This window comes from Sminthopsis crassicaudata, chromosome 3 (genome assembly GCF_048593235.1).
Source record: "Sminthopsis crassicaudata isolate SCR6 chromosome 3, ASM4859323v1, whole genome shotgun sequence".
Taxonomy (NCBI): domain Eukaryota; kingdom Metazoa; phylum Chordata; class Mammalia; order Dasyuromorphia; family Dasyuridae; genus Sminthopsis; species Sminthopsis crassicaudata.
The window spans coordinates 495,287,455-495,409,350 of record NC_133619.1 but is presented as its reverse complement, the minus strand read 5'-3'; the positions used below and the strand labels follow the sequence as shown (position 1 = coordinate 495,409,350).

General features: G+C 36.3%; 1 protein-coding gene across 5 annotated transcripts; it reads right to left on the bottom strand.

Annotated features, from left to right (window-relative positions):
* Window positions 1–13,664: 13,664 nt before the first annotated feature.
* Window positions 13,665–68,529, bottom strand: ZBTB44 (zinc finger and BTB domain containing 44). Of its 5 annotated transcripts, none has more exons than XM_074303792.1 (6): window positions 68,419–68,529; window positions 32,839–33,912; window positions 26,782–26,863; window positions 25,625–25,737; window positions 23,668–23,968; window positions 13,665–20,529 (listed from the first exon to the last, which is right to left on the bottom strand). In XM_074303792.1, the coding sequence occupies exons 2-6, from the start codon at window positions 33,854–33,856 to the stop codon at window positions 20,463–20,465; spliced, it is 1,581 nt and encodes a 526-aa protein (XP_074159893.1). In that variant the 5' UTR covers window positions 33,857–33,912; window positions 68,419–68,529; the 3' UTR covers window positions 13,665–20,462. The 5 variants fall into 5 exon arrangements, with proteins under 5 accessions (XP_074159893.1, XP_074159894.1, XP_074159891.1 ...); XM_074303793.1 differs by having other exon boundaries at window positions 25,625–25,734; XM_074303790.1 differs by having other exon boundaries at window positions 25,625–25,788; window positions 68,419–68,482.
* Window positions 68,530–121,896: the final 53,367 nt, after the last annotated feature.

The window sequence follows — 121,896 nt, the reverse complement described above, 5'->3', positions numbered from 1 at the left end:
TTGAGCTTCAGGGTTCTTATTTGTAAGATGCGGGGGCTGTCACAGATGATCCTTTTACAAACATCTCCAAAACTCCTGAAGGGGAGGGAGGGAGTGTATCACATTATTGCTAGTTTTACAAACTACTACAAACTAAGTATTCAATCAAGGTTGGTTCATTATCAGAAGTCCACTTCAGTTCTCATATCAGATACTTTACTAGGCACTACTTTGAATTTCATAACCAGAGAGAGAAGGGGTCGAGAAAGGGAGCCGGGCCTGGGAGGTCGGAGAGAAGAGACCCACGCTAGGCAGATGGAGCACAATGGCTAAGGATTGAATCTGGGATTTCGATGGCCTGAGGAGTTGATTTGCAATTTGTAATTCCAGAGCCGCCTAGAAAACGGAGAGAAGATGAAGTGATTTGCCCTCGGTTAAGTCTTCATTTCCGTGAGTGTCTGAGGGAAAAGAGAGCAGGGAGATTAGGGCTAGGGGGTAAAAGACTGATCCAAACTTGAGGCCGCTTTACCATAATAACTCCAATTTATGTAACGCTTTATAATTACAGTGTTTTACATATAGTCTATTTGAAGAATAGGACTAAAGCCAGGAAGCAAGAACCTGCTTTTTAAAAAGGAGTACTTCAGGAGCCATGCCATCGGGATTCCCCCTAGTGGGGCACCTGACCGGGCCCAGGGCTGAACTTCCGGAGACCGTCCCGGGGCTTGGTTGTCTGGCTGCCCCTTTGGCGCACACCTCTTGAGAAAACGGAAGCCCGGACGAGGGCCAGCCTTGGGCCCAGAGATTTTTTCCTCTTCTGTGACCCCAGAAGAAAAGCGTTTCGGAGAGCCGTCTGGGATAAGGGAGAGGGGCAAGGCGCAGGGAGAGAGCCGACGGCTCGCTCGGGCCGGGTGGGTCAGAGCCGCGCTTAAGGGCCAGCCGAGCGCTCGGAGACTTTCCTTAAAACGAGATGATTCCTGACACTTCTTCCCCCGTGGCTCGGGCTCACACGCCCCCCGCCCCGCGACTGGGCTGCGACCTCCGGCCCTTCCCGGCGGGGTGGCCAGGACATCTGCTTCCTTTTACTAGTCCGCCTGGGCCAGTGCTGAGCGGGGAAGACAACGGCCAGCAGGACAACATGTTCTCTCCGCGGACTCACGAGGGCCGCGTCTGCCCCTTCCTCCCGCTTCCCAGAATGCTCACCTCTCCAGATGCTATTTTGCCTTGGAGACCGGAGCGCGGAGAGCAGATGTGAGGGGAAGGCTTGGGCGGAGCAGTGTGTGGGAGGAGAGGGGTGCGGGGCGGCCTGGGAGGGGGCCGTGGAATCGCTCGGGAGAGTCCCCCGAGCCGTGGTCTGCTAGCCCAAAGCACAGAGGGGCTTCCGGACTTCTTAGCCTCTGCCAGGGCCTCGGACCGAACCCAGTTTCCACTGGAACTCAGGGTGCCAACGCGACCCTTCCACATGAGCGGGCCGCCCCGGACGTGCTGCGAGGGTGGCGGGCAAACAGTTTCAGACGAGAACCTGGGGAAATTTGGGGGTTGGGGCCAAAAGGGGTGTCGGGTTTTCGATTAAGTAAACCATATCAGTTTGGATTTTCCTGCTGTTTAAAATCTTTATAAAACATCAGTGTGGGTACCAGTTCAAACCGGCTCACTCGGGTGTGCACGCGTCCTGGAAGGACTTTGAATCTGTTTAAAATGATTTTTCTTCCGTGTGGGACTGCGCCAATGTGATTCCTTGAGGTTTGGCCCCCAAAAGACTTTATGAGCACAGCAGGGGGCGCTCAAGCACTATCTGGAAACACTTCCCAGAGAAAAGGGGGACAAGAGGGCAAAAAACTTTAAGGACAGACTGTCCGTCCCCTTGCCTCTTCCTGCCCACACAGACTCACAGATCCGGGGCCCAGGGACAACGATCATGTAGCACACACTGCGCTCCGGCTTTTCTGCAAAAGCTGCCACACAGGCCAGGCTCGGAAATGCCATTTTCCAGATGTGGTTCAGATGCCAGGGGCCAGTGTGTTCAAGGTAAGGTTGAAGGTCCGTCTGGATGACCTCCATCAAGAGGAGGGCTCAGGGCCACCGCTCTGCCCACTGCTCCCCCGCACCCGCCACATAATCTGGCAAGTGGACAGTTGTTCTCGGTCCAGAAATGAGCCTTGGAGAAACTGGATGGCATTTCATTTTAAGAAATATTTACTTTTATTTCTGAACTTGATGGCCAACTCCAATTCCCGGCCTTGGAACTTCAACTCCGAACCTTTATGGGACCCAGAGGGTGCGTTATGGGACAAGGGTAATTTCCTGAGTCCTTGGCAAGACCTTAGGAGGAGGTCTAACAGGAGTCAGGGATATGGCTGCAAAGTCAGGGTTCAGAACCCTCCCTCCTTTTAAATGGCATAAGCAATCCCTGCAATTACTCATTTTCTTCTATTCTTCCCAAAGAAAGCCACTAGGACAACCCTCTTTAAAATACCTTTAAAAATTTTTATGTTTTTATGTTTTAGTTTCTCCTTTTGGAGAAAAAAAAAAACCCAAATGTCCCCCAGCAGGCAAGACCCCCAGGAGTTGATGCACTTGTATTTCAACCTTAAAGCACTACCTTTATCTGAGCAGCAGCTAGCTGGTGAGGTGGATAGAGCACCATCCCTAAAGTCAGGAAGACCTGGATTCACATCTGTCTCAGATACTTAGCACTTCTTGGCTGTGTGACCCTGGGCAAGTCACTTAACTCCAATTGATAAAGGGAAAAAAAAAAAAGCTAATATCTGAGGAATACATATATCAAATTTCCTTTCCTAGCCCACATTACAAAATGTCTCCATTAACCTGCTCTTTGGCCACTCCTTTTACTTCCAGCAATGAGCCACTGCAAATTAGCCAATTCATGAGAGTACATTTAGTAAGATGATGTTACATGGTATATTTTATATTTGTTTGGGTTTTGTATTTTACCCATAATTTCACAGGGAAGCAGTATGAGGATAAAATTCACGTCTTCTCCCTCTGATCTTAAGATAGCCTATCAAATTCTCCTGGCACAAATTTCAGTGACTTAAGGGGCATCTAATTTTTTTTTTGTAGGAAAATTTCATTGTGGCACACTGGTAGCAATTACATTTTTAGTCTGCAGAGGCTAGAAATAAAAAAGCCCAGCTTTTCTTTCCACAGTGAACTTGAAATATATAAATGTACTGACAATAGGGCAAAAAAGGAGGTTGTGGGCACACTTCTTCCTTCATCCCATTCCTCCAAGCTACTGAACAGTTTTTTCTTCCCCTTCACATACTCCAAATATCAAGAAAATGAGCTTCCTTGCTATGCTTGCTCTACATCCCACTCCTCACATAACAGTTCTTAATTCATACTGTCACCTCTAAATAGAAGGGAATCTTAATATCTTTAGCTGTTAATGCTTATTCTCTCCTCCACAAATCACAAATATACTTAAGCTATATATACCTACATACTTTTTCCATGTCTTACAAGATATGGAATTTTATATATTCCATCATACCAGTATTTGTTGTAATTGGATTTTATTTGTCCTTTTCAAAACAGGGATATTGGAATTAAATGTAGCTTTTTAATAGGTGCTTTGCCACAGGATGAACAGCTCAAAAGCAAGCTTTTGGCTATCTCAATTTGTATCACCTTAACAGTAGTACTATACTTGAACTTATGTTCAGCATGAGGTCCATTATGACCCTCCCTAGTTATTTTTAGCTGCCCTTGGGTTTGGTGAATCATTCCTAATTTTGTATCTCTGGATTATTTGTGGACAGTATAGGATAACCATTGGGGTGCAAGGACAAAATGTTACTTTCCAATGAGAACATATTGCATAGGCTGACCCATTTTCCACATATCTAGAAGTAGCCCTGGAGACCTCCTCTTCTGTGGTTCTGGCCACATTGGTGCTAAACACTGTGCGGTGCTGGCCAGGAAACAGAGGCCCAGATGAGGCATCTGGTTCCCATTGGAGTTGGGGGTTGCTGGCCTGAACCAAGCTAGGAGTCACTTTTTCCTTTGCTCTTGGCTCTGTTGCAGCCCCTCCAACTCTCCCACCCCCAACATATACTTCAGAGTGGGAGAGAACTGGAAAATCCACTGACTCATCCAGGAGCTGGAATAAACCAGTGTGTGGTGGAGAAAGGATCCAGGTGGAAAAAGGGAAAGAGCTGAGAAAGTGGGAACAGTATCTCCTCACTTCCCAATTCTGGACCTAACTCTCTGTTGGCTCTTGACTAGTAGAGGCAGTTTTGTAAATAGCTAGTGAAACACAAAAAAACACAATACTTTTCGGGGGAGGGCTGGAAATTGGGAAAGTTAAGCTCAATGACTAGTGAGAAAAAGGTATGTTTCCCTCCAGCTGGGTACCTGTTGAGTTTGCATGGGATAAAGGAGGAAGGTGATGACATTTGGTTCTTTGCCTTGGAGGGGCAACAAGGAAAATTGGGTCTTCTGTGGGAGCCTCAGTCTCACAGTGGCCTACAACAGTTCTGAGACTTCTGAGACCATGAGTGTAATAGTAGCCCTTCAGAAAAGTCTGGGATTCACTAAAGTCCACTTAATTCCAAAGATGTGTATAGCAAGGAGATAGACATTTGGAAGAGAGAGAAACTCACTTAAAAGGGCATTCAGAGGCCTTTCAACTTTTATCCAACTAAGAATTCCCTCAACAGCATTCCCAATATGGAAGTCTCTTCTACTACAGTCACTACTAGACCAGGAATGAAAATTTGCCTCCCTTTTTCAATTTACTTGAAGCATAAAAGGATAAAGCTTTCTTCTCATTGTTATTCTTCCTTGCTACTAGCAAGGGCCACATCCAAATGATTTAGCATTTTTAAACTGCTCTATTTAAATAAAATATATCCACATACCAATCAAAAACATGTAATTGCTGACAATTTCTCAGGTCTTTTATCTTTAAGCTTCCTCAATAAGTGATCAAACTATGCTGGTTCATCTCCCTTGTATAACCAAATAGAAGAAACCTGCCATCTGCTAAGGATCTGTACCTGCAGATTGTCTGTGTAGGTATTACTTGGAACACATACTTGTATAATATATGCAGGCAATGTTATCTACATGTGTCTAATATGTCCAAATATATAGTCTATTAAGCACCTAGATTAGAAAATCTGTCAGGAGTGTGTGTGTGAAGGTAAAAGATTAAACTTGTTCTAATTGTCACTCTGCAAATTATTTTTTTCATTTCTGGATCTCATCTATAAAATGAGAGGATTAGTTTTAGATGATCTCTTAAGGTCCCATTAGCTCTAAAAACCTATAATTTATCTTTATTTTATTGAAATTCCAAAATTCAGCTCAAATGTACTTCAAGACTTTCTCTGACAAAACCAAACTGAAAAGCAAAAGAAGCCTCCTAAATGAGATAACATTTATCACTTATGCAGCACTTAATAGACTCTCTTGTATACTATGTACATAGTTAAGTTCTTTGAGGGTAAGGATTTCATCTTGAACCCAGCCTCTGCAAGTGAAACATTAGCAACTCTTCATTCACCTCACACAACCCATCTATTGCTGAAGCCAGCCGATTTATTCTGCGATATACTGACAATACCTGACAACACTGCCCCTGTCACCATACACTTCAACATAAATATAATAAATGCTGGTTGGTTCTCATCTCAGATCTCTATCACACTCCACCCTCCACTTGATTGTGAAATGTGATTCCCCTATTCAATCAACTTCAGTGCCCCTTGGATCACTTAAAAATCAAATAGAAAATGCCTTTTGGGATTCAAACCTTTCCAGTCTTTATACCTGACTTGATTTCATGTACCCTGTGACCTAGTGATCCTAGCTTTCTTCCATCTGTCAGACTTGAGGCATTTCACCAGGTATTCTCATATTTCAAATTCTCTCACCTCCTCTTGGCTACTCTGACTTCCTTCAGATCTCAAGTTACAATCAAAGAGCCCTCTTCATGGGTAAAAAGTGTCTTCCCTCTGTTGGTTCTCTCCAATTTATCTTCCATCTTTCTTGAGCATATTTGCATGTCATCTCCCCACTGTGAGCCCTTAGAGAAGGAAGGTATGTCTTTTGCTTTTTTGTATCTGGAGTGCCAAGTATGGTAGCTGGCTTATAAATGTGTGCTGACACACTGAATAATCGTAATAGTAGATCCTTATTTATTGAATATATACATATAGTGTGTATTTGTGTGGTTACAAATTATATGAAGTCCCTGAATAAGGGTCAGATATGGAGGTAGTGCATGCCTGAACTTGTCATGCTGATTAGAGGTGAAAAACACAACAAATTTAACACCATTATCCAAAGTCTATAAAAGGTAAAACTTTGGTTGCAGAGAATGAACCATGTTTGCCAAGTTTTTTTCCTTTCCTTTTTTAAAAAATAAAAAAAAACATAGTTGCTGCCAGTATTTGGCCCAAGACTTTCTAAAGACTCTCAGTGATGGTTTGTCAGGCTGTTTGGCTGGTGCTGGGGAATTTTGCTTCCTACATACTTATCCAACAGTGAACTCTTATTAGACCTGGAAACATCTAGGTGTTAGATTTCATTGCTAGGTATTTATTTAAAAACTTGTCATAGTCTCTGTTAGACCTTGGCCTCTACTCCAAAGTGTTCTGGGCTAGATCTCCAAAACCCAATCCTTAACATCTACAGCAAGAAACATTTACCTCACCCTGTTGTAGCAGTACCTTGGTAACTAGCCTCCACCAGGTCACTGGAAGCACAGGAGGGGAACACACCCAAGCCAAAGGAGCTCTAGGCTTACCTGGTCCAGCCCCTGCACCCCAGCGCACACAATCAGCATCCAGCAGCTCCTCTGGGAGGCCGGCTTCCTTCCTGACTCAGAAATTCTGCCTCAACTTTCACATACTTCTCCTCTGTGAGGCCAAACAGGGGAAGCCCCCTAAGTCTTCCCCATAACAGGCCTTGGCCATTCCCATACCCTTATCCACCCACCCACCTTATCTTTTCCAAGTTAGTTTCCCATTCATTTCACTCAGTACTAAATAAATGTGGCCTGACCAGGGCAGAGAACATTATGACCAATATCTTTACTCCAGTCATTGATCACATCAGATCAGCTAGATCACATTAGATTTGAAATATGCTGTTGGCTTACACTGACACTGCTGTCCAATAAAATTTTCATTTAATATGCACACCATCTTGTGCTTGTGAAAATGATCTTAACTTTATATTTATCTATGAAAATATGGAAAGCCCTGTGCAAACTTTAACCTATTCTTCAGTTATATTGAATTTAAATTTTTCCTGTTAATCCAATAAATTTTTGGATCCTAACATGAACCTATTTTTCCCAACTTTGTCATGTCATCTATGCCAGTATAGTAAATATGTTAAATAGCATAGTTCTTTGGAATACTGGAAGATCTCTTCCCAAGCTGACTTCAAATCACTAATGGCTAGTCTTTACTCTGGTCATTCAACCAGCTCAGATTTCATATAATCTAGATCTTAACTTTTCATGTTTTTCACAACAATTAACTTTTCAAATGCTTTGTTTAGGGTATTGGATAAACTATTTGGCATTCCAATGATCACTTTAGTAACCCTGTCAAAAAGGAAATAGGGCTTTTTCTTGGAGACCATGTTTTTTTAAATTACAGCTTCCCTTTCTAAAAATTCACCAATCACTTGAATGATGCATTTTAGAATTTTCACAGGGATAAAAATCAAACTCACTGGTTTACCACTTTTTTTTGAAAATGGAAAATTGTCTTCAGTCCTAGGATAATTGGTTTCCACCATTTTAAAAATATTAATGGCAGTGCAGTAATATCCAGTCTTACCCAAGCAAGGCAACTCCAATTCATCAAAGGCAACTAGGTGCTGTTTTACAATCTCTTAATCTTGGTTCCATTTTCTTCCTGCTGTTACTTTTTGACCATTTTATGCAGTCAAATTGCTTCCTCTCCAAGTTCTATTCCTATCAAGCCATATTGCCTCCTCCCTCTGGAATTTTATCTATCTCCCAATTGGCTTGCATTAGGATCTAATTCTTTCTGTAGATTTAGCATTGGACATTTGTGGGGGCAGTCTACAGCAGATTTTGCTGGCTCTTTGAAATGTCTCCTGGTAGTTCAAAGTCCTTTCACTAGTTACCTCCTATTGGTTAATCGTTTTTTCCCTTGTACTTTTCATTCTAGTGCTCTTTTGATTTTCAAGACATCAGGCAAATTCATTACTATTCTTTGTTAGCTAAATTCCAACCCAGGCCAAGAGTTTGTAATCTCTTTTTTCTTCTGGTTAATTTCTTAGATGTTTAACTTCCCAAAATGTTCTCTTCTGCATCCTTTGCCATCAATAGTAGAGGGCTGGTGGTTCATTGACACATTTGTCAGCCTTGGCAGAAGTTCAATCCCCTGGTAAAGTTCCTCTGCTAAATGGATATGCCCAAGCTATTTCATTATTTCACATTTATCAGATTGACTAAGATGATAGGAAAAGATAATATTGGAAGGGATGTGGGAAAAGTGGAATAATGCCTTGCTGGGGAAAATGTGAACCATCTGGAGGGCAATTTGGAATTAAGCCCAAATGGCTATCACAGCATGCACACATACCCTTTGATCCTGCATGCAGTCACCAGTGAATCTGTACCCCAGAGAGATCATAAAAGAGGCAAAGGACACTTGCAAAAATGTTTGGAGTTCTTTTTTTGTGGTGGCAAGGAACTGGAAATTCTTCATCAGTTGGGGAATGGCTAAATAAGTTATGGAAACATGAATGTAACGAAATACTGTTCTATAAGAAAAGCAGGCCAATTTCAGAAAACCTTACATGAACAGATGCTAAGTGAAAGGAGCTGAACCAAGAGAACACTACACGGTAACAGTAGGATTATGTGATGATCACTTGTAATGGATTTAGCACTTGTCAGCAATAGTGATCCAAGATAATTCCAACAGATTAGGGATGGAAATCTGCATCCAGAGAAAACTATGGAGACTCAATATGGATCAAAGTATAGTTTTTTCATTTTGCTTTTTCTCATGATTTTCCCTTTTGTTCTGATTTTTCACATGACTAATGTTTAAAATGACTATATAGTCATATATGTAATTTACATAATTTCACACATATGTAATTTATATGAAATTGCTTCCTGAATTGGGGAGTAGGTGTAGGAGAAAAATTTGGAACTAGTAAAAATAAAATATTAAGCGTGTTTGTGTATGTGAACAAGGAAAAAGGGTCCTTTTAGTTTTTAATTTCCTCTTCTGGCCTTGATTCCCTAATATTGTCTTGGGGTACTCCACCTTCCACCCCCATTCCTATTATTGCTGATAAAAGGGCATTGGTCTGTTAGGACTTGATTCAGATTTTACTTGAGTTTTATAGTATAGATTTTAGGTAGGTAGAACTTTTTCTGTAGTATGACATTTAACAGACTTAGGAATCTTATCCTCTTAGTGTCCTCTAATTTTGGAGTGCAACAATTTGGACACAATCTTTTGCCATTTTGAACAAGCAAAATTTCCCATTTAAATCTGACACAGACATCTTCATGTATTTTCTTGTTGCTATCCAATTTACTTCCTTTTCTTAGGATTTATTGTTCCCAGACTCCAAGTCAGTTTTATGACAATTTTTCCTTTACTCCTGCCTCATCATTTTTTGTTTAGTTGGGTAAATGCACTGTTTAAAAAAAAAAAAAAAAAAAAAAGGCAGGTTTTTTTTTTTTTTTTTTTTTTTTTGGGTGAACCATGCAGCAATTCATTTTTATGAGCAGAAACTTGTAGCTTGGAGTAAATTTTGTTTCAAAGCTGATTAAGAATCCCTTTACAGTATAACAATTAAGACCTCCAGGGAAAAGAAATCCATTATCCAGATATATCCAGTTCTGCTTTTGTGTAGCTATTACCAAGTTTTTTTCTTTGTTACTTAAATGTGCCTTTTTGCAACTTCTATCCATTGCTATCATACTTGGCCCCAAAGGGGCCCCATGACAGTCCTCCAAATATTCAAAGCCAGTTATTATGCTGTGACCATCCCTCCATTTCTTTCCTCAAAATAGTTTGAAACATTCCTAGTTCCTTTAACCAATCTTCATGCTATTTTTTGGGTTCTTACTATCCTGGTTGCCTTTTGAATGTTTATCAGCATCCTACCTAATTATGTAATAGTGTTGATTCATAAACTTAACTCACCCAAACTCCTATAAACTCTCGTTACATCTTTCTCCTCTCCATCATGTATTTGGAAAGCTGGTGTTGCATTTATCCTAATCTGAACATTTAAATTCATTTTGATCAATGTCTCAAAGGTCTAAAACTACAGTAGTTCCTTATTGTATTCGGGATTTAATACAAAATGCTGTTTTGCATTCGCCTACCCTCCTTTTTAAAACAAACCTCTACCATATAGTCTGATCTAGTGATACTGGCCCTCAACTATTCCACAATGCTCCACCTCTCAGCTTTGGGAATTGTGTAGCACAGTACTTGGAATATATCATATGCTTAATGTTTACTGACTTCTCAGATCCTGATTCTGTCATTCAAGCATTAACTCTTCTAGCTTTTTCTTACAAAGCTCTTTACTCTTTACCTAACAAATTGCCTTTCAGAGCTAACATTTCCTGTTTTTGTGTTTTTTAAATCAAGCTTAGCTGCACTGTAGTTTTTTGGATATTTTTACTCTTTAAAAGGCATTTTTATTTAGGATCTGAACCTGTCTGGGACCAAATTCTATCTCTAACTTGTTTTTTTAAATCTTTTTGCAACTGAAACAGGATTAAATTATTTAACTGTAGCTAAAAAAAAAAAAAAAAAAAGCAATTAATGTTAAACTGTAAATGCTAACTCAGCTAACAGGAATAAGATTTAAACAGCAGTAGATGTCAGGGGTAAGTCAGAGATACAAGTATTAAAGTTATCACTGTAATAGGAACCAAAAACTTTTAATGATCAGTTCTAGCCTTTCAATAGAATCACTTTGCCCATCCTCTGATCCTCTACTTGTATCTAGGCCCAATCCCCTTATTCTGCATGAGGAAAATGAGGCTGAGATTAAATGATTTTTTGAAAATATCGGTGGAATAGGTTAGGTTCAAAGGACAAAACAGAAAATTATACAGTTGAGTGGTGATATAATTGGGGCTCACAATCCAGATAGAAATCCATTTTGTAAAGTAAAGAACTCATCTGCAAAATGGATGTGTACTTAAGTATTTGCATGGATTGAAGAAGATGCAGTTAATCAGAATTAAAGAATTGGATCTTCTGCAACTTCTTGCTCATTTTAAGGCAAACAAGATGGGCTGGCTGGGAGGAAAAAAAGAGGAGGAATGTCAGATGAAATGGAAAAATAAAATAACAAAAGGGCAGATTTCTAAAGCATGAGCTATTTGGGGGTAATTTTTCCCCAAGAAAATGAAATTGCTGCCAGGATGGGACAGGGACCCACAGACACACACACACACACCTATGTTGCAGGGGATTTATGCAGCAGAAATTTGCTCATATATGTGTACGTCTATCTCTCTCAATAGATATGCTACTTTTTGATCCAGCAGTATTTCTACTGGGCTTGTATCCCAAAGAGATCCTAAAGGAAGGAAAGGGACCCACCACATGTGCAAAAATGCTTGTGGCAGCCCTATTTGTAGTGTCAAGGAACTGGAAACTGAGTGGATGCCCATCAGTTGGAGAATAGCTGAATAAGTTATGGTATAAGAATGCTATGGAATATCGTTCTGTAAGAAATGACCAGCAGATGATTTCAGAAAGGCCTGGAGAGACCTACATGAACTGTTAAGTGAAATGAGCAGAACCAAGAGATCATTATACATGGCAATAAGACGACTATATGATGATCAATCCTGATGGACATGGCTCTATTCAAGAATGAGATGATTCAAACCAGTTCCAATTGTTCAGTGATGAAGAGTACCATCTACACCCAGAGAGAGGACCATGGGAGCTGAGTGTGGAATACAACATAGCATTCTCACTCTGTTATTTCCTTGCATTTTGTTTTCTCAGTTTTTCTTCCTTCTTGATCTGATTTTTCTTGTGCAGCAAGATAACTGTATAAATATGTATACATATATTGGATCTAACATGTATTTCAATATATTTAACATGTATTGGACTACCTGTCAGCTAAGGGAGGGGGTGGGAGAAGAGGAGAAAATTTGAAACAAAAGGTTATGCAAGGGTCGATGTTGGAAAAATTACTTATGCATATGCTTTGTAAATAAAAAGCTTTAATAATAAAAATTTTTTTTAAATTATATAGATTGTGTGTGTGTGTGTGTGTGTGTGTGTGTGTGTGTGTGTGTGTGTGTGTGTGTGTGTAGAAAGGGAGAGAGGGAGGGAGGGAGGGAGGGGAAAGAAAAGATGCTACATTCAAATAAATTACTTTAGGTAAGGGAAATCTGATAGTTCCAGGATCAGTATCCCTCACAGGATTCCTTTTCCAATCCTGAGGGCATATAAAACACTAGGAAGAATTGTTCAATTGTCTGTATATTTTCCCAAGAAACTGAGGCACAGCATCTTGCAAAATGCTTTTACATAGAATATGTTCAATAAATGTTTCTTCAAGCAAAGTCCTTCCTTTTTAAAGAGAAACAATGCTTTTATTTCTCTGCCCTTAGACACTATTCACTAAAGTATTTAGCCAAGGAGGTGAGAAATATATGGTTAAATAACAACAAATAAAAAAGTTTACTCCATAAAACATTAATATATTTTAATGAAAAAATTTTAACTTCATGTTTCTATCCGAAGACACTCAAAACTAGTGTTTCCCTGCCTTTTTTTATCCAACTGCACCTCAATTTTGGACCTCAATAAGGACCAGTTTGGAGAAATTTTTTTCTTTTTGTATTTTAAAACTTTTTTTTTTTTTTAAAGATTAAACAATCAGGCTAGCAAAAAAGTACTCAATACATAACTCTCCTTATATCAAACAAGCTAGTATTTCGGTACAATGTTACTATACAGAATATATACAATACATGTAGCATCACAAAGCAAACACTACAGGCTCAGAACAGATTTGAAAAAACATGATATTCACATTGATTACAATAACTCTAAAAATGATTGTAACGTTCAAACGGCACTTAGTTTACAAAAAGTCACAAAAATATATATATATATATATGTATATATACACATATATAGCCACCAAGAACTATGGTTCCTGAAAAATGCTAATAGCCAGTTACTAGTATATAAAATGTGAATTTTTAAACATTGTACACATTAAAGAAACAAAAGCAAAACAAAAACCATTTCTGTTGTTAAAAGTCAAACATGCCAAGTAACTTAGCTGTGGCCACTGTCACCAAAAGAAGCTAGATTTGAATGAGATGACAATCAGATATAAAGCTGGTGATTGGGGACTGGCACAGTTAAAAGTTCTACTGTTGTTATGAGCAGGGCAAGGGGGTAAAAAAGTGGGAGAAAAAACAGCCGCCACCACCCACATAATTTAATTCACATTTTCCTTCCAGCAATATCCTATCTCAAGAGTTTTACAAACTGCCAGTGCCCAGAAAGTCACAAAATGTTGGGGTTAAGAAAATCACTTCCAAATTTCCTTGTTTCCAGGGACATAGGCAAAATATTAAAGCATGCATCAGTTAAACAAAACAGTTATCCATCTGGAAGACAGTGGGGTATAGTTTTCATCTAGTATTTATTTTTTGTTTGTTTGTTTTGGTGGGACCAGACTTGTTAGCTCTAAAACACTGAGCTACTTACTATGGCAGCAAATATGAAATTATTAAAAAAAAAAGTTTTATATAAAAATCTATTTCTTGCATTAAAATGATGTATCATTTCCTTCATGTATCTCTCTAAGGGTAATTGCTTTTCATAATGTTTTGTATTAACCACCACCATTTTCTTCTATGATAGTCAGATTATGGCCTTTGACCTCAATTTGACTATCTTTTTATGTTGCTATAAAGACAATTAGGAAGTCTTGGAAAGTTCATTTTATTCTAAAAAAAGAGAATTTTAAAAAAAAGGGGTCCATTCTAAAAGTATCTTTCACAAATATATATATTTAAATATTAAAATACTAGGACTTTTATAAAATGGCTTTTGAAAAGATGGTATATGTGTAAATGAGACATATACTATCCTCCAAGTTGGATATAAGGTGCCACAAAGATGCCCTAAAAAGAGGCAGGCAGTATCTGATGCACCACGAGGCACCAGAAACAAGAGAAATTAAAAGTCTTGGAAACTTAGATCAAAACCAAGTTTTAGGGGTCCATAGGGTTTTGTTTTATTTTAAGTTTAAAACAATGTTTTAAAATAGCTTGTAATGTAAGCATTGGAAGCCATTACTTGTTAGTGGAAAAAAAAAAAATGAACAAAGTTCGTGGTTTTAATCCTTCCAAATACCTGATGTGAACCATTCATATCAGACACCTGAAAGTTGAAAAGCAGTGCAATTTTCAAAACTTTGCTATTCTCTCAGTGTGAGAGACTTTAAGATAGCATTTATCAACACGAGAATTACATTGACAATCAGAATAAGCCGCTTAAGGAAAAATAGCATTTAAAATTTAACAAGAGATTTTTTGCAGTAAGTAGTATCTGCTCCTAGGGAGCCTAGAGACAGACTTCTCCTAAAATGAACAAAGTTTCTACTAATGCTAACAGGAACTTAGTGTACATCAAGAGGGAAATGATTAATGCTCCCTCAAAGCAGGGAAGAGCCATCTTTCTCTCTCCCTCAGATGTACTTTGGTATGTGAGCATTCATCCATGACATTTTTAACTTGTTCAGAAACTGATTTTCAATTTATTTAGATATCGAAGCATGAAAGGAAAGAGTTTCCTTAAATTGTACCATCAAATTCAGCTATGGTTAGAAATTGGAGTGTGTGTGTGTGTGAGAGAATGAGAGAGAGAGAGAGAGAGAGAGAGAGAGAGAGAGAGAGAGAGAGAGAGAGAGAGAGAGAGAGAGAGAGAGAGAGAGAGAGTTTGTAGAACCAAGAAAACTAAACTTTAAATGAACAAAGTGATGGTATATCAAAAGATCAATTCAAATCAAGACTAAAGGCTTAATCAATAAATGCAATCAATTTAAAAGAGAGCTACCAACTTAAGAATTTGTTTTAAATCAGGCACTTCAAAATTAAATAACTAAAACAGTATTTTCCTAAAGTTTGAATAAATGACTTTTGTAGTCATCTGAAATTCTAAGCTCAAATCCTAAGCTGTCAGTAAACTATTATGTACACCAAGAACTTCATTAGAACAGTATTTGCTACAGAATAAAATTTGGTATAAAGTAGATCCTATTTGCAACCTATAGAGAGGAGCTTAGCTATTTAGGAGACATGAAATGAACTTTATAATGACAATTTCAAATTATGTGCCTCAGCAACATTGTCAGGATGAATGCTAAATGTATATTACTACTTTTACAAACATGAAAATCTTACCAGGAGAATTTAGTGTGTAATGTAGTAAGTTTTTCTTTTTTAAGAATCTCACTTTCACAAACAATTCTTTTGTATTTTTTCCCTACCACAAAACTGCATTCATTATGATGTAATAAATTTGTCTAAGAATATCAGTTTATTACAAAATAGAAAAATGCAGTGATTAGTTCAAGTGTAATAAGGAACTGATAGGCTGAAGGTACAGTTTTCTTTTGAAAAAGAAAATAAGTACTATTAACAATACTTCCACACAAACAGCTGAAGGCTCAAGTAACTTAGTTGTACTGAATGTAAAATTATACTCTCAAGTGTCAGAAATGCTTCTTCAATGGTTCTGACATTGGTCCAATAAAAAGTTAATTCAGAGTAATTTTTTATATCTTGAATCTTTACTGTCTACTAAATATTAAAGGCTGACTGGGGACTCCCTAAGGAAATACAAATAATAGCTATACTGTCCAATACTTCTGAAACCAAGAAAGGGAGACAGGTTATGGGCTAATGAAGGCTCAATTTAATGTTTTTAAATTCGATAACTTAAGATATTTTATTAAGGAAAGGAAACTAGGTTTCTTCTTATTCAAATAGCTGTCAAAATCTGAAGTTTTTATTTGAGTGCTTAAGTCAACAGTCATAGTCATTTTGGTATTGTTCTTTTTAAATATCTACTTTATACTGCTAATATTCTCTCAAATTCTTTATAATTATTTGAAAAAGTATTTAACTATACCCACAAGTAGTCTCTGAAAATAAGCCAGAGATATCAATAACATTAACACCCTTTCTAAATTCCTCTCAGTTAAAACACAAAATTTTTCACTTTTAAGATAAACTTTATGTGCTGAATGATTACTGTGATTAAATTGTAAATACTTTGGGGAAGGGGCTGTATTACAAAGACCAAAGCATTATAAAACAATCTTCAAAATGAAAACCAATAAACAAGATCCTTCTTGATTACTGCACTAACTCTTAGGCCAATCAGATCTTAATAGAGGCAAAGAAATAATTTAACCTTAGCAGATTGAAAAAATAGTTTCTAAGGAGCTCCTCTAGTCAAGAATGTATATACTATAAGAATTCAGCTCAGGACATATAATTTAGCTAAACATTTGACTAGATTTAAATCTATTGAAAAAAAAAATGTAGCAAGACACCAGATGTTTGTTTTAAAGAATTAAAGGACATATATAGAACTGTGTTTACTGTAAACCAGAATTGAATTTGACATATTTTTGTATAATAAAAGTGTAAGATTGAATAAACTTTTGGTTAACCACTCAAACATTTAACTTCAAGTCAACTTGCACTTTAGGAAAAAAAAATACTGGATTAATCATATATCTTATATAAAATTCAAATTAAGGGCAACCCAACAACTCATTTTTTAAAATTATGGGTCATCATAATATTTAATAACATTAATAATAATTTAAAAAATTAAAAAATAAAACACAGTAACAAAGGTACTAATTCTATCCCCCAATATTTAGATGTCACTCTTTCCTTATGATTTACAACTAAAATACTAGAAAGAACAACATTGATGATGTTAAATGACTATGGATGAGGATAAAAGGATGGCTAATACATATTGCTATGCATAATGGCATATAGTGAACTTTTACCACTGCTAATGGAATTAAGAGACTGAAGACAGAATAAACTAATGTAGCTGTGATAGTTGGCACCACGGGATTAGTTATGAACATCTTTGCTCATTTCTAAAATATATTAGTCTTATTTAGTAGCTGAAAGATTGAAAATAAAGGCTTTTTAAAATATAAAATGCTTAGTTTAAAAAAAAAAAAGGCAGTTTATGATACATCCTAAAACTTAAAGCCCTTTAAAATAACACTAAGCACAGTATTTTCATCCATTTGTATTCTTTCTTAGAAATTAGTGGTAAAGATTATTTTCAGGCCTTTAAAAAAAATTACAAATAAACATAATCAAATATTACCTGCAATAATTCTATAGTTTAATTTCCTAAAAACAGATCTGTAAGCCAAATATCCTACTAAATGTACTTCAGTGAAATAAACTACTTCCCTCAAAAACAAAACAAGCATTTAATTTAATTGTTGTCACATGAAATGTATGCTAAATACCTAGAATAAGTTAGGTTTTTTTTTGGGGGGGATGGGGAAGCAATGAAGTAGTAAGGAATTAGAAAAGTTTTGAGAGGTGGTTGTTACAAATTTACACAAACTTGGAAACCTGGACATCTGAAATTTCTATTTGTAGAAAGTACCCAATGTTGCTTAACTCACATTTAGAATATAGCCAGCCTGCCTTGAGAGCAACTACTGTGTAGAGCTCTCTTACCTTATTGTTCAGTTCTCAGGTCAAGAAGATAGGAGGAACCTGGATAGAATTACTTAATTCTACTTCTTCTACCCTCAACACTGCTTTTTTCCTTCTGTAGCTGTGGATAAACATTAAATAAAAGGAAGAGATACTAAAATGTCAAAAAGAATGTAGTAAAGAATGTACTTCTATCTTGCTTTTTCCCATCCAAAGAAATAAACTCTCTACTACTAACTCCTTGATTTAAAAATTGTTTCATTTGTTATGCAACAGGAAAAAAAAAAAAAAAAAACTAGGATGCAGCACTGTTTCAAAAAGATCACAAACTGCTGCAAAAAATAACCTAGTCAGTAAAGAAGTATGACTGGTGATATATAATATTTACTTTCCTAAAAAGTAGGTAAACCCTATATTTGGAAACAAAATTGGAAAGTTTCATGGAAGCAAGGTAGAAAGATGGGAGCAAGATTGGAAAGATGAGATAAGAACACTTTGAAGATGGTTGAGCAAGTACCTTTATTCTAAGAAGAATCTGCATGAGTGAACTTTGCCTATCTTTGTATTTGCAAAAATTAGAAAAGATGTGATGTTTTAAAACCCTTCAGAATAAACTAAGTTCTGACTGTTATCAAGAATATAATTTATAATCTAACTTACAGCATTCTTACCTTCATAATGAAAGCTATGAAAGAGAAACAACCCAAAATTTGATTAAATTTAGATAATTAAGTTAAATTAGTCAATTTTTTGAAATGGAAAATAGTCCACTGAAATTAGCATATTTATGGTTAAAAAAATAATTCTACAATTACTGCCCAGCACTTGACAACAATGCATTTAATCAGGTATTGTTTTTGCATTTCCTTTTCATATTCCACCCAAGTGCTTTTATAATTTACTTTAGGTAACCATATAGAGAACTAAAGGATTACTTCAAATTCATAACCCTTGGAATCAACATATATTTTCTTTGGAGGCTCAAGATCAATGATGCTTCAATGGCACTAGATCACTACAGAACATAATCACTAGCATCACAGACACTTCAAACTCTGACTCAGGGAGTTGAACACCGTAGCAGCATGAGGAATACCCACTAATCTAAGGCTCTAATGTTACTGTTATCCCTAATGGTACTTGTCAGATCTGTTGCACATGACTTCATAAATATAAAAGACCACCAGAGTTCCAACTGAATCTTTTTTAAAGCTGGAAAGATGGAACCATGAACTTCTAACTTTATTGCTTTAACTATTTGTATAAGTTCTAGTAACTGCTGTCTTAATTAAACTTGGCAATAGTTTAAATTATTTTGGAAAAAGGACAATTTATCACTGTCATATAGGCGTTTGTAAACAATCTCCTGTTGGGGTAAGAACTTGGCCTCTACAGAGAATTCCTTATTTTATCCCAAACAGAATAATGAAAATACCCAACAGTGAACAGTGTACACACACACACACACACACACACACACACACACACACACACACACAAATATAAAAGACTCCAATATTTTTTCTTCAGTAAATTTGTTACTAGACGAATATTTGAAAAGTAAAATACAATGAAGATGGGGCAAGAAGAAAACATATTTGGACAATAAACCACCTAGCTGAATGTCAACAGTCATTGCTCAAGGTAAACATTTTTAGCCAAAAAAAAATTATGGCATGAAGATATGTAGACTAGTTTCTGTAAGGACAGGATGTATAGTATTCTCCTTCCTTATATTGTCGATTTCTAAATGCACAGCTGGACTCAAAAAAAAAAAACCAAACCAAACCAACTCCCCCCCCCACACACACACAACACAACACAACATTGTTTCTTGTATACCTCCACATATGCAAGAAATATATATTTGGAGGAGTGTTTCTATAATATTGAAATATTGGATGAAGTACCATAAAAAAGGACACAGCTTCAAAAAGGCAATTGTTAATTATCAGAAATATTTACCATAATAATTTGACAACAAAAACTTTACTGTAAACACTTCAAGAAAACAGTAGGCTTTACAAAATATTCTTCAAAGTCCTGAGTAGAGGGATAAATATCTACTTAGGACATTGGTATGTATGGTAATTTATTTCTGGCATCTTTTTTTGCATTTCAGTCAGATTAAAAACCTTCTGATTTCTTCTTTTCTCAATGGGCTTGCAGGTAAGAGACAACCTATGCTAATGGTGGAAGAAGAAATTAGTTAAGTGTTTCAGTTTTCCTTAAGTGTATCACAGCTTCTATTATGATTTCACATGATCTTATTATACACTCAATCTTAAGAGTGATCTGTTATGAAAAATGTGACACTTGTTGCAGTTTTCTGTTTAAAGCATAGCTAACAAAAGTAAAAAGGATTCCCGCGCCCCCTCCCTCCCATACACACACACATACACACTTATACTCTCTGCTTTAAAAATTAAATTAAAAATGTACAGGACCAAGCACAGGCACTTTCTAAAACAAAACAAAACAAAAACAAAAAAATGATGCCAAGCCATGAAATTATTCAATAGTAATAGAAGACAGCTCCAATTTTGGGGGGTCATCTCTAATTGTCTCAGTACTGGCACTGGTCTTTGGCTGCTCTGGCATTTCTTCCTCCTTTTCTGTCAGACCAAGAGACCCCAAGGGGAAAGTGCTTTCACAATTCTGAGTTGATGAGACCTGTGAAATGACAGGCATTTGGACAGATGAACTGCTTTCAAAACTGTGTTCTTCAAGCTCGTACTGAACAAGGGTCTCTTCCTGCTCCTGGTTTAAGTAGTCCGGTACTAGGAAAATCACTAAATTAGGGGGTAAAGGACAAAACACAAAGTTACTTTTTAAAAGAAGCACTAAATATTGTAAAGTCCTTGCCCCTAACAAATTCTAACATTTCAAGGAAAGAAAATTTTTATAGCATTGCTTCTGAGTTAAATTAAAACATATCCTGGTTTATCATCTTCTCTGAAGTTTATCACAATCACATCATACTTTTTGTCAGCTAAAAAAAAAATGGTCTTTAGAGTATTTCTACACTCAAGTAAAAGTTGATGAATATGTTAAGCTGGGAATATGAATTCCTATGTGAATTAAAAATAAAAAAGTAAATGCTAGTAGGCATGCACGTTTGTGTAGAGATAATGAAAATATTATTGATGTTTTTGAGGGGAAGAGAGAGATGCTATATAAGTGGATATAAATACACCTAATAAATGTGTAAAGGGGCTAAAGAATACTTTCAAAACTATGTTATAACTTATTGGAAAAAACATTTACATAATTGGTATTTGGTATAATTACCACAGTCTTTTATTTTAGATGTAACTGGTAAAATCCAAGAATACTACACCAACATATTCAATATCAAGATACCTAAATTCTTTTCTAAATTAAAAAAAAAAAAAAAAAAAAAAAAGATCTGCACAACTACTAAAGGTAACAGGGTAAATCCTAATCACTATCTATCTAAAAGTGCTTAAGAATAGAATGGGCTTGTCATCTTTTTTAGCTAAATATCTGTTATCTGAAAAAATACTATCCAAAATCTATTGAAAGATAGGAAAATATTTGCCTGATGGGCAAATTAAGGGAGGAATGTCTAATTGCATGAACACAAGATGAAGAATCAACCACTCTAAATGTTGGGTTTTTAAATTATCTGCAGAACACAGGCATTTTGGACATTGTTACCTAACAAAGAAGGTATTAAAATTTTTTCTTCTGGTTATTAGCACTCAAATAGAAAATTAAGAAAACTGTTAAAAAAAAAAGTGAACACTACATTTTTATTTTTAAAGTGCAAATTATAAAAGACACTTGTTCTAGTGCTAGATATGAAAACTGTTTCTAAATACTGAAAAGTCAGAAAATATACTCTCACACTAAACAAAAGCAATGATGCTTCTTTTATGCATGAATGATAAATTATTTCAAAGGAAGGTGTTACTTTCCAATTTATACAGATACCTAGCTTAGCAATTTAAAAACATTGTATTTATGGGAGTATTTTTAAAAATATTAGTACTAACAGAGAAACAGTCTATAGCCTACCTTTTATCAAAATACAAAACTGATCCTATCACTATATCCATTTATACAAATATATTCTTTTGAATGAAATGTCAAAATTATCTCAGTTTCTTACTTTTATATAAACTATACATAAATCCAACTTCAAAGAGATACTAGACAATAAATTTAGGGAGCTAAATCTTTGTGTACACTTGAATTTAGGGTATTTTACTTACTAGAAAAATAAATCAGGACTTCAGATATTGAGGTGAAAATATGAAAAAGACATTCTCAAAAAAAAAAAATTTCAATCAGATTCCAATGCCAATTTTAAGCAATAATAATAGTGATAATAATGGTAGTAACAGCAGCTAGCATTTGTATAGTGCTTTAAGGTTTCAAAGTACTTCACAAATATTATCTCATTTTATCAAAGTACTTCACAAATATTATCTCATTTTATCCTCATAACAATTAACCTTGGGAGGAAGATGCTATTTTACAGAAGAAGTTGAATCAAACAAAAGTTAAGAGACTTGACTAGTCAAAGTTATTAAGTTACTAAGATAGGATTTGAACTTTTGTTCTAATGCTCTATCTGTAGCATCATCTAACTTTTTGTATGCAAATTATCACATAAGGGATATATAGTTTGCTCCAAAATCTTTAATTGCTTCAAATATTTTATTTATCAACTTTAGTTAACTATGTCTATCATCAGGACCAAGTTATGAAAACTTCATTGTTAGTAAGTGTAACTTTTTTCATGACTGGACATTTTTACATCACATTATTGAGCAGTAATCAAAGAAAGTACAATAGCGCCAAACATTTATCCAATGTATAAATATTAAAAAGGAGGCTATGTTTATAAAACAAAAGAAGCATATTTTCATTTATTCTTCAAAATATGCCTAAATAAGCCTAATTGGTTCACATAATCAATTAGAATCCTCTAGCTTACAGAAAACTGTATATAAAGTTAAAAATTCTGTAGTATAATAATAATAATCAAGATATTTTAAAAACTCAGTTTAACAATGAAAGGATAGTTAAAAACCAGGCTTCTGTGCATTTTAAAAGTAAAGAATGAGAAACATCTTTAAATAGCAAAAAGAGACCAATAATATTTGGGAAGCAGGAACTTAAAATATACTAAGCAAATTTTACCCCAAAATAAAGAGTATTTTGCTTTCAGGGGAAAAAAGCAGCTTTGGTAACATATAGAATACTATCAAGAAACAAAATACTTGTATAAAATGTTAATGTGAAAGTTAAGAATGTTACAGTATTTATGACCTCAGGATACAGGAATTTCAATAAGTAGTTAAAAAAAAAAAGGGGGGGGGGGGAGAAAATTGGAAATTTAACTCTCCTGAAAATTGTTCTAACAGGAGACTTAAGCAGTAAGATAAAAAAGGGATTTCACTGAAGTTGTTCAAATAGGTAAGAAAGGGAAAAAAAATGCAATTGATTTGCTATAGTTTGCTTTAAAACAGATTCCACTTGATAAAAAAATATTCTCATAGAGTTTAAAACAAAAAAGAAATGGCCAAAAATCTATTCCTATCCAAAGTGCTTGAAATTATTAATTGTAGCTAAATATTTTATATTATTATATTTTAGTTCACTATGCAAGTAACATTAATATTATAAAATTACTACTTTGTTAGCTTTATTTACTTTAACATTTTAAAGTGTTCTGATTACTATTAAAAAAAAAGTCTTAATAGTGAGCATATAAAATGTATAGAATTCAGAACAATTCAGAAGTGATCAGAGTATGGATAGTGGAGTGGGGGTTAAAGGTGAATGTGATTGTAGTTAGTTGGCAACCTGATAAAAAGCACAGCAGGATGCCCTGAAAGTAGGAAGAAAGAGTTTAAGAAAAGCAGTTTCCCTGGTTAGATTTTTGTTGTGCACCTCACCTGCTCTGGAAGTAGTTTGCTAGCTCTGACGCTTCATGGTTCAGACTCCTCAGGTGAACGATTAAATTTCCAGAGTTGGTGAACATGGCGCCACAAGTTTTGCACTCGTAAATCCGAGGCTTGCGGATAATGTGCCGGGAAACCCGCATGTGGTGTTTATATTCCCCGAAGGAAGTGAAAGTGGCACTACATATCTGGCACCGGAAACAGCGTTTACCTTCATGCTTTAGGCGATGCATCTTTAGCGAGTAAGCCCGGGTGAACTTTTTCCCACAGCGATCACACTGAAATGGTTTAATGCCTGTAGAAAAGAAAGAATATATTGTTTTCTATGAAAGAAGAATCCTGGTGGGCCTAAATCAAACAGATTTTAATTTTATTGAAATGGACTTTTAAAATGCAATTTTGTTGCCATATGTAACTTGAAAATTTAATTGTGATTATCAATTAATATTTGATTTGTAAACCTGTTTTATATAACTGTACATCCAGAGTCACAAAAAAATTTCCTGGGCAAAAAGGAGACAGAATACTGATGCATGCCAGTTATTTCTGGTCGTGGCAAATAAAATCAAATGATTATTGCTATGAGACTTCAAAGAAGATATGGTATATCATATGGTCATGTTCAAATTTTTAATTAATGACTTAAAGGGATAAATGGCAAAATTATTAAATTTGCAGATAACACAAAACTAATAGATAATATAATAGATGACAGAAACAAAATACAAAAGTATTTTTCCAATACAGTATTAAGTCATATCTGTAAGATGACCTAAGATAAATATAAAGTCCCCAATTTGATTTTAAAATTTCGATTATATTAAGCACTGAGAGGAGGAAGCTACCCAATAGTCCATGTAAAACAAAAATTGAGGGTCAATAATATATAACACTTATGAAAATCCCTAGATTTATACTATTTTCTACACACACACACACACACACACACACACACACACACACACACACACACACACACAAAACCCTGTAAATATAGTGTCTATAAAACAAGGGGGATGGTAATCCTGTCAAACTTTTGTCCTTGAACTGCATTCAGTTCTAATGCTATATTTTAAAAAGGAATGCATATGGTATGGGAACCCAAGGATGATGATGAGACTTTTAAAATATGCTATGCAAGGTCTGAAAATGTTTAGCTTGGAGAAATAGAAAAATCTTGAAAAGTCCATGGGTTAGGTATGGGTAGTCTGGTGGGTAAAGGTGACTGTTCTTATTAAAAGAGGGATTAACATTGATTTTGCTTGACTTTCAAGGAGAAAGCTATAGTTTTGGGGAGAAGCTTCAGAAAAACAATTTTTTTTCCTCTAAAAAATAAAAAAACCCAAATGATCAGAGTTACTAAATTTTGAGAATTTGCTGTATTAGGAAATAGTATGTTGGCATGCCATCAATTGGAGGTCTTTTTTTAAGAGAAATATAATGCTTCAGATATGAATTGGCCTGGATTATCTCTGGATCCCTGCCAGTGATGGATTTTGCTCACAAAGAAAGCTTTATACCAAGCCCAGAAAAACTTACCTTCTGTATATTCAAATACATATTGACTAGAATCTTGCATGCAAATTTTAAGAATCATAATTTATGTTAGCACTACTGTCTATCTACCCAGGTTACTTATACCTTCGGAATCTAATACTTAATGTGCAACAAGAAAATGGTATTTACACACATATATTGTATCTAGGTTTTATTGTAACACATGTAAAATGTATGGGATTGCCTGTCATCGGGGGGAGGGAGGGGATAATTTGGAAAAATGAATACAAGAGATAATATTATAAAAAAAAATTACTCATGCATATATACTGTGAAAAAAAAATCTAAAACAAAAAACAAAAACAAAAACAAAACAAAACAAAAACAAAAACAAAAACAAAAAAACAAAAAAAAAGAATCATAATTCAAACCACTGCAGAGAAGGTAACATTACCTGAGTGGATAAGCATGTGCTGCTTAAGGTTCTGAATGCGAGTGAATCGGACTCCACAAGTTGGACACTGAAAAGGCCTATCTGGACCATTTGGACTTGGTCGTTCTGTGCTGCTGGTAGAAGGAGCAATGTAGAGTTGGTAGGGGTACTGAACATTTTCCAATCTAAAAAACAAACAAACAAACAAACAAACAAAAAAAAAAAAAAAAACCAAGAACCACAAAAGGCATCTATATTTATATTTTAAGGCTAGGCAAATATATAATTGAATTATTGTAAGTCAAATAAATTCTAAATGATTTTTTAAAAATTTATTTTCATGACTGATAGGTTAGAAAGTCAGCATTTGAAGCATTATGAAAAACAAATTCCCTCTCTCCCCCAAAAAACCAAACCTGCTCTAAACTAGGAATAATGACATTTAGAATCACTAGTTAAACTTGTATCTAAAATGAGAGAAGCTAAAGGATTTGACATTTTCATTCTTTTAATTTTATAGATGTTTCTTAGATAAGCATTAGCATTTTTTTTTTACTCAAGTATTATACCTGATAACACCTAAATGCTATCATATAATTTAGGTAGATTTTTAAAAGTTTATTTACATCTTGTTTGCTTCATTAGAATCTAAGTTTCTAGAGGGCAGGAAGGCATTTTGTTTTTCCCATTCTATTTCTGGTGCTTAAAATAGTGCCAGGCAATGAGTAAGCACTTAATAAATGCTTCCTAAATTAATGAATGGATATTTTAGCTGTTCAATTCCTGTGTTATTTTCTGAGACACATAAAATAATACAATTTCAAAAAAGTTAATTCAAGGTATAATTTTGAAAAGATTATTTCCAGAAATTAACATTTTTCTTATCAGTTTTTTTCCATAGAACGGAATATGACTGATTTTCTACATTAATTAATAAGATGTAAAACATCTATTTTTAAAATACCAATAAGAAGTTTTAATATTATATTTCAGGAACCACAGCCATGCTTAATAAAGAACTATCTCTTATGAAAAGAGAGAGCACTCTTTAACTACATCTTGAGCTAAAATGGAAAAATTACTGTCAGGATATGAAAACATGGACGGACAATTATTAGTAGCAGTTCTAATGAATAGAAGCATAAGAGACCATGGCATCCTAATATGTTTGAACTTACCGATCTTCATCATCTGCATGAGTATTGGTGCCAGAGGAGTTTTGGAGTGTTGTAACTTCAGCAACTCCTTCATCTATTGAGCCTATAAAGAAGAAAAGGCAGATATCCATCAGGTACTTAAAGAAAAATTCATTTGAAAGTAATTTTTCTTGGTCTATTATAATAGGCTGTTACTTGAGGCCATAATTCAGTAAAAAAGTATTTATTAATGGCTACTAAGTGCAAGGTGCTAGGTTATAATCAACAACTGGCATTCTTATGGTACTTGAATACAGTGATGGGACTCAGTAAAGTTTTTGTAGTTAAAAAACAATGAGATTACTATGTTTATGAGTTATGTGTGTTTTTAAAAGTTTTTTACCTTTTCCCTCACTAAGCTAGTATTTCTTGCTGCTGCCAGTATGTGTCCTCTAACAGTTCCCCCTTTGGCTCCTAATTTGCTACGGACTGAGAAAACAGAAAATCAAGATTACCAAAATTGTGTTTAAAACATGTACAAACAGGCTCTGATTGAGAGGCCAAAAGTTCTCCAGTACAAGGAATTCATGAACTTCAACTTAGAAAATGATATCTAATTTGGTGGCTCATACAGCTCCTTATTCCTGGTTTTGGGTTATGTTTCAGTTAGTTAGGATCATCTGTTAAATAATCCCTGTGTAAAGTGCTATAATATTCAATTTTGCAAATGGGCAAAATTAATATAAAGTTTTAGCTCATAAATTTCTTGGGCACTGCTTCAACTGTTTCTGTTCCTGGGAAGAAAATCAGGATAGGTTTATTCTCAATAGCAGCAGCTACCATTTCATAATTAGCAAACGATTTACATAAATTGTCTTATTTAACTTTCAAAATAGCCCATGAGGTACTATATGCATTTTACAATTGAGGAAATTAAGGCTCAGCAATATGAAGGTTATCTACCCATGATTATATATAATTATTAAATGTCAGATGGGATCTGAACAAAGCCTTCTCCAATATCTTCTACTTAATCTTCAGACTGAATATTTTTACATGTCAAATCTGATGGTATAGAATTCAAAAGATGTCAAATTTTATATATTTCCTGTTCTAAGTCAGAGGGAGACAGCTGTTTGGTTTTCAAAGCATATTTACAGGAAGCAACGGGGAATAAAAAGTACCATGGTTTGACATAGCATTATAATGAACTCCATAGATAATCCAAATTGTTGCATTGTAGTGCCCAGACAGTAAATTATTCTTATCCTTTGACCCAAAGATTCCACACTACTGGGACAATATGCCAAAGGAGATTATTGATAATTTTAAAAATTCTTATGTACAAAAATATTAACAGTAGCATTATTTATAATAAAAAGCTGGAGACAAAAATGTGTCCAAGAATTAATAGCTGAACAAACTCTGACTTACAAAAGAAAATTATTGTATTTTAAAATGGGAACTATGAAGAAATGAAAAATATAAGATAGACTTATTATAATGAAGTAAATTCAACAATGAAAATAAAAAATTATGGTCAAATAAAATGGTCAATATTGGTATCATACCATTAAAAATAGAGGACACATTCTTTATATTAACAGTTGTGTATACTAACAGTTGCATATAATGAGAATATCATTTGTAAAAGAGGCTATTGTATCAAAATAAAGGTTATTAATAAAAAAGATTCAACAAAACATTAATTAAGTATCAATTATATGGGCAAGGTAATGTGCTAAATCCTCGGTATAATGACAACATTAACACTGTGTTTCAAAGGAAATTACAATTTAAATTTAGGTTGGTAAGAATGAGGACTTACTAGAATAATAGTAGTGGGAACAGAGAAGAGTGAAAGAAGCATGAGAAATCTGAAACCAAATCAATTTGACTTGTAAAGGGAAAGAGAAGAGTACAAATTAACACCAGAATTCTGAACAAAAATATCTGGAAAATGATGGTGTTTTTTGGGGGGTCACAGATAAGAGCATCAGAAGCTATATATGGCAAAATAATCACTTTTAGTGGTTATCCATCATTTGGATATGGCTGAATGGTTGAATAAAATGTGGCCATTATAAATGAATGGAATGGAATACTGCCAAGAAATAATCAATATAAGGGATTAAGGGAAGCATATTATATGAAGTGATTTGGAGTGAAGAAAGCAGATGAATATATTCAATGACAAATATAATGCAAATTGATGATAAGTAGCAAAAATTACTTTTGTAATTTGCAAAGCATTTAAAAAAAAAATCTCATTTTATCCTAAACACCCTGAAAAGTAGATGCTATTGTTGTTATTCAGTAGTGTCTGATTCATCATTAACTTTTTAGTGAAGATACTGGAGTGGCTTGGAATTTCTTTCTCCAGCTCATTTGACCAATTTGAGTCAAATAGAAGTGACTTGCCCAGAGTCACACAACTAGTAAATAATCTGAACTTGGGAAAATGAGTTTTCCTAAATCCAGCCCCAGTACTCTATTCACTGCAACAATTGCCCTCAATTTACAAAGAAACTGAGGTTGAGAAAGATTGACTTGCACTGAGTCCCACTGTTAGTGTCTAAGCCTAAATTTGAACTCAGATTTTCCTGACTCCAAGTCTAAAGGCAGCTTGAATAAAGGCAACAGTCAATAATGATTTCAGAGAACAGGTTTGTGACAAAGTAGAAGTCTACAAGATTGTCAAATTGAAGTCAGAAAATGTGTACATGTGTGTGTGTGTGTGTGTGTGTGTGTGTGTGTGTGTGTGTGTAGAAGAAAGGGGTAGGGTGGGAGGGATAACAAAAAGGGGAAATGGTGGTGGCTTTGTGAAATATATTATTTATAATATAAAAATGTTATTAAAAAACACAAACAATTAAAATAGTAGTGCCTCTGACATGGTTTCTTTAGATAGTTGTGAGATGAAAGGTCCAACAGTTCAAACAAGAATCTTCTCTGCAGAAAAAGACCAATGTACAAAACATTTACAGCAGATCTTTTTTGAGAGAGCAAAGAATTGGAACTTGAGAAATTCAATCAGTTAAGAGAATGAATGGATGAATAAATTGTAGTATGTAATTATGATGGATAGTATTGTGCTACAAAAAATGATTAATAGGATCTTCTCAGAAACTTGGAAAAACTTCCAAGAACTAATGCAATATAAAATGTACTGTGTACAAAGTAATAGCAATATTGTAAGATGATCAACTGTAAATGATAATACAATGATCCAAGACAACTCTGAAGGACTTAAAAGATGAAAAATGCTATCCATACCCAGATAAAGAACTTTTAAAAAACATTTCTGTAACATGCTAGATAAGAATTACCTACTCTGCTTGAAAGGTGAAATACAGAAGGCCTACAGAAGACCATTCCACTTTGGGACAGCTTTAATATGGATTCTTTCACTAATATTAAGCTTAAATTTGTCCCTTTATAACATCAACCCATCATTTCTGATTTTGCTCTCTCAGATAAAAAACAAGTTTAATCTCTCTTCCATGGAAGAGCCTTTCAAATATTTGATGACAATTCTCATATTTTCTCACTTTTAGATTGTGATTCATAACTTGTAGCCTAAAATCCCTAGATCTTTTTCAAAATGGTGGTTTAGTAATATTTTCTATGCTTATGAAATGGACTTCTGAAAACCAAGGATTAAACATATTAAATTTATCTAACCAGATTTAGCTTCTTAATTTGGCTTGTTGAGATCTTTGTGAATCCTGAATGTCAACCATCATGCTAGCTATTTCCCTAAGTTCTGTATCATCAACAACTCTGACAAATACGACTTTTATATCTTTATCCAAGTCACCAATTAAAAATAAAAAGCTGACCAGTATAGAACTAAGTAAAGGTAGTTCATTGAGTGTCTTTAAGAAACTTGGTCTGGACATCGGGTGAAAAATTTAGCCTAGAGATATGGTTATGGAAAGGAAGTGAGCAATTAATGTGTGTTGAATTAAATCGAGTCAACTATACGACAATGGAATATATGGAAGTAATGGAGATTGTCATAGGAGAGAGTGTAGATGGAGAGCCAAGGGCATGGCTGGGATTCTTTTTAATGTTAAGTTATCAGAAAGAACTAGGAAGGATCAAAGTATAATTATGAAAGTAAGAAGCATGTCTTGAAAACTATAGGTAGAGGGCAGCTAGGTGGCACAGTGGATAGAGCACCAGCCCTGAATTCAGGAGGACCTGAGTTCAAATCTGGTCTCAGACACTTAACACTTCCTAGCTGTGTGACCCTGGGCAAATCACTTAACCCCAGCCTCAGGAAGAAAAAAAAAAGAAAACTATAGGTAGACAATGATTATCAACAGGTAAAAGAAGTCAAATGAGCACTGAAAAAAACATCAAAATGGTAGGGAAATAAAGAGGTCACTGATGATGTTTCAGTACTACTTCTGACAAAATCGTTATTGTTAATGAAACAAGTGGAGATTAAAAAAACTAGAAATCCTTGGGTAAATTAATAAAAAAGGCTGTGATTTCAGCATATGAAATTCCCAATTTTGGGAACAACCTCTCTAAAGAAACACTAGAACCAGTTTCAAATTTAAGAGTTGATAAATCTTTTAGAGTTGCTTGGGACACACAAGAGATTTTGTGACTTGCCAAGCCAGGATTACCCTAGCTTGTTGAGTGTGAAGAGATGATATCTGATCTTAAGTCTTCCTTTCTCCAAGTCTGTTACTCTTTCCACTATGCCATCTTGAGCAGGTATTTTGAATCAAGCAGCACATTAAAGGATGAGTGATACTGAAAATACCAGAAACCAAAATTAATGATGATTTCTTGGTCCTCATTTTCCTTGAAATCTCTTGATTTTTAAGACTGTTGGCCTCAAAAAGTCTCTTTCAAACTTGTCACACTTGGCATTCATTATATTAATTTTATTCTCCTTCCATTTTTCTGGCTCTCTCCTTTTTTTTTTTTTTTTTTTTTTTTTTTTTTTGTTTCTTTTGCCGATTTACTTTTCTGTCACTCCTCAAATGTGAATGCTAGCTTAAGTTCAATTCTTTGTCTTTTCTTCTCTAAACTTTCTCCAGCTATCATTACTATGCATATCCAATCAACTAAGTCCTAGGAAATCTTTTATAATATGCTATATATTCATCTTGTCCTTTCTAGTTATTATGCTCTTGTTTTAGTTCAGTTCTTTTACCATCTTACAGTTAGACTGTTGTCCTAATTGTTATAAACAATGACATCAGATTTATTTCACATGTCATTCTTCTGCTTCAAAGGGGCACACACACAAAAAAATGGAGGGTGAGGAAGACGAATAGAAACAATTAAGCTTCTCTACTGTTCTAGAAAAAAGTCCAAATTTCTAAAGTCCTCATATAGCCCCAGCTTCTTTTAAGCATTATCCCACATTATTCCCCACAAAGAACTCTCTCCTTTGGCCAATCTGTTCTATTTATCCATATTTCATTTACTTACCATCCCTGTATTTTGAATTTAATGCTTATATTGTTAAATTTAGTCTTTCACAAATCTATGACTAGCAATCTCGAAAAGATTGTAAACAATCTCTTATATTCTCTATAACTTCCAGATCAATATTTGGCACAGAGCAGTCGCACGATAATTAATGACTTGAAATACCAATGATAAAAGTAATGTGAACAGAGTGCTGGTATACAGAAGATCTGTGTTAAAAGTCTCAATTATATAACTTACTAATTGTGTGACCTTGGGACAATTTACTTAACACTTCCCCATATGTAAAGTGAGATGACTGGTCAAAAAAAGCTCAAAAATATACATCAGAAGTCTAAATCTATGGTCCATAAGGAGGTCTCTTTTGAAGTCCTATTAAAGACTTATTGGATTTTTTTCAATCTACAATTAAATTATGATGTTTGAAACTTCACTGTTATTTTCTACTCTCTGCTACTGTTCCACAGAAATCCACACATTTGTATTTTCTCTTAAAATAACAAATAAGTAACAAATATTAACTCAGCAACCTGGTCAACAACAAAGAAAAAAATCCCACAAATTTTCAATAACACATGACAATAATGGCCATTATCAACAAGTACAATATTACAACATATAAAAATACAAAAGATATTATACCTATAGAAGATGACTGGGGACTAATTAGAAGATCCTCCTGAACTTGTTCACTTCCTGGCACTGTCTGCTGATCACTCAGTGAACTCTGAGATGCACTGACAGGCTGGGATACTTCCTCATGAACTTCCTCATCACTTAACCTTTCCACTTTGACCTGTACATCTTCTTCAGTAGCCAAAGGCAAATTGGCCTTTGTACTCTCACATGTCACATAACTACTCATTCTTCTACCTGCTTCAGATGGGCCTGGTAGTTCTAAAGTCCTGGGATTTTCTACCTGCTTAACTTTCTCTGATTGAAGCCTTCGATCAATTCCAAATGGAAAAGTCCAGGGAAAAGCTAAGGAAGAGTCAACTGGTTGATTTCTAGGCTCTGAATAGCAAGTTGAAGAATTTAGCACTTGGGGAGAACTTGTCTGTGTGCTACACTTAAGTGGACTTTCAGGAGACATAACTATGTAGCTTTTGCGCTTTCTCCGGGACTCTCGGCAAACAGGAATGCTCCTTTCTACCACACTGCATTCTGAAGACACTGGAGAAAGACTACCATCTCGAGAGGTAAAACTGCAGTTAGTATTGTTTTCTTGCCCAGCGTCTAGTCCCTTTTCTTGTTGGTTGTTGGGTGTATTCCATAAAATGCTTGATTTCATGAACTCTGAGCAGGTGCTAGCAACACTAAACATTTGCATATAGCTGGCTGCAGCCAGGACATCAATAATATTTTCTGTGTTAATTGACAGAGTTGCTGTATAAGCATACTCCAAAAGGGGTATAAATCCAGTGACTGTAACATGATGCAAATCCAATACATTCTTGCTGTCATCCTCTGCTTGGCCAACAAGTTTGGTGCGAAAGAAATCACTGCAAGCTGCCAATACCACTTTATGTGCCCGAAAGATTTTGTCCTGGACACGAATAGTGATATCACAGAAATGTCCATCATTTCGAAGCATATTTAGTTTTCCAAGCATCTCCTGGCTGTGGGAAGGGGAACTATGAGTAAATGTTTTCACACCCATCTTTTCCTTCCTCTTCTACAGATGCTCTTCAGTGATGCAAATGAATCAGAAATGTCCTAAAAGATATACAAATAAAATATTAATTGCTAGTTTTAAACTGTGTTATTTATAAAAGTGAAATTCAAAGGGATTTGGATCATTTTAATGGGATATCTATGCTACCAACAAAGGATGACAGGTAGCATTAACAGAACTGCTCAATGTATTCTGAGTAGATAGGACTAGTGCTTTTTATTTTTGAGCCAATTCAGACAGGAGAGAAGCCTTTGGGAAATTGTTGGGCATGAAAAATGCTTTCATAAATTCAGCTACAGAGAAGGTCAAAAATACTTTTGTAAATATAGTAGGTACGTTACTATCCCCAGAAAAAAGGTTTAATAAAATAAATGACATCTGGCAAGAGTATGTGATATAGATAGGTACTAGCTAGCTTAATTGGTTTTAGATAAGAAATTTCACATGCTAATTAAGTTAAATGAAAAAAGTTTTATTTCTTAAAAGAACCAAAAATACGATGTCAAATTCTTGCACTTCTATATAAATTTTCCCAATTTAGCACAAGTATCTTTTTAAAAAGATTTGTATAACTATTGTATTAACAAATGAACATAGAATTGTTAAAATAAAAATGTTATTTTCTAAAGTTAAAAACAAAAATGATCACTATCAACAAATTGTTTGTTACTACATAATTATTGGCACTAAGAATTATATCTAAAACACATTTTTTAAACCATACTGATGGTCTCTAAAGATTCAAAATTATGGTGACTTAAAGAGTAAAGGAGAGATCAAAGCAGGTCAAAAAAAAAAAAAAAAAAAAAAGGGGCCACAATTTACTATCAATGAATACTTTTATGGAAGGGACCGTATATGGCACATTATTCAGAAAAAGGATCAATTACCGAGAACAAAGACACTAAATGCAATACCAATGAATTCAAAATGATTACTTAAAAACAAATAAAAAATGTTTTTATATCTCTTATATATTGCTCTTCTTCATCTTTTCCTGGACAATCATTCTTATAATGAAGAATAAAAATTTCTTTAAGAAAAAGCTTGGGGCAGCCAGGTGGCATAGTAGATAGAGCACCAGTCAGGAAGTCAGGAGGATCTGAGTTCAAATCTGATATCAGACACTTAACACTTCCTAGCTGTGTGACCCTGGGCAAGTCACTTAACTCCAATTGCCTCAATAAAACAAAAGAAAAAAAAAAAAAAAGAAAAGAAAAAATGGAAAAGAAAAAGCTTGGCCATTTTAAATTCTCAGTACTGTTTGAATTATTTTGTTGCTCTTTCCACTTACATTGCTAAGTAAGTTACTATTTTCTTGATTCTATTTACTTCACTTTGTGTCCATTTTAAGTTTCCTCAATTTCAGTTTCTTATATACATGTCATATATATACCACATAGCCATTCCCTCATCAGTAGTTATCTACTTTGGTTCCAGTACACTGTTATGCCAAAAAGCACACACATACATACACTCAATTAGGAGATCCCTCTTTTTGTTGCTGACTTTCCTATAGTATATACACTTTATCATTTTTGAGATTTTCTTCCAAACTTTTTCAGAATGGCTGAACTAATTCAGTTCCACTAACCATAAATTCAACATATCTACTTTTCTATTATCCTCACAACATTATCTTTTCTTCTGTCACTGCCAGTTTGCTGAAAATGAGATGAAACCTTAGAAGTTGTTTTGGTTTGTATTTCTCCTCTTAGTGCTTTGGAGCATTTTTGTTTTCATATGGTTGTCAATAATTTTCAATTTTTCTTTTGAGATTTGTTTATATCCTCTGACCACTTATTGATTAGGAAATGGCTTTTGAATCTGTAAAGTTAACATTCCTTGAATATCAAACACTCCCTATCCCCGGCCCAGAAATATATTGTTCTATAAGAAATGAGCATGTAGATTTCAGAAAAACTTGGAAAGATGAGGAAACTGATGCTTAATGAAGGGAGAAGAACCAGGTGAATACTATACATTGCTGCAACAGCAATGTTGGGTGGATGATCAACTTTGATACACTTACCTCTTTTCTTCAATACAGTGCTCCAAGACAATTCTAAAAGACTAGTGATGGAAAATGCTATCTACATCCAGAGAAAGAAGTATGGAGTCTGAATGCCGATAGAAGCATACTATTTTAATATTTTTCAGGTTTTCTCCTTTGTTCTATTCTTTCACAAGATGACTAATGTGGAAAAATATATTTAACATGACTGTACACCTATAACATATCAGATTGCTTGTTACCTTCAAGAGTGGGAAAGGAAGTGAAAAAATTTGGAACTCAATCTTATAAATCTTATAACTCAATCTTATAAAAATTAAAGCTGAAGATTATCTGTGCACATAATTGGGGGAAAAAATAAAAACACTGTTCATTGGGAAAAAAATCACTCATTAGCCATAATAGTGAGAGAACTTGATCTGAATTCTCTTGTTTTTATAGTATGACTCTTAATATTTTGATCACATATACATTTTGAATTTACTGTGGTATATGGTATAAGCAGTTGGTCTAGACTTAATTTTTGCTGGAGTACTGACACAAAATCAGTGACACAGAGGAAAATATTTTCCAGGATTAACCTTTATTTGTGTGTTATGAACCATGTTTGTCAGTGTGGCAATATTTATGCATGCCTTTATCAGAAAAATGTTCTTAAATGTATATAATATGTAATATCCCAAAGGAAATATATTGAGAAAGTTATCAACATTTTAAAAAACTATTAAAATGATGTGATTCATACATTAAAATGCTGGGATTCATATTAATTTAATTACTGGATTACTAACACCAATATTATTACTATTATTATTAATTTTTTTTTTTCTGAGACAATTGGGGTTAAGTGACTTTGCCCAGGGTCACACAGCTAGGAAGTATTAAGTGTCTGAGGCCACATTTGAACTCACGTCCTCCTGACTTCAGGGCTGGTGCTCTCTATCCACTGCGCCACCTAGCTGCCCCACAAATATTATTTTAAAATACAATCTACTGTGTGATGTTGGGAGGGCATACAAATCTTAATCCTAAACCATGCAATTCATGAAGAATACACTTTTGGCTTGAGACAGAACTATAGTTTTTAACTAGATGTAGGGGAAAGAGTTCCTAATAATTAAACATCTGTAGGAAGGAGTGATGGGCTAAGGAATCTATGTAGATATAGATCTTTTCACAACAGTTTCTCAACATGGCAAGTCAATAAAGAGAATTGCTTAGCAGCAGTGAATGCATAACTGAGGGTTATAACAATATGAGTGGGGAAAATGAGCTCCATTTCATTACTAATTTTGTTGATGTCATTCAATACCAGAGTAATCAGTTACTAGTGGCTGACTATCCAGAAGGAAGTCAGGAATGCAAAAGTTCCAGTGAGACGCTTTGAATAGAAGCTACTTAATTATTAAAAGTGACAAACCAGAAGGTCAAGCCAGGGAACAGAAGGGAGTGAAGCCAGAGTAGGTCATTTAAAGTACAGAGATTATTGGTATAAGGGAACTCGTATGTCAGAAAATTCCTTTTATGAATATAAACTAAGAGGATAAAAGAATAGGTTATTGGAACGTGGCAAAGGAACAAGTGTGTGAGGAAGAAAAAGAGGGAGAAGGGCTTATAAAACTGTAAAAGAAGAGAAGTTTGTGGTCAGAGAATTTCAAAGTTCCAAAATCTTATAAGTAATGTTTGTAGTTTTATAAAATTAACATTGGAATGATACCTACTAAAGTCCCTGCCATATAGCTACACTATATTTTGTGAAAAGTCTACTCCACCTAAGCTATGTAAGTTCTATGTAAGACATGCACTGAAACTATCCTTGAGACTTGAATGGCCCAGAGAACTATGCCTTTGGTGTAGTTTTCTAGTGGTCAACAAAAGCCAATATATGAGAAGTCAGAAGCTCTTCTCTTGATACCTGCATACTACAATGACAAATATAGGGGAAGAAAATTTGCACCCAATGAATCAATACTGTATATTTGCTGAATTCTTTTCTATACTCCAGCTAAGTAAATTTCCTTTTGTTAAGTGTTAAGATGGGCTATGAGTAACTCGTTTCAGTCCAATTCTGAATGTGAACCTCTAGATAAGCTTGAGACAGGCTTGGCCTTGTTCTATCATGCCTGACTCTTAGAGACCCCATTTGGGATTTTTTTGGCAAAGATGATGGAGTATTTTTTCATTTCCTTCTCCATCTCCTTTTACAAATGAGGAAAACTGAGGCAAAGAGGGTTAAGCAACATGCCCACAGTCATACTGCAATAAGTGCCTGAAGATGTCTTCCTGATTCTAACCCCAGTGTTCTATCCATTGTACCACCTAGCTGTTTTGTATATTAAAATATTAAAATTAATTAGCCAAATTTAGCAATTTTCATAATTTTAAAGAGAAAGATTTAAACATTTAAAAAATCCAAACACCTTGTACTGTGTCAATTATGTCATAAGAATTAACTATAAAGTAACAATTCCACTCAATGAAGAAATTTTTTTTGAGTATGCATGTACAATTTATTATTTTTAATAATTTATTAATTATATTTTAGTTTTGTCATATTTTGTAATATTTTGTGTTCCAATTTTTTTCTCCCTCCTCTCCTTAACTACCCCACCAAGAAAATAAGCAATTTGATATAGGTTGAATATATATAATCCTTTTAAGCATATTTGTCTCAATGAAATCTTGACCACAGAGAAAGTTAAAGTCTTTTTTGCCTAAATCTTTCAAGATCAATAAAGATGATATATGTAGATGCACAAAGATGAAAAAGCAATCAAAGGACTTGTTAATAAAGGAAAGGTCTTGTTTTGGAGCTATCTTGGCACAGTGAATAAAGAGTTGGCCTCGCGCATTTGATCAAGCTCTACCTCTGACACATAGTAGCTATTCTGTAGGCACTAAATTTATAAATCTACAGAGAAGGTGTTATTCTTTATTGGCAGAGAAACTCCTCAGTGGGAGATCTGAACATCAGTGAAAATTAGGGTCCAGTCCCTAATTCACGATTATGTTCTTCTCATTTGTCTTTTATACCTTTTTTGCTATTAATTGGGTATGGAAGAATAAGGGTGTCAGAATGCAAACTTGAAATCTCTGAGGAGATGAAATGTAAATTGTACTGAGTCAATCTTCTGGCACAGGAAAGTTAGTTGGCCATAAAGTTGGGAAGATCTTGTATTCAAGTCTCCCTTCTGACGTGACACATACAGGTTCTGTGACCCCAGGCAACTTAACCTCTTAAAGCGACTTAGATAACTTACTAAGACTTTAAATTGTAGAGAAGGTACCCATCTGCATTAAATTTTTTAAAATTTTTATTTTAATAGTATATTAATTTTCCCAAGTACATGTAAAGATGGTTTTTAACTTTCATTTTTTTTTTTTTTAAAGATTGTGAGCTCCAATTTTCTTTCCTCTTTCCTTCCCCTCTTTCCCATACTAGCAAGCAATCTGATATAGGTTATGTATACAAACAAACAAAAGAAAACAAGGTGAAAATAGTATACTTTCATCCATATTCAGTCACCATAGTTCTTTCTTTGGATGCAGATGGCATTTTCCATCCAAAGTTTATTGAAATTGCCTTGGATTGCTGAGAAGAACGAAGAATATCATAATTGATTATACAATCTTGCTATTTCTATGTATCAATGTTTTCCCAGTTCTGTTAACTTCACTCAGCATCAGTTCCTATAATTCTTTCTAGGCTTTTCAGAAATCAGCTTGATTATTATTTGTATAGAATAACAGATTACATTCATATACCTTAACTTATTCAGCCATTCCCCAACTGATGGGCATTCATATATTTTCCAATTCATTGCCATCACAAAAAGAGCTGCTAGAAATTCTTTCACACATGTAGGTCCTTTATCCCCTTTTATGATCTAATAATTATTTTTAAGAAAAATATTCTATATTTCAAGGAAATCACATGTACAAATTCCCATCTCTCAAATCTTGTCACAACAATTCGTACTCATATTAGTAATATCACAGCTAAATTAAAATTATAAGATTTAAAGACAAATCTTGCTTACAGGTATAAAATTCTATAACTGAATTAAAACTAAACTGCAATTCAAATCAAAGAAAAAATACTACCTCAAAAATGCATTGGCTATGAATCCCTTTTAAATGAACACTTCTATTTAAGATGTGGCCAGTAAAAACAGATTTTAAAAATTAAAATCAAAACTAAATCCAGTTCAACTAGTATTAGTTAAACATTTATTACGGACTAAGTACATTAGTACTAGGCTTTTAAGAAATATTATAAAACATGGTACCCTCAGGAATTTGTTATCACCAGGAAGCATTACAGTCATGAAGTGATTAGAAAATATAAGAGGCCATGATCAAAAGCCATAAAGTATATAAAAATCAACACCATAAGTAGTTTCAAGAGAGTGATATCCTTTTGGTCTAATTAAGACTTGTGATAGCAAGCCTTATGAAAGATTTTGAAAGCGAAAGAAATAAATACAGTCCAGGTAAAGGACACAAGAAGAAAGATTAGTGAGAATGAACATTTCAAATTTTGTGAACAGTGAGAAATAAGCTTAAATGGAGATGGTTCATGTTGGGGTACTGGGAAATGTAATGTCCGGGCTAGATTTCTGGAGGTCCTTTGGATGGGCCTTGGTCTCAAGCAGGATAGACACTATGAGAATGGACAAGAATAGAGACTAGATTCTTTATTCTGGCAAATTATAAATTTACACTTTAGTTTTCCAAATACGCTCAAGTATAAAGTATAGTTAGTTCTGGGACTTAACCCCAGATCTGAACTGAGATAGATCTAACATGACTTGAAGCTATTCTGAGAATCAGATCTAGTCCAGGTCTCTTACATATTAACTTGTGTAAAGAGTCCTTCTGAGGGATCTCTGAAGTGAAATAATTAACAACTGAGCCATGAGATTCAGCTATCCAGCACTTGTGACTGTTTACTTCGAAGTGTAGAATAGTTTAAAAAACAAAAACAAAAACAAAAAACTGGGGTTTGGACAAAATTAAAATAAAACAAAACAAAAACTGGTTTCAAGTCCAGACTTGGACCATTTGTAAACTATGTCATTGAGGGAGTCACTTAAAATTCTTCAAGTCTCAGTTGCCGTATTTGTAAAATGTGGAAAATATACCACATGAAGGACCAATACAATATTACTGATCAAAACCCTTAAACATACGATTGGTAATAAACAATATTAATGCTTAAATTTTAGAGTGCTGTTTTCCAAGTGTCAATCTGGTTTTGATTGCCAAATGTGTACAGATACTAATGTGTAACTGCTTTCCTATTTTGTGAAATATGTTAATAATCAAGTTTAATAAGCACCATGATACTAAGGATATTTGTTCTAGAATGACAACTTTCAACCTGTCAAAATCATTGAAACTTTGTTCTGTAATGCAAGTATCATATATACAAAGCACAAGAATTTAAATTTAACCCAGAAGACCTGAGTGCAAGTTTTAATTTTATCACTTTAAAACCTATATGAAAGTGAAAGAGAGAAGAGAGGAAAAGGAGAGGAGTAGATGAGCAATGGGTATTAGAGATATAAGATCATAGGTCAGGTTTGCACAATTTATTGCCCTAAGTGGCTTTACTATAGTATAGTATACAGTATATTAAAAGTATGGGGCATTTAATTAGAGCATTTAAGGGGGGGACAGAGGAGTTTGATATTCTGAATATTATGCTGAGGATAAGAGAAAGTGAGGTCCAGGTTAAGCACCTTTTACTAGCACCCTCACTTTGGGAAGAGTCGACATCACCTTTCTCTTTTATATTTACTCCTGGAGAAGAGAAGCATTGTGATGCAGAAGACAGGAACACTAGATGGGACAGGATCCAAATCTTGATTCTGCCTTCATTAAGGTACTTCCCCTCTAGCAGTGATCTCAAATGTTTCATCTATAAAATGTAGAGGGATGATTTTTAAAGTCACTGCTAGCTTGAAATCTATGATCCTTTATTCTTTTATTTTTTTTTTAATAGTTTTTATTTACCAGATATATGCATGGGTAATTTTACAACATTGACAACTGTCAAACCTTTTATTCTAATTTTCCCCCTCCTTCCCCCCAACCCCCACCCAGATGGCAGGTTGACCAATACATGTTAAATATGTTAAACTATAAATTAAATACAATATATGTATACATGTCCAAACAGTTGTTTTGCTGTACAAAAAGAATCGGACTTTGAAATAGTGTACAATTAGCCTGTGAAGGAAATACAAATGCAGGCAGACAAAAATAGGGGGATTGGAAATTCTTTGTAGCGGTTCATAGTCATCTCCCAGAGTTCTTTTACTGGGTGTAGCTGGTTCAATTCATTACTGCTCTATTGGAACTGATTTGGGTCGTCTCATTGTTGAAAATGGCCACATCCATCAGAATTGATCATCTATGATCCTTTATTCTTAAAAATTAGGGACTAAAGTAAATGGATATTACATCCCTGAGAATATGCTGATTATACCAACATGGCCTATCCTATGATAGACCTACCCCCCAGAGTCTGGAGAATGACTTTTCTTTGGACTTAAATCTCCTGAAATTTGGGTTTCCTCCTGTGTAGAATAGGGACAATAGTACTTTTCCTCACTACTTACAGAAATATCAAGTGATTAAAAAAAAGAAAAATAAGAAAGGGCTTTTTCAATTTTAAAGCATCATAAAAATATAAAAGTACCTTGAGTATTGTAGGTGTGAAGATATTCAAGAGACTTATTGACTTTTCAAAAAAAACTATGAAATTCCAATCAGGGTCTGAATTATGTTAATGACTTATGAAGGCCTGCTGCTCTCTGATATTCCACCATTCTATACATTATTAACAGTCATGACAAAGGTATCTTTTACTTGTTAGTTTGTATGTTGTTGCATGGGGAAGTATCTCCTTAGCATTAATTAGAAAAACAGAAGCACAAAGTAAACTATTTACCTGGTAGAGACTAAGTCCAACTATTATTTTAAAGACTAATAAGTGATTTACCTAAGTTAGTTATTGTAAATCTTAGATGGGAATCCTATTTACGTATACTTAATTGTTCTTTTCACTATACTATAATGCCCCCATGTGATACGGTCAAAATCTGATGAATTTGGGAGTTCAAGGCTATGACTAAACCTTATGAATCCCCAAATTGGCATTTTCAAAAACTAGATTTGAGGATAATGAAGAAAAAATTCAATTTCCAAAATCTGCTAATTTTCTTTTTTTCCAATTTCAATATTTCAAGCCTTCAAATGCAATCTGTTCAAATTAGTAAACTACAATTGACAACTCCCTCTTAGATATATATATAACTACAAAGAAACAGATTGCTATGAAAAAAGTTATGACTTGTTATAGTAAATATCATTCTAAATTGTCAAAATGATGAAAAACCAAGCAAGTCCTGCAACAAAATGATGCAAATTAGTCAAAATAACTATAAAACTTAATTTTTAAAAGCCAAATCTTAGTAGTAGTATTATCTACATAACTGTGATAATAAAAAATAGCAATATATTTTTAAAAAATTTAATGATTTTGATATACATGAAGTGATATTCCCACAATTTTTCAAACTGTTTAATAAAAAATTATCTAAAAATATATTAAATTAAATGCTTTAAAGATCTATTGCTTCAGACCCTTCAAATCTTATATATAAACTTCATTTCATGGTCAAAGGATATTTCAGATGATGAAATTTAAGCATTTCTAGTCTTATGAAAAAATGTTCTAAGTCACCATTGATTAGGGAAATGCAAATTAAGACAATTGAGGTACCATTTCATAATTCAGATTGGTTAAGATGACAGGAAAAGATGTTGGAGGGACCGTGAAAAACTGGGACACTAATACATTGTTGGTGGAGCTGTGAATGGATCCAACCATTCTGAAGAGTAATTTCGAACTATGCCCAAAGGGTATCAAACTTTGCATATTTTGATCCAACAGTGTCTCCACAGGGTCTATATCTCAATGAGAGCATAAAAGAGGGGAAAAGACCCACACGTGCAAAAATGTTTGCAGCAGCCCTTTCTGTAGTGGGGCAAGGAAGTGGAAATTGAGGGGATGCTCATCAGTTGGGGGTATATGAATGCAATTTGGCCACCCTTTGACTCTTGTTTTTTTTTAAACAATGCCTATTCAGATGTCCACCTCTTGGATATCCTGCTAGCTTTTAGTTCTGATGTTTTTTGCTATAGTCTTGGACCCTTCCAATTACTCAGTGCCATTAAACTTCACTGTTACCAAAACCATTACTAGCAAAAGAAGCATAGCAAATGAGGAAAGCATGCTAGAACTGGCAATGAGGACAGACCAGAATTGGAATGTGCCTCTAGATACAAGTTGTGAAAACCTGAGAATGTCTGTTTACCTCTAAGTCTCAAGTTTCCTCATCTGCATGACATAATAAAATTTTGTAAGATAATAGTGTACAGTTGTAGCATTTCCCATTATCAAAAAGCTTACAATACCCATAAAAATTATACTTTCATGGCTTTACTTATATTCCAAGATGGAAAGGCTTCCACTAAGTCAGCTAAGGACCACTGCGCCTATGTTTACTGAGTATGCTATGGATCAATCTGCTTGATACAGATATACTCAGCTTAGCATCAATAAAGAACTAAAAATAAAACAATTTTTGTACCTTTTACAAACATTCCTGTGTGTGTGTTTTTTCTTGGTTTAAAAAACAAAAATTATAGGTGAAATTGAATCATATCCATAGAGCTTTGCGCCCTTAATGAAACAAGCAAACATAAATCAGCTGTAGCTGAATGGAAGGTCAGCTCACAGGTCTTGCAAATAAAGGAACCAGCAGAGTTTCATAATATAACCCAAGCAACAAGAAACTTTTCCAGGTAAAAATTGGTCATTTCATTTTATAGTGGTTGTAATGTCTGTAAATAAAGAGATCACTATGAGGATACTTATATATTCCAACATCAGCTGCAGATTATGAAGTAGAGAAATTTTAAGAAGTTAAAAGTACATTATAATTTGGTGACTTCAATGCAAGGGTAAAAATAAGGAGGAGAGAGAGGGAGAATTTTAATTTAATTAATTAAAATTGATTTATTATTAATTTCTAAATACAACTGGATTTCTGGGTTTTGTTTTCTTATCTATTCTTTCAAAAAATTGTTGAAAATTAAGCCAAAAAACATGATTTGAGAACAATAAATGAAACTATTCAAAGGTATCATGACTATATATTTTCTTCAAGGACACAAAAAGACCCAACACGATGAACACCATGTATTACAAAAAATGAAACTTGTCTGACAATTCTGACAATAGCAAAATAAGTAATAAGTTTTCTGTGTTTTCAAACTAACTACTAATGCATGGAATAAATGGGCTTTTCTGGAATTAGTTCCCCTTGAATGAAGGTTGAATGACAATTTGTCACATATATTACAGAAGAATTCCTGTTCACATAGTAGGTGGATCATGATACCTTAGATCTGAAGCAAAGGTCAAAATTAATATGGAATCGGAATGCTAAAAAGACACTAAATATGATTTATAACAGTTTAAAACCTGTCTATTACACAAGTTGCTCTCTCCAAAAATGTGAAATGAGCAAAAATAAAGACATCTTTGATTATTTGTGTTTCTTAAGAGAAGTTTTAACTATTGCCACAACAAAAAAGGATAGAGTCTAGAGTCTCTTCAATCTACAGATACTTGATATTCTCCTTAAAAAGTAGAAAGACAGAGTTAGATATACATGCACTGAAGACATCAAATTGCCAGTTATAGTCATAGCAGTATTTTCTTGTGGTTGCAAACAAGGAGAAACAGTAATTAGCTATTAATTGATGAATAGCTAAAAATATCTATCTGTGGCACATGAATGTTTTTAAAAATGATTATGTCGTTGAAGGGAGGACAAGGGATAATGTAAAAAAAAATTACCTATGTATATGTACTGTCAAAAAAATGTTATAATTATAAAAATAAAAAAAATTGGAAAAGAAAAATAAATAAATCTTGAAAAAAAATATGTCGTAAGTAACAAGGAACAAGAAAAATTCCAACTCAGATTTTTTTTGGGGGTAAGGCAATTGGGGTTAAGTGACTTGCCCAGGGTCACACATCTAGGAAGTGTTAAGTGTCTGAGGCCAAATTTGAACTCAGATCCTCCTGACTTCCAAGGCTGGTACTCTATTCACTGCGCCACCTAGCTGCCTTACACAGAAAGACTTTTATGAACTAATGCAGAGTATGCAAAAAGGGAAAAATAATATGCACAATGACAATGGAAAGAACTGCCACCTCCCCCAAATGCTTTGTAATTATAATGCCTACCTATGTTTTATTCTTCCTTCTATTTTCTGTGTAAGTAGAGAATCAAGGGGAGATAAAAGAATATTTTATATACTGCTTTTATGATCGATATGGTTGAACTAGGTTTTCTACCTTCCATTTAATATATATTGTTACAAGGTAAAGCTTTCTGGGAAGAGCTTTTGTGGACATCTGGATAAATCATCAGGCTTGAGGTAAGTAGACCTGAATTTCAATTTGACTTTTAACATTTTGTAGCTGTGTGGCTCTGGTTAAGTCACAATTCTGCTTCAGTTTCCTCATATATAAATAAAGTGAGGACACAATACCTAGACCTTGCAGGATTATTCTAAGAATCAAATGGGAATAATTGTAAAGAGTTTAGCAAAGTGCATGGCACATAGTTAGCACTAAATAAATTTAAGTTGCTGCTGTTGCCATTGTCTTTTAAAGGAAAATAAGATATAACAGCAATACCAAAGAAATGAATGTAGTTATTACAGTTCTAATAATCATAATCAATAACTATAAGCACCTTAAACAATCCCCTCAAATTTTTTGAAAGAATAGATAAGAAAACAAAACCCAGAAATCCAGTTGTATTTAGAAAACACATCTAAAATAAATACACATATAACACCAAAGAGGTTTGTCTATATATCAAGAAAAGATTCTGCTTTTAAACTATCAGATTTTTAGGAACAATCGTGGCTCATTTAAAACTGCCTATTTTTCAGCATTTAGCACATGCTAAATGTTCTATATACCATAGAGACTTAGTAAGTGTATATTTTATACTAGACTAGGAAGTGTCATAAGTTTCTTTTCTAAACCTTCCAATTTGTTCCTGTGGCAGTATACAACAGATGCTTAATAAGTATCTTAAGTATTAAGATACTTTTAAATATCTTAAGAGGTTTATGAGGGTAGATATGGTATCTCATCTAAACTTTCCACCTCCCTCACTATCAAGTACCATGCGCTCCAGTGCTAGGTAATAAAACTTGTCCCCCTTTTTATTTGCTGGGGCTGGGGGGAAGGGGGAAAGAGGGGAGCCAGAACATACCATACTATTACAAAAATAGCAAATCACATGTTAAAACTAAAAAGCCAAACACTAGCAAATTAAGGCCCCTGCCAACTCCCACCTTGGTCCTTTTAACACTTGTAGCTTCAACACTTAATTTGGAATCAGAAGCTCTGAATTCAAGCACTAACTTGTGATTAACTAACTCCCTGTGGGGAGTTAGTAGCTGTGAAGCCTTAGGCAAATATAAGCCATAATTTATGAGAAAAATAAGGCTTGAATTATCTGTTTCACAGTTAAGCTCATTTCTTATTCTCTTAAAAAAAAAAAAAACCCAAACTTTCTGAAGTTACACAAATATCAAAAATACTTTAATGAAGGCATGAAAAAAAAAGGTAGGCTTTAACAATGTTTTCATTAACAGTCATCATCTTTATAGTAACAAATAGACTAAAATGTGCAAAGAATATAAGATCCCAGTGCTTTGTTTAGATTATAAAAGCATTCTGAGTTGGTAGAGCAAAACTCTGGGTCAGAGATAATCCAATGCAAAGTTCAAATAGGAGAAATACGTGTGTGGGAGGAAGGGGGGAGAGATCGATCCCCTAACTTCTTATTTTTGAACAATAAACTTTCATCTACTTTGTTTATATTGATCTGATTATGAGTCATTTTAGAAGGCTCAGTGATGATGTTTTTGGGAATTAATGAAAATCACACAATGTCATTCACAAATAAGAAAATACAGACAAGCCTATGGAATTAGGAATTCCCCTTTCCTCCCATTTAAACTATGCACTGGACCATCTCTGTGACAGAGGCAAACACCTTCGAAAAGCGTAGGCCATGTGAGCATGCACAAACACAACATAAGAGAAGGAAGATAGAATCTTCATTGTCAGAAGCTCAAACTGACTCAAACTGAACAGAAGACCATGGGCAAAATCATTTAATCTTTCAGTGGTAGTAGTGGGAGTTTTTATAGTTAAGAGATTTCCTACACTGATCCCTTCTCCTTTTCTCTCTCCCAAACTTTTCCACATCCTTTTCTGTCACCACATTAATACAGGTTGCTAAACAACCTTAAAACTTGGACAATCACAAAAGTTTCAAGTCTCTTTAACTCCATTCTATTCTATCTTCAAATCATATGCAAACTGCTACATATAATCTTTCAAAAAACACAACTCTAGATTGAGAATCTAGATTTAAAAGCTGGACTGGATCTCCAATATCTAATCTAATCTTATTTTAGAGATGATAAAATAGGCCCAGAGAGGTTAAGTGATTTGCCTAGTATCACACTCCCAGTAAGCAGCAATCCAATCTAAGTTCTCCAACTACAAATGTTTTTTCAATTGTACCAAACTAATCTTGTATTATCCACTACAATAAAAGAGAGTGGGGAGGAGGGAGAATCAAAACAATTATACATTCTTGCTTTATATAAATTTGCATTAAACAAATTTGACTTCCATAAATCATTATGAAAGAAATATACATTAAAAAAAAATTAGAAGAAATATTTTCTCAAAGTAGACACTGTGTGATAAACTCTGTAGAAGGCAGGCAGTATAAATAGTAATGGGAAGCGGAAAAGTATCTCTTAAATTTAAGTTCTCTTGTGTCTGCAGGCAGTGATACAGTGCTTCTCTCCCAGTGTTTAATTAGTGATTCCTCATATTTTCACCATGACAGATGGCAAATATGCTCTTGGGGAAAAAGTGAGCCATTATTTAAGTGTAAATGAAAATTACTAGAAAATATGAAGGACAACAAAAATTGTCATTGACAATAAAACTTAAGTCTTGTGGTGTCATCTGTGAACACCATGAAGGCAGTCTAGCATGAAATTAATGTCTTTGTTGAAAAAAAGAGAAAGTAGAGATGGAGAAACTATTAACTCTGTGGATAGAAGAGCAGACTCAGAATGTTTCTTGGAGCTTGAAGACAAATAATTTCAAACCCAAGTTAGATGCCTCTCTGAAGATTTAAAGACAAAGTACCTGAAAGAAACACAGGTACTTACAAGTAAGCAGTGGCTAGTTTGTACAATTTAGAAACTCTGCAAGATTTCAAGATAGGCAAATACCAAGTGTCAGAAGGGACTAGTAGGGCATATACTGAAGCAACAAAAAATTTCCCAGTGTTCCTGAAAAAAAATAACAAATGAAAGTCTGAATGTAAATGAAAATGGCCTTATTGTATCAAAGAATGCCATTTCAAAAGCCTATTTTGGTGGAGGAAAAACCTATTCAGGGGTAAAAAGCTTAAAAAAAAAAAAGGAAGGAATGCATCCAGGACTTACCAATTAAAATGTTTCTAGTGAATCACTCAGAAAATTCCAGGGCATGGAAAGAAATCAGCAAGACATCACTACCTGTACATATTTTCACTAACCTTAAGGCAAGGATAAGATAACCCTTATCAGCTTCCAACTAAGATTTGAGCTTCATTCCAGAGAAGTTTGGTAATGGTGATAGCATTCCTTTCAAGATCTTATCTATTTTGAATACTGCTCTAGGTCATGTTCCCCCATCAAGAAAATTTTGCAGAAAATGTAAAAGTGGTCTAATTTAACACTAACCATTTACTATAATTTATAGATCACAGGGAGTAATTGGGCAGCCTATAAGGACTTGACATTGTGAGACTTCTGGAATTCTATATTATTTACTACACAAGCCACATGGGAAGATGCAACAGAAGCATGTATAGAAATATGATTGTCTTAGCCATCAAAATAAAGAATGAAATGCAAAGATGAAGTAATTTGAAAATGTTAACAAGACTGCAAAATAAGTACAAGCACTGAAGCTAGAAGTGGATGACTCATTTCTGCTTTATCCAGAAATCCTGAGGGTCTTCCTTCCTAGATTTATTTATTTAGGAACTAGAAGAGGAGATTCTTTGCCTCAATTGCATGTATGACCTTTCTCCTCTTTCTTTTTCATTTCTTGCATTAATGACTAGATTTCAAATGAGATCAACTATCTCTAAACATAGGTTTTTTTTTTTATCATTATACCTTAAATGAGATCAAAGTAATTATATAAAAGATAAGAGTAATTAAAATAAGATTACACATTTTTTTTTTTTTTTTGGTGTGGGCATCTAGGTGGCACAGTGGATAGAGTGCTAGGCCTGAAGTTAGGACTTATATTTTTAAATCTTGTCTACTTTTTATCTGTAAAATGAGCTAGAGAAGGAAATGAAAAACCACACTAGTATCCCTACCAAGAATACCCTAAATGGGGTAACACAGAGTTGGATGTGACTAAACAAACATTTTATGCATATTAGTGCATTTTATGCCTTAGATATTATTTCATGTATGTCTTTGTTATATGTATGCTAAAAGAATTGAGTGGGTAGGGACAAATTCGAATTACATAAAAACCTCTATGTAGAGTTTTTGCAGATGGGTCCATTTAATAAAACAAGAACTGTCTGCATGCACTGATTACAGCTATACAAAGGTAATATTAAACAGAGTTAAATGATTGGCTAACACAATCAAAATATTAGTGCTAACTTATTATTTAAGCACATAAATAAATCTGGGAGGGGAAGACCTTCAGGGTTTCTGGCCAAAACATAAATAACTGCTATTTACATTTAGTGAGTCAAATGGAGACTCAAACAATGATCAATTGAGCTTGGCCTGGGACCTATGTTAGGCCAGTCAGTGAGAATGATAGTGGTTTTGGTTTAAGGCATGGTCCTTAAGAAATCTAGCCAGTAACCGCAAGATCAGCCATCCAAAAGAAAAAAAAGTTTTAAAGAACACCTCTGGGTAAAGGTATCATATTCTATGTGGACCAAAGGAGGGAGGGAAAGGGAAGGAAGACGAAAGTAAAGAATTAGATTTTTTTTCTCCTGACTAGATGAAAAAGATCATTCTTTGCCTCAATTGTTACCTAGCCTTAATCACTTAAGGGGTTTGGTCTCAGTCAAACTGAGACCTGTTGAAGATCTTAGCATCCAGGGCTATTTCTAGTCGTCCTGATTTATAACTGGCCACTGGGCGCAGATGTCTCTGGAGGGGAAAGTGACGCAGGTAACCTTGCCCAGTTTCCCTCACTTAAATCCAATTCACTTTCATGTCATGGCATCATCACCCTGATATTATGATTCTCTTTGAGAAGGAAAGAGAAACAACTACTGCTATAAGTACAAGGTCTTCATTTATTTGACTAAACAGAAATGTGAGTTCAACAATCATGTACAGACATTTTATTTTTTAAAGATTGGATTAGTCAGTCAACAAGCAATTTATTAAATGTCTTATTATTTGCCAGGCACTGTATTTCGTTAAGGATACAAAGGCAAAAAGCCAAATCAAAACACCAGTCCCTGCTCTCTAGAACTTTACAAATCTAAAGGGAGCAATGGCACACAAACAACTATTTTTAAACAAAATAAATTCAGGTAAAGGGGTATGCTGGAGCATACTTTACCTAGCTGTAAGCCTACTTTTATGCCTTTATATCACAGAAAAAAATAAAACAGTCAGCAAAATAAAAAATCAAGCCCTGATTTCTATCTATATTTAAGAAAGTGATGGAGAAAATGTTAATAACAGATTAAATTTAAAAGTATACTCCCCACCACACCCTTCCCAGAGTCAGTAATTGAAAATATTCTCAAAGGTAAAAAATTATTAAGAAAAAGGCCTTTTTTGCTTAGACTTGATCCAGGGTTCTTTCTACTGATGGGACTAGATTCCACAAGCACACCATCATTTCTGACTTGGGCTAACTTGCCTTGCCTTTAGTAGCTTTCTGTGAAGTAATGTAGTTCAGAATGTTGGATATGGAGTCGGAGACCCTACTTCAAAATGCAGTTCTTCCACTCTCTCTACTTGGATGATCATGGGCTGAAATCATTTAACTATAAAATGAAGTGGTTAGATCAGATGATCTCAAAGGTCTTATCCACTTGTTTAAAAAAAACAAAAAACAAAAAAAACCCTAACTTTATTTTCACTCCCTAACTTTGATCCTATTTATTCCTGCTCTACAACAAAGGCAGTAGAATCTTACAACACAGTTATAAATTAATAAATGCTTGCTGATGAACTGATCTTCTAACTGTCCATCTGTGGCCATACTTCAATTCCTGGTCAAATTCTGGAATACACAAAAGGGATGATTTGTAAGCATTTAGGGGGAAAAAAAAAAGTGATCATTAAAAATCATGAACTCACCAGAAACAATTTATATATAAGACTAACTTCATCAACATTTGAGATTTTGGCAAAGTTGTTTCATGGTATATCTGTGGATAAAATGAAGTAACAGGGATGTTCTTCTCCTGGTCAACATTTTAATAAATTGCTTGAAGACAAAGATAGAACACTGGTTGAATATGCAGATGCCACAAAGTTTGGAATGGAACAGCTAAAGTTAGATAGTATCAAAATCCTGGCTTGGTCATAGTTACATTAAGAATATTATGATGGAATACTACTCTGTTGTAAAAAATGATGGAGCAGATTAATTTTAGAAAAATATGGAAAGACATAAAACAATAAAGATGAAATGTGCAGATCCAAGAGAATGATGTATATAAATAAAAGCACTGTCTTTAGAATGTGAATGACTAAACCATTATTCTGAGTATTATGATACTGATCTCAACTACAAATAATTTATGTAGACACTATGTTCTCCACCTCTAAGGAACTGAAGAATAGAAGGCTGGTAAAGTAGGTTTTCTAGACATACCCTCATACCCACTAACACACCCATACACCCACCTGTGGATTTCCTAGTATGGAATGGGAAAGGGAAACAGTTCAGAACTTAAAATATAACAAAATAAAATTAAAAATAATAATAATAATAATAATAATATTTCATGTTAAATCTTGCAGCAACCCAGTTAATACTCCAAATACTATTGTTGGTCAGTAAATGGCTGAAACAGAATTCAAATCACCATATACAAAATGGCCTCCAAAAATTTTGTCCCCAAAAGCTCTCAGTAAAGTTTCTGAACATATACTCCTAATATATGCATATTTATCTATAAAATGCAAACATCTTCTTCCATACTCTCCTGTGACTAGATCCTGAAAGATTTGTTTTTAAGAGTTAAGATCAGATTTCATTGCAAATTCGTGCTTTCTTATTGTATGTCCTTATCTTGTGTGACAATTCTTCATAAGCCATTTTTTTCAATTATCCTTTCCAGTCCAAAGACTATTCTCCTAAGAGGATAAAAGATTAGTAAAACAAGAACTAAGCTACTCTAAGTCATTAGCCCCTTTTTGACTCTTCTCTTTTCCCTCCAAAAACAACAAAGTAAAAAATAAAATACCCCCCCCAACATTTTTCTTAGTTTTCCTTGCCTGCACCAATTCATTCTAAACTATTCACAAAATAAAGATACTATGTGTATATCAGTGTGCTTTATGATTTAATCTTCTCAACTCATGTCTCAAATATCTCTTCAGAAAGCTCATTAAGACACATGTATATGCTTTTGCTTTTATTTCAATTTCTTTTCACTCCTTGCTTTAGAACTACATATTTCAATTTAAACCAAACATCTCTAAATATACTTTTTAATATAGTAGGAGCAAACTATTCATACATAAAAGGTATATATGCATATGTGTACACACACGCATATACACACATACACACAGAAATTCTACAAAGACAGAAGCAAAGTCTTTACTATTAACAAGTTATTTAAAAATTAACATGATGCTGAAACCATAATAGGTACCACCTATAAAAACTCAACTACACACTTAAAAAACAACCCACCAAGTAGGTTCTGAATACCTGTTACAAGGTATAAAAGTGCCAAAATAATGCATATGAACAACTGATTGATAACAATAAAAATGTAAATTTGCTTGCTGGAAGTCAACAAAATGACATGTTGGAGGGGCTGAAAACAGGTATATTAATACTGGTAAGAGTTGTGAATTGGTCCAGCTATTCTATAAAGCAACTTGCTATTAATTATGCCCCCCCCAATTTAGTTAAGCTATGCTTACATTCTTCCCCCCCTTTTTGGTAAATAATTTTTATTTTTTACAATTACATGTAAAGATAATTTTCAACATTCATTTTTTATGATTTTGAGTTTCATATTTTTCTCTTTCCTCACCAAGTCAGCAAACAATCTGATATAGATTATACACATGTGTAATCATGTTAAATATATTTTCACATAAGTCATGCTGTGAAAGAAGAAACAAAGAAGAAAACACACACACACAAAAAAACTCCCAAATAAAATAAACAGTGAAAATAGTATTCTTTGATCTGCATCCAGACTCCATAGTTCTTTCTCTAGATATGTTTAGCATTTCCTATCAGGAATCTTTTGGAATTGTTTTGGATTGCTGAGAAGAGCTAAGTCTATCATAGCACAAAGTTTTCTTGTTTTTTTGTGCTTATCCTTTGAACCAAATACAATATTAGACCTAAACTTCAAAGGAATCAAAGAGAAAAAGGATTCATATGTATTTATAAATGGCTTCTTGTAGTAGCCCCAAATTGGAAAATAAAGGAGCAAGGAATGGCTAAACAAATTTTGACATATGTTTTGATAAGAAGCCATCATTCCCTATGAGAATTTTAAAAATTAAATGAGGAAAAAAAAACTTAGGTAGGTTGGATACAGATTGCAAAGGGATTTGCTTCTATATGAATGAATTTATGTATCAAAAGAAAATCAGGTTTGCTGTGTTAAGACTTGTTATCTGTCTTCAATCAAAGAGTATCTTCCCATTTTCACACATCAAAACAATGTGTGTATGATCTCTCTATTCATGCCCATCAGGCTATAATGCAAATGTGCAATGCCCACTGGGAAATTGATGCTTACAGCACAGTATCTAACCCAATGGTTACCATATTCAGCAACAGGATGTTGGGGGAGTGGTAATGACTTTTTTCTTTTTCTTTTCATTTTTTAAAAACATTATTGCTGCTGTTATACATAATGTTTTGGTTATGCTCATTTCACTTTTCACTATTTCTCTCTTTTTAAATTATTACACTTTTTATTTACAAAAACATGCATGGATAATTTTTCAACAGTGACCCTTGCAAAACTTTCTGTTCCAAATTTTCCCCTCCTTCCCTATAACGTGCTGTTGTCTCCAGAAACTGCCGATCGCTCTCTGGTCTAAAGGAGACTTCTTCCTCCAGAGAGCCACCTCAACTCTGACCTAGAACAGAGACTACCTCTGGAATGCCGCCCTTTTTTATCCTCCCAGAGAATGGGCGGGGATAATGCAAGGGCTTCTGGGAAAAATTACTTCAACCAATGAACTTGCTCCTCCTGAATTCACAAGTAAAACTCCCAGTAAAGGCCGGAACTAGAGAATTGTTAAGTACCGACTTAGCACTTAGTAAAAACCTAACACTTCCCCTCTCTCCCTCCTCTAGATGGCAGGCCATCCAATAAATGTTAAAATATATGTTAAATCCAATATATGTATATATATCCATACATTGTCATGCTGCACAAAAAAAATCGGATCTAGGAAAAAAACAAAACAAACAAACAAAAAAAAAACCTGAGAAGGAAAACAAAACTGCAAGCAAACAACAACAGAAAGTGAAAATGTTATGTTGTGGTCCACACTCAATTCCCACAGCTCTCTGGGTGTAGATGGCTATCTTCTTTCCTGAACAATTGGAACTGGTCCGAATCAATTTATTGTTGAAGAGAGCATCTTTGTCTATCAGAATTGATCATCATATAGTCTTGTTGTTGCCACACACAATGGCTCATTTCACTTAACATCAATTTAAGTCTCTTCAGGCCTTTCTGAAATCATCCTGCTGGTCCTTTCTTACAGAACAATAATATTCCATAACATTCATATACCACAATTTATTCAGCCATTCCCCAAATGATGGGCATCCACTCAGTTTCCAGTTTCTAGCCACAAACATTTTTGCACATGTGGGTCCCTTTCTCTCCTTTATAATCTCTTTGGGAGGAGACACTGCAGGATCAAAGGGTATGAACAATTTGACAACTTTTTGAGCATAGTTCCAAATTGCTCTCCAGGACCTTTGGATACATTCACAGTTCAAAGTTCAAAACTTTCTTTGGTCAAATATGGGCTGACAAGCATGCACCAGAGCAGTTTTTATGGAGTTGGAGCTTTTGTAGCCATAACAGACTAGAATTATCAGCTATTCCACCCTAGGTAGTGAGTACATATGCTGCTAATAGCTTAGCAGCATCACAATAATGTATGTATGTATGTATGTATGTATGTATGTATGTATGTATGTATGTATTCCAGGGGAAATAGAGAATCGATGGAGTTTTACACTGAGTGGGAGACTGACACATTTAGACTTATGTTTTAGAATATTATTTTTATTAAGAATAGAGAAGGCAAAATTTGAGGTTGGAAAACGAAATAGGAGACTTTCATATCATTTTAGGTAAGAGATGATGAAGGCTTAGAGTAGTAGCTATGTGAATGAAGAGGTTTGTACATGAAATATATTTTTGCAGCTATAAGTGACAGCAGCAGTTGTTTCATGTACCTTGGAAGCACTCACCTTATATCTCTGCCCCGAGACTTCCTGACAACTCAATTCCATCTTCTGCAGGTGTACTTTCCCACTCTTGGTCTCTCCAAAGATATATTGTATCTTCTCTTTGAGATTATCTTCCAACCTTGTATGAACATGGTTGTTTGTAGTTGGCTCATTCATTAGAATGCGAACTTTTAAAGCGCAGAGACCATGACAGGGTTTTGGTTTTCTTTAGACTCAATGCTTATTATAGTGCCTAGCAAATACTAAAATACATTTATATAGTAAATTTGTTTTTCCTAGCCAATTGATTGGATAAGTCAAGTGAGAGAGTATTTTGATGAGGACTCTAAAGTTTCAAATCTAGGGTGAATATGGAAGGACAGTCACATATCCTGGACATTAAAAAAAAAAAAAAGTTGATCTCAGGATACCACCACATACCTCTCAGATTGATTAAGATGACAGGAAAAATAATGCTAAATGATGGAGGGATGTGGAAAAAATTGGGGCAATACTACACTGTTGGTGTAGTTGTATACTGATGCAACCATTCTGGAGAGCTATTTGGAACTATGTCCAAAGAGATTTCAAACTATGCATACCCTTTGATTCAGAAGTGTCTCTACTATGTCTATATCCCAAAAAGATCTTAAAAAGGGAAAAGGACCCACATGTGCAAAAATGTTTGTGGCAGCCCTTTTTTGTAATGGTAAGAAACTGGAAATGGAGTGGATGCCCCTTAGTTGGAGAATGGCTAAACAAGTTATGATATGTGAATGTTATAGAATATTGTTATATAAGAAATTATCAGGAGGATGATTTTAGAGAGGCCTGAAGAGACTTACATGAACTGATGCTAAGTGAAGTGAGTAGAACCAAGAGAACATTGTACACAGTGACAACAAAATTATGAAATGATCAGTTCTGCTGGACTTGGCTCTTCAACAATGAGGTGATTCAGGCCAGTTCCAATAAACTTGTGATAGAGGAAAGCCATCTGCACCCAGAAAAATGTTATGGGGACTGAATGTGGATCACAACATAGTATTTTCACTTCTTTTTCCTTTTTGATCTGATTTTTCATGTGTAGCATGATAAAATGTGGAATTATATTTAGAAGAACTGCACAGGTCTACCTGATATCCTTCACTCTTCCCACATGGTCATTCATGAAACAAAGTTATATGAACAAAACAATTAGAAGTCAAATGAATAATAAAAAAAAAGAAAAATGACATTTAATTAGTTATGAAACTTGAAAAAAGACTCCCTAATATGAGAAGTATTTTGGTAGAATTAAGTTTACATATATCACATACCATATACAATAAACTCCAAAAAGATATAATGTATGAGCTAAATAAATACTTTTAAATTACAGTAAAAAAAAAAAAAATCAAAGAAAATAATTTACATAGCTATGTCTTTGTGAACATAAAATAGAAACTTTATTTCCACCATTAGTCATGTTGCAAAAGAAGAAAAACAACAAAAAAAGTAAAAAACTAGTATGCTTCAATATGCATTCAGAAGTCATGGTTCTTTCTTTGGATGTGGATAGCATTTTCCATCATCAGTCTTTTAGAACTGCCCTAAATCACTGTTACTGATGAGAAGAGCCAAGTCTATCAAGTTGATGATCTGCAAAATGTTGCTGTTACTATGGGGGAAAGCTAGATGGCCCTGGATAGAGGAATGGTCCTGGAATCAGGAGGATCTGAGTTCAAAAACTACAATACACACAATACTCACTAGCTATGTGACCCTGGGCAAATCACTTAACCCTATTTGCCTTCCCCCTCCCCCCCAAATGCTTCTTGTGTACAATGGCCTCCTGTTTACTTCACTAAGTATCAATTGATATGTCTTTCCAGGTTTTTCTGAAATCTGCCCACTCATCATTTCTTATAGACGTATTATATAATATTCCATTACATTTATACACCACAATTTGTTCAGCTATTTCCCAGCTGATAGGTTCCCTTGATTTCCAATTTGCTACCACAAAGAAAGCTGCTATAAACATTTTTGTATGTTTTCAATTTTTTATAATCTCTTTGGGATACAGACTTAATAGTGGTATTGTGGGATCAAAGCATATAGATTTATAAAACAGACATATAGTGGATAGAACACCAGCCCTGAAGAAAGGCTGAGTTCAAATCTGACCTCAGACACTTAACACTTCCTAGCTGTGTGACCCTGGGCAAGTCACTTAACCCCAATTGCTTCAGCAAAACAACACAAAACAAAAACAGACATAAAATTAAAGTTTGTACATGAACAAAATTAATGCTGATAGAACTAAGAGAACCAGCTTCATAGGGAAAAATATTTTTTGTGGTGATAATAAAGCTGAATAACAAAAACGATTATTAGATAAGTTTGGTCTAAGATCATGAACAGTCAGTTTTCAAAAGTGGAAATGAAGGATCTCAATCATACAAAGGAATGTACCAAATCACTTAAAAAAACAAACCAACCTCAACAAGTACAAACTAATTTTATATAGTATCCACTGGAAAGAGCAAAAATGATAAAAGACCAATACTTGGTGTTATCTCAGGAGATCAGAGAGCGGAAAGATCCCATAAAAAATTTAACAGCATTTTTTAATAATAGCAAAGAACTATGAGGAGGGTTTAGTGTTCATGTACTGGAGAATGTCTGAATTTGTCATTGTTTAAGAAATGTATTGAAATATTTCCCCATAAGGATAAATATTAAGAATTCAGAGAAATTCAGAAGATTTACATGAACTTATGAAGAAAAAATACATAGGACTAAAGAGCAATTTACAAAGTAAAGGAAAAAAGTATTGAAAAATGTCAGTACTTTAATCAATACAATGCTCAATACCAGTTGAAAAGACTTGATCAAGAAGTGTTGTGCCTGGTAAAGAAATGCTGGGAAATAGATGTGAAGGCATATATTTTTTGGTATGACCAAATGTGCAAATTTGTTTTGCTTGATTGTTTTTCTTTGTTATAAGGGAGGGTTTTTTGTTTTTGTTTTTGTTTTTTGTTTGGGAAGGCTTTAGCAGGATGAAGAAGAAAGAATAACTGGGAAGTGACAGTGAGATTTAAAAAATATTAATAAATCAAAAAAAGAAACCAAAGATGGCTAGAAATTATACTCTGATTAAATACTCAGGCTCTATAAATACTTAGTAAAAGTTGAGGCACCCAAAGTTCTCCATTTTAAGATTAAAACTCATAAGAAAAAAACTCTCATAGTAGAGAGATACTATGATAGCAATGGGGAAGAAAAAAGCAATCCACAGCACAGATATGCTACTTTTTCCCTCAACTGTCCTGTGGACTAGCTTTTTTTCACCCCCATTACTATCACAGTACTTCCCTATTAAAAGAGAAGAGTATCTTACTGAAAACTGTCTGACGTATGGTTTTTAAGTGGCATTTCAAAGAGCTAGCAATATTCTTATTTAATATATCTGGCATTAAATAACATATCAAATTATAAAAAGTGTACAGTCAAAAATGTACACAATGACAAGATATGAACAGGAAAAAAAAGCACAACTTTTAACAAGTCAAAATAGATGTTAGAGGGTATCTTATCTAATTCAATTGTCAATATTGCAACCAAATGTTTTTGTATTGTTACTGCATATTTAAAGTACTGAGATTCTACAAAACTAAAAAGGGCAACTCTCTCTTGTGGAGAAAGTCATTGGATAGTAGCACCAACCTGTGAAAAAAAAAAAAAAATAGAAGTAATTCTTAACTTTAGGTTGTTCAGTCATTTTTCAATCACTCCTGTTTGTATCTTGGCAGAGATAATGGAGCAGGTTGCCATTTCTTTCTCCAGCTCATTTTACAGGTGAGAGGAAATTTTGGATTGTTCAGAGAAGAATAAATGAATTAGAAATCATTTTTTTTCAGATGAGGCTAACTGGAAGCCCTATAGGGACAAATGTTTACTAGGAAGTATATTTGAAGATGTTCTATTATGCCCAGACTGAATTCTAAATGGAGAACATGGAGTAGGACTTATTCAACGTAGAACTGACTTTAAAAAAAAAAAAAAAAAATTTATTTTCAGTTTTGAATCCACCCTCTCCATTCCATTCTTCTTCACCCCAACTTCTCTTTTTTCTAAAAACTGGCTTCCAGTATCATCACTTAATTGAAACTGCTCTATCCAGTTACCAAGAATGTCTTGTTATTTCTAATGGCTTCTTCTCAATTCTTATCCTTGAACTTCCAAAAGCATATTATTGACCATCTTCTTATCTCTAGAAAAGCTTCTAGCTCTAGGTTTTCAAAGCACTGTCTGTCCCCTTTTGATACTCTTCCTGTTTGCTCCTTCTTGGTCTTCAACATATGGGTCACAAATGCCCAATGTGGATATACATATCCCAAAGCTCTATTTTCTCAACATTTCATATTTGATGACCGCTTTGGCTCCATTGATTCAATTATTCTCTCTAAGGTAAATGATTTCCAGATTTACCAATTGAGTCCTAATCTTTCTTCCAAACCCATCCAGTCCCAAATCACCAACAATGGTCATTTTGTGCAAGATGTTTAATAAAGGCACCTCAAAATTCAACATTCCTTGGCAGAACTCATCTTGTCCCAGCCCTCCTCCCTAACTCCTGTAGTCCTATTGTAGATAACACCATCCTTCCAAATCACTCAGATTCCTGACCTAAATTTACTTTGTGTATTGTTTCAGTTTTTGAATCTGTTTCCCCTCTGCCTAGCACAAAGTGCCTGATATATGGAAGGCTTTTTGTCAGTTGATCATTGGTTCTTCATTCTCATTCATCCCACTTTTTCAATTGTCAAATCTTGTTTCTTTCTTTATAGCATTTCTCCAATATTGTCCTCTTCTCTCTAATCATCTAACTTCAAGTACTAATCACCTGGAAGCTGAACTATTTATTTAGTTTCTGAACTTTGAATCTCCAGTTACCAAAGTGATTTTTCTTAAATATAGAGATTGACCATGTCACCTCTCCTACTCAATAAATTCTAATGGCTCCATATTACTTCTGGGATTAACTTCTGTCATTTAAAGCTCTTTACAATCTAGCTCCTTCCCATGGAAGGCATTCCCATTCCCATCTCAGTGCCTTGGTACTCATTTAGGCTCCTAGGTACCAGAGTGGATAGATAGTCTGCTACACTTGGAGTGAAGACTTGAGTTCAAACTCTTGCTTCAAACACTTTGATAACTGCCTGACCCGGGCAAATCACAATCTTTGCCCTTAGTTTTCTCATCTGTAAAATGGGATTGTTAATAGTATCTATCCCACAGGATTGTTGTAAGGACCAAATGAGATAATTAAAGTATGTGAAAGTACTTTATGAACATCAAAGCATTTTGCAAAAAGCTACTTACTATTATTATCAGTTTCTCACAGGCCTCCATATCCAGAATGCTCTCTCTTTCCTCATCTCCACTTTTGGAATTTGGCTTCCCTCAAAACTTACAAGTACCATCTTCTACATGAAGTCTTTCCAGATGCCCCACAACTACTATTTCCTTTCATCCCAAAACTATCTTGGTAATTTTGTATGTTTAGAGACGCACATCTCTTTATGTTAGAATGTAAACCCTATAAAGGCAAAGACATTTAGTTTTTGTCTTTATGTCCCTTGGTTATTGGTTGACTGTAATAGAAAATCACTGGGGTGAGAGAAGGTAATGAATTGGCACTTAATTGGTTGTATAGGATTTGGCAGCAAAAATAAACTAGCTAAATATAGACCATATATATGACAGTCCAATCTTAATCACATATAAGGAAGTAATCTCCCACCCCATCCCCTGTTTAAAAATACAGAAATGAACGCAGCCTTTTGTTAAGTGTAAAATATTACTAATAATTTCCAACAAGAAAGATCTACTGGTAATTCTAATGCTTTTTTTTTTTAATGTGGTAATTTCTTTCTTGCTTGCTTTTTAAAAATCTTGTCAATATTTTAATAATAAGTTTCTTTTTCCATTCCCTTTTCCCCAGTGTATCCATCAGTTGTTTGTAACAGATACAGGCAAACTTGTCAAAACTCATGCATGAGTGAATTGAATGCCTGGCCCTTGACAAAACCAAAACCAAAAAAAGTAAGGATACATGGGAAATAAAACGTGATATATTGGTCAGACAATTCTCTGTAATGAAACACTCACTGTGAGAGACTTTTCAACCAAGTTAAGAAAAGAGGCAAGAATTTTTCACAGAAACAAAGACCAAATGATCTGGTATGTTCTATAAACAACGAATAAAGCTTAAACTTATCCTGCCCCAGGAAAAAAGGTTCTTTTGGAGAAATAACTAAAAAACAAGACACAAAAACTTATGAATGATGAGGTCATCTAATTTATATTTAAATTTCATTTACTATTGGCACGCAATTCAATCTCTGAAGACATTTAAAAAATTATGTATTTTACTCTCTCTCTCTCTCTCTCTCTCTCACTCACACTTATCTTATTGTCTCACTTGACTTTTGGAAGGAGTTTTTCTGCAAAGTTTTTCTGAGTTAAGGGCTTTCAGAATAAGCCACATAAATGATTCCATAATATTACTTCTGTATCATAAACAACAAATATGAAGAATCAGAAACACTAAATACATAACTCCTATAAATATATAGGAGAATATAACAGCAGAACTACAAGAACAATTTACACAGTAACAAAACAGCAAAAAAACAAAAACAAAAAGCCACAGTGGCTACAAGTAGTGTAAAGATTACCGAATTATAAATCAAAGACCTATTTCAAATCTCTAGTACTTATTATCTTTGTGGTCAAGATAACTGGATCAATCATATCATTAAAATGGAAGGTTTGGACTAGAATGACCTCTATGGTCCTTTCCATCTTAAATCCGGGATTCAAAGATATAAGATTCAAAGTGAAGTATGTCTCATGCCTAAGGGAGAAAGGTAGGGTATAAGGTTATTAATGAATGTAGATTTTGAGGGGCATGATTTGCAATAAGTGTTATAAAGGAGGGTTTTATTGAGAGAGGGATTAAATAGGAAGTTATAGGAAGTAAAAACAAGCATCAATCAAAAGCAAAATAATTAGTCCTCATCTGGAAAGAGCATTTCTTTACACTTAATACAAGAAAGCCTTCTAATCAATGTTCCTGATAGGCAACCACTCAATTTAATATTTCTTATCAGTCAAGTCTTGCTTGAGCACAACCAGTTTTATGACTATTTCATAAAAACTATACCATTTTCTCACAGCTTTGAGAAACTATGAAAAGACCTTAAAGTTTCCAAATCACAAGTTTCAATTATAATCACAGAATCTGAATGGGAAAGAATCTTAGGACTACAAATCTGACCCCCTCTCCCACTGTCTCCCAAAGATCTTTAACAAGAATTTCTCCTAAAAAGGAAATCTGTGACAACTCCTTATCCAGTCTTTAAGTGAACATTTCTAAAGAGAGACACTCCAATATATCTCCAAGAGCAGCACATTTCACTTGTGTAATTCTGTTAGAAAGTTTCTTAATGTTGTGTCAAAATCTGGCTTCAACTAAGGATTAGGATCACAGGTTTAGTAGAAAGTACACTTAAAAAAAAAAAAAAGTACACTAGAGATCATCTAATCCAATCCCCTATTTTATAAAGAACTGAAATGCAGAAAGGTTCACTGTTATGTCCAAGGTCACACAAATATTATTAAGGAGGCTGACCTAGCAACTGAACCTTTTTTTTCAAGCATCTGCCAAAAGCTCCTATCTCATTAACCACAGAGAACTAAACAATCCAATATTAACTGATATAAAAGTCAAGACTTCTGGGACACCTTGCATTTAGAGTTAAAGTTGAGATCACAATCAAGCTATGTTGTTGTATGACATTGGGCAACTCAGTCAACTTATCTGGGCTTAAATTTCATCTGCAAAATGAGGAGGGGGTGTATTGAATTAACTTTCTAAGAGCCTTTTCAGTTTTAATACACTAAGTGATGGAAAATGACTAAATGACAAAAGAAATGTTAAAATATGGTTTAGAATTTTCAAAATTTCCCAGTTTTTCTTTCAAAATATCAAAATATATGTTTTAAGGGGAAAAAAACAGTGCTAAATAACAAGAATGTTTATACATTCTAGTCTTGACTCTACTTGCTTGTTTACTGTTCAGTAATGCCTGACTTTTTGTGACCACATTTAAAGTTTTTCTTGACAGAGATAATGGAGAGGTTTGCTATTCCCTTCTCCAGCTCATTTTACAGATAAGGAAACTGAGGCAAACAGGATTCAGTAATTTACCCGGAGGCACACAGCTACTCAGTGTCTGAAATCAGATTTGAAGTCAGGAAGATGAGTTCCAACTTGACTCAAGTTGGAACACACTAAGCATTGTGCAACCTAGCTGACCAGGCTTGATAAAGATACTGGTATACCTTTAGCTTTTTAAGTTAAGCATTCAATTCCCAAAAACTTAGGTAACAAAATAAAGTCAAAATGGACCACTACCATGTTTGGCATCAGACTACCTAAAATGGGCAGATAGTGGTAATGTAGTACTTTTACTTAATAATATAAATGTAGCTCCAGGCTAGTAGATAACAAAAGGCATCACACAACACTATTCAGTCTGGTAAAAAAGGATTTGGGTTACAGTTTAGCAGAGGGCAACCTTTTCCATTGCTATATATCTACCTTTAATTATATTTCACTGCCTTTCTCTCTCCAACTCCATTGCTACAACCTTGGGGATTTGAAACAACAAAGGTTGTGGCACCTCACCTATCCTACAAGAACCTACAATAGTAGTGGGAGAACACGGGTACCACCTTTAGCCTCTTGGCACCTCGATAACTGAAGGCAGATGAACTGCCTAAGCTGGCTTTGCCTGATTTGAACAACCTCTGTTCCCTTGAACTTCAAGCACCTATTTCACAGGGTAGACAAGATTAAATGAGGCACTATTTGTAAAGTGCTTTACACAGTGTTAGGCACAAAGTAGGCTCTTAAGAAATACTTGCAAAACTTTTTGTGGTAACAAAGAATTGGGGAAGGGGGAGTACATGTGCATGAACTGGGGAAATGACTAAACAAATTATGATACATATATGTATTAGAATATTTGTGATAGAGAAATGACATATTTACCTCTTAAACCCAAATCCAAGGCAACACTTGGAAGGACATATTAATGAATTCCTTTTCAGTTCTTAACAATCAAAGCATCTGTCCTGCGTTTACCAATCATGTAACAACTCCTTTGGACTTTATAATAAACATTTTTCAGTTTTATATTTTATAAGTAGATAAATTCACAAAGTCCTTGTCACAACAAATATTTCTTGAAAGACTAATTTTCAAATTAAATTTGCATGTCTAGCTTTCTAAATCTAAAGAAGTACAACTTTCGGTTTTTAAGCCTTGCATTCTTCCCCATCTCCCTGGGAGATCACCACTCTGTCACTGGAGATTGCTAAATGCAGCTCTCTACTGCTCTATAAAAGCTACCCTCATCCATGAAAAACATCTTTTTGCAACTGAGATGTGTGAAAAATATGACAGGAATGAAGACGCAAAGAGCTGCAAGAGTAAAAATACTTTACCTTAGAAGAAAAAAAAGTACTTCTCTGCTCCGTTTCAACTCTAAGGGGACTTCAGGATGGTGACCCTTAATTGCTTCCTTATGTGAGGATTACAAGCACCTTTAATAAACAAGAACTTTGCACAGGAAAACACCTTTCTTCTCTCCAACACTCTAGGAAAAGTGCGTTTAAGTTTTCAAGAAACTAACAAGACTTGTTTCCTGTGTAAACTGTAGCTAGAGGAATCGGTTCAATGACTCATGCAGCTGGGTGGCTTGAGTTTGGTACTAGCGAACACCTTAATGACACACGGAGGAACTAGGAGAGGTGAAACAATTCTTCCTCAATTAACAGCCACAGACCACTAAAGGGGCAGAGAACCGTGGTCATTTGTTTTAGTTTGCGCACAATCAAGGAAATAAAAAACTACCCAAATCCTTAACATTTCTACCATGAGGGACCTCCTACACGGTCAGTCTTCGTTCTCCAGTTCTAGCTCTCCCTGCCGCCCACTTTCTCAGGTGAGAGGGAGCTGACCCGGCACTAACGAAAACGGGCGCCCGTGACCGTTCGGCAGGAGGGTTTTGTTTTTAACAAGTGCCACCCTGGTTTCTCTGTTCTCTCCACCGAAAGGAAGAGGAAAAAGGGAGGGAGCTCCCCCGTCCATGTCCTCTCGTTCCAGGTGAGACATCGGACGCCTGCTCTCCAATGCCAGAATGCTCTGGTTGTATGGGGGAAACCAAGAGGATGCTCCCCCCACTACCAAAAAAAAATAGGACTGAAAGGTCTCGTGACTTCACCTCGACGCGTGATTAGATGTCACGGGTGGGGATGGGTGGGAATCCTAGCGACGGCCGGGCTAGCCCCGCAGACCGGAGGAGGCTGGGGCGGGGTGCTCTCCCGTCCCTCGAGGGGTGCTCACTCCGCCTCCCACGCCGCTCGGCCGCCGCACCCTCCCTTTTCTGACCGGCCTCCCCGTTACCTGTGGAGAACCGTGGCGACGGCGGTGCAGGGGCCCGGCGGCCTGGTCCTCCTCCTCCTCCTCCTCCTCTTCCTCCTCCTCCTCCCCCGCCCGACGGAGGGCGGCGGCGGCGGCGGCGGCGGCGACAGCCCAGGGGGAGGGGGCGGAGGCGCACGGTTGGCTCGCTCTCCCTCTCTCCTCCCCCGGGCGGCGGCCGGCGGGGACCCTATCTCGGGCCGCCGGCGGCTAGGCCGGTGGAGAGCCTGCGGCTCGGGCATGGCGGCGGCGGCCGAGCTGTCTCGGAGGTGGGCGGAAAGGCGGAGAGCGAGCCACCCCCTCACGACGGCGGCGGCGGGGGGCGGTGGAGAGAGGGGAGCGGCGGCGGCGCGCTCGCGCGGGCGGCCGTTGGGGGGCGGTTGGCGGTTAGGGAAGCGTGGAGGAGGCTAGCGTTCTCCCGGCGGGGTGGGGAGGGGGAAGGGGGGGTAATGAGGGGAAAGGGTTGGGGGAGGTTGGGGGGAGGGGGGAAGCGGTCGCGGCGCGTGCGGGGCCCGGGCGCCGCCGCCGCTGTCGCTGCTCCGCTCCCTCCAGCCTGTTTGGGGGGCACTTTGTTTGTGTCCCACAATGCCTTGCGCAGGCGACTGGGCCGGGGAAGAGTGGTAGAGGTGGAGGGAATGGGAGGAGCCCGCCGGAGGGCGGGACGCGAGGGAGCGCGCAGGCGTACGCCCGGGTCCGCTCGCGCTCCTGGGCGGATAGCCAGTCAACCGTCGGCTGGAGTGTGGAGCTGCTCTCCGGCTCTCTGCCAGCACCAGGTTCGGGAGCCCTGCATTGGACTTCCTGGCTCTGGCCGGGGGCAGCGTTAGCACGACCTTGTGCAGGATGGTTAAGTGCTCCGGGCCTCCGCGTTCTCACTCGCAGGACAGGGCAAACACGTGAACTTAACTCGCGCGTAATCGCGTGGGAAGCGCACCTACTCCGGCGTTACGCAAAGGAGCGCTCCTAGGCTGTGGGCCCCCCGGGGTGCACCTGCGCGCGTACACGCATCCTCCAGCCGACCCGCAGCCCGAGGGCTCCTGGAGATGTCCCGAGGAGGGATTCCCGCGGCCCAACGCCGGCTCCACTCTCCCTTAGAAAGGAAGTCTTCACACGGGGAGATCTCTTACCGTCCTCGTAGCTGCCGAGTGAGCGGTCTCCCCGGGGGTTCCGATGGGCCGAAAGACCCTACCCCGCCCGAGCCAGGCGGACCGCGCCAGTCCCGGAGTCAAGGGGCCTGTGTTCTAATCGGACGCGACCTCCTGCTCGCACTACCCGTGAGACCTCGGGCAAGTCACTTAACCCTGATTGACCCGCAAAAACAAAACACCTACTCCCTCAGTCACGTGTCAGTGCTCTGCGTCACGGGGTTTGCTTCGGAGTACTCCGAGAGGCGAAGTTTCCCCTAGCCTGCTGCCTGGGCTTTCTAGAGACGGCTTCTGTTCTGGCTTCCCGGGTTCTCGAAAACGTCCTCCGAAACTAACAGAAGAGAAAAGATACCTTTATTGTTGTTTGCACTCTTCCTGACCCGAAGTCACTGGCGGTCAACTGTCATTCCCTACATGTACAAAAACAAACAAAAAAACTACTGCAAGTCACTGAGTGTTAGGACTCCCATCCTTTTTTCTTGCTTGCCTTCTCCCTCCCTCCCTTCCTTCCTTCCTTCCTTCTTTCCTTCCTTCCTTCCTTCCTTCCTTCCTTCCTTCCTTCCTTCCTTCCTTCCTTCCTTCCTTCCTTCCTTCCTTCCTTCCTTCCTTCTTTCCTTTCTTCCCTCTTTCCTTTCTTCCCTCTTTCCTTTCTTCCCTCCTTCCTTCCTTCCCTCCTTCCTTCCTTCCCTCTTTCCTTCCTTCCTTCCTTCCTTCCTTCCTTCCTTCCTTCCTTCCTTCCTTCCTTCCTTCCTTCCTTCCTTCCTTCCTTCCTTCCTTCCTTCCTTCCTTCCTTCCTTCCTTCCTTCCTTTCTTCCCTCCTTCCTTTTTTCCCTCCTTCCTCCCTTCCTTTCTTCCCTCCTTCCCTTCCTCCCTCCCTCCCTTCCTTCCTTCCTCCTTTCTTTCTTTTTCCTTGCTTCCTCCCTCCCTCCCTCTCTCCCTCACTTCATTCCTCCTTTCTTTCCTGGTTGTCAATGCTTATTAAGTAGAAAAGATTCCTGATACCTTAATAGTTCCCTTGAAATGAAGATAACTAGCTTTCTCCAAGGTAAGTCAGATAACAATAAAATATTTTAAACATGTTTTGACTTTCCCCCAATTGGTACTGGAGAGGTTTAGTTTCTTTGTGGGGTGGGGTTGGTGTTCCTTCCATAAACTACAAATCAGGAAGAATCCCAGGTGCTCTTCAGCGCAGTCTAGATTGCTCTTGAGTTTGGCATCTTATCCAGTGTTATCCAGTGGGAATTAGTGTCTTGATCTTGAAAATATTTGAACTGATACTCTCACAGGTCATCTTAACTGTTCTGAGCACTTAGCAGACATACCTGGGCAGTCTGGCAGATCCCTGATTTCTTCCCTCTTCAAGCAGATTTGGGGTCTCTGTTACCCTGGGTAATTCTTCCCTATAAATTCTTCAAAAAAGAGGTATACCCAGCACCCTGCTTCTTTTAGTGTCACTGCCCATTTTCTCAAAAAAGAGGCCGTGTACCTCAGCAATGTTGCCTACTTTTACCAATCCTTAGTATTTAACACTTCCTTATTCCACAGAATGACGAAGCTAGAAGGTGCTGTGATATAATTTACCTAGATTTTAATAAAACTTTTGATGAAATATACTGTTCTTGTGGAGGAGAAATGTACAATTGAATTCAGAACTGATTGAATAGGACTAAAAGAATTTCCTCCTCCTTTCCCCTCTTTCCTCCTCAAAAACTAAAAGAGTTAGTAGTGGTTCACAGGTCTCCCGTGGAGTGTCCTGGAATCTGTACAGCTCTGCACTGTTCAGCATTTTTATCTGTAACCTAAAAGACTTAATAGTATGGACTTTAAATCTCTAAATGATACCATTAGATTGTAAGCTCCTTGAGGGCAGGGAATGCCTTTTGCCTCTTTTTGTATCCTCAATGCCAAACTCTTCATAAACCAGATGCTTAATAAAAGTTTGATTGATGACCTGAAGCTTAATGTTTATATTCTTGATTTGAGGACACAAAGCTGGGAGGGATAACTAACCCAATGATGGAGTCAGCATCCAGAATGGACTTGATCATTGGCCTTGAACCTAATAACATGAAGTTCTATGGACACAAATATAAAGCCATACATTTGGACAAAAAACTTCACAAATATAGATGGTGAGACAGCACTAATGGGGAAAAAAAGACCAGAGGGTTTTAATGCACTGAAGCTCCATATTAGCTTGCGATACAACCACCAAAATAGTTAAAAGTAATCTAGGGAGGCATTAAGGGTGGTGTAGTTTCCAGGAATAAAAATAATAATCCTCTGTATTCTACCCTTGTAAAAACTGATCTGGAACATTATATTCTGGGAAGCCACAAATAAGGGCACAAATAACCTGGAGAGTATTCAAAGGTGAACCACCAGGATGGTGAAGGGCCTTGAATACACAACGTATGAGGAAAGGTTGAGGCAATGTTTAACTCGGAGAAGACCAAAGATAGACAAGGTAGTTACTCCATGCATTTACTCCAGGCATTAAATGTTCTGTTAAGCATGGGGGGCTATACCAGGAACTTTGAAATTGCGAAGCTGATCAGTTAAAGGTAGATGCCTAGAGCCGTCCAAAAGCTGGCGGATTTTGTGTTCTTGGGGGGTCTTCAAGAAGATGTATCTCCTTTTTGGGTATGTCATAATAGGGGTTCCTTTATTTATGTTAAATTAAATGTTCGCCAAAGCCCCTTTCAACTCTAGGGTTATCTGTCTGATACTGTTTTCTTCTCTCTACTCTTGGAAGTCTCATCAGTCCAGTGTCAGGTGACTCCTACATCTTTGCCTCGGGTCTTCATGCCAGCGTCTCAGACTCAGCTTGTACATAAAAGAGGAGCTGCATGACCAACTTTTCTCTCCCTCCCCATATATTTTTTCAAAGCACATTCTCTTCTTGATCTGAGTAATTCCTGTTTTGCAGTGTGTTGCTCCCTGTTCAAGACTTTCTATTATCCTTTGATCCTTAATGTAATTGAAAAATGTCGTTTCTATATCCACAGCACTACATTGCCAGAAGAGTATCATAAATATTAAGCATATATATATATATATATATATATATATGTATGAATAATATAAGTATTAAGCACTTACAGTGTGCCATTACTGTGCTAAGTATTGGGATATAAAGAAGGGCAGAGAATAGTCCTTCCCTCTAGAAGCTTAAATTTTAACTGAGGCAGTGAATTAATATGAGCAAAACAGATATATGTTGTAGAGTAGATAGAAAAGAATATTAGACAATAATATTCTAGTTGTTGAAGGGTGCCTAGTAAGTTGATGAATTTAAATTAGTTGGTTTTAAGTAGACATTAAGCCCTGAGAGCATACTAATACAAAATGCAAAATTTATTCCTTTTGCTTAAAGATATAATCTGCTAATCTGTTTCTGCCTGAGTTTTCAGCATTTAGTGCAATAGTAAGCCCTTAATAGATACTTATTTTTAAAAACTTTATTTTTATTGGGAAGAAATGCCAAATAAAATGGATATTTCTATATACATAGTATAACTAAAAAAAGGATTGTACATAAAACTGCAGATCTATATTATGTGTAGTTTGCTTTAAATTTTAAGTTGGGAGAGAATCCTGATAAAAGGGTTAACAGTAGACCTATGCTTTTGGAAACATACTGGAAAACATTTTAGGAGCATTTTTGGAAGGACGTTGTATATAAATTCTTATTATTCTGCATTCTATGGTTAGAGCTCTATGCAAACTTTTATTACTCTATATGCTACAAATGGTATTGCCAATAAGTTCCTTTTATTCTTCTCCCTTCTCCCAAGACAATTGGGGTTAAGTGACTTGCCCAGAGTCACACTGCTAGGAAATGTCTGAGATTGGATTTGAATTTGGATCCTCCTGACTCCAGGGCTAGTGTGCTATTATACATTACACCACCTAGCTGTCCCAGTAGAATCATCTGATTCTACAAGCTTTATTTTTAGAACTATAAGATAACTGAATAGTCCTGATTACATAAAATCTATGATACTATGTTTGCTTTGTAGATTGCCCATATGTATACATATATTATGGAAGTTCCTATTCTTTTTTTTTTTTAATTATTTATTTATTATAGCTTTTTATTTACAAGATATATGCATGGGTAATTTTACAACATTGACAATTGGAAGCCTTTTGTTCCAATTTTTCCCCTCCTTCCTCCCTACCCTCTCCCCTAGATGGCAGGTTGACCAATACATATTACATATGTTAAAGTATAAATTAAATATAATATATGTATACATGTCTAAACAGTTGTTTTGCTGTACAAAAAGAATCGGACTTTGAAAAAGTGTACCATTAGCCTGTGAAGGAAATCCAAAATGCAGGCGGACAAAATTAGAGGGACTGGGAATTCTATGTATTGGTTCATAGTCATCTCCCATAGTTCTCTCTCTGGGTGTAGCTGGTTCAGTTCATTACTGCTCTATTGTAACTGATATGGTTCATCTTATTGTTGGAGAGGGTCACGTCCATCAGAATTGATCATCATATAGTATTGTTGTTGAAGTGTATAATCATCTCCTGGTTCTGCTCATTTCACTCAGCATCAGTTCATGTAATTCTCTCCAAGCCTCTCTGTATTCCTCCTGCTGGTCATTTCTTACAGAGCAATAGTATTCCATAACATTCATATACTATAATTTATTCAGCCATTCTCCAATTGAGGGGCATCCACATAGTTTCCAATTTCTGGCCACCACAAAGAGGGCTGCCACAAACTTTCCTACACATTCAGGTCCCTTTCCCTTTTTTAAAATCTCTTTGGGATATAAGCCCAGTAGTAGCACTGCTGGATCAAAGAGTATGCACAGTTTGATAACTTTTTGAGCATAGTTCCAAATTGCTCTCCAGAATGGCTGGATATGTTCACAATTCCATCAACAATGTATCAGTGTCCCTTTTTTCCCACATCCCCTCTAACATTATGCATTATCTTTCCCTGTCATTCTAGCCAATCTGACAGGTATGTATTGATATCTCAGAGTTATCTTAATTTGCATTTCTATGATCATTAATGATTTGGAGCATCTTTTCATATGGCTAGAAATAGTTTCAATTTCTGTCTGAGAATTGTCTGTTCATATCCTTTGACCATTTATCAATTGGAAAATGGCTTGATTTCTTATAAATTACAGTCAATTCTGTATATATTTTGGAAATGAGGCCTTTATCAGAACCTTTGACTATAAAAATGTTTTCCCAATTTGTTACTTCCCTTCTAATCTTGTCTGCATTAGTTTTGTTTGTGCAAAAACTTTTCAATTTGATATACTCAAAATTTTCTATTTTGTGATCAATAATGATCTCTAGTTCTTCTTTGGTTATAAATTCCTTCCTCTTCCACAGGTCTGAGAGGTAAACTATCCTATGTTCTTCTAAGTTATTTATAATCTCATTCTTTATGCCTAGATCATGAACCCATTTTGATCTTATCTTGGTGTACAATGTTACTTATTTTCTTCTTTTCAGTAAACTTTATTATTTTAAAGAATTGTCTCCACATAGTTAATTTGAATTTAACAAAATATAATGGATCCAATCTGGAGCTTTCAAAGTTGTCCTGTTTATGTTTCTTCAGATTCTGTTCTCATTTTATGTCAGTAGCATTCCATTATATTTATATACTATAATATTTTCAGTTATTTCCCAGTTCATGGACATCCCTTTAATTTCCAGTTCTTTACAATCACAATAAGAGCTGTTACTAAATATTTTTTATACACATAATTCTTTTTTCTCTTCAACTTCTTTGGGATTTTGGACTGGTAATATATTGCTAAATCAAAAGGTATATATATTTTAGTAATTTGGGGGATATAGCTTCAAATTGCTTTTGTAGAATGGTTGGACTAAATCACAGTTCCAATAGTGTATTAATGTTCTCTTTTTTCCTGAAGCTCCTCCAACATTTGTCATTTTCTGGTTTTAATCTGAGGGGGGAGGTATAAGGTAGATTCTCAGAGTTGCTTTATTTTTTTTATTTTTCTACTTAGTGATTTGGAAAATTTTTTCATGTGGTTATTGATAACTTGGATTTTTTCTGAGAAAACTATTAATTTTTTTTGCTAAGTTGTCAGTTGAGGTATGACTTTTTGAATCAGTTCTGTATAAATTTTGGAAATGAAATCCTTATCAGAGAAACTAGATACAATCTCTCCCCTCCCCCAATTACTTGTTTCCCTTCTCATGTTAGTTTTGTTTGTGTATAAAGAACTGAAATTTTGTATAACCAAAATTTTCCATTATTATTACCTATCTGATTCTTTCAACCCCTTATTGCCACAAACTTTTCCCATATCTATGATTTGAAAGGTAATTTCTTCTTTACTCTTTTAATTTTTTTTAATGTTTCCTTTACATCTAAATCACATATCTATTTGGAGCTAATCTTGCTACATATGTGTGTTGTGTATATGTATGTATATATAAATATACCCATACTTAATTGTACCCTACTTGAGAGAGGTAGGGGGGATATAAGGGAAAAAAAAATAAAGTAAAAAGTGAACAGCAGAGAACAAAGGAATAACTTAAAAGGAAGCAAAGAATAGATATTATATATATATATATATATACATATTAATAATAGTATATATAATCCCTACTATTATTAATATATAATCTTTAGTGTTATTAAATATGCTTTCTTGAAATGGAAATTTACTGTAACATGTTTTGAATCCTCCCTGATATTCTGCTGGGCACATGATAATGTTTTTTTTTTGTTTTTTTTTTTTAATTTTCCATTTTGTTTTCTCTTCCTCTTCCTCCTCTTCCTCTTCTTCCATCTCCTCCTCCTTCTTCTACATTTAGTTTTAAATTAATTAAAAAGAAAGAAAAAAAGTTTTTCAGTTTTTTTAAAAGTTCACTTAAATGCAACAAAATCCTTCTCCTGTCAATTGTTCTTCCCTATGGTCCACCTGGCAACTAGATATTTTTGTTGGCATTTCATTAACCATATCATCTCCATAAAATGGACCTTTGCTAACTTTATTGGTAGGTACTAAAAGAGTAAATTAATTTAAGTAATATTCCTATTTTTATTTTATTATCATGTTGTCTCATTGTAGTTATTTTCTTTGATGGAATTTTTTTTAGTGCTTCTATGGTTTATTCTTTGGCTTAGCTATTCTTTAGGATTAAGTTATTTTACTCCTTAAGTTTCAATTCATTTTTCTAAGAGTCTTTACTAAATATATATTTTTATTGTATTGTGATCAGTATAAGATATGTTTAATACTTCTAATTTTCTACATCCGTGATGTTTTTATACCTCAGTATATGGTCAATTTTTGCAAAGATGTCATACAAGGCTGAAAAAGATGTAAACTTTCTATTCAGTGATCCCTAGAGATTTATCATCTTTAATTAAAAAAAAAAAGTTTTATTTAAACTTTCTTTGTTATTAAATATGTCTAAGTCTGACAGGCACACTTAGAAGTCTTATTTCCCCATGAAATCTAATTATTTTTCCTTTACATTTTTAAATGCTATGTTTTTTAGTACATATAGTGTATTATTTGTTCATTTTTAAATAATATTTTTCCCCAGTTACATGTCAAAAAGTTTTTAACATTCATTTTTTTTATTATTATAGCTTTTTGCTTACAAAACATATGCATGAGTAATTTTTCAACATTGACCCTTGCAAAACCTTCTGTTCCAATTTTTCTCCTCCTTTCCCCCATCCCCTCCCGTAGATGGAAGGTAATCCAATATATATTAAATATATTAAAGTATATGTTAAATCCAATATATATATATATATGCATATTTATACAGTTATCTTGATGCACAAGAAAAATTGGGTCTAGAAAGAAGGTAAAAAAAAAAAACCAAAAACCAAAAACCTGAGAAGGAAAACAAAAATACAAGCAAATAACAAAGAGTGGAAATGGTATGTTGTGCTCCACACTCTATTCCCATGGTTCTCTCTCTGGGTGTACCTGACTCTATTCATTACTGAATAATTGGAACTGGTTTGAATCATCTCATTGTTGAAGAAAGCCATGTCCATCATATAGTAGTATTATTGAAGTCGATAATGATCTCCTGGTTCTGCTCACTTCATTTAGCATCAGTTCATGTAATTCTCCCCAGAAATCATCCTGCTGATTGTTTCTTACAGAACAATAATATTCCATAACACTCATATACCATAACTTATTCAGCCATTTTCCAATTGATGGGCATCCACTTAGTTTCCAGTGGCCACTACAAAGAGAGCTGCCACAAACATTTTTGCACATACAGGTCCCTTTACTTTCTTTAAGATCCAGTCTAATACTACTGGATCAAAGGGTCTTTAGCATTCATTTTTACAAGACTTTGAGTTTCAATTTTTTTTCCTTCCCTTCTTTTTTCTTTCACTCTCTCACTTCCTCCATTCCCTCTTCTGAAGATGATAGGCAGTTTAATTATAGTTTATACATGTGCTATCATGTAAAACATATTAGTCTTTGTGAAAGAAGAAATAGATCAAAAGGGGGAAAAAATGAGAAAATAAAGCAAGTGAAAAAAAAATGCTTCGATCTACATTCCAAATCCTTCATTGTTAGGAATAGAATTTTCCTTCATGATCCATTGGGCCTCAATTAAGAAGAACTGAGTAAATCAAAGCCCTTCATACAATGTTATTGATACAGTGTGCAGTGTTTTTCTGCTTCTGCTCATTTCTCTTTGCATCAGTTCATGCATAAAATTGATATTGATGTATTATCAATGACAGAGGTATCAATGGCTCTCAGGCTTCATTGGGTCTATAAATAGTCCTAAACATAGCCCAAACCATATTAACATATAATTGGGAAATATTTAACAAAATAAATAAAATTACATTAAAACATCATAATTATATTTGAAAACTAAATCAACATGTATCTTATAGGGTTCTTCATGTATAGATAAGTGTCTTCAGTTTTTATTTGAATTTGACACCAGTGATCTATGATGATTTGAAACATAATTTTCCTGCTTGTCAGTTTTTATTATGACTTCTTTTATTTATAGCCTTGTTTAAAATCATAATTTGCTATCCTTTGTATTTTTTTTAGTTCACCTGAATTGAGTTGATTCTTCATTAATTCCTCATTTTTAACTCTATGTAAATCTGTCTATTTCAGATTTGTTTCTTATAAGATTTATTTCTATTTTCTAATCCTTTCTGGTATCTTCTGTTTGTGACTAAGTTCATTCCATTCAAATTTTACATTTATGATCTTTAATTATATACTTTCCTCCATTCTGTGAGTCTGGAAAAACTCTGCTACTTCCCCCTGGAGACATGCTAAATCCAGTGGAAGGTGGAAGGCACAGGACTCTCTCCATGGCACCTGAGGAGGAGGCTGACTAAGAGGTGACTACAAGAAGTGGAAGACAGCCCCCCTGACCCCTTGAAGCCTTCCCTCAGGGCACAGATACACTAAGTCCAGCAGTAGATGGAAGGCCCTAACCTCCCCTGGAGCCTAGTAGGCCCCTGAAGGCAATTGTCATTTGCATGGAGGTAAATAGCCTTAGCTTATCACTAAGGATGAATTGAAAGCAGAAAACACCTCTTCTGAGGAGCCTATACTTTACTGGCTATTTTTGCTGACAGACCATATCCCTCCAGTAGAATTTAAGTTCCTCGAAAGTAAGGACAGATAACTGATGGGCAGCTTATATATTATATTCCCACCCATGAAACATGAGGAAATCCTGACTTCTGGAGTCAGGATGCAATTTGTATAGGATGAGTTATAATCTGTACCAATGAAGGGAATATCTATGTTGATGAGTACATGAATCCTTAGACGTAGCACAGTATTTTGGGGATAACTAATGTTAGTTAGAACACAGATCTTGGAGTTAGGAAAACCTCAGTTCAAATACTGCCCCATATACTTGTTTTGTGTCATGTTTTCCTCAATTTTAGAATGGGGATAATAATAGGAACTGTCTCAGAGTTGTTGTAAGGATTAAATGAGGTAACATTTGCACACCTGTCTCTAAATGTAATAACTATTCCAGTGTCTCCTGTTAGATTATAAGCTCCTTGATGGCAAGGATCTGCAAGTCCTGCAATGAGTATATTTTTATCTGGTTCAGCTAGCAAAATGTACATTTACTCAGTAAGTATTTATTAAAGTGAATTTAATTAAATTGTTCACCAATTGCCACCAGCTGGGTGGTAGTGGATCGAGTGGTGGAATTGGAGTCAGGAAGACCTAAATTCAAATACTTCCTAAGACACTAATACTTGTGCGATCCTGGCAAGTCACTTAACCTCATTCTACTTGGGTTGTTTCACTTTTAACATGCAGTAAAGCACTCTACAAATACTAGTTATCATTATTTATTTATATGGCACAGTGCTAATTGAAATGCAGACAAAATTTCTTCCTTCTTCCCCCTAAGATTTTACCATTTAAAGCTGATAACTGGTTCAACCCAAAATAAAAATAAAGGTGGAATAGACAGTTCTTTTCTTCCTTTCCCCTCTTTTTTTTTTTTTTTCCAAATTATCCTTTCACTTAATTCTTTCCCTTTTTCCTATTGCAGCATTAAAGTACACATCTCCTATTTCTCTCCTTTACTCTTTAGTCCTCTTTTCCTATTCTTTACTTCTAACTCAGTCAAGTAATCAACCAATATTTGTGGGGCCCTTAATACCTACAAAGCGTCCTAGCTGCCACAGAGGATGGTGAGGTTTGAGATTGTCTTGTTTGCACTTGGCATGGGGTAGAGTAAGTTTCTTTTATTTCTCTTGCCTCTCCTCTTCCTCCTCAGGCTTGTTGGGACCTGTCTTTGGAACACTACAATACATATGCCTTTCTTTGCCAGATACTTAACTACCTCTACCAAAGGCTTTTGTGTCACCATAATCTAATACAGAGGTAAAATAAGCAGATGTTCCCATAGAGACTCTATGATGGAAACTTTAATTATTAATTAAGTGGGGATGATTCCAAAGGATATGTTAAGAGTAATTCAAGTTTAGACAGGAAGTCTTCAGAGAATGGACAGCATAAAATTGTTTGGGAGATAAAATTTAAGCAGAAAAGACACGGAGCTTTAGAAAAAACAAACAAACCACCATCAGGAACAATGTTAATAGGAAAGCTCACATTTCTTTAGTACTTCCTTCCAAGGAGTCTTGTGAAGTGTGAGTAGTTGAAATGTGCCTGCTTTATGGATAAGGAACCTGATTCTTAGAGAAAGGGGTCTTCCCTCCCCTTCCCCCCCCACCCCAAGCCAAGTCAGAGGTGAATTTCAGGTCTGTAGTATTATCTCCTACAGTACCCTGGACACCGAGGCAGAAACTTTGCTGAGAAGCTCTAAGCTCTTCCAGTTTCACTCTTCCTCATCCTTTCACTTATTCTCCTTTCTTCCTTTGACTGGGGAGAATGTTTTCTCCCAATTTTCCACTTTCACTCTTAGTTTAATCTCCTTTTTCTTCTAGAAACTCCATCCATCATTCCTTCTTCCTCTTGCATTGTTTATTTACACCACTCATTTACTTATCATACTCTATTTTGTATTATGAAAAGCAGTATTATATTTGTGTCATATTTATTATGTATGCCACTACTAGATTATAGACTCCTTGTGAGAGTAGATAACTTTTGATTTACTCATATTTGTAAAACCTCTAGTACTCAGCACAATGCAATTGCTTCTAGTTGGCTCTCAAATTCAGGATTGAATACATGAGTCAATTAATTTAATCAAGCAAGAAACAAGCATTTATTAAACATTATTTTTTAAGCACTGTGCTGGGCATTGAGGATATAAAGACCAAAAAAAAAAAAAAAATTAGTTTCTGTCCTCAAGGAATTATGTTCATCTAGATTACTGAAATGAAATGTAATGCTATTGTCATATTGACACCCGTTCCAAATAAGATATCAGAGAACCTAGAATATTAGATGAGAAGTAAGTTGTGAGAGTAAATTACCAACTAAACCCCCAAGTTCTGAAAGGGGATACAATAAGTCCACTAGACCCTTCATTTTCTGTTTTCTTCTGATGATCTGACCCAGTACCTTAGGGACTCTCTAGATGGAGCCAAACTTTCCAGAATAATGAATCCATGTCATTAATGGTTGGAGAGAGAAAAGTCTACTTTGTGTTGTAAGAAGAAATAGCCTAAGAATAAGGAAAATAAATAAGAAGTTAAAATTAGATCAGATTAATGACTTTGCTTGTTCAGCAATATGAAGGAGGCACATTAGGCAATAAAATTTATATTAATTTATTGATTAGTCAAATAATTTTCAAGCACCTACCATTTATATGCAATTTGCTAAACTTTACTATTGATTGGGAATTGGATGAAATCTCTTCAGAGAATTTTCACAAAGTTTGTACAGGATAAAAAAAAAAAATATGGAAGAAAGATCTTGCTGAAGGGAGTATATACACCATTGATAAGGAGGATTCATCCATATGTCAACATCTATATACAACATGAGAGCTACTGACGTAATGACATGGGTAAATAAGACACAGTCCTGCCTTTGAGGTACCTGTTGTCTAGTAGGTAGGATAATAAATGAATACAAATATATAACTAACAACAGATGGCATTTATATTACATACTAAAATCTCAAAGCACTTTTATACCCATTATTCTATTTGATCTTTTAAAATAATTTTCTTTTTTTATTATGAATTTAACAAGCAGCAATTAAGATGAACTTTTTATAGGGATCATGTTCTTCCTAGTATTTAACTCCCTAGTTCCTAGAAATATACCTTTCTGGTTCTAAATTAAATTATGACTCTCTAATATGGAGAGTATTTTTTTTCCTTTTTCTGTTAGTATATATTCAACTCAAGAACCTGGTAGAGATAAACATGGCCTTGTATGTCTATTTCCCCTTCTGAATTGCTTTCTGATTTTTTTTTTAATTTCAAAAATATTTAATCAACATTTTTCTCCTTTGTAAAAATGTCATCATTGTTTCTTCTCTGCCCAAATAAAAACCATCCCTGTAACAAAAGAGTATAATCAAGCAAAATCAGTATTTGGTCTTGATATCTGCTATTCAAAGTTTGTACCACAAGTATCATCATTCCTATTTTGCAGTTGAGGAAATCAAGGCATAGAAGGCAAATGATTTTTCTTTTTCTTTTTAAAGTTTTTTATTTTTAAAACATTCATAGTTTTCACCATTCAACCTTGGAAAATTTTGTATTCCAAATGTTTTTCTCCCTCTCTTCCCCCACCTCCTCCAGATGGCAAATAGTCCAATATATTTTAAACTTGTGCAATTCTTCTATATATATTTTCACAATTATCATGCTGCACAAGAAAAATCAGATTAAAAAGGGGGAAAAATGAGAAAGAAAACACAATGCAAGCAAACAATAACAAAAGGAATGAAAATACTGTGTTGTGATCCACACTCAGTTCCCATAGTCCTCTTTCTGGGTGCAGATGGCTCTCTCCATCACAAGACCATTGGACCTGGCCTGAATTATCTCGCTGTTGAAAGAAGCCACGTTTGTCAGAATTGATCATTGTATAATTGGCAAGTGACTTTTCCAAAATCGCAAAAGAAATAGGAGAGTTAGTTTATAGCCATGTCTTCTAGCTTCAAGGACAGCTGGATGATGAAGTAGATATGATGAGAATTAGGTAAGGGGTAACCCCCTTTGGTTCAGCGCAAGCTTACATAGTTAAATGCAGTCTAGTGACAGCACAGAGTCCTCTGTAAAGGAATTTACAGGCCTGAAAACCTAGATTGATAAAAAAGGTTTATTGTAGGGGTTTGGAAGTAAGGGTAAAGGTAGAAAGACTCCAGGGCCAGAGCTGGCCCCGGGTGGACAGGAACCCTTACATGTCTAGAAGGATACCATGTTTGGGGCTCCTGCAAAGAATGGTCTCCAGAATTCCCTTTTTTATAATGGGGTTGTGGGGGTTGGGGAAACCTGAACAGATTATTAGAGTGGGGGCTGGGAAAGCCCAGATATCATTGGAATTCAAAAAGGTGCTTTTGACCAGGATTTGTGAATCAAAGGTGCTAGCTTCTTCAGCCATGGGAGGGTTGGGAATCAGAAAGAAATCTTAAAGGGACCTCAACTCACATCATTTTCAAAACCCCCTCAAACAGTTAAAACTTAAATTCATTAAAAAAAAAAAAAAAAGATTTGGGGCAGTGTGTCTCATTTGAGGCAAGGCTGAAGATTTTCTCCAAAGATCTTCAGAGTAGCAGGGTCCCCTCTTCTTGTTCCTCCTCAGTCACCTCCAGATGCATGTGGGAAAAGGGGCGATGATTTCTTCTTAACTGCTTCGAGCTAACATGGGTCGTAGAGATTTGGGGTTTCATGCCAGGAGGTGAGGCGTGAGGTTGGGGGATGGCAGCAGGGCATCTCAGGGGTATCCCGGTCAGTTGTCCCCAGTCAGTTGTCCAGTCAATGTTCTCCAGGCTGAAGGGCAGCTGAGAATCCAAAGTTTGAAGCCTAGAGAAAACAGATCTCGGGAACAGATTAAAAGTGGGGTGTCATCCAGGGTGGAGATAGTGACATTCACGAATGGGGAAATGATAATGCTGATGGCCCATCTAACTATCAAAGAGAAGTAGGAGAAAATGCTGATAGAGCCAAAGCTAATCCCCCCTCCCCCACCTCCAGTTGGGATTAAAGAATGCTGACTCAGAAGTCAGGGGAGGCAAAAGGCTTTAATATCTATTCAAGATAAGAATGTACTTTAAGGTCTTTGAAATTTTAACTGTTCTGTTTTTCTTTAAAATAGTAGAGTTGCACTTCCAGTTGATCAATGATGGACAGAAATAACTACACCCAGAGAAGGAACACTGGGAAGTGAATGTAAATTGTTAGCACTACTGTCTATCTACCTAGGTTACTTATACCTTCGGAAGCAAATACATAATGTGCAACAAGAAAATGGTATTTACACACATATATTGTATCTAGGTTATATTGTAACACATGTAAAATGTATGGGATTACCTGCCATGGGGGGGGAGGGAGTGAAAGGGGGGGGATAATTTGGAAAAATGAATACAAGGGATAATATTAAAAAAAATTACTCATGCATATATAGTGTGGAAAAAATTCTAAATAAAAAAAATAATAAAAAAAATAAAATAGTAGAGTTGGTTCCTCAATAAGTAAAGATCCTGAATCTTCCCTCCCACTATCCCCACTCTTTATGGGGAGGGGTGGAAGGGATCAGAGGGAGTGCCAAATATCAGGGTGCCTACCCAGCTTACCGGCCCCTGAGGTATTTGGACTGTCCTGGGATAAAGGGAAACAGGGCCAGACCCCAAATTCCTACCAGGGAGCAGGATGCTGGGGGGAGGGAGGGCAGGTCAACCCTGTGGTGTTTCGCCATGGTGGTGAGAAGGCAAAAAATGCAAGAATATACAGAATGAAATAGCTTTAACCCAGTTTCATTCCAATCAATTGTCCCACTAACTGTCAGAGGGTGGAACTTTAAAACTCTTAAAAAGCATTAACTATAAGCCCAAGAAATCATAATCTTATATTGATAGTAGTAAGAATTTGTCCCAATAAGTTCATAACTTAAACAATTATCATATCCAAGTAGATGTTTCATAAGTATCCCAAATTTCATATTGTCCTTAACAGAAACATTTTCAAAAGGGCAAAGAAAAAAACAACATTATTTTAGAGGCTCTGACCCAATACAATACAATCAATTTAAACTTATACGGAATGTCCAATTCCACATAAAAAAATTCAAGAAGTTCTTAAAAATAGCAATTAAACTTTTAGAAATAATCCTACCAAGGTATGGATCACATTTAAAGTAGCAGAAACTCAGGCTAAGTTTGAATTTTATTGCTCTTTCTCAAACTCTTTTACTTTGAAAGGAGCTAGCTTTGGTGAGTATGTCTCCCTGGCGGCAGGGCATAAGGAAGCTCCTTTCAAGGTGGGTGGAGATAGATTAGCTAATCTGGTTCAGTGTTCAAGTTGTGTGGTGATGGAGTTTTTCAAGGCAAGCGAGCGTAATCCTGGTCTCCCCTCAATTCTATAGCTTTTCTTTCCCTTTTGAGCGTCCCCAGAGAGAGAGATATAACAAAAACTTTAATTTTTGTCATTTCCTCAGGAGGAATTTTACAATTGCTGTCTCAATGTAAATACCCAGCTAAGCATTTTGAGCTCCAAACAGCATCAATCAAGTCCCGGGAAATTGAGTTGTTCACCTTGCTGATAGAAAGGGTGGGGATTTTCGAAAAGGAAAAACAAAACCTCATGAACAGTAAATCAGAAAGACTGAAATAGAGGCAAGAGCAATCAGACTATTGGAGTAGGTCTCTAGAGAGATGACATAATCAGGGGGAGACAGCATCTTGATAAGACATTCCATTAGCTTGGGATGGGAGAGGGATTCTGATATTCTAAACCTAAGTTCTTTTACGCTTATCAGGTATTCTGATAAGGAGGCTTTGGAGGATTCTGATAAGGGAGGTTTGGCAGAGCTGAGAAGCAAGGAAACTGAGGCAGGGCTGAGTCAGGACAATTAGGGAAACTGAGTTAGGACAATAATAAACCAGACTAATACTATAAAAATACAAGGATTTATGTCAAGAACCAGTTTCTCCCTGATAACCCCAGAATTATTAGCATCAAACAGCATTTGTCATTCAGGGAGACACACAAGCCTCCCTGTTCGAATCTCTGCAGTTGGGGGGCATCTCAGCTAGAGATGGACAGTCTTTAGGTCTGTGGTCATTTGTGCATTAAACTCAGCCTCTGTTGAGTAACAGTGCTCAAGGCAGTCCTGCTGCCCGAGAGGTGCCCCATGTCCAAAAGAGGGAAAAAGAGGGCCAAGAGTAACTCCACCTGTCCCCCCCCTCTCTGGAACAGGAGCTGCTCGTAGGAGACAGATTTTTGAGCAAATTATGCAGTTAGACCAAGACAGGCCACCCCAAAGTATTAGAGTCCTGATATCGAAATGCTGAAATAGTAATTAAGGAACTGGGGTAACAGGAGTGGAGAAACAAATCAGAGAGACTGCCAGTCCTTGGACAGGTGTCTGATTTTTGGTTGTTTCTAAAGAATAATCCCAAAGACTGAATAAGGGATTTCAAAGTTAAAACATAACCCAGCAAATCATAGTCCAGTAAATTTTAAGCAAAGAGTAAAATAATTTCCAATTCAGTCTGAACTTAATAAAATAGGAAGTAGGGCAGAAATGCCTAAGAAAAATACATCAGTTTTTCCCAATTCCCTGACCAGTTTTAATCAGTTTCCTTCCTCCCCCGTTTTATGGAAATTATAAGATCATACATAACAGACTAGTAAATTTCCTAAAATTGCTCAAACATACAGCAATAGTTAAAGTTTCCTAAAGTTTCTCTCATACAGCAATAGTTAAAAAGTTTTAACAAGTCCCCCAGTTTTAACGAGTCTTAAAATAGATCACTTAATTTAAAGGCGGGTCTACCTTGGAATCTTTTACAAAGCCAAGCCTCTGCAGAAGATGTGTGTGGATGAATTCCATGTGGCCCTTCCCTACTCCATTTCCAAGAGGCAGGGGGGAGGGTAAGGCAGTTAGCCTTCACCCCAGGATAACTAGGTGCTTAGCAGAGAACAGTGGGTCAGTTGAAAGACAAAAGATCCTACTCCACCCATCCTTTAGTGGGTTGAGTGTGGGGGCATTGGAGCATTTCAGACCCTAATTGGAGATATGTGACTCCTGAAAAGAAAGTTGGAGGCTGGGTGAAGAGAGAGAGATTGGAATTCCTACCCGGAATTTAGATGTAAGCTATTTTCTCAAGCCCAGAGTTTGTCTCTGCATTAAGAGATAGCTTAAAGGAGAATCTATTCATATTCTATAGTCCCTGGGTTCCTTGGACTGAAATGCTAGAGAAAGTGAGGCAAGATAAGATCAGTTTAGGGAAACTGAGGCAGTAAAAGAGAAGTGTGGCAGAACAGAACAGAGAAAGATTCTAGAGAGGCGCCAAATTGAAAGTAGTTAAGGAGTTTTCAGATAGTCTCTGATTTCCCAACTCATTCATTGCTGCAGTTCAGGGAATAAGATGGAGAGAGAAGTCATATTTACTCTCTTAACAATTAATTTAATTTGCCTTGATTTGTAATTTTACTCCCCAGCCATCATTCTAAAGGTCTTTCTTGAAGCTACAACGTGGCCAGGGCTGAAGCTTAGAAAAGAAATCTTTAATTGTTGGCAGAGGGTATAGAATGCCAATTGAGAAAAATAGGAGAGTGTGCTAGGAGCAAAAGACTCACTTGTAAGGTAAGGTAGGAAAGTGAGATGGAGAGAAGTGTGGCAGATATCTGTCCATGAGCAGGTAAGTACACCTAGAGGCTAAGGAAAAAAGTGAGCATTTTAAAATGTCTTTGTAGACAGCCTCGAGAGCATGGAAAAGCATAATTTTAAGGCTGCTACAATGAAAGGCTGTGACAGGAGGCATTGCTGTAATGCAGGATGACCAAATCAGGGAAATCGAGTCCCGTTTTAAAATGTATGGAGTAAGCTTTATAATATATGAGATGAGCTTGCTCTCTGAAAGGTAAAAGCCTTGGCTCCTTTTAAAAAAAGTTTTGAATCCCCAATTCCCCACTGTACAGTTAAATGGCAGGTTGCCAAGCCACATGGGAGAGGTTTGAGAAAAGAGAGAGGATGGGGGAAGAAAGAGATGTTATCTTACCTAGTGCTTCCCAGATGGAGATGGCGAGGGCTCACACAGTCGGGGTAGCTTGTACCTTTGTTCAGGGAGCAGCAGCTGGGTAGAGACATCTCTCCAAGCTCACCCCCAATCCAGTGACCTTTCTCCTCATGGCTACAGCCTTACCACTACAGTGGAGTGGGAGAGGGGCTCAAACACAGATTTTTCCCCTAGAACAGATCAAAAAGACTGCTGGCCTGGGACCCCCGAGAGGGATGGGGTCCTCAGAATGGCCACATGGTGGGGGGAGGGGTGAAGAAGAGACACTTCCTCCCATGTGTCTCGGAGTTTGGAGCTGGCTTTCTGGTGAGAGAAAAGGGATTAGAAATGCCTTGCAAAAGAAGGTCTTTTGTCTTCTGGAGGGAGTTTCTTCAAAGCAAGCATCTGCTAAGAAAGGGTTTTTTAAGAGGCAGGGGTATGTCTAGATTGTGGACAGGTAAAAGCTTTAGTTTTCCAAATTCTTGCAGCTTCTTTTGTATCTCTAGAGACAGAGAGAGAGAGAGAGAGAGAGAGAGAGAGAGAGAGAGAGAGAGAGAGAGAGAGAGAGAGAAAAGGAGGCCTTTTGTCAATTGGCAGCAATTCATAAGGAATTGTGCCTGAGCAAGGTAGAGCTCTAACAACGACCCAAGCCTAAAGTGGCTTGGATGTCCACTGCAAGATAGGGAAAGAAAAAAGTCTTTTACTTTATCCAGAGTTCTGGATACAGAATACTGTGTCTGAGAACTCAGATTTGTTCTGAGAACCCTAAAAAGTTTAAAGTTAGTTTCTGGAGTTCCAGTTTTCGGGGTTCCCCGTGCAGGCCACCACATGATGAAAATTAGGTAAGGGATAACCCCTTTTGATTCGGCGCAAGGATACATAGTTAAATGCAGTCTAGTGATGGCACAGAGTCCCGAAAACATAGATTAATAAAAAAAGGTTTATTGTAGGGGTTTGGAAGTAAGGATAAAGGTAGAAAAACACCAAGGCCAGAGCTGGCGCCAGGTGGACAAGAACCCTTATATGGCTGGAAGGATGCCATGTATGGGGCTCCTGCAAAGAATGGGCTCCAGGGTTCCCCTTTTTATCAGGGGGTTGTGGGGGTTGGGGAAACCTGAACAGATCATTAGAGTGGAAGCTAGGAAAGCCCAAGTTAGCTCAGATCTGGTGGGGACTGGGAAAGCCCAGATATCATTGGAATTCAAAAGGGTGCATTTGACCAGGATTTGTGAATCAAAGGTGCTAGCTTCTTCACCCATGGGGGGGGTTGGGAATCAGAAAGAAATATTAAAGTGACCTCAACCCACATCTGATACAGCACCAGGCCTGAAGGATCTGAGTTCAAACACTAGCTGTGTGCTCTTGAGCAAGTCACTTAAGCCTATTTGCCTTATTTTTCTCACCTGTAAAATGAGCTGCAGAAAGGAAGCATGAGGTCACAAAGAGTCGGAAGTGACTGAAACAATGGAACAGCTTCTGATTTCAAGTATAGTATTTGCTTTTCTCTATACCCTGAAACAAAAATTGAATATTATAGTTTATAAAAGAAAAATGGTAAAGGGTTAGAAGAGTTTTGAGGGAAAATAATTTCTAAAAGGAGCTGAGAAAAATAGCTTTAGACCCTAGAATTCTTTTCTCTGGTATAAAATGAAATCAATTAGTAAAATCTTTTCTTTTCATTGTGGCTATGCTTAACTACCAGTCCACCCAGCTAACTGAACTAGCTTTCTGTGTAGGTAGAAAGGAATGTGGTGCTTGAAAAGGAACAATGGACTTGGAATCAAAAGATCTGAATTTGACCTCTGTCACTATTTCTGGGAATTGGGTCAAGTCTCTTTTTCTACGTGAAAATTCAATTTAGTAAATATTAAGTGCCTACTAGGTGGCACTTAGTTCTGGAATTTAGTAAGTTCTGGAGATACAAATGTCCTTGCCCCTAAGGAGTTTACAATTTAAGAGAGAGATGAGAAACTAACAAACATATACAAAGCAAGCTATATACATGATAAATAAGAAATAATTAAAGGGGGGAGGGATGGGGAAAGCACTGGAATGAAGAAAAGTTAAGGAAAGTTTTCAGTAGAAAGTGGTATTTTACTTGGCAAAAAAAAAGAGCCAGGATCTGGAACTATGTCCAAAGGGCTATAAAACTATGCATATCCTTTGACCCAGCAGTGCCTTTGCTGGGTCTGTATCCTGAGGAAATCATAAAGGCAGGAAAAGGACCCACATGTGCAAAAATGTTTGTGGCAGCCCTTTTTGTAGTGGCAAGGAACTGGAAACTGAGTGGGTGCCCATCAGTTGGAGAATGGCTAAACAAATTGTGATATATGAATATAATGCGACATTATTGTTCTATAAAAAATGATGAACAAGCTGATTTTAGAAAGGCTGGAAGGATTTATGTGAACTGATGCTGAGCAAAACAAGCAGAACTAGGAATATATTGCACCCAATAACAACAAGAATGTGATGATCCACTATGAAAGACTTGGTTCTACTCATTGGTTCAGTAATCCAAGGTAATCCCAATAGACTTTGGATAGAAAATGCCATCTACATCCAAAAAAAAGGATGGATATTGAATGTAAATTAACACATACTATGTTCATTTCTCTTTTCTGTTTGTTTTTTTCTCTCTCATGGTTTTTCCCTCTGATTTTTTTCTCCCAACATGATTCATAAAGCAATGTATATTAGAAATAAATTAATTAAAAAAAAAGTCAGGGAAATCAGTAGTCTAAGTGGAGAAGGGATAATGTTCTAGGAATGGAGAAAATGCCAATTGAGAAATAGAGTGTTTCATTTGTAGAACAATCAAGCAGCCAGTGTCACTAAATAAAGGAGGATGTGTTGGAAAGTAAGGTGTAAGATGACTGGACAGGTAGGAGGGCACTGAGTTATTTATGAAGGTCTTTGAATGCCAAAAGAGAATTTTGTATTAGCTCTTGGAGGTAATAGGGAGCTACTGGTATTTATTGAATAAGGGAGTGACATGGGCAGACCAACATTTTAGGAAAATCACTTTGGCAGCTGAATGGAGTATGAATTGGAGGCGGGAGAGATTTGAGGCAGGCAGACTTGCCATTAGATTTGCAGTAATCAAGCTTTGGGTTAATGAAGGCCTTTATTAGAGTGATGGCAATGTCAGAGGAGAGGCTCTTAATAAATGAGAGCTCCTCCCAGAATCATCCAATTAAGAAGGGTAGTCATGTCATTATTTCCTAACTGGCAGCTCTTCTATATTTGTCATGGTCTCCAGAAACCCATCATCTTAAAGATTACATCAACTCTGAAACTCACACCTCCTTGGTATCTCCCTCAAGTGCTTTCCCTCTTACTGGTTGGACATCTTCCCATTAGATGCGGTAATTGAGATACAAAAAGAAGCAAAGGACAGTCCCTGCCTGTCTTTATATAATCTTTATGTACATAATACAACACATTAATATTATTATATTTTTGATATGATATATTGTATTAATATAATATACACATATATTATAAATATATATTATATAACAATGTTATGTAATAATATCATATTATGAAGTATAATATTTTCATCATTCTGTCCCTGCCTGCTACTCTCCTTTCCTTCCTTATCTTCTTTCATCAGATTATAAACTCTTTGAGGGCAGGGGCTGTCTTTTGCCTTTCCTTGTATCCCCAGTGCTTACTTAAGACAGTGCTGAGTCATAGTAGGTGCTTAACGACTCAATTAATTGACTGACTAAATGTGTCAATAAATGGACGCGCACATAAAGCATTTATAACTTAAGCTTGAATCTTTTCATTTTATTTGCCTAAATTATTATTCTCCTCAGCAACTGGGTGATGGTAATTTGGGGAGAGAGAAGCTGACAAAGCAATTTCCAATAATCTTGTCACACAGGAGGGAGAGCAGTCCTTCTCTCACTAGGAGAACCAGGGAGTACTAATATAGCCTTCCATTTTCTTGATTTTTATGATGTTTCTTTCTCATAAGAATATTGTTTGAAATTTATTGTGGTATATGTTCCCTATCCCCCCTCCTTTTTTTTTTTTTTTTTAAATCTAGCTTATGACAGGCAAGAAGCCGTAAGATGGGATAAAGAGGCATGGAACTGGACCCTTGGCCTCCAGGGTGGGCTGCTCCTGCTTCCCTCTGCTGGCCTGACTTTCTGACAACTCCGAGGGTCTCTGTAGGTGAGCAGCATCTGCTGGGGTATCAGTACTCCTTGGATTCCATGACATAAAGCAGACAACAGAGACTGGCGGCTGTAGCCTGTCATGGGATGATTATGAATCACGGAGACCAGGGCTGATAAGAGCTGAGTCTGGAGCTAGTGTGGAAGTGCAAGCCAGGACAAGAGGGGGTCTTGAGGGCCAAGACTGCTGGCTATCATGATTCAAGGTAAACTGGTCAGTCAGTTGAAAAAGGGAGATTTCCATTGTTTTCCTTCTTCTGCTTTTCATTGTCATCATCTGTTATCCAGAAATTGGATCTGGGTATAGACACAATTCTCTCATTCCTTTCCTTGAGCTATAGGTCCAGAATTTGAGAATTCCATCCTATTGTATGAGATCTAGGAGGGCAAGTGGGAGGAGGGTTGTGAGATGTTGATAGGCAAATGGTTCCATATAGGAGCATTTAACCTAACTTTCTATTTTTATTATGTTCAGTATACTATATGATCATGTTAAATATCTGAGTTCAGGAGATGTGATGGTAACTATGACCAGAAAGAGGAAAGTTTGAGTTATCTCTCAACCACAGATTACCTATTTTAACAATCTGAATAATATTCCGTTTTCTTACCTAGCTTAATTCTGAACAAGGCATGATAGGGGGGGGTGAGCAGTCTAGGCGTCTTTAGGCTGAGTGTCCTCTGGTGGCCAGTGGGGATATTACAATATATATATATATTTTTAATTTAGGAAGATCGTCCCACACATGTATGTTACACACTCTGATGTCACTGCTTACTATTGGGTTGTGGCTCTAGCTGAGTATCACCTGGTGAGTAACTTTGATAATGTATTCCCTTGGGGGAAATTAATACAATGACACATTGTCTTGCTTAAGTTTAAGTTTGGGCTACTTAGTGTGCCATGAGTATCAAATGTGTCACAAACTTGGTATCAAAAAGTACTGTATGTGGGAGGTGTGATTTGTGGGGCACCAGGAAAGACTGCCCTGCCCTAAAACGCTTCTTTCACAGGTCTGAAATTCTGAGGTCACTGTAGGATCATGAATTTAGAACTGGAAACATTCTTTTAAATCAGTGGCAGGGAAAGGTATTGCACACATGCATTATGGAGGGGGCTTAATTGTTCCTTTCTAGCCTGGGTTAGCTTTGGGCAGGCTCCTGCGGGACAAAGGAAAGAGCTGGTGAGAGAGCACAAAGAACGCTTTTGGTGGCAGGGAAAGGCCCCGGGCAACACCGCCCCCCCCCCCAGGCCAGTGAGCAGCAGCTGGGCACAGGCAGGGGCCAGCGGGGAATGAAAGGCACTGACGACAGATCTCATCTGGTTTCCAGTTGGGATTGGGCTTGGCCCTGAGGCTCAGCCTGCGTACTAACTAGGTGACATTCATCCACTGATGGAGAATCACAGGAGCAAAACAACCACCCACCAGGAAGCCCTTGGAAATTGCTGAGACTGGCCCCATTTTAAGTGGGTCTGCTCCACTTGGATGGAGAGAATAGCATTTTATTATATCAGGAACGATCCTTAGCTGACATCATTGGCTAGATCTCCTTCCGGGCTTGTTTTTGCTACCTACTTGGGAATCATTTCCAGCTATTGTCAAAATAATACATCAGTCAGAAGCGGGGGCTCACTGGTACCAGGGCTCTCCAAGTCTCTAATAATATCCAAAGGGCTATCCAGAGTCTTTCCCCCATCACATGCCTAGTTTCTCATGACGGATCTGAATTTGGATCTTCCTGACTCCACTGAGCCCCTGAGTTGCCCCAATATCTCTCAATGCGGACTTTACTTACACTGCTTTGTTGCTGTATGTGTTCTTTTGGTTTTGCTTTCTTCACTCTACTTTATTTCCTACAAATCTTATATTTTCCAAGTTGTTCATATTTGTCATTCCTTATTATGTCATTTCCTTATTGTTTAGTTATTCCCAGAGTTTTGAATTCACATTTTTTCTTCCTTTTTTTAAAAAAATAAATTTTATCTTTTAAAATTATGAAACATTTATTCCCCCCCCCTCCACCCCTTGTAACAAAAAAGAAAGAGAAAAGAAAAGAAATAAGAAAATCTTGGTAACGAATAAGCATCATCAAGCACAATAAATTCCTAAATTGGCTACATTCCAAAATGTGTCTCATTTTGTGTCTAGAGTTCATCACTTCTGTGCTGGAAGGTGTGTGGCATGTTTTACAATCAGTTTTCTGGAATCATGGTTGGTCGTTGTTGCATTGATCAGAATTCTTATGTTTTTCAAAGTTGTTTGTCTTTATAGTATTATTGTGTAATTTATTAACCTGGCTTTCCTCACTTCACTTAGAATAAGTTCATACAAGTCCTCCCATGTTTCTCTAAAACTGCCCCTTTCACGATGTTTTACAGCACAGTAATTTTAAATAACTTGGAACTATATCTCCAAACTTACTAAAATTGCATATACTTTTTGACTTATCAGTTTTGGGTAGAGCCCTAAGAGATCAAAGAAAGAGGAAAACTTCCTATATGTAAACTCTTCTTGTCATAAAAAGAAGTAGAAACTAAGGGAATATTCATCAGTTGAGGAATGACAAAACAGATTATGATATGAATATAATAGAATACTATTGTGCTATAAGAAATTATGTAGGGGATAGTTTATAAAGAAACCTGGAAAGAGTTCTATGAACTGATACAAAGTGAAGTAACCAGAAATGGGAAAACAATTTATAACTGCAACATTGTAAAAATGAACAATTTTTAAAGACTTAATGAACTTTGATCAGTGCAGTGATCAACAATGATTCAAGAGGACTGATGATAAAGAATACTACTAATCATTTGAGAAAGAGAGATGATGGGCTAAATATGCAGAATGAGATACATATATTTATTTGTTTTTTATTTTCACAATATATACAAAAATAGTTTTCCACATTTACCCTTGCAAAACCTTTTGTTCCAAGGTTAAACATGTACAATTCTTCTATACATATTTCCACATTTATCATGCTGCACAAGAAAAATCAGATCTAAATGGAAAAAAACTGAGAAAGAAAGCAAAAAACAAGCAACAACAAAAAAGGTGAAAAAACTATGTTGTGATCCACATTCAGTTCTGACAGTCCTCTCTCAGGGTGCAGATGGCTCTTTCCATCATGAGATATATATATATTTGAACATCGCCAATATAGCTATTTGTTTTGCTTGACTCCTTATATTTGTTACAAACATTTTCTTTTTCTTTTTCTCCAGTGTATTGGAGAACTGGGAAGAAAGAAAAAATGCTTATTGACTGATAAAATTGAAAATAATAAAAACTTATAGTAGAATTTATTAAGCATTTTACCAATTGATGAATGTCCCCTTACTTTCCAGTTCTTTGTCACTGGGAAAAAACAAACTGTCATAAATATTTTTGTGTATTTAAAATCTTTTTGCTTTCCTTTGATCTCTCTGGGCATAAATCTAGATTTGATATCAGTGGGTCAAATGATATGCACAGTTTTGTAATCCCTACTTCCCATTTTTGTTATAATAAAAATATGGCTTTGGATTCTATTTTTACAAATTGATCTTTTCTTGCTAGGTTTAACCTACTTGGAGGAATATCTGGTAGAATATCTGGGTTAAAGAGTATGAGCAATTTAGTAATTTTTCTTGCGTAATTCCAAATTGTTTTCCAGAGTTGTTGAATCAACTCATAGCTTTAACAGGAATGAATGATTGTTTCTCCCCCCCCCCCCCCACATCTCATCTAACAATTAGTTTTCTAATTTTTTCCCCATTTTTACTGGCTTTTCCTATTGTTTGTTAGGAGATAATATCTGAATGTTATCTTAATTTTCATTTCTCTGATTATTAGTGATTTTGAACATTTTTTTTCAGTTATCTGTTGATAGCTTCTATTGCTTTTTCTTTTTTTTAAAAACTCTGTTCATATCCATTAAGCATTTTGGGGAATTACCTCTAATCTTATAATATTTGTTTCAATTTTCTCTATATATTATGAATGCTAGGTTTTTAGCTAAGATTCTTAATGCAGATTTCTCCTCGCCCCCAGTTTTTATTCTCCTTCCTCCCATTCTGACTTGATTTTATCTATGTGATTTCTTCTGTTCTTTAGTTGTGATTTTTTTCCTCTGGAATTGCAAAAGTTATAACTTTACATTCTCCCAGTCTTTTTATTATTAATGATGTGACTTTTTATACTTAGATCATTGCTTATTTATTTGGAACTTTTTGGTACTATATGTTATAAGATGTGGCTCTAATGAACTTTTGGATAATTTACTTTCCAGTTTCCCTAGCAGTTCTTATTAAATTTAGTCTGTTCCCCAGGAGTTTATGTTCTTGGATTTATCAAACACCAGACTACTATGCTTATTTATTTATTTCTAGTCTTTGCTTACTTATCTAGTCTATTCCACTGATATATTTTTGTGTTTTTTAATCTAATAGCAAATAATTTATTAAAAATGTTTTATTAATATTATTTTAAAAATCCATCATTGTCACTTCCCAGTAATTCTCCCCCTCCCCTAGTTAGTTAAGTACTACATTGGTCTTCTTTGATAAAGTGTGCCATTATTCTGCATCTATATTCTATTACTCTCATTTGAGAAGTCTTGCTACCCCATATTTTGGATAATTATTACTTTATTATATTATTTTTAATGTAGGAAACTTTAAGCTCCCTGATTTCCTACTTTTGTTCAGCAAGTTCAGCTGAGATATATTTAAATCTCAAAATCTAAAGGTCTTTAACTTTTGGCAAATTTGCTAGTGTGCAAGGTGAAATGATAATTACATTTCTTCCCTATACCATCCTATGAGGGAGGTAGCATAAATATTATAATTATTAAGATTCCCAGTGAGAGGTTAAATGACTTATGCCTGATAACACTAAGTAGCTGATGCAGTATTCAAGTTCAGGTCTCCTGACTTTGCAGCCCTGAACTTTATGCATGAGGTCAGTTTGCTTCTAGATAACTAATTCTGCCTGATCTTTTTTAGTCCCTGACTTTTTTTTTTTTTTTTTAATTCCTAGGGTACTTAGAACTCCTGAATCTATTAAGTCCTCATTCCATCCTTTTCTATTCATAATCTCTGAGTCCCCACAGGTGACCCACAGAATCCCTCAAAGCTCAAGTGAGATTGATTTACTCTTCAGAGTAAGGACAGGATTTTTCACAAACAGGTCAATTCTGAATCATTCACTGACTATCCTTTATTGTTGTTTAAGGGTCAATCCAATAATATTTATAAAATGGAACTATTTATAAAAAATGGACCTGTGCCAGGCCCAGGGGAGTACAAAGTTAAATATTCGAGGAGCTGGCCCTGAAGCACTGAGTAGAAGAGAGGGGCAAAAGTGGGGGGGCATAGTGGTCAAAGCAAAGGAGGCCCCCAAAGTAGTCTTTCACAGCATGGATAGTTTGGGGTGGTTAAAATGTAGGAACCATGCCTCAGTAGGAGAATTAAGCTTAGAAAGTTAGGTTAGAGCCAGGTGGCAAAGGGCTTCATGTACCAGGCTGAGGATTCTGGGTCTTACCCAGGGGGCAATTAGGAAGCCGTGGGAGCTTTTTGAACCAGAGGTTGACAAGATTATCTCTGTGTGCTAAGGGTTCCCAACCTTTTCTCAGGATTGGGAAAGAAATGGGAGTTCAGGTAGGAAACAAGATTGGTGATATTAGTGTTTTTATAAAACAGGGCCCAAGCCGCTTATAGGGAATTCTATCTTTGATGAACTAAGATGGAGAAGGATGGGCAGCACCATGTAGGAGAAAGACGACATGGAAAAGCAGAGATTCCTAGGGTCCAAGCCTGGTCCAAAGTCCCCGCAGGACTTTAGGAGTGTTACTCAGACTGAGCCTCCGAGGGTCTGTGTGTAAAACGAGGGGGCTGGATGCAGTGTTCCCCCTCTGTGGCTCCTTTTTGCTTCTAAGCACCATGACCCTCGGATGGGGGCATGGCTTGGACATGGCAGGCTTTGGGTGGAGCCCCTTCGGAGGATATGTTGCAAGAGGCACCAAGCTGGGAGAGACTTCCAGCAGCAAGTCTGCCGCCTGGCTCCTTGTCTCCCACTTAAAATTCATGGCTCACGTTGCTGTTCTCTGTGATACAAACCAGCTGCTCCTCCCAGGCAGGGATCCTCAGAGTCTGCATTGGAGGCAGAGCCTTGGTTAGGAGCCCATGTTAGAGCCTTTGCTAAGAAATATAGGGGAAGATGTAGGTGTGGATTTTTGCTGGCTTAACAAATTTAGGCAGTACCTCTGGCCAAGGAGAAAGGCATTCCTCCCGGGCAGATCCTGTTACTGCATGACATTCCTAAAACTCACTGGAGATGAATGGGAGTTGAGGCTGAGACTGAAGGTTAAAACATAATTATGGTAGTGACTAGATGGCATCAGACACTTATTAGATGTGTGACCCTGGCCAAGTCACTTAGCTCTGTCTCAGTTTCCATTTCTGTAAAATGAGTTGGAGAAGGAAATAATAAACTGCCCCAGTATCTTTGCCAAGAAAACTCCAATGTAGTCACAAAGTGTTGGACCCGACAAAAATGATAAAATTGGTTCTGCTTTGGAACTTGCTTTATGATTTGAAAAGCCCTGGAAAGCCCTTCTCCCATCAACCAAAGTATCCCACCATGGGAAGTGCCAAAGGCCACCTGTAGTTGAAGAGTTCTGGCCTAAGAGCCAGGGCACCTAGTTTAATCTCAGCTTTGTCATTAAATAGCTGTGTCACCATGAGTAAGGTACTTCCTCTCGTGGGCTTCAGTTTTCTCCTCTGTAAAACAAAGTGGAACCAGTTGTAAATTCTGTTTACTTCCAACTTTAATGATTGATGATTAAGCTCTGTGACATTCTGACTAGTAAGAGTCATTACTCTTCCTCATAGTGAGAACAGGAAAAGGGCATGGGATATTCATTAAGTGTTATGGTGCTAGGTGAAGGTTTGGAAATCCTATCTGGTGATTGTTACTCTTCATTAGAGGCTTTGCATCTTTACTGTAACAAATAGAACCTGGCTTACCATGAAACTATTTGCCTCAGACAGAGAATTTTCCGGCTTTGAAAATTATGTGCAAATATAAAAGGAATTCTAGGTGTCCATTGCCTCTCCTTCTTACACATGCTGGTCATTGTCTTTTGTCCTAGCTCTGAGGGTGAGAACAATGGTAGGATGCCCTCTCTAACGGGATGGGGGTAGGGTGCATCATGAGGACACTCTAACTACCTGGGGGTTGGCTATCAAAAAAGGAGTCATCTGAAAGGGAAAGTGGTAGGGGTGAGGGCAAGCTACCCGAGGGGAACCCTAAATGTCACAAGTGCTGCTTCAGGATAGCAATTCCTTAAACCTCTTCTATAGACTAGAGGCCCAGGGGGACTACAGCAACTGGAGTCAAGAGTCATAGGTTTGAATTCTGCCCAGACATTTACTAGTTATGTGAACATGGGGAAGTTATACAACTTCTTAATACCTCAATTTCCTCTTCTGTAAAGGAAGTATAATATTTGCATCACAACTTTTACAAGGTTGTTTTAAGGAAATCACTTTATGGACTTAGGTAAATGAGAGTAATCATTCATTTAACAAATTTTTAATTAAAAATTAAAATTTTAAATTAAATTAAATTAATGCCTACTAGTGCTCTGCTAAGTGTTAGAAGAGACATAAGACAGATTTTGTTGTCCCCTCGGCACCTGAAATCCAGTAAAGGGATAAGATAATGTCATTAGTAACTAAGAGCTGCTAGGTGATGCAGTGTATCGAACACCAGGCCTGAAGTCAGAAAGACTCATCTTTCTGAATTCAAATCTGACCTCAAACATCTACTAGTGATATAACTCTGGGCAACTCATCTAATCCTGTTTGCCTCAGTTCCATATCTGTAAAATAAGCTAGAAAAGGAAATAGCAAACGACTCCAGTATCTTTGCCAAGAAAATCCTAAATAGGGTTACAAAGAGTCGGACATGACTGAAAATGACTGAACAATATTGGTGATGATTATCCATAACATTACACGATGAGTTCATTTGAAAGGTACAAAACAAACTATCATGTGAGACCCAAGGGGGAAAGTTGGAACCTAACACCGGTGGGATGGTGATTAGGAAATGCTTTCTTGCAGAGATGGTAATTGGTTTGGGCTCTACAGGATGGATAAGTGTTCAATAGGCAAAAAATGGGGAAATCTAGGTATTTATCATCCAGTTAGTCAACTGGCCATTATCAAGCACTTACTATGTGCCAGGTAAAGGCATGGAGGTGGGAGAGAGAGTGGTATGTTCTGGGAAAAGAGAATAATGTGAAGGGGCGAATGACATGAAATGAGGCTGTAAAAGAGGCAGCAGGCCTAGAGGGTGTTGAATGTTAAGCAAAGAGCTATCAGTTCATAGTTCCCTTCTTATCTGCTATTTCAGAATCTTTACTATATGTTTTATTAGGAATGTAGGATGCTATGCAAAGTCAAAATGCTTTCTGTTTGTAGCTGCTATCCAGATGATAATCAAGGGAGATATCCAAGATGCAGGCAAAGGGACTTCCAGAGAGAAAAGGGAAACTTGAGAGACTTTTGGGCAGTTTCCCCAGATCAGTCCTAAAAGTGACAGCTATTACTTCATAGAATAATCATCTTGTCTAACTTTCCCAACCAGAAAAGCTGAGATTAAGAATGAAACTTTGAGCTCATGGAAGCAGCAGCAGCAGAGAAAGATTTTCCATCTTGGAAATCTTGGAGCTGGAGAAAAAGGCTGATGCACAGTAACAGGACAGATCTAATTTAAGCTCTCCACAGCTGGGGAGGTCCTAGCAGTCCTGAACCTCAGCCTTCCTTCGCAGCCATTAAGGAAGAGCCTCCCCAGGTGAGGAGCTACTGATCATTAAATGGTACCTAATGGGCACAACTAAATGAGCAGCTGGTTGGGAGCACACATCAATATCATTGTCATAGTTGGCAATATTGTGAGCAGCAGCAACAAAACATCACTAGCATCATCAGAAAGTGCCTAATTACACTTGGCTCAGTGGTTGACAGAGAGAGCCAGACATATATAATCAATCCCTGCTCTACAGATTAATACATGGAAGGCAAAGATAAATCTTTAAAATTGCTAGTCAGTAGAACCCTTGTGGGCTGTGTTTTTTTCCTTGGTGATGACAATAATTTATGGCTTTTCTACAGCACTTTAAGATTTACATAGGTCTCCTCACTCCAGATCTGACTTTTTCCCTTCTAGAGATAGCTTACTTTTTGTTAGAGGAGTTATTACATACAAAATAAACAAAGTTTCTTTTGGAAGGAAAGACACTAGTATCTGGGGGAGATTAGGAAAGGCTTCATGTGCATGTTCATGTAACTCTCTGTTATAAGATAGTACTTCATCGTTCCAGCTCTAGAGCATAGATTCTTTTGATTCTTACATGACAAGTGCCTGGGATTGTTGTGAGGATCAAATGAAATCGTATTTGTAAAACATAACACAGTACCTGGCACATAGTAAATGCTGTAAAAATCCTTTTTTTGCTTCTCACTTTCCTTAGATTAGAAGGTAACACCTCTAACCTTAGAAAATTAAAAAAAAAAAATCTCCTCCACAATAAAGCTCTATTAATTGAATTGGTGACCCACTCTACTTTTTCTTTTTCTTTCTTTTTTTTAAAGAATCTTGTTTTAATTCAACCAAGATAAACTAAATAGACAATAAGAAAGACAACCAAAAAGCGAATTTTTACATGTAGAGAACATATACACAGCAATCAGTTTTGTATGTACTTTTCTACCCAGATCTCCAAATTGTACTCCTGACTTCAGACTCTTTGTTTTGCCGTAGTAAACTCTTCACCCTGGAAGGACCCTGAGTCTCTGGGATCTTTCCCTCTGCTTGGATGATTGCTCCTAGAACTTCCATTTTAAGGAAGAAGCCCCCTTCCGCTGTGTCTCCTCAATCTTAGTCTTTCTCTACTAAGCCCTCATGCCATGTACCTTTATGTCTCTTGAACCTCCTTTTCAGTATTTCTTATTTGTTGTCTTCCCTCATCAGATTGTAAGCTCCTAGGACAGGATTCTTTTTTTCTGCTTGTATTTGTATTTGTGATAACCTGGTATATAGCAGGTGCTTAATAAAAAGTTTGTCGCCTGAGGGAAGATACTGGTAACATTTACTGGTGGAGGATAAGCTCATTTTCATTGAAGAAAGGATGAGTTCGCCACTGGATGAAGCTTAGATAAAATTGTCTGAAGAGTTTCATCTTCTTTCTGACTGGGCCCAGAGAGTCAATTCTCTGGAGGAGATAGGATTGGAGGCTCTTTTTAAAGGATGGAGGGATACGCCTGAAGCAATGTACAAGGTGACCTTATAGTTCCAACTCTTAGAAGATTAGATTATATAAGGAGAGCTTTGTTTTCTGGCACATGTGGGTGGACAGATCTACTACTGGATTTCACATTTACTTTCAATCTACATGTATGTGAGGCAGTTGGCTGAACACAGTGAACAGTGACAGGTCTCTCCTTCCTGCCAAACCCGTCAGTCTGAACCAGAGCCTCCCACTCTCTCAGGTTTGACAGTAATCCAATCCCTTTCCCTTTGATTTTTCAGATCACCCGCCCATGTCTCCCCTATTCGTTGCTTGCTGAACTATTCAGACTTTGGCAGCTGTTTGGGACCCAAAGTGAGTGAGTTCATCCTCGGAGCATGTGCCCGGGTAGTCATATCCTCAAGGTTTGAGAAACACGACATAAGACATTTGGTATTCACTCTGCAGTCACATAGGGACACGTCCATTCTGGACTGTCCCTCAGGGCCAGCTATTGCCAGGTTTGCCTAAGGTGCCTGAGTGAGACTCTTGGCTTGAGGCATGGGAGGTCCCCCTCCAAGCTTTCTTCTACTTTACTTCCATCTTCCCCTACTCCAAGTCTTTGGTTTTTCCTACTGTAATTTATTTCAGCAGAAACCCATTCTCATTTCCTTTTCCACTTTTCTAAATCTGAAATCTCCCACCTGGTCTGGAGCTAGGATTTTAAGAGACCAAAGTTAAAGCTTTAATAGTCCACAGAATTTCTTGTTTCTAGGAGGTAGAGTGTTGGAAGTGACTAATGAGTGATATTCCAATATACAATGCCCTCTGATTGTGTATTATACACCAACATGCTGCATTTTGAAAGAGACAATTGTGTAATGCTTGCCCATTAATTGTGAATAAACATTTCAGCTGCACAGTGAGGATGCCAGCCAAGCTTGTCGTCCCTACATCCAGCAGCTTTCAGTGGTCCCACAGCCCCTTAATGCCAGCTTTTCTGAGAAAACTAGAGTTTGAGAAATGGAGCTCTATCTCAATATAATTTCCTTCCCATCCTGAAAGAAAAGAATCCACTTAGAATGAAAGGCTTTGAAGTTACAGTCCCAAGAGAATGAGGTTTCAGTATTTTTCATCAACAATTCAAGAGTTATCGAGCACTTACTGTTGGCAAAACACCTCGCTATGTGTTCTCTCACCTAGAAACTCCTCTGCCATTTAGATTTTTTTTTTTTAATCCCCTTATTAAGTTCTAACTTGTATTACAGTTACCTGGATGGTAGAGGCTTAAGAGCAGAGGTGGACCCTGTGGTATAGAGAAAGAAAGCTGGGACCCTAATGCTCCACCTAGAACCTGACCCCATTACACACTGTATAATAAGTGACTTACTCATAAATCACTCGGCAACTATGAGCCTCAGTTCATTCATTAATAAAATGGGTATAACAATACTAATAAAAAGGCTGAGTAAAGTGCATCATAAACTTTAAAATATATATAGATGCATCATCATTATTGTCACGGGGCCATTGCAAATTTGCCAATAACTGCTTGTTTCTCACTGGGAAAAAAGAGGGAGAAGGTGCTCTGATGGAAGAGTCAGGGTGCTCAGCCCAGGTATCTCTTCTGGAGAAGTAGGGGGAGCAACCATTTGCTCCAAATGCCATAATTGTATAAAAGCTTGCTCCTGCTTTACAGAAAGGGAAACTGAGGCGACCCAAACCATCTGGCCCCTTCTTAGAAAACTGATGTTTAGATCTACAGGTCAGTGGATCTGAAACCTGATCCTAACTCCTAACTGTCCAGGGATGCTTCTTACTGCAGTCAGTCTGAAAAACTGGAGACCTGGGCTCTTTTATCACACACACTCACATACATACACACATGCTCATGTTCACTCACACACTCACACTCACACTCATGCTCACACCCATCCTCTCACACCCCCACACTTACTCATACCCACACTCACACACACACCTTCTCACACCCACCCTCTCACACCCTCTACGCTTACACACTCACACACACACCTTCTCACATCCACCCTCTCACCCCTCCCACACTTACTCATACCCACACTCACACCTACCCTCTCACCCTCCCCACGATTACACACACACACTCACACTCACACCCACTCCTTCCCACTCTCACACTTGTGCTCACATTCACCCTCCTTAGCCTACAACCCCCTCCCACAGACACAGAGAGAAGTGCTAATGGTTCCTGGCCTTTTTCAAGGCCTTTCTCAGGAGCTGCTGTTCTCACATTCAGACTGGGAGAACCCTTGTCAGTGGTTTGCCCAGCGCGGGTGGAGCTCTTCCTGTTAGGGCAGAGTCCAGTATCTGTCTGGAGAAGGTTGGAGCCGTCCACACACCCAGCTTCGGGGGCCGGAGGCTGTTTGGGGGTGCTGCGGTCCCACTTCCTTTTCTTCAGGGACCTGAACTGGGTGCATTAGTTCTTCCAAGAGGCATGGCTGTTTCCATGGCAGCAAGGGAGCCAAACCTCTCCTCAGAAACCCTACATTCATGCCCTTGTTTATCTGCCCTGCTGACAGCCTTGGGAGATCAGTGTGTCTGGGGACCTGCGATTCCCCTCTGGGCAGTAACCCCCCCCCCACCCCTGGGCTGTTTTCTGTGACTGGTCTGTTTTTTTCCTCATCTAATCTGGCAACCACTCCTGACCCTGGAGAGAGTCACTTCGAAGAGTTCTGTCTTTCAGTCAATTGGCTCTGCGGAGGAAGGGACTCTGTCCATTTTTGGAGGTTACAGTGGACCTTCCATTGTGAGGAGCAGATAAGATGGGACTCGGGGATTGGGGTTCCCCTGCAAACTCCCCTGGAAGCAGTCCCCTAGCATAAATGCTCCAGACTAATAAAATATTTCGGGGTTGCACAACATGACTCCTAAGACCCCTCCAAGTTCTAAGCTAATGATTCTGTGAACCTTAGGCAAGAGAACTGGGCCTCAGTTACCTTATTTTAAAAAATGGGAATAATAATAATGTATTTGCATTATAGGTAGGGGCAGACCTTGTTTGAACATTTTTAATTCAGTGACCTGCCTCACTCCCTGAAACCATTTAGTTGTGGAATTAGAGATGAAGAGCATATTTAGACTTTTTTTCTTATGTGTTGGCAGCCCATTTTATTTGGACCTCTATGGCATTTTAATACATTTTAGTCACATACATTCATGCCAGTGAATTACATTTTCTTCAGACCCTAAAAGCCTCCATAGAACCTGACTGAGGTTGGCTAGCCAACCTTGATCTTTGTTCCCTTACATTTATGGTGAAGAGTAAGTCTTTTCTTCGCAGTTAGCCCCTTTTAATCCTAAATAATCAACAATAGACAGAGAACTATCATTATCAATTGCTAACCGTTTGTTATTACTAATATTATTTTTACCTGATGTGATTTCATTGCAATAGGAATGCTTTAGTTAGGGAACAACTTCTGCTAAAGCAGGTGGGCCCTCTTTTGTCATTTATAGTCTAGCTGGTTGCCTGGAGAATGGAAAAGTTAAATCATGTGCCCAAATCACACAGCCATTATGTATCAGGGCAGAACTCAAGTCCAAGTTCAAAGGACCAGCATGGGCAGACTTTTTGTGCTCTGAGGTTGGATTTCCCAGCATTGTTTGCTAGGCTCTTCTGTGGTTTACTTCACCAATTCCCTTTCCTTATTGGAGAGAGGTCAGACTTTGCCTCCCATCTTGCTTCCAGGAACGTGTGGTGGGTGTGTTGGCAGGGGGTGGAAGGGTACTACAAGGAAGGGTTTTATTTTACCTTTCCTGGATGGAATGTCAGCCATCCCAGACATGGAGGGTATAAATAGAGGAACACGTAAGCCTGCATTAAGATCCAGAACATAAAACAGCCACCACAAAGCGCTCCGCTGCTCTCTTTGATTAAAGGTCTCTGACGGCACCACAGACTTTGCTGTGGATCCAGCCAGTCAGTCATCTAATCCCACAGCCTTATCTCAGACAGAGTTTAGGTAGGTTCAATGCCATGTACATTCCCTTCTCATCCTGCCACCAGCAGCTCCAAATCCTAACTGCTTTTCTTGCTTTTATTACCCATTATAGATTATCCACGGTCAGAAGAGCCAGGGGAACATGGAGATGGAGGTGTACAGTTAATCCCCAATCCTTCACTTTAAGCCAAAAAATTTAATTCCTTCCTCCCCCTCCTTATCCCTTCCACTTTACCAAACCTTTAACCAGAAAGTTTAACAAAAATGGGCTTAATAAGTGTTTTTTGCTCTTTTGATTTCTCCTGTGAGAGTAGAGTAGAAGAGAGTTTCTTGCTCAAAGTCCTTTGATGGCTCCCAATTATCTATAGGATAAAATCCACATTTTTTTTATTATGACTTAATTTATTTCCTAACTACTTGCTAAATTTTATCTCCCATTCTCCTATATGAAAATCCTACTTTAATCATGCAGTTCTATTCTCTAAACATATCCTCTGTCTTTTCTTATAACATTCTGTTCATGCATGAGAGACAGAATGACATAGTGGATAGGGCACTCAACTTGAGTCAGAAAGAATTAGGTTCCGATCTGCCTATGTGACCCTTCTAACTTCTCTATATTTTGGTTTCTTCATTTATAAAATGAAAGAACTTTAATAGAAGATGTCCCCTAACTATTCCTATTGCAATGAAATCATATTAGGTAAAAATAATATTAGTAATAACAAACAGTTATTTCTAGCTCTAAATTTATATATGAACCTATGATCTGGAATGCCTGCCTCTTTTTTTCTTGACTCTTCCTTCCCCCCTTTCACCATCTTTCAAGATCTAGCTCAAGTTCTATTACTTCAAAAAAATCCAACTATACCTAATCTATTTAGTCTTCAGTGATCTCTCTTTATTCAGAGTTCATGCGATATATCTTCTGTACCATTCATTTAGCATCCCAGACTATTCTAAGGTATCTTTTGTGTCCTTGTTTTGTATTGTTATTTTGTTCTTACATCATTAGTTAACTTTACATCTATGTATGTCTTATCTCTCTAAGTTGCAAATTTCTTAAGGACAATCGTCTTTTTTGTGATCCTTACATACTTAAAGAAATATACTTAATGGCAAGAAATTGGAAACTGAGTGGATGTCCATAAATTGGAGAATGGCTGAATCAGTTATGGTATATGAATGTTATGGAATATTATTGTTCTGTAAGAAATGACCAGGAGGATGATTTCAGAGAGGCCTGGAGAGACTTACATAAACTGATGCTGAGTAAAATGAGCAGAACTAGGAGATCATTATACATGGCAACAGCAAGATTATACAATAGTCAATTCTGATGGATGTGGCTCTTCTCAAGAATGAGGTGATTCAGTCCAGTTCCAATGATCTTGTGATGAAGAGAGCCATCCTTACCCAGAGAGAGGACTGTAGCAACTGAGTGTGGATCACAACATTATATTTTCACTCTTTTTTGTTGTTTGTTTGCATTTATTTTTTTCTCATTTTTTCCTTTTTGATTTGATTTTTCTTGTGCAGCAAGATAAATGTATAAGTATGTATGCAGATAATAGATTTAACATATATTTTTACCATATTTAACATATATTGGATTATTTGCCATCTAGGGGAGGTGGAGGAAGGTGGGGAAAATTGGAACACAAGGTTTTGCAAGGGTCAATGTTGAAAAATTGTCCATGCATTTGGTTTTTTTTAATTAAAGTTTTTTATTTTCAAAACATATGCATGGATAATTTTTCAACATTGACCCTTGCAAAACCTTGTGTTCCAAACTTTCCACTCCTTTCTTTTACCCTCTCCCTAGATGGTAAGTAAACCAATGTATGTTAAACATGTTAAAATATATGTTAAATCCCATATATGTATACATATTTATATAATTCTCTTGCTCATGCATATATTTTGAAAATACAAAGCTTTAATTAAAAAAATGCACTTAGATACTCATTAGTGAGTTGTCTGACTTTAGGGATAAATAATAATGGATAGATATTAGTACTAGAAAGTGCATATTGAGGTTTCCAAAGAGATTAAATTTAACATTCCTTTAGCTCCTACTATAGGCAAGGTTCAGTGTTAGATCCTGAGCATGCAAAGATGAAAAATTGTGTAACCTTTCTCTTAAAGACCTTATAACCCTGGAAGGAAATGGGGCATGTACACAAATACGGTAATGTAAATTAGAAAATGAATAAGTACATAGGAAAGGTAAAAGGGAGGTCTGAGAGATTGGACAAAGAGGGAATGATCACTTTTAGTGTTGCCATTAGAAAAGACATCATAGGATCTAGGCAGTCAGGGATTTTGATAGCTAGAAATTAGTGATTGTGGTTGTTACTGAAGAGGCGCATGATATCAGGGAGGTCATTCCATGACATACAAGTGAATTGGATTTAAATGAAAGAGGACTATGCAAAATTACCTCACTTTCTCCTCTAAAATCATCTGAGTCTAGTGGCAAGATATGGATCAGAATCACTAGAGATGGTCTTGGATACAGTGGGAGACCTTGTAAAAAATTAAGTTAAGGTCTTCCATAGGTCTCAGTTTGACCAAGACATGACCCAATCAGTGATTGACTAGGTGAGAGATGAGGTAGAGAAAGGCCTTTTTTACCTAGTCCAAAAAAATCATTCTGGGAGGGGAAGATCCTTAGGACTTCTGGCCAAAGCAGGAACAAGGGTAACATTTCAGGCAGGGAGGCAGGTATGAAGGAATAGGGTTGGTAGAGGGAAAGATGAGATTAGGATGCAATCTGATTAGAGCATGGAATGTTCAAAGAAGGTTATCATGAAATGAGCCTGGAAAAATAGATGGGGTCAGATTGTGGAGGACTTTGAATGTTAGACTAAAGAGCCTGTGTTTTATTCCTGAGGAATAGATGAGGAGCTATCAGGAGCCTCTGGAAACTTAGGAACAGGGCAGCATGTGTGCATCAGGATTTATGTATTAGTAATCTGAAAGATTGATTGTAGGAAGGAAGGACATCAAAAATTAGGATACTATTAAAATAGTCTATGTAAGAAGTGATTAAGTCCTAGACCCAGGTAGTAGCAGGGAAGCAGAAAGAAGAGAATAGGTTTAAGGGATATTATAAAGGAAGAGTCAATAGGAATTGGCAACTGATTGAATGGTATAAAGAAAATGGAACAATTCTGATGTTGAGCCTGGGTTTTTGAGTTGATGTTGTTACCATCAACAAAAATGGATAGGGAATTTAGGAGAGGGGAAAGTTTTGGAGAAAATAAAAATAAATCAATTTTAGGGTTACTTTTTTTGCAGATGTAGTAGTCCCTTCTGCTCTAGAAACAGACAGTTCTTATGACCAATGGGCTATAAAATTGGGCTTACTTTGTGTCACTACTGGGTCTGTATCCCAAGGAAATCATAAAGATGAGAAAAGGACTCACATGCACAAAAATGTTTGTAGCAGCTCTTTTTTCTGGTAAAGAATGGGAAAATAAGTAGATGCCTATCAATTGGGGAATGGCTAAATAAGTTATGGTATATAAAAGTAATGGAACATTATTTTGTATTAAAAAATGTAGAACATGCTGATTTTAGAAAGTCATGGAAAGATTTACATGAACTGATGCTCCGTGAAACAAGCAAAACCAGGAATACATTTTACAAAGTGACAGCAAGATTGTGTGATGATCAAAAAATGAAGACTTGATTCTTCTTAGCAGTTCAGTGATCCAAAAGCAATCCCAATAAACTTTGGATGGAAAATAGTATCTGCATCCAGAGAACTATGGAGACTGAATGTAAATTAACACAGGCTGTATTCACTGCTCTCCCTTCTATTTTTTCCCCTTTCGTTCTGATTCTTCTCTCCCAACATGATTCACAAGGAAATGTGTTTTTAAAATGAATGTACATTTATAACCAGAAAACTTTTTTTAAAAAGAAAAGAAACATAAAAATGACCTCATTATGCAAAATGGTACAATAACAATCATAGGTCTGATGAGGTAGAGTGAAGGTTACAATATTCAAAAACTTCATCAGTGCCACAATAAAAAAAAGATAAGAACCTAGTAAAATATAGTGTTAGTTTTATGCATGCTCAATAAATACTAAATTAATAATGGCACTGTTTATGATCTTGGGCTGCTGTTTAGCTTGTGCTCTTTTCCCCAAAGGGCTTGGGATGGCAAAGTCAAGTTGCTGCTGGTGAGAGAGTGACTTCATTGGGCCACGGTTCTGGAGTTTGGGATCTCAGCCATGATGGAAGATTGGAGGGAGAGAAAGGATGGACCAGCCTTCCTCATCCCACAGCTCCTATGGCATTAGAGAATGGACAAAAAATATGACACTTTGCTGTGAAAAAAAACAAACAAACTTGAAATTTGCTTTTGGAATTGTGTATCGGAAAGGAAGGTTTCACCTTGTGTATTATTGTGAAATGATAATTTTCTGTGTTTTCTCTGTTTCTTGTAGATAAAATCTCACAGAAGATAATAATTTCTGTTTTTTGCTTAGTTTCCTAATATAGTTTTGGAACAGATTCACAGTTTCAAAAAAAACCATTATTATCAGCAATTCAATAGGCAAATGGACATGTATTATCCTATAGAGGCAATTTTGTGGCACAGCACATAGGGCCTCAAAAATCCTTTCTAGCTGTATGATCCTATGGCAAATCACTTCTTGTGTGTGTGTGTGTGTGTGTGTGTGTGTGTGTGTTTCCCAAGAATAAAATGGAGATAATCATAGCACCTACCTTAAAAGTTGTTTTTACCTATAATTTGGGAAAAATAAAATTTTAAAATTTTAAAAATAAAGTACTAGTGTCACTTAAAAAAAAACAACATATAGTACTTCTCATGTGCCAGGTACTTTGCTAAGCATTTTATGATTAGTATCTCATTTGATGCTACCTATAGAGCTGCTATAAATATTTTTGTACATATAGGTCCTTTTACTTTTTGTTTTTTTATCTCTTTAGGGTACAGATCTAGTAGTGATATTGCTGAGTCAAAGAGTTTGCATGGTTTTATAGCCCTCTGGGCATAGATCCAAATTGTTCTATAGAATGACTGAATCAGTATACAACTTCACCAACAGTGCATTAGTGTTTCAATTTTCCCATATCCCCTCCAATATTTGTCACTTTCCTTTTCAGTCATATTAATCAATCTGATAAGTGTGTGGTAATAGGTATTATATTAATACTTTTTCCCTCCCGTTCTTATTCCCTGTCAGAATTCAGGAGAGGTTAGCTATAGAGACATATATCTAGAAATCATATAGAGGTGTTCAATCAATCATCAAGAATTTGATAGAATACTTCCTACCTTCTAATTAATAATTGATACTCTGAGAGATGTTACTGTCAGGGGAAAAATTATAGAGAAAGAAGAAAAGAGGTCTAAGGACAGGATTTTGGTGGTTATATTTAAAGAACAGATGAAAGAAGAAAAACTAGAGAGGTTGAGAAGGATAAGTCAGAGTCCAAGAGATTGAACCAGAAAAGACTGGTGTTATAGAAACCAATGGAAAAGTGAGTATCAAGAATGGGGGGGGGGGTCAGCCTTTTAAGTGCTGAAGAAAAGTGAAGAAGAATGAGAACTGAAAAAACAAGATTAGATTTGGTGCTTAACAAGGATCTCTTGGGACAGGGAGAGTTTTAGTAGAGTGGTGAGGACAGAAGCCAAACTACAAGAGATTAAGGAGTGCATAGTGTAGAAATGAAGGGAACAAGCATAAACTATTCATTCTGAGCATTTAGCTGTGAAGGAAAGAGAACAGGAGAGAGAAGATTGATTTGAAGAAATACTAGGGGTCAGGAATTTTTCTCTGGTTTAGCTCTGTAACATGAAAATATTTAGGAATAGTTAAGGATAATCACTAGGTCTGTCTTGGAGAATATCATTCTGTCAAAGCTCTGGAATGCTATTGGGACCAAGCAGGTCTTGGGAGAAGACTACTTGGATCTACAAGTTGTACTGTTAGCAACAAGGGTTTGGAAACATCTCACAGTTATTTTTAGTGGTTCTGGGCTTGACATGAGTCTGATTAATATTATTACTTTGTCTTTTATTCTTTGGACTGTTCCCCTGTCTCCTGAACTAGTCAATCAGTAAATATTTACTGAACTTTTACTATATAGAATATCTTGTGCTTGTGCTATTTAATATTTTTATATTTGATTTGGATGAAAATATAGATGAAATATTTGTCAAATTTTTTAATGATATGAAACTGGGAGGAATAATTAGTATATTAGATCACAGAATCAGAGTCTTAAAAGATTTCATCAGGCTAGGCACAAATTAAACTTAGTAAGTGTGACATCTTTGGGTTATAAAATCAATTGCTTGAGTCTGGCTACATAGAATTTGTGTTAAAGAGACATAGGATTTTTAGTGAATGGAAAGCCTAACATGAGTCAAAAGCAGAGCACTGTGGCCCAAAAAACCTTTCAGAGTTTGGCTGTATAATATTCCAGATGAAAGAAAGTATGGTAAAGATCATTTGATCAGAACATATATGGATTACTGTGTTTCATTCTGGACACTTTAGGAAAAGCTACACCTTGTCCAGAGGAAAGAGACCAGACTATATAGCTGATTTGAAATTATGCCTTAGGAGGAATTAGTGATAGATTGGAGAAATAAAAGATTTTTGGAGAATAAAATAGCTGTCTTAAAGCATTTAGTAGATTATTATCAAGTAGAGGAAAGGAAAGAAACAAGTATTTATTAAATGCCTAAGTATGTTCCAGTCACTGTGCTAAGTACTTTAGAAATATTAATTCACTAATCCTCACAATAATTCTGGAAGATAAATATTATTATTATCTGCATTTTACAAATGAAGGATTGAACTAGACAGAAATTAAGTGACTCGCCTAGTGATCTACAAATCCTAAGTATCTGAACACAGAAGGATTTGAACTCAGGTCTTTCAGCCTCTAGATCCAGCACTCTGTCTACTGTATTATCAAGATAGGAGAGAGATTAAGTTTGTTCTGCTTGGCTCCAGAGGGCATAACTAGGAACTATGGAAGGAAGTTTCAAAAAGGGAAGATTTCAGTTTGATATAAGGAGAAAAATATACTAAGAATTAGGACTTTGAAAAAAAATGCTTAGAGAAAGAGAGAGAGAGCTCTTCATTTGAGATCTTTGAGCAAAATATACTTATTGTAGATGTGATAGCTGAGTTTCCTTCCTATTCAGGTGTGAGTTGGACTAGATCAGTGAGGAAGTACTTTCCAGCTCTGGGATTCTATAATCTCACCTCTCTGGCACTATTAAAGACTTGGTGTTTGTGTGTGTGAATGGATGAATGAATAACAACATTACCAAGATGTGACCATAAATGATTTTAAAACATGCATCCCATAACTTACACATCCAAATGAATGTTTCCCCTTTCAAAGCAGTTGCCTTCAGAGGCTATGTACCCTCTTCCAAAGATGTTACTATTACTCAGTGTATTTTTGGAGTTCCTCTTTCGGAATTATTCATTTTTTTACATACCTCTGTCAGAGCAAATCTTTCAAGTAGATTTGATATTTGGATATAGCCAAAAAATAACCAGGAGTCATTTCAAATGAATAAATGGAATTACCAAGCTGGATAAATTGAGTTGTCCAAAAAGTGCAATACACTTCTTGGTGATATAATAATTCCTGGAAATGTTTGAACAGGGTTGGTTGTATGATAAACCACTTTTGGGGTGTGTATTGTAGAAGGAATATAACCATGGGATTGGGTGTGAGGCTATTTGGGCTAACTGGCCCTTTCATATGTCTCTGATGAATAATGATGGCCCTATTATCCTTCTTGTCACTGTGATTTACTACCACCTTTGAATCATCCTCTACATGCTCATTTCTCACCTCCCACATATAAGCAGTTGCCAAGTCTTATTGATTCGGCCTTTCTAGCATCTCACACATCAGCCCCCTTCTCTCAATTTATATTAGCCTCATCATTTTGTGACTGAACTGGTGAGACAACCTCCCAGCGTCTAGGCTTTTCCTTTCCCAACCATCTTCCACCTGCCAAAATCATCTTTCTAAGGCACGGGTCTTATGGTGTTATAAGTCTGTTAAAAATCTTTGGTTTCTCCAGTATCTCTATATTGCTTGTGGGATAAAATGCAAACTCCTCAGCTTGGCATCTGAAACAATCTGGGGACAGTCTGCCTCTCCAGACTTCACTTCATGTTATTTTCCTACATTTACTCTATGTTCCAGACAAACTGGCCCGCTTGTTGTTTCCTGAACTCAGCATTCCATTTTCTGCCTCTGCCTTTGCACAGTCTGTCCCCTAGGCCTGACATGCATTCCCCTCTCCCCTTCATCTCTTAGAATCCTTTGTTTCCTTCAAATCTCTTCTCAGGTGCAGCTGGGGAGGAATTTTTTTCCCCAGTAAGCTTCATGGACTCCTTGAAATCAATCCACAGAACCCATATTAAGAACCCCTGCTTCAGTTGATACTCTTCTCCCTCCTCTGATTACTTTATATGTGCTTATTATGTACAAGTATCTACAGATATAGATAGATGTAGGCTCCACAAAAGCAAAGACAAGTTTTGTTTTCTCTTTTTAACTCCAACATCTAGCATTGGTGCCTTGCATGTAGGAGTCGCTTAATAACTGCTTGATGAATTGGATTAAAGAGAAGGTATGACTGTAAATTAATGACTGATCTTCTGGTATGGCTCCCAAATTAGCTTTCAAGGCAAATCCCTAAAGAGGAGTTCTATAAGTATTTTGAACAAAGGTTGTTTTGAAGAAAGTTTATAATGGTCTAAGGTGAACACATGGCAACAAAAGACTCACTTGGATATGTAAGTTCTGGTTGATTAAAACAGTCTCATTGCTTGAGGGTCATTTGTGAAGGACAATTCCTGCTTAAGAGAAACTGCTGTGATGTTGCCAACAAAATGCAGCAGGAAGAGAGATAGAAAGATAAATTCCATTTAAAATAATGTAGAGGGGCAGCTAGGTGGCGCAGTGGATAGAGCATCAGCCCTGAAGTGAGGAGTACCTGAGTTCAAATCTGGCATCAGACACTTAACACTTTCTAGCTGTGTGACCCTGGGCAAGTCACTTAACCCCAGTTATCTCAGCAAAAAAAAATGTACACTATAAAATGCTTGGAAGTTTACTTGCTATGATACATATGAGAACTATATGAACACAGTTACAAAACATTTTTCATATAAGTAAAGGCAGACCTAAATAATTGGAAAAATACTAATTGCTCATGGATAGGCTGAGTAAATAAAATAAAAATGACAATACTATCTAAACTAATTCACTTATCCAGTGCCATGCCAGTCAAACTGCTCAAAAATTATTTTATAGAAATAGAAAAATTATAAAATTTATGGGGAGGAACAGAAGGTCAATACCATCAAGGGAATCAATGAAAAAAATAAAAGTGAAGGAAAGGGATCTAGCAGTAGCAGATTTCATTCTATATTTTCAAAGCAATACTCATCAAAACAATTTAGTCTTGGCTAAGAAATAGAAGGGTTGGTTGATCAGTGGAATAGACTTAAGTACATAATATATAAGAGCAATTAAGCATAGTAGCTGGCCTAGTGTTTGATAAATGCAAAAAATCCCAGCTATTTGGACAAGAACTCACTGCATGACAAAAACTGTTGGGAAAACAGGAAAGCAATGTGGCAGAAACTAGGCATAGATCAGCATCATACACTGTATGCCAAGATAAGCTCAAAATGAGTATATGATTTAGACACAAAGGTTGATATCATAAGCAAATTAGGAGAACATGGAAAAAATTACCTGTGAGATTTATGCATATCACCCTTTCTCATCCTTTATGTCTAAATCATGTACTCATTTTGAGCTTACCTTGCTATAAACTGTGAGGAGTTCTAAGTTGCTAATAATTAGAGAAATACAGATTAAAATAACTCTGAAGTACAACTCATACTCATTGATTGTCAAAGTTGACATTTGTCATTTTCCATTTTGTTTAGTTTTTTCTTAGATCTTTAGGACTTTTATTTTGGTGTTTAATTGGGGTTTTAAAATTTGTTGGATTTTCACATCTTTTTAGATGCATACTTATTTCATTGATTTGCTTTTTCTCTTTTTTAACTGATGAAAATATTTAGAGATATAACATTTCCTTAAATATTATTTTGATTATATCCCTAGAATTTTGGTATGATGTCTTGTTGTTGAATTATCTTTAATGAAATTATGGATTGTTTCTATGATTTGTTCCTGGACTCCTCCATTTTTTTAGGACTAATCCTAACACTAACCTAAGTTATGTAGTCTGAACTTAATTTTTAAACTTTCCTTCACAAATCCTTAGTGAATTTAAGATATATGCTTAATATTTCTATTTTTTTGGTAATTATGAGATTTTTATGCTCTACATTGTCAATTTTTTTGAAGGTACCATGTATACCTCAGAAATAGTTATATTGCTTTTGAATCTTATTCAATAATCTTTAGATCTGTTATACTTAACTTTTTCAAAATTTTATTCAGATAATTCATTTGGTTTTTGCTAACTTTTTAAATTAGATTTATCTAGATTTGAGAGGAGTAAATTGAAGTTGCCTCACTCTTGTAGTTTTGCAGTCAATAGACTGTAAGAGTGAATAGACTCCTCATTAATTTGACTTTTCCTTTAAGAATTAGATGCTGGATCACACCCTTCCCCCTCCGGTCTGAGCTGTGTGAGCTGCCTGTCTTGCTCTGTCTGCCTGCCCCCAGTCTGCGCCCAGTCTGATTGACCCTCCCCCAAGCAAACACAGACCTTTTCTGGCGACTTTCAAGGATGTCTTCTCTTGGTGATTATTTGTGGATTTCTTTCTGGGTCAAGCACCAAGTCAGAGGCTTGTCATGAAGTAAGTTCTGAGAGAAAACGAGGAGCTCAAGCAGCTGTCTGCCTCCACGCCGCCATCTTGGCCGGAAGTTTCTGTGAAGGGGCTTTTGCCCCAGTGTGGATGCTCCGTCTTGGCAGCCAGCCAGGAGCAGCGAGGGTGTAAACACCGGAGGTGAAGATTAAAACCCCAGAAAGCCAGCGTCTCTCAGAGCCCGGCCACCCCCAACCCCCACCTGGACTGACTCGGTGCGTTCTCAGAGCCTCAGAGGGCAGACTCAGTACAGTCATTGCTGTTCTGTTAGTGGCTCTCTCCTGCCCTACCCCCAGTCTGTAGAGGAAGCCCATTAATACCATCCAGCCCCATCCCCCGCAAAACAGACCAATTGTTTCTCTTGTCAGTTTGTTTTCTTTGATTCCTACTCTGACAAAATGAACAAAAAATTCAAAAGGGCTCTAACCATTGACAGCTTCTGTGTGGAGAGGGAGCAGACTTCAAATGCTGAGGAGACTAAGAACAGACTGTCCCCAGATGTATCCCCTGGGAGGGATATAAGCTGCTCCTCAATACAAAAGAACGTCATAGAGGAAATCAAAAAGGCTCTCACAAGAGAGCTGGAAGAGAAATGGGAAAAGGAAAGGGAAGCTTGGCAAGAGAGCCTGGAGAAGTCATCCCATGCATTCAAAGACAGAGTGGATAAAGAAATCAAATCATTGAGAAACAAGATTAGTGAGCTGGAAAAGGTAAACAACTCCAAGGAAAACAGGATTAGTGAGCTGGAAAAGGTAAACAACTCCAAGGAAAACAGGATTAGTGAGCTGGAAAAAGAAATCAGCTCTCTAAAAAATAAAATGGATAAAATGGAAAAAAATTCCATAGAAGATAAAAACTCAATTGGACAATTACAAAGAGATATAAAAAAAGTGAGTGAAGAAAATACATCATTGAAAATTAGACTGGAACAAGTAGAAATGAATGACTCAAGGAGAAACCAAGAGGTAGTCAAACAAAACCAGAGAAATGAAACAATTGAAAAGAATGACAAGTACCTTACCAGAAAGACAACAGACCTGGAAAACAGATCCAGGAGAGACAATTTGAGAATAATCGGACTCCCTGAAAAATGGGAGGAAAAAAAGAGCTTGGACACCATTTTCGAGGAAATTATCAAAGAGAACTGCCCAGACATTCTGGAAACAGAGGGTAAAATAGACATTGAAAAAATTCATCAATCACCTACTGAAAGGGACCCTAAAATCAAAACGCCAAGAAATATAGTGGCCAAGTTCAAGAACCATCAGACAAAGGAAAAGATATTGGAAGTTGCTAGAAAAAAGCAATTCAGATATGGAGGATCCACAATAAGGATAACCCAGAATCTAGCAGCGTCCACATTAAAAGAATGCAGGGCCTGGAACATGATATTCCAAAAGGCTAAGGAAGTTGGTATGCAGCCAAGAATAACTTACCCAGCAAGAATGAGCATCGTTTTCCAGGGAAGAAGATGGACATTTAATGAAATAAATGAATTCCATCTATTTTTGATGAAAAAACCAGACCTACATAAAAGGTTTGATCTTCAAATACAGAACTCAAGAGATTTCTAAAAAGGTAAAAAGAAATCTTGAGAACTATATTTCTGTCAAGAAATATGTAAAGAACATATGTACAATTTGTCTTAGAAACTAGAGGTAGAAAGGAGATTATATCATAAAAAAGTGTAAAGTGGTGGTACTACATCTCATGAAGAGGCAAAGGTAACCTATTATATCTGAGAGAAAGAAAGGAGGGAGATGAACATAGCGTGTATCAATAGACATATTCGATTTATGGTGAAACTTCTTCCACTTCATTGAAAAGTGAAAGGGAAGGAGTAAGCTAAGGGGAAGGGAATACAGTAATTTTGAGGAAAAGGGGTAAAATAAGGGGAGGATCTTTAAGGTGGGGGAGGGATCCTAAAAAGGGAGGGCTGTGAAAAGCAAGTGGTGTTCACCAGTTTAATACTGGATAGGAGGGTAAAAGGGAAGGAAAGGGGAAAAGCATAAGCAGGGGTTAATAGGATGGCAAGCAATATAGAATTAGTCTTTCTAACCATAAATGTGAATGGGGTAAACTGCCTCATAAAGAGGAAGCAGTTAGCAGACTGGATTAAAAGTCAGAATCCTACTATATGTTGTTTACAGGAAACACACCTGAAACAGGGTGAGACATTCAAACTAAAAGTAAAAGGGTGGAGCAGAATCTATTATGCTTCAGGCAAAACCAAAAAAGCAGGAGTAGCCATCCTCATCTCAGATCAAACAAAAACAAAAATTGATCTAATTAAAAGAGATAAGGAAGGGCATTATATCCTGCTAAAGGGCAGCATCAATAATGAAGCAGTATCAATATTAAACATATATGCACCAAGTGGTGCAGCATCTAAATTCTTAAAAGAGAAATTAAGAGAGCTGCAAGAGGAAATAGATAGCAAAACTATAATAGCGGGAGATCTCAACCTTGCACTCTCAGAATTAGATAAATCAAACCACAAAATAAATAAGAAAGAAGTCAAAGAGGTAAATAGAATACTAGAAAAGTTTGATATGATAGATCTTTGGCGAAAGCTAAATGGAGACAGAAAGGAATATACTTTCTTCTCAGCAGTTCATGGAACCTATACAAAAATTGATCATATACTAGGGAATAAAAACCTCAAAATCAAATGCAGTAGAGCAGAAATAGTAAATGCATCCTTTTCAGACCATAATGCAATCAAAATAACATTTAATAAAAAGCCAGGGGAAAATAGACCAAAAAATAATTGGAAACTAAATAATCTTATACTAAAGAATGATTGGGTAAAACAGCAAATCATAGACATAATTAATAACTTCACCCAAGAAAATGACAATAATGAGACATCATACCAAAATGTGTGGGATACAGCCAAAGCAGTAATAAGGGGAAGTTTTATATCTCTACAGGCCTACTTGCATAAAATAGAGAAAGAGAGGGCCAACGAATTGGGCTTACAACTAAAATTGCTAGAAAAGGAACAAATTAAAAACCCCCAGACAAACACAAAACTTGAAATTCAAAAAATAAAAGGTGAGATTAATAAAATTGAAAATAAAAAAACTATTGAATTAATTAATAAAACTAAGAGTTGGTTTTATGAAAAAACCAACAAAATAGACAAACCCTTAGTAAACCTGATTAAAAAAAGGAAAGAGAAAAAGCAAATTGATAGTCTTGAAAATGAAAAGGGTGAACTCACCACTAATGAAGAGGAAATTAGAACAATTGTTAGGAGCTACTTTGCTCAACTTTATGCCAATAAATTCCATAACTTAAATGAAATGGAAGAATACCTTCAAACATATAGCTTGCCCAGATTAACAGAGGAAGAAGTAAGTAGTCTAAATAGTCCCATCTCAGAAAAAGAAATAGACCAAGCTATTAACCAACTTCCTAAGAAAAAGTCCCCAGGACCAGATGGATTTACAGGTGAATTGATTTCTTATAAATTAAACATTTAAAGAACAACTAACTCCAATGCTATGTAAACTATTTGAAAAAATAGGGATTGAAGGAGTCCTACCAAATTCCTTCTATGACACAGACATGGTACTGATACCTAAACCAGGTAGATCGAAAACTGAGAAAGAAAACTATAGACCAATTTCCTTAATGAATATTGATGCTAAAATCTTAAATAAATATTAGCAAATAGACTTCAGAAAATCATCCCCAGGATAATACACTATGACCAAGTGGGATTTATTCCAGGAATGCAGGGCTGGTTTAATATTAGGAAAACTATTAGTATAATTGACCATATTAATAATCAAATTAATAAAAACCATATGATCATCTCAATAGATGCAGAAAAAGCATTTGATAAAATCCAACATCCATTCCTATTAAAAACACTTGAGAGTATAGGAATAAATGGACTATTCCTTAAAATAATAAAATAAATAAAATAATAAATATATTTAAAACCTTCAGTAAACATCATATGTAATGGTGATAAACTAGAACCTTTCCCTGTAAGATCAGGAGTGAAACAAGGTTGCCCACTATCACCATTACTATTCAGTATAGTACTAGAAACTCTAGTCTCGGCAATAAGAGCCGAGAAAGAGATTCAAGGAATTAGAGTAGGAAATGAAGAAATCAAATTGTCACTTTTCGCAGATGACATGATGGTATACTTAGAGAACCCTAAAGACTCTGCTAAAAAGCTATTAGAAATAATTCAGAATTTTAGCAAAGTCACAGGATACAAAATAAATCCACATAAATCCTCAGGATTTTTATACATTACCAACACAATCCAACAGCAAGAGATACAAAGAGAAATTCCATTCAAAATAACTGTCGATAGTATAAAATATTTGGGAATATATCTACCAAAGGAGAGTCAGGAATTATATGAGCAAAATTACAAAACACTTGCCACAAAAATAAAGTCAGATTTAAATAATTGGAAAGACATTCAGTGTTCTTGGATAGGCCAAGTGAATATAATAAAGATGACAATACTCCCCAAACTAATCTATTTATTTAGTGCTATACCAATCAGACTCCCAAGAAACTATTTTAATGACCTAGAAAAAATAACAACAAAATTCATATGGAAGAATAAAAGGTCGAGAATTGCAAGGGAACTAATGAAAAAAAAGTCAGAGGAAGGTGGTCTAAGTATACCTGATTTAAAACTATATTATAAAGCAACAGTCTCCAAAACCATTTGGTATTGGCTAAGAAATAGACTAGTTGATCTGTGGCATAGGTTAGGTTCACAGGGCAAAATAGTGAATAAAAATAGCAATCTAGTGTTTGACAAACTCAAAGATCCCAAATTTTGGGATAAGAATTCATTATTTGACAAAAACTGCTGGGAAAACTGGAAATTAGTATGGCAGAAACTAGGCATGGACCCACATTTAACACCACATACTAAGATTAGATCAAAATGGGTCCAAGATTTAGGCATAAAGAACGAAATCATAAATAAATTGGAGGAACATGGGATGGTTTACCTCTCAGACTTGTGGAGGAGGAAGGAGTTTGTGTCCAAGGGAGAACTAGAGACCATTATTGATCACAAAATAGAACATTTTTATTACACCAAATTAAAAAGTTTCTGCACAAACAAAACTAATGCAAACAAGATTAGAAGGGAAGTAACAAATTGGGAAAACATTTTTACAGTTAAAGGTTCTGATAAAGGCCTCATCTCCAAAATATACAGAAAATTGACTTTAATTTATAAGAAATCAAGCCATTCTCCAATTGATAAATGGTCAAAGGATATGAACAGACAATTTTCAGATGATGAAATTAAAACTATTTCCACTCATATGAAAGAGTGTTCCAAATCACTATTGATCAGAGAAATGCAAATTAAGACAACTCTGAGGTATCATTACACACCTGTCAGATTGGCTAAGATGACAGGAACAAATAACGATGAATGTTGGAGGGGCTGTGGGAACACT

Coding starts and splice junctions, on each gene's coding strand:
- ZBTB44 (XM_074303788.1), bottom strand. CDS start 33,856: ATGGGTGTGAAAACATTTACTCATAGTTCCCCTTCCCACAGCCAGGAG. Junction 23,969..25,624: donor GCACATGCTTATCCACTCAG/GTAATGTTACCT, acceptor TCTTTTCTACAG/GCATTAAACCATTTCAGTGT. Junction 20,565..23,667: donor GCAAACTACTTCCAGAGCAG/GTGAGGTGCACA, acceptor TCTTTTAAAAAG/TAACTTTGTGTTTTGTCCTT.